Source organism: Lepus europaeus, chromosome 23 (genome assembly GCF_033115175.1).
Source record: "Lepus europaeus isolate LE1 chromosome 23, mLepTim1.pri, whole genome shotgun sequence".
NCBI lineage: Eukaryota > Metazoa > Chordata > Mammalia > Lagomorpha > Leporidae > Lepus > Lepus europaeus.
In genome coordinates this window covers 12751040-12890728 of record NC_084849.1, presented here as the reverse complement: position 1 = coordinate 12890728, position 139689 = coordinate 12751040, and the positions used below count along the sequence as shown (strand labels likewise).

Here is a 139689-nt window from a genome sequence, read left to right as displayed (position 1 = left end):
ACCCTCGCCCTCCTCCAGGGTTTCAGCGGCGCTCCAGGCGCGCGGCAGGGTCAAGGCTGCGGGCGGAGCCGTGCAGGCGGTGTGTTCACACCCAAAGGCGTACAGGTGCCAAGGCGGACCCGAAATGAAGCAAGCTGGGTTGCATCTGGACCTTCCGCCAGACTTAGAATCCACCCACCTTCCCCAGAACCAAACAGCAGCCTGGGGATTGTTTCTGAACCGTGCTGCCCAGTTCTTCTATCCGCTCCATCCACAGCGGCCAACAAGCCTGCTGCCTCCGCCAAATCGGAACTGGAGCTGAAATCAGGAAAAGGGGAAGGAGAAAACGTCTCCCTCGCGCTCCTCGTCTCCGCGGGGGTGCCCCCCGAGACCCCTCAAAGCCCAGGCTCTCCGCCGCGGGGCGCCTGCTCTCGTCCCAGCGTCGCGCGCCCCACCTCTCCCAAACCACGCGCCCCCTCGCCGCCGGCGATGCTAGGGTTAAAAGTTACCTCTCGGTTTCTTCTGCCTGCAGCCCCCCCCCCGGGGGGCCGGATGATGTAACCCCCCTCTCCGCTCCCTCCCCGCCCCCATCCACCATGTGACACTTTAATTAATAATAGCTCCGTCAGCACAACAAACGCACTACACAAGGAGAAACTTGGTGTCCAGGGGAGGCCCCCGGCGGCTGGAGCGCAGCGGCGGCGGGCGCAGAGGCCGGAGGGAGAGGAGGCGAGGGGCGGCCGGAGCGCGCGGAGAGAGCGAGGCGAGCGGTCATGTGCCCGTGCCCCCTGCACCGTGGCCGCGGCCCCCCGGCCGTGTGCGCCTGCAGCGCGGGCCGCCTGGGGCTGCGCTCGGCCGCCGCTCAGCTCACCGCCGCCCGGCTCAAGGCACTCGGCGACGAGCTGCACCAGCGCACCATGTGGCGGCGCCGCGCGCGGAGCCGGAGGGCGCCGGCGCCCGGCGCGCTCCCCACCTACTGGCCCTGGCTGTGCGCGGCCGCGCAGGTGGCGGCGCTGGCGGCCTGGCTGCTCGGCAGGCGGAACTTGTAGGAACGCGGGGCTTCTTGGTGGGGCCGGAGCCGAGACCCAGCCGGAGCGAGCAACAGGTACGCGAGCGAGCGAGTGAGCGAGCGAGAGCCAGAGCGCGGGAGAGGGGCAAGTTCGGGCTTCTTAGCGTCCCTTCGCCTTCTTCCTCTGCTCCCTTCCCTTGCAGGGATCTTGGTTCCCATCTCTTTGCGAGCGGCGGCAGGGCCACTTCTCTGTCCGCTTCCGTCCGTCGCCTTGAGCGCATCCTGCCGCTCCCTCCAGCGCGGTGGATCTGGGGGACTTGAGCCTCCGCAGCCCCCACCAGCCCCACAAGTAGACACACGACGGCGGTACCAAGTGCCCCTGCTTTGAGAACGGAGTCACCACCCAGCCAGAGAATCACCCATCGCAGTTTCAAGGCAAATCCCTGGCCCCTGCCAAGCCGCCTGTCCTCCCCATCGCCTCTGCTCCCGACCCCCTGCCCCGTAAGACCCACGTCCCCAGTTTCGGATCCCCACTGTCGCGCGCCCTGAGAGCGCACCGCGCCACTTTCTCCGCCTCCAGGATTCTGGCGGTTCGTCTTGATCTCCTCCAGGCCCGCGCACTTTGCAGTTTTGCTCCGCGCTGCCAACTTCGGGCCTCTCCAGCAAGCTGTCCGGAGTGAGGAGCTGGTTGGCCTCTTAGTCCCCACACGGCGTAGCTGCCATGAGATGTCCCAGCCGAGGGCTGGGATTGGAGACTTAGGGAACCTCCAAGGGGAAGCCTGAGTCAGGAGCATTCATTGAGCTCCTCTCGGGATGCCGGGCATTGTTTAGGGAGGGGGCGTTTTGAGAGCTTGCTGTCTGCTGGGAGCTGCGCAGGGGTGGAGATGGGAAGTGAGTACCGAGTGCCTAATTTGTTTGGCATCGGTGGGAGAAAGGTACGAGTCCTTAGGCGGAGAAGTTCATGAGCCCTGGCTGTGTGTTGGCACGGTGCTTGGCGCTTTGGGAGAGCGCAATTGTGAGGATCCTCTCTCCAGGTTCTGGAGTAGAGAAGCGACAGAGAATGAGGGTGGAGAGGTTCGGGCAGATCCCACCGCAGGTGGAAGGCGAGCACCAGAGGTGGGGGGATGGCAGAGGCCCTGGGATGCCTGGACCCGCCATGCCGCGCGCTCGCGGGGCCCTGCCGAGCCTGGCGGGGCGCACACACCTTAGCGAGCTGGCGCAGCGCCCGCGGGCGACGCCCGAGCGTCTGCGCCCGAGGGGAGAGGCGGCAGCCGGAGCGTGGGGGGTGGCAGCGCCGGGGGAGCTGCGGGGGTGCGCGGGGTGTGAGCCGGGAGCGCGGGCGACAGATGTCGCGTGGGCCCGCGAAGCCCGGGCGCTGGTGAAGACAAGTGCGCGCTTTAGGGCGCACTCCGCCCTGCTTCTGGAGGTCCCATCCACTTCTCCCCGGCCTTCCCTGCCTCCCAGAGCCAAGGCGGGGCGGGGGGCGGGGGTGTCCCTGGTCCGGGAGGGCCAGGCTACGACTGCCCACGCTGGAGCAAAACTTGGGTAGGAGCCTAGGGAGCAAAAGGAAGTCGAAGCCCAAAGCGTGGACTTTGGGAAAAGAGAGAAAAACGGTGGGAGGAGACGGAAGTTTAAAGAGAGACCCGATGAGGAGGCAAGGCTAGGCCTGGGGCGGGGCAGGAGAAGAATCTGCCAGAGGAGGCTCGCAGCCAGTGGGGAACAGGAGCGCTCCGAACCCAGAGGGACCTAAGCAGCACCGGGGCCCGTCGGGACGCGGCTTCCTCGGGTCCTGGCGAGTATGAGGACCAGGCGGTGCGAGGTGGCTGGTGCCCGTGGGGGTGGGAGTGGGGGGCCCCGCAGTCTCCTGCTGGCCGAGCGCACCGGGACCCCTTTCCGCGCCGGGACGCAGAGGTGGGGGGATCTGGGCAGCGAGGGCCCGCACGGCCCGGAGCGGGCGGGACGAGACCCGCTAGGGGGCAGATAACTGTCGCCACAGAGTTGATTCTGCTCCCCCACTCCATCCCTGCCCCCGCTTCTGCCCCCAGAGTTGCTTAGTTCCGCGTCCCGGCTCCACTTGACGCCGGGCCGATCCCGTGGGCTCTCCACCCCTCGGCTAGGTCCCTCCCTCAGCATCCCCAGCGGCCACACCCTCAAGGCTGCTCCGGCCTCTCGTGCCCTGACCCTAGGATGCCGCCCGCAGCTTCGGTCCAGCGCCGCCGCGCGCGGCCCGGGACTCTCCCGGAGCTGTGCCGCGCAGCCTCCCAGCGCCCCGACGGCTGCTGGTCCCCGGGTCGGGGCTGCCGGCGCCCCCCACCCCCCGCCAGGGTGAACCTCGCTCCCCGCCGCCCACATCCTGACTTCAGAGTACCGGAGGCTCAGGCCTTTCTCAGATTCGTGGCTTCTTTGGGGGGGAAAAACCCATCTTTTCCTAGCTCCATTCAGATAGGGAGACCCGTGCGCAAAAGCTCATTGGCTGAGTTCGGCGCTGGAGGGGGGCTGCTCTACACTCTCCTCTCCCGGGGAGAAACGCGGGTGGCCACGCCTACTTTAGAAGTGACCAGGAGGCCTGGCCAGCCGCGTAGGGCGGGAGTCCCCACCTTGCCGTGAAGGGTGGGCTTAGCTGCCTGCAGGAATCAGAGGTAAAACAGACTTGCTTTGGAGCTGCTGTGGAGAGTGCTCAAAACAGCAAACAGACCAGAAACAAACCACCCGAGCCTCAGTTTTCCCCTATGTAAAGTGGGGACGCGGCGCGAGTCTTCCGAGGGTTGGATGAGTGCATGCGCTGAGAACTCTGACAGTTCCTGGAGCAAGACAAGTGGCATGTACGTGAACTTCAAGATTATTACCCCGTATTTAGTTCCTTTCTCCATCGCCGGCAACTGCACACCATTCCTACCTGCCCTCTTGGGAGATCAGGGTCGGGTGGGCCAAGGTAGGGTGATGGTTAGGAGCGTGGATGTGGGAGTCCAGGGGAACTGGATTTCAGGTTTCAGCCTCTTGCTGGCAGCATGACCTTGGGTGCGACCCGGTCTCTCTCTGTTCTGCACATCAACTGGAGCGGAGCGGTCCTCTTCGAGGTGGGAAGGATAAGAGCGCATGCGTTTCCAGTGTCCTGGGTCGTGCCCGGCCTTTGGTTCCAATGTCACCAAGCGTTAGCGCCAACGGCGGTATCACAAATGGGCAACTGAGGCAGAGGCATCCTCATCTCGCAGTCAGAACTGGAACTGGAGTTTCTGTCTCCGAGGACCGGCCGCAGTGGCGCCCACAGGTTGGGGTGGTGATGCACTGGGAGAGGCACTTTTCCTGGGAGGTTGGGGATGTGCGTGACTTAACCAGTCAGTGCTCAAAGAACAAAAGACACTTTCTGGTGAGCACTGGCTGGTGGCGGAGTGGGAGGGGGGAGACGTGTGCTTTGGGAGGGGGCGGGGAATCTGCCTGGGAGAGGGGGCCAGGGCAAGGGGAGAGAGGGGGACTCTGCAAGCCCAAGAGGCAACGTGGTCAGCGGCAAGGAAGATAATGGGCCTGGCAGGAGCCTGCTTTAATGAGTTAATGACTGGCTGGCCGGCTGGCCAGACATGCTAACTGGTTCTTGGCAGGTACTTTGGGGATTAAGTGGTTAAACCTGGAGGCATGTCCCGCAGCCCCCTCCCCTTCCCCCCCCCCCCCCCAGCCTGCTGCACCTCTGCCAGGAGGACTTTCTCTCTCAGAGCTTGAAAGCCTGGGCTTCTGTTTGGCCCGGGGACGGCTGGGAGCCCGAGGAGGCCAGCTGCTGGGGAGGCACCTCCCGGGAAGGGGCCAGATGTGCAGGGCCATGGCTGCCTTCCTGCCACATGGTCCCTGTCTGGAGTCATCGCTTGCCTAGGGAGAGGCCAGGACACCGTGGCTGCACTGTGGCTGTGAGCCCAGCTGCAAGCAGGCAGGGGATAATTAAACACAGCCCCAGATGTGGGCTGGGTGCATTGGCAACCGCACCTCTGGTTTTTGAGAAGGGGGCTGGGGAGGTGGGCAGGGTGGGGCAGGGACTTCTGTCTTCCCTCTGCTCATCGCCGGTGTCTGCACGACAGGATTTCCCAGTGTCCTTAGCTGCTGGAGACATGCTGGTTACTCAGTGAGCACACGGTGGCTGTATGCTGCATGAACAAGTCAGTCGGAGACTCTGCAAGGCACTTATTATGGTTCCCCAAATCCAACTTCTTTCCTTTATTCAGTTCTTGCCTATTGAGTGCCTACTGTGTGCAGGGCACTGTGCATACAGGAAGGACCAAGACCTGGAAGCCTCCCCTCTCAGGGAGACTACATCTTAGTGGGAAGAGATCGACAGTCAGTACTGCTCTGGTTGCTCTCACGGTGTAACAAATGACTTCAAAACATAGAGGCTTTGAGCGCCTGTCCCACGATGCTCCTACATTCTGTGGGCTAGCAATATAGGGAGCTGCCAAGGGCGATGTGTCTGCACCTGGATGGCGGGAGGCTGGAGTCACGGGCTGGGGACAATCCCTTTACTGTCTGGCTGTGGAGAGCCAGCAGGGGCTGTCAATCAATCCAAGGCTCTTCCTGTGGCTTGGGCTTCCTCATAGCATGGAGGCCTTGGAGTAGCTGGTGGTTTGGAGCCCCAGGAGCAGTGGCTGGGAGAGCCAGGTGGCAGCTTCTTGGAGTGACTGACCCAGCTAACCGAGTCACTTCCGTTAGAAGCGAGTCCCCACCCAGCCCAGATTTAAGGGGAGCTGTGTGGGACTGCATTCTATGGGGAAGTGGCAAGGTTCTAGAATAGCCTTTGGGACAGGAGCTATTGTGGTACCCATCGGGATCATGCAGTCAGACCCAGAGATCATTTCTGGAGCTGATGCTTGCACAAAGAGAGCCCCCTAGTGCCTGGAGGACTCCCGGCCTGCGGGATTCAGGAGTCAGAGAGGGCTGGGGAGGCACCCGGGAGCCCCGCATTGAGCGACAGGAAGGAGCCAGCTATGCACAGATCTGGGAAGGCAAGTCCGGGGGCCTGGAGGGGGAGGGGATGCAGACAGTGTGTGAGGGGCAGAAGCAGTGCAGCCTGGTGCTGGAGGGGGGCAGAGACAGAGATGAACAAGTACCCATTGCAGTCTGGTTCAGAGGAAGCGGGACCTGCTTTGATCCTGCTCCAACCTCTTAGTAGAAGCAACCAGTGGGCCTCCTGTCAAGAGAGGACCTCTGTGTAGCTCACGGCTGCCCTAGGGCTGGGGAACATAGTGGCCACTGAGTGGCTTTCCATTGCTTGAGAATTTTCATCAGGGGAGGAAGGAGTCGGGGATGCCAAGAGGGTAGGTAACGGGTACCAAAATACACTCAGATAGGAGGGGTTAGGTCTGGTGTTTTGTAGCACCGTAGGGTAACCCTGGTCTCCAACAATCAAGGACAGGCTTCACAGTAACTAGAAAAGTTCCCAACACAGAGAAAAAAATAAATGTTTGGGAAGACAGGAATGTTAATAACCCTGATTTCATCGTTATACATTGTATACATGTATTGAATGGTTGTACTCTGTCCCATCCATACATACAATGTGTCAGCTTAAAAAAAAGTAAGGGGGCAGGTGTTTGCTATAGTGATTAGGATGCTGCTTGGGAGTGCCTGGGTTGAGTCCTAGCTCCTTTGCTTCCAGTTCTAGCTTCCTGCTAATACATGCCGGGAGATGCAAAAGGGGATGGCTCAAGTGCTTGGGTTCCTGTCACCCACAGGCAAGAGCTGCAATGGGTTCCTAGCTCATGGCTTTGGCAAGGCCCAGTCTTGGCTGTTGTGTCTTTGGGGAGTGAACCAGCAGATGGAAGTCTCTCTGCCTTTCAAATAAATTACTTTTTTCTTGGTTACAAAAAATATTGCAATTTTTTTTTTGACAGGCAGAGTGGACAGTGAGAGAGAGACAGAAAGGTCTTCCTTTGCTGTTGGTTCACCCTCCAATGGCCGCCGCGGCTGGCGTGCTGTGGCCGGCGCACCACGCTGATCCAATGGCAGGAGCCAGGTGCTTCTCCTGGTCTCCCATGGGGTGCAGGGCCCAAGCACTTGGGCCATCCTCCACTGCCTTCCCGGGCCATAGCAGAGAGCTGGACTGGAAGAGGGGCAACCAGGACAGAATCTGGCACCCTGACCGGTACTAGAACCCGGTGTGCCGGCACCGCAAGGCGGAGGATTAGCCTGTTGAGCTGCGGCGCCGGCCTAAAATATTACAATTTCAATGTCAAGTATTTGGAAAATGCTGAGTAAAAGAAAATTGTAGAGTCCAGTAGTGTAGTGGGTTAAGCCACTGCCTGCAATGCCAGAATCCCATATGGGCGCTGGTTTGAGTCGCAGTTGCTCCACTTCCAGTTCAGCTCTATGCTATGGCCTGGGAAAGCAGCAGAAGATGGTCAAAGTCCTTGGGCCCCTGCACCCGCGTGGGAGACCCGGTTGGAGTTCCAGGTTCCTGGCTTTGGCCTGGCCCAGTCCTATCCATTGTGGCTATTTGAGGAGTTAACCAGAAGATGGAAGATCTCTCTCTCTCTCTCTCTCTCTCTCTCTCTCTCTCTCTCTCAGTAACTCTGCCTTTCAAAGAAATAAATATTTAAAAAGGAAGACATAAGAAAACTGTCTTTGCTTCCCATTGAGGAAGGTGGTTCAGCTTCGAGCAGAGGACCGGAGTATCAGATTTCTGTGCTCGCCTCCTGTGCCCAGACCAGAGAGCTCCTTCAACGCTTCCTCCGTGAGGTGCTTCCTTTCTGCAGCTGGACGAGAAGTGTGGGGCCCTGATGCCTCCACGCGTCTTCTCTGACCCCCATTTCCCTGGGAAATGCTCCCTAGGAACTTGCAAATTCCCCAAGCAGACGTTGCCAAGTTAGCAGAGCCACAGAGAAGACTTGTTCTTGTGCACCTGCCTCTGGGCAGGGAGGGCTCAGTGCTACCTGTGAGAAAGCCAGTCTTTTCTGTCGGTTAAGCGACAGCTCCACAGGAAGGCAGCTTCCTGGATGCACTTTTTTTTTAAGAGACAACAAATTCTACTTCAAAGTCATGTTAATGAAAAGATATATATGCTTGCCTAGTTTCCCTAATATAAAGATCTATATTTAAAATTGGAAAGAAAATTGAAGTGGATTGTTTTTATCCCATTACTCATTGTTAACATTTTGGTATATTTCTTTCCACTTAAAAAAAAAATGCCTGGACAGGGACTTTAGCAAATGGAATCACTCTAAATATATTACCAGTAGCCTAACTTTTGTGACGCATCACGGACATTTCTTGGTGCTTTGTAGAGGCTGCCTGCGCTGTGTTATTTGGCTGTTGCATCACCAGCATTCCTGACCCACAACTGTTGGGTATTTATTCCTGGCTTCAGCTCAGCCCAGACCCTGGCTTTGGCCTAGACCAACTTTGCCTGTTGGAGGCATGTGGGGAGTGAACCAGGAAACGGGAGCTCTCTGTTTGACTGCTTGTCTATCTGTCTCTCTCTCTGCCGTTCAAACAAAAAGAAAAAGAAAATTCTGCTCACAGATGTTTTTAGCCCAAGATTACTAATGTGATAAATGGCTAAACCATGATTTCAAACAAGATGTCTCTGATTCTAGAGCTCCATTCGTTCCACTCAGTGGAACTAGGAACTAGGAACTAGGCCTACAGTGGCCTAGTCCTTGCCCAGGTCTGGCAGAACCCAGAACCAGGAACTCAGTGCAGGTCGCCCATGTGAGTGGCAGGGACCCAAGTACTCGAGTCATTGCCTGCTGCTTCCCAGGGTCTTCACTGGCAGGAAGCTGGAGTCAGGAGCCGGAAGCAGGCCTGGAAGTGAGGCGTCCCAGTGGCATCGTCACTGCTAGCTAAATGTCCACTGCTAGCTGCCATCTTCAGAGGCAGCCAGACTTACCATACTTTGCCATGTTGTCACTCCACGGGGCCTGATTCTTGAGTCAGAATTATTTCTGAGTGGAGCACTCACATTCATTTCTGGTTCAGCAAAGGTGACATTTGTTGGGTTTGGACAGTCACAGCAGCACAATAAACACTGCCTAATTTCAGCTTAGCTGAACCATCTCTACACCAGAACTGGGAATTTATGGAAACATCAGTGGGTTTATTCCCTATTTTTTCTTCTTTTAACTTCTTAAAATTTATATAAAGGTTAAGTCATAAGATGTAACTCCTGGTAGCTGTTTCTCAGATTCTTCCATATTTTATGTGGCGGTAGGCAGGTTGGTAGAGGCCATATGCATTTTGCAGTCAGGCCAACATTCAGATAAGGTCTCCACTTGCCATTTGTCAGTTTGTGACCCCTGAGCCTCAGTTTCCCCCTCTATGAGCTGAGAAGAAGAACAGCATCCACCTTGGAGGGGTGTTATGGGTAAAGGGCCCGGCCCAGAGCTGGCCCTGTCTACTTGTGCGTGACCATGTGAACTAACCCTGGTTTCTGTAGCTGGGCCGGAGCTCCTGCAGTAACAGGAGCAGCCACGCCTCTGATGTTCAGAGGAGCGTGAGTAGTGTGGGCTGTGTGTGGTACTTCTGGGTGCAGAGTTCAGTCCGTGCGCCCCTATCCATGGTGTAGATGGGACTTTTCTGAACGTGTGGTTACTGTGGTTGCTAAATTGCCTCCCGAAATCTATGCCTTCCCAGAAATGCTATTCAGCCACTCCACCAGGGCCCGGGGAACTTCTAGATAGGAAGTTCCTAACTTGGTCAGCACTGGCCTCTGGCCCCACAGGACACAAACCACCGCGCTTCTGCCCTTCACTGTATCCCAGCTCTGGAGCGTGGAGATCGGCGGAGCAGGCGTGCATTACCTACTGAATGAATGATGTATGAATGAGTGAAGGAATGAATGTGGGGGAGGCTTTGGGTAATTGTGAACCCATAAATTAGACCAGTCATATTGGGGGGCTTCATACCCCTCTGCTCCTTACTCCTTAAGGGAGAAGCCATGGTTTTGTTCTAACTCACAAAAGGTCATCATTGTTCCAGAAACATGATCAGAACTGGACAAGACTATACATTTATTTTATTCATTTCACAAGCAAAGAGAGAGAGATGGAGAGAGACAGAGACAGAGAGAGGGACAGAGAGAGAGAGAAAAAGAATGAGAGAATCTCCCATCTGGTGGCTTTTTCCCCAAAAGGCTCACAATGGCCAAGGCAAGGCCAGGCCAAAGCCAGAAAGCTGGAACTGCACGCAGGTCCCCTACCTGGGTGGCAGGGACCTAAGTACTTGGGCCATTACCTCCTGCCTCCCAGGGTGCACACCAGTAGGAAGCTGAGTGGAGAGTGGAGCCAGGACTTGAACCCAAGGATTCCAGTACGGGATGTGGGCTCCTCAAGTGGTAGCTTAACCTGTTGCACCAAATGGCCATCCCTGCAAGGGGCTGAGAGATCATCAAGTCCAAGTCCTTCACGGAGCACGTGGAGAAGCTGAAGCTGAGCAGAAGCTGCTGGGGGGTGAGATGAGGGGCTTAGCTGCCAGCTGATGCTGCCAGTATCTGGGCGTCGAAGGCAGGGGATGAAAACAGGTGGTCTCCAGGCTCTATCTGGCCCTGGCCAGCCACTGACTCTTGTTTGACTTCCATATTTTCCCCCCTCAACACTTAAACCAGGCGTTCCTATGTAGAAGCCTGGATTTCCAATATTTCCTGAGAAATCAAAAGATCTGGCAACATTCCCACCGTGGCAGCAGTGGGCGGGAGATGGGATCAGGGACCACTATGGACAGGACACAGCCACTCCCAGGTCCCCCAGGTGCGCTTAACAGGGCCCAGCGCATTTCAGACCATGACCCTCGATTTCTGGGACCACCCTAGCAGACCTCCCTTGGGGCACAGCCACACCCCGACATGTATCCTGCGTAAACAAGTGAGCTTGCATGGTGCATGTGGCTTTGTTACCTGTTTTTGCATGACTAGAAATAGGTCATTGAGAATGTCCCACGTCAACACAGAAAGGTCTTCGTCACCCCTTTTCATGGTTGTGTGGTGTTCTGGTGCTGGGGTGGGCTGTGGGTTCCTTGTTTGGTCACCTGCCCTGGAGGGACACTGACACCCACTCCCATTTTCTGAGAGGGCACATGGTGCCCCAGGGGGGCACAAACCACCCCACGGCTCTTTGCCCTTCCCTGTATCCCTGCACTGGGGCCTGGCGTCCCGCAGAGCGGGCATCCACTGACATTCTAGTTCGGAAACCTTGGCAACGGAAGGGGGAGTTCCCAGGGGTCACATCACCTGATGGACGGAGGTGCAGATGAAGGTACTTCAGGAAGTTGGTGGGGAACAGAATTGAAGGGTGGGCTTATTTCAGTGTGGCTTTCTCATCACACACCTGAGCTTTCGGGAGACCTCTCACGCTATGTAACACGGAAAACCTGCAGGCAAGGCTCTCCTCGTGCGTGCAGAACTGTTTACTTGCATGGCGCTCCAGATCCACCTGCTGCACCCTCATCGTGGGTATAGTGGGGAGTTCCTGGCTCTCTCCCCATACACTCGGTCATCAGCAACCACTCACACGGGCGGGCCTTTGGCCCAGTGCTTACCTTGTCCACATCCCGTAGCCAAGTGCCTGGGTTCAATGCTGGGCTCTGGCTCCTGAGTCCAGCTTCCGGCTACCGTGCATCTACGGAGGTGGCAAGTGGGGGCTCAAGTGCTTGGGTTCCTGCCCCCCACATGGGAGACCTAGATGGAGCTCCCAAGCACCTGACTTTGGCCCTGCTCTGCTGTGGGTATTTGGACAGTGAACCAACACTTGGGAGTTCTGTCAGTCTTTCTCTCAAATAGGTTAAATGACAATATTTTTAGATTTAAAAAAATCCCACTTGATAGCACTGATAGATGTTTACTGCTAGCCAGGGGCTGGGCCAAGGGCAGCAAACTTCTTCCAGAAGCTTCCAAATGGCCTCTTTCTCACATACCAAAAGATGCCACCTGTTTTTTTGGTCCCTTTGGCGCCGTCTCCTCTGGACCAGGCTTCCCAGCTGGCTGGTATGAGCTACCCAGATGGGGATTTGAGCGATGACCTGGCCAGTGCGATCTTAGTCCCTCTAGGAATCGACCTGGAAAGCTTTGGCTCCCGGGCTCAGGCACTAGGCCTGCTTGTATTCCTGGCACTTCTGAGTCAAGAAGGAAGACGGGAGCGTGGGAGGCTGTGCCTTGCCTCACCCGTGACACTCAGCAGTCAGCGAGTGGAGCACCTACCGTGTGCTGGGCCCTGGACATCACATTCAGAAAAGAAAGGAGGAGGGGAAGGATTTGGTGCAGCCGTCAAGACTCCGGAGTGCCCTGGATCTCGCATCTGAGTGCCTGGGTTTGAATCCCTGCTCCGTTCCCACTTCCTGCTCACGCACAGCCTGGGAGGCAGCAGGTGATGGCTCCAGTACCCGCATCTCTCCCACCCACACAGGAGACCCGGACTGAGCTCCTGGTTCCTAGCTTTAGCCTGGCCTGGTCTCAGCTATTTTGAACACTGGGGGAGTGAAGCAGCAGATGGAGGATCTCTGTCTGTCTCACTGTCTCTCTGCCTTTCAAGGAAGTAGAAAGAAATGTAAGAAGCAAAGAAAGCTACCACGTGTTTGTAAACACACAGGAAAATACTCTGGGAGGCTGCACAACTGGCTGTTAGCACCGGCTGCTCTGGAGTGGGGCTTAGGGCTGCAGTTGTTTGACCTTCTCTGTTGTTTAAATTTGTAGCTTATCACATGCAGACATAAGAGCAAAGGAAGGTATTTTTTAAACAAGAAAAAATCAAAGCCTTATATTACAAGTCCATTTTTTTTTCTTACTGTAATAAACTACCTGGTCCGAGTGCTGGCTGCTCCACTTCCATTCCAGCTCCTTGCTAATGCTACAGGGAAGCCAGTGGAAGATGGCCTGAGCGCTTGGGCCCCTGCACCCATGTGGGAGACCCGGATGGCATTTCAGGCTCCTGGCTTCGGTCTGGCCCAGCCCTGGCTGTTGCAGTCATCTGGGGAGTGAACCAGAGAATGGAAGATCTCTTTCTGTCACTCTGCCATTTCAATAACAAATAAATAAATCTAACAAAAATAAAAGAATTTAGCATTTAGGCTTGGGTCCCCTCCCATAAAACATGTCATTTTGTACATGCAAATATTCCAAAATGCCAAAAATCCCAAATACTTCCGGTCCCAAGCATTTTGGACAAGGATCGCTTACCCTGTGTGTGGATGTGTCTGTGTGTGCACAGGGTGCCTGAGCGTGCACAAGGGTACTTCAAAAGTTCTGGGGAAAATGGAATCAAAACATAAGTTTATTTTGGGGCAAAAAATGTGAAATCCACAGCACAGTTTTCATGAACTTTTTGATGACTATCATATAACCTGCATTTCAAAGTTTTGCACCGACATGAACTCATTTTTCATTCCATTTCTGAAGTCCCTTCTGTACAGACACATTCGTGAAAGGAAATGGGGGTGAGATCGGGCTGTTTGGCCATTTGCTGTCTTCAGTTCAGAAATCATAGCCCTCGTTCTGTCTCGGCTCCTTTCCATCTGTGTCCTTCTTCTTCTTCTTCTTCTTTTTTTTTTTTTTGACAGGCAGAGTGGACAGTGAGAGAGAGAGAGAGAGAGAAAGGTCTTCCTTTGCCGTTGGTTCACCCTCCAATGGCCGCTGCGGCTGGTGCGCTACAGCCAGCGCACCGCGCTGATCCGATGGCAGGAGCCAGGTGCTTCTCCTGGCCTCCCATGCGGGTGCAGGGCCCAAGGACTTGGGCCATCCTCCACTGCACTCCCGGGCCACAGCAGAGAGCTGGCATTGAAGAGGGGCAACTGGGACAGAATCTGGCGCCCCGACCGGGACTAGAACCCGGTGTGCCGGCGCCGCAAGGTGGAGGATTTAGCCTATTGAGCCACATAAGCTTGGAGCTTCCTGTGTTCACCCAGTCTTCTGTTGATGGACACATTGTTCAAAGTCTTCTGTCGATGGACACATTGTTACAAGTCAAACCTGAAGGCACATCCTGGAGCCCACTTAGGTGGCCACTTCCTCTAGCCTAAGGTGCCCAGCAGCCCACTCTTTGATGGTGGGACCTGGTGGCGTGGCACCCACTGCGTGGGAACACACACGGGTTCGTGGTGGGCACAAGTGTGCGTTTCTGGTGCTTGTGGTTGCCCGAGGATGCCAGTCTGTAACCAAGACATCAGTGGGTTGGGGAATTTGTCCATTGAGCGGCCCCTGGGAATTCTCAGGGAGATGCACTGAGGGCTCAGTGAGTCAGAGTAGGAAACGTGACAGGTGGCTGCTGGCTGCCCCGAATTTGCAAGAAGATGGCATTCTTTTTGTGACTGCAGTCAGCACAGCATTTAAAATGGCTTCTCCAGTGTCCTGGAGCCATGTGATTCTTCCCTCGTCACCTGCGTTCAGCCAATGGATCTGACACAGCCTCAGTCCCTGCCACCTTCGGACGCGGCTCCCTGCCCAGCAGGGCCCCCGTTCCAGCCACACTTGTCACTGACCTCCATCTTCCTTAGGTCCTTCCCCTTTCCTCCCACGCCCTGCAAAAAAGTGACCTCTTCTCCTTCCCAGGATAGACAACATATAGATGTGTGTCTCTTCAAATCTGCCTTCTCTCTGAAGCTTCCCTAGCGAACGAAACTCCATCCTGGCTTCTGGGCTTTCAACACACCTGGGGACAGGGGTCACTGCTGGGACTGGCCTGTGGCGTGCCATGTCTTCAGTAAGGCTACGGGCAAAGTGACAGCCGGTGCCTGGCCTTCTCCAGTGCAGGGATCGCTGCCTAGCACAAAGCCACCAGGCGATGATGGCATGCAGCAGGTGCTTAATTGTGCTTTCTCTCCCTTCCCTCTTCTTAGGGCAGCATAATTATCCAGAGATAATGCTGCAGGGTCGCACTGCCTTCATTCTGTAGGCTGGACACTGACTAAGTGTGTTTAAGAGCCATCAAAACTGGTTTTAACAAAATAGAATGCACTTCTCAGTGGAACTGACTGATGACTTTAATCCAGTGCAATTTGAATCTGGCTATGTAGATAGAGCTCCTACTGTGCCTGTGCCCTAATGGGATGGAAGGGGACCTCTGGCCTGGGCAGGCTGCAGAGGTCTTTGGCCTCCACCAAAGCAGGTCATAAGCAAAAGGTTTGAAGTCACTGAGTTGGATCCTTGTGATGGTCAGCTAACGTCGATTTGGGTCCTTGTGTTTGTGACTCGCTTTGTTCATGCAGTCAGATGAACCGGGCGGGCAGAGAGTAACCTCAAGCTGAGCAGTCAGAGGAGAGTTTAACAGCAAAGGGTCAAAGGCAAAGACATGGGCAGGGCTTAGGAGCCCAGCAAGGGATGATGCAGCACCCCAGAGCTGACAGTGGAGGGGTGCCTCTCCCCCGCCCCGGCCTGAAGGGGCAGGGCTCGGGGAGTAGGACCTGGAGGTGCCCCGGAGTGACTTTGCAGCAACCGTGGCCGATCTGCGCCCAGCAGAAGGCAGCTGGGGAATAGATCCTGGGATCTCAGTTGCCCATCGGCGCCTCCTGTTGGTCAAACCCAGCCAGAAGCACGAGAACCTACTGATAACAGTTCTTAGAGCTCCTATATCTTGGACTTTTTCCAACCTGTAAGTATTAAAGTGATCGCTCTCCCACACCACTTGGTTTGTATCATTCACATGGGAGTTCTTAGGCCTGCATCAGAGCAATGTGTCAAATCCTATCTCCCCCCATTAACTTGTAACCATAAAATCCACCCTTTGAATTGTACAAGTTGGTGTTTTTTCATCTATCCTTAGGCTTGTGTAACCATCTCCCTATCAACTCCAGAGTATTCTCATTTCCCCAAAAGAAACCGCCTCCTTTAGCAGGCACCCTCCACTGGTTCCCATTTTACCCACCCTAGGCCTCTGTCGTCATTCTCCTTCCTGTCCCTGAAGATGGCTATTGTGCACTTTCCTAAAAGGCACCCACGCATCTTTGTCCTTTTGCGCCTTCACTTAGCATCACGTCTTCAGGGGTCATCCTGCTGCAGCGAGTGCCAACGCTCCTCTTTTTGATGGCTGAGTAATATTCTATCTGTGCTCCACTGGACGGACATTTGCATTGTTTGCCCTCTCGGGCTCGTCCCCATCCTGCTGCTCTGAGCACTCACGTTGGAGTCTCTGCTTCCGGTGCACCCTCTCCTCTGCCCTGCCTGCCCTGCCTCGTCTCAGCCTGGCTCCTTCCCTGGCACCTCTTTCTCTCAGGAGACTTCTCTGACCCTTGGGGACCATAGAAACTGCCCCCCCTGTGGCGCCCACGGCCCCTGTCTCCCCAGATGCTCTTCACTGTCAGTTTCTTCCGTTACCCTCTGTGGATCTCTGAGGCCAACAAAGGCAAGAATTACGTCATTGGATGTGGAGCACCTGGTGCAGTGCTTGGCATGTTTGGAATGAATGAATGGGCCAATGAATGAGTGAATGAATGGATGAAGAGAGCAGAGACTGTGCTGTGCCTCTGCCTTGAACTTGGTAGGAAGTGAGCAGGTGAAGTTCTAGTCCTAACCTGGAGGAGCAAGAGGACAGTGTGGCTCCAGAGCCCCTCGTTTTAATGCAGAGGACACATAGCAAATATCTAGGTTTGGAAACAGAGTGTGTGTGTGTGTATGTGTGTGTGTGCAAATGTCTATTTTATTATTTATTTGAGAGGCAGAGAGACAGAGAAAGAGAAGCAGACAGACACACAGACAGACAGAGATCTTCCATTCCCTGGTTCATGCTCCAAATGTCCACAACAGCCCAGGCTGGGCCAGGCTAAAACCAGGAGCTGGGAACTCAATGCAGATCTCCCACTTGGGTGGCAGGGACCCAGGTACCTGAGCCATCACCTGCTGCCTCTCAGGACGCGCATTAGCAGGAGGCTGGACCAGAAGCATAACAGAGACTCCAGCCCAGACACTCCTACATGGCATGGGGGCATCCCAAGCAGGGTCTTAACTGCTGTGCCAAGCGCCCACGGCACAAATGTCTATCTAGGGAAGGCTGCTCTAGGGACAGAGCTCTGGGGGAGGGGTGCAGTAAGACCAGTTTTGGGGGTCCTCCTCCCACATCAGTGCGTGGCTTCTAGCAGTCCCCCCTTGTCCTTCCCCAACCCCTGGCATCCCGGGCTGACTGTGTGAAGGCCTGCCCTGGCTGGGCTGCAGTGACGTCACCCCAGCAGTGACCAAAACGCCCATGTTTGTTTCTGCAGGTTGGTGAAAACCCTGTGTCCTTGGAGAAAGCTGGTTCCCGTTTTCCCGAGGGGGAGCCCAGAGCTTGAACGGCCGCGTCGGCACTTCGAGAAGGAAGTGGAGAACAAAGACGGCGCCCGTAGCAATCGCAGAGACGGAACGGGACTGGGGAAGCCCTTTGGAATTCCAACTGCAGAAGCAGACCCCCGATGCTATTTACATACAGCTCTATATATAAAAAAGAGAAATCGTGAATATTCCTTATCAGTGCATGCCTTGTTGAGGACACGGTCCCTCCCTTCCTGCACCTTGCCAGGGAAACTCTGACTCTGTAATGTCTGGGGCACTGGAGGAGAGGTGCCTGCTGTGTACCGAGACCATCTGCAAAGACTGGTGGGAATGAGCCGCAGCGTCCACCGATGCTCTGGGGATAGATGCTGATGGAGGAAGAGGTACAACTGGAAAAGGCAAGGTAGAAAAAAAAAAATGTAAGAGGACTCGGGGCCTGTGGTGTAGGGGCAGTCTGGGACACTTCTGTTTCCCAACACGTCCTGACCTCTCTCTCTCTCTCTCCCCTCCATCTGGATAGATGGCTAGCTCCCACTGTTGTATCAGGAGAAACGGGACTTTTTTTCCCCCTACCCATGTGGCATCTCTGGTGCTTCACCCATCTTGCTGGTGCTAAGTGTGGTCTCATGGGCACTGCCTTGTTGTTCTGTGCGCAGAGCTGGAAGCCTGGGCACGAGACAGATGTCTATTTTGCTGTTCCAGGACGGGTTGTTCCCAGTGTGGGGACAAAGGATCCAGGGTGGTTCTGGAGCAAACCTTGGGGCTGACGGGGTTGGGGGGGGGGGCGACACTGGGTGCAAAACTGACCTCCTGTGTGGCCTGGCTGCTGGCTTCTCTGCCTCCCCCAGCACTATCCTGGGAGCCCAGCCCATGGCCTCTCCCTGCCCCCAGGGGATTTCAGGGCCTCCGTTTTGTGGATGAGGGGGACAAGACATAGCCACATTCTGGTTGAGGGTGATTTATCAGCAAGGGTCTTTGGGGGCGGGCCAGGGGTTACTGACATGAAATGCACCAGCATCTCACTGACTGACAGGTCTGAGTTTTTTCCTTCCCAGGAGAAGCTACTATTTTCAGAAGTTTCTAGAAGGGCTTAAAAAAAAAAAAAAGATTGTGCTGGACTGAGACTTGGCTGCAAAGACTCTTCAGGGAGCAGTGGGGCTTTGCTTTTGTTTCTTGGCTTTCATTTTTAAAAAACCCAACAAGAACAGGTATTACTCTTCTGTGTGGGATACCACACACTGCATTTTCACGGCTGAGATGGCCAGGCGGCAGATGGAGACAGTGATGCTCCAGGTCACCATCCAGGACCTAGCACAGGGGCTTCTGGCGGGCTGGGTGTCACACCTGCCTCTGGATCTAGAAGCCAGCAGCAGTATCGGCAGTGGCAAAAGCTGCCTGGCGCTGAAATGGGCATTACTCGGCATCCCCACTGCTGGAAGTCAGCGGGCCTTTCCCCACATACAGCCCTGCAGGGCTGCCGCACGCTGGGAGCTGGGGTCTTTTCTTTTTTCTTTTTAAGTCCATGCCTTGTGTTTCCCTAAAAGGCCCTTGAGAGAAACAAATGCACCCCAGAATGGTTGAAGGTAAGGGAGCAAGAGTGCTTGTTTCTGGAGAACTTGTTTTTCCCTCCTGGCTCCAGCCCTGCCTGTCAGTAGATGTTTGCAGGGCACCAGGAGATAGGCAGGGGTGTCAGAGAGTGGCAGGTCGTGACAGCCCCACCCCGCCGTGAGCGTCCTGCTTACCTACAGGCACTCCCCTAGTCACAGTCATCCCCATTTTCTGGGTTGGGGGTCCCGTTGCTGCCGTTGTACACAATCACAGTTTCCTGCTGGCACCCAGACACAGAGGAAGGGGGGGGGGGGGGACTTGTTTCTCCAACCCGGATTCGTCTCCTGCATACAGCACTTCCCCTGCAGGACCTGGCCTCCAGAGGCTGGGGCTGGCATTCCGGGTGACCCTGCCAGCACTGAAGCCACACGGCTGAGGGCCCTGGGCACCCACGACCTCCTGGCAGGGGTGGGGGAGCCTCGCAGCCAAGTCCCTTGTACATAGTCTCATGAGTTGCTAGAAGCAGTGTATTTACCAAATCCTGGCCTTTTCTTGCACATCATTCATTTGAGTGCACTTCTCGGCTGCCCCGATTTTTGACAAGGGGTTGTTTTTAATGGTTGTTTTTATATGAGATTTGACTCCTTGATGGACATTTTTATTAGGTCACAGGAGCATGACAGATATATGTATATATGGTCTCCACCACCTCTCGTTGCATTACTTGGATTGCATGAGATAGTGGGGTGGGTTGTATTTGTTTTATTATTTTTTTTTAAGAAAAACATTTCCACACTGTGCAAAGTGCTGGTACCGCCCTTCCCTCCCTGCCCCCCTCCCCCTTTCTCTCCGGCTGCCAAGGAGCCATTGATTTTGATTAGCTTCGCTGCAGAGTGTCTGTGAAGAGAGAGAGAGAGGGAGGGAGGCTTTGAAATAAATTTTAAAAAGACCTCATATCGGGTTTCAGCAGACAGCAGTGTGTGTGTGTGTGTGTGTGTCCCTGCAAAGCCAAGGGAGGACTCTGAGATCATCGGTTTGGGAGCTTGCTGCATAATGAGGTGGAGAGGCTGTTTGCCTCCGCCTTCCTGATGGTACTGCTGGAGCTCAGAGGACAGGAATTGGGAGCCACAGGGACTGGGACCCCCGGGACTACAACATTCCAGTAAGATCTGCCCCCTTCTGGAAGCTTCTCTTCACCCCAAACCCATAAACCAATACAATCTCTTTTCAAATGCGGGGTTTCACGTCCTAGCCCCTTTGTCAGAGATGCAGCCCCAGTAACCCATTAGCCCTACTGGCTGCTCTCCATGGTCCTGAGCCACCAGTGACTCCCAGAGCCCGGATCCCGCTCCCTTGGCCCCCAGCCTTTCACTGGGAACCTGGAGACTTCTTTTCCACTTCTTTCATTGGCCTCCTTTTGTTTTTTTTCAATTTCAATGGGGGTGGGGGCTGGAAATAGCTGTCACCGAACAGGGAAGCTGTACTATTTATATAGCTGATCTCATGTACTCCTAACTGGATTCGTGTTTCCTGCCGGAACAAATTATCACACTCTCTGGCTGAGAAACCGGGGGAGTCCTCTCCCACCCCTCTCCTACACAAGTATCGTTTAAGGACACTGGCTCGCTAGGGTAGAGTTTTTGAGTGTCCATCTGGTATCAGAAGCTGCAGTGACTGGAACACAGGTTTTCTTCTCGTGTGTTGATAGCAGCTTTCTTTTCTGAACATTCCCTGTGCGAGCAGAGTCACAAGTTGGTTACAAGGGGAGGGACACACTGGCCACGCTGAATAGAAGCTGGTTGCAAGCTCCATGGAGGGGGGATGTTGAGGTCAAAGTGTCATTTAAAGCGTAAGCTGCAAGTTTATTTGTAAAATTTTCATTCATTTAACACGTGTTTGTCGGGCATCTACAATGTGCCAGGTTGAATTCCATCTCGGATGACATGTGACTTACTGAGGGTGGAGGGACAGCCCTGTTTGGAACCAGACCATGTGAAATGTCCCTTTCTGGTCTGGTTCACAAGCTTGAACAGATTTCCCAGGTCACCTTTGTGACCCCACGCCTCGCTGGCAGGCTGTTACATAGTGTTTATGAAGAGCCACACTGTCAGCTGACGGTGATGAAAAGGCCTGAGATCCTGACTCACCCCCAGCATAGACTGACTGGTCCTTGCTGCTTTACACAGCAGTCACGCTACCCTTCAGCAAGTGCTCGCTGCTGCTGAGCTCGGTGCCCAATGCTCACCGTCTTCCCCCTCAGGAGTCCTCACGCCCACTCCAGCAGAGAGCACTGTCCCGATTCTCCTTTTACAGTCACGGAAGTGGAGGCTCAGAGGGGGTTAGCAACTTAGCCTAAGGCCTCACAAACAGGGAAGTGGCTGAGCCAAGATCTGGACTCCAGTCTGTGTGACCCCTGGCCCAGGAGCTGGCTGCTGTACTCTCCCAGATCCTGTGGGGAGGTGGTGCATGGCATTGCACGTTCGTGTGGCCCCGCAGGAGAGCCCAGGGAGCTCCCCTGCACAGAGCATCATCTTCAAGGACTCTCAGGGCAGGCTGGGTGGTTTAGCGGGGGTCTTGACGCATTTCCGATTTCTGCAAGGTCCTGCGAAGGAGCACGTAGTTGGCAAATGGCCTGATTTATTTCCCAGGACATGGGAAACTTTTCTTACCTCCTCCCTGCCCCCTCCTCCCACCTGAACCCCCAAGTTCCTCTCTCCAAGGTCTTTTGCACTACAAGCGCCAAGGAGCCGGTGTGCACGTCAGGGATGGCTTCGAGGGCACGGGGAACCTCGGTGAGGCCTCTGGCCCAGCCACAGAGGCAATAAGCTTGGGGACATTCCGTTCTGGGTTCTGATGTTGTTGGTTCATTGTGCTCTTTTGTAAGAGGGATTTCATACCTTGGAGATGCTTTGTACATATTTGTAATGACTTTATTATTAAAAAGAAATTGGTTGTGCACTTCTAGCCAAAGGCCTTTGCGTTTTCATTTCCTTTTGGGAGGTTGGGCCTCAAAGCCGGGGAGAACTCCTGCCGGTGGGTCTTGCACACTTCCATCTCGCCTGGAGCAGCAGCCACACACTCACCTCCCTTCTCCAGCTCCTGAGACCTCCTCAAAGGAAGGGTTGCCTTAAACAGGCCTCTTGGGTTGGGCTACAGGTTTGGGGAACTCGCCCGACAATTCAAGATCAGTCTGCACAACCATCATTTGTGCATGGCATCATGTGGATGAGCTAATGAGCTTCAGAGTGATATCCCCAATCATGCTCACAGGCCACACTGGCTGGGTAACTCCATCGGCATTTAACTGTCTAGAGATACACCAAGAGACCAGTTCACTTCCTGGGGACGGCGGGTGGGCAGCAGGTTGTTTTTTTTTTTCCTATGAGACCTACGCCTTCCCCACTGTCAGTCCACAGGGCTCAGAGGGGCTGTCTGCCTTCTTCTCACTTGGCTCAGTTCCCACTGCAGGGCTCAACATCTGACCCAGGCTGGCCACTGGCCCGCATCCCACAGGCTGAGCCATTGGTGTGGACACAGGGCAATACCAGTCAGCTTCAGCACTTGCTGGAGCTCTGGGGACACAGAAGCTTCCTTTTGCTGGGGTGGTTAAGCTGCTGGGCGACAACCACAGAGCTGCCGGGGTCGTCCGACCACCCACAGGAGATCCACATGCCTGAAAACCAGGCTTTGAGGGAAGCTGAGTTGAGGAGCGGAAAGGCAGGAGCCTCTCTAGTCACTGGAGCCCTGGCTCCAGCTGTACCTGAAACCCACAGTGTCACAGGAACCAAGTCCTGTTACTCAAGCCATATTTGAGTTGGTTTTCTTTTTTACATTTATTTATTTATTTGAAAGGCAGAGTTCCAGAGAGAGCTTCCATCCAGAGGGTCACTCCCCAAATGGTTCCAACAGTTGGGGCTGGGCCAGGCCAAAGCCAGGAGCCAGGAACTCCATCAGAGTGCCCCCTGTGGGTGGCAGGGACCCGAGCACTCGGGCCATCCTCTGCCTTTCCATGTACATCCGCAGGGATCTGGATCACAGAAGCAGAGCAGCTGGGGCTCAAGCCAGCTCTCCGATAAAGCATGCCAGCTTTGGTAGCCAGTGGCTTCACCCACGGTACTACAATGCTGGCCCCATTTATGATCTGGTTTTCCAACAATGGCAACCAAAAAATTCTGCCTGATGTTTCCATGACTGGTGTCACCATGTTGTCCTGAGAGGCACAAAGTGTCACCTAATGCCATCAATATACACTTATACATCCACCCTACTCTGGCAACCGGGCACACTCTTCTTGAATCAACCTAAACATTCTGGCTCCTAACAGCCAGCAGTTAGCCCCTGAGCAGGCAACAGAGGTGCCTTAGTGGGGCCCCTTCTCATCTTCTACCAGTTTTGTGTTCCCATCCTGCAGTGGTGTGTGCTCCACTTGACCTGAGAACTTCAGAGCTTTCCCTGTGCCCTTGGACATGGTGGGGGCACTCAGGAGACACCCCAGCGTGCCTGGGAGGTTCCCCATCAACTCAGAGCCAATCGCTGATGTGTTTTTGTGAGTACAAAAACCATGGGCAGGGCAAAGCAGGATTTGGTACAGCGGTTAAGGCACTGCTTAGGATGCCTGCATCCATATCAGAGTGCCTGGGCTGGAGTCCTGTCTCCACTCCCAATCCAGCTTCTGGACAACGTGCACCTGGGAGGCAGCAGGTAAGGGTCCAAGTTCTTGTCCCTGCTACCCACGAGGGAGAACTGGTTGGAGTTTCTGGTTTCAGCCTGGCCCGGCTCTAGCTGTCACAGGCCTTTAGGGACAGAATCACAGATGGGAAATCAATCAATCATTAACTCCCTCTGAGTCAGTAGATGGAACAGACCTCTCTTTCAGCTAAATAAAAACAAAACAAACCCGGTCGGCGGGGACGATCTCCGAGACACAATCCGCACTCTGGAGCTGCCCACGTGACCCAGCAGCCTCCTCCTAGCCTGGCTTTCCCCTCCCCCTCTTCTGGTTCATTCACTCCCTCCCAGGTATCTCCTGGGAGCATTTCCTTAGTAAGTCTCATGCACCTTGACAGAATCTTCTGTAGGGAAAACCCAACGTAAGACAATCCACCTGCTCCACCAAGCGCTTCTCATTTGCTCTCCATCGGTTTGCTTGCCTTAGAAGTGGGGAAAAAGAAAATCAAGACCATGAACACAATTGTGCCAACACGATCTTTATTGACAGTGAGTCACGAGCAGCGAGACAGGCGCTGTCTGTCCCACAGTGAAAGTGCTGCCAGTTCCCGGGACTCCCCGCAGGCTCGGCCCCTCCTCCTCTCCCGCCCGGCCCAGAGCTCGCCTTCCCTTCCCCCCACATTTACTCTTCTCAGGATCTTCCGTGTGAACGGGGCCATTTCTGAGGACTGCGTGGAACTCGAGTCAGTGGGTTATAAAAGTTAAGAGCAGGATCCTGGGGCCCCGATGCTGGAGTAACCCTGTTTATAACAAATGTGTTGCAAGCCCACAGCGGGAGGAGGGCATACTAATTTTTTCCAGTGGAGTCTCTGGGCTCTTCTGCCAGGCCTGCTGCTTGGAGAACTGCATTAGCCATGCCCCCACCCCAAGCCAGGCAAAGTGAAACCCACCCAGGAGAGACCCTCCAAATAGGACACCCCAGAGGGAGCAGACAAATCAAGTTCCAAACTAAACCATCTCACCTGCTCCCGGCTGTCCCCTCCGGCTGCCAACTCCACAGCGGCAGAGGCTGTCTCATCACGTGCAGCATGTTAGTTTTTTTCTTTTTGGGGCATGGGCACAGTGAGCTTGTTCACCAGTAACAGAAAGCGTGTGTTGCCTTGATTCCGGCAGATAATCTGCTTAAGCTGTGTCTCCCCAGGGATGGCTACCGGGAGATACAGTGACTTCCCAGAGCTGTGCAGCTTTTGGGCTCAGGATTCCAGGTCTGCCCTCGACAGACCACTCAGGCTGCTCCTTCGACACGCTGGCACTTCAGGAAGCCTCCTCCAGCTGCCGTCTCTTGTGCTTCTTCAAAGGCATCTTTGAGGGCAGGGAGATCTTCCGACGCCTCCCATCAGCTCATCCTCCAGGGGGGAGACGCAGAGCAGCCACGTCCCCCCAGCTTCTTTCCCTCTGCTTCCTTTTCCTACTTGATTTTCCAGTAAGCGGGATTGTACCTCCACAGCCATTGCCATGGCAACAGAGCTTGAAAGATGCCACGCGGCCCTGGAAGCGATGTCCAGCTGGGGACCAGCAAAGCCAGGATGTTGAGCTAAGGAGAGAGTCCTGGTGTGGCGGGGCCAACGGGACTCAGGGACCAACGGCCCGAGTCCACTGGGTGGGGGCACTCAGCCTCCCCCAGTTTCTCCTGGGGCTTGTGTGCTCACTGGCTATGCGGATGGCTTTCCCTGTAATGCTGTCATTGGCACCAGCCGTGGTGCTGAGGCTGACAATGAGAGAATAGAGTTGGGAGAGAAGGGTGGGCAGGATTCCAGCAGCTCATGTGTGGTCACCTGTGCCGTCTCATTCAGACGCCGAGCAGGGAGAGTTTTGCTGGCAGAGACCTAATTTTGCCGTGGACACTGGCAGGGCTTTTATCACAAGGATTACAGAAACACAGATTGGGATTGTGCTCTGTGCTGCCACCCTGGTTTGGGGAGAAATCCCAACAGGCTCGTCCCTTCTACTCTGAAGATGAGCTGGGGAGATGGCAGCGGCCACAGGAGCCACCGACAGGCCGGGGACTTCAGCAAGGGACAGCACAGAGGAGGAGGAGGAGGAGGAAGGAGGAGGAAAGGGAGGAGGAGGAATGGGAGGAGGAGGAGCAGGAGTAGGGAAGTCCAGGGGGAAGCCCAGGATCCCCTTGCCTGGGCCAGGCTGACCTTTCTCGATGCCGCTGTGGGTGTGGGCACTCCCACCTCCACAGCCCAGGAAGAGAGCAATTCTAAGGGCCCGGTCTTTCCATGGACGCAGCCACAGGAGACTCAGGAACTAACGCTGACAGTCTGCGTCCCCCATGCGGTCTGTATTTCATACGCTCTGCACCTGCGATGCTGCTTCTCACCCAGGGAGGGCCTCGGCTCACCTCCTGTGCTGCTGGCAAACCACGCCCACCAGGCCTCACGCCTGCAGCATCTGAACCACAAGGCTGGCTGCACGCTGGAAGCCAGACCGGGCCTGTACTGCAAACTTGTGACCCTGGGAAAGTTACCCCATCAAGCTCCGTGCCCCAGGTTTCTCACCTGTCAAATGAGGGAACCAACAAGACCCCTGTCACTGGACTGCTGTGAGAGTGACGGGAGGCGATCCACGCAGGGTGTGGCCTGCTGTGTGCCTGGCACACACTAGGTGTTCACTACGTCAGGTTATCCCGGGTACACGGTGGGGGGAGGCGGTGACCTCCAGGCTCCACCCCAGTATGCACCATCATGTGCTAGGTACTAGGTACTAAGTTAAAGTCACCAACAGGTGGGGCCTTCACACATCACCAGGTGCTTGGCTCAGAGGGAGGATGGACGACCTACCTGGGAGACCTCCCCGGCGGCCGGGAGCAGTGCAGGGCTGGGCCTAGGGACGCCGACCCTCCTGCCTCTCCCGGGGCGGCCCTAATACACCTGGAAGTGTGCGGAGGTGGCCCCGTCCTTCCAGCAGCGCAGGGTATCCACGGCAACTGAGCGGCAGAGTGGGCAGGTGCGCTCACGATCCAGCCACAGGCACAGGCACTCCTCACAGAACACGTGCTGCAGGGACAGCAATCGGCACGGCCAGGAGCTCTTTACTGAGTCCTGGGTCCTGGGAGCTGGAGACACAGCCGCGGACCGAAGAGCCCATCCCTGCCCTCGCGGCACCTGCGCCCGGGCGGGAGAGACTGGCACCGTGAATCTCCATGTGGTACGAGATGCTGGGGTGAGCACTAGTGTGAGAGGCAGGGGAGGGGCGTGGGGTGCGTCGGGGGGGGGCCGCACGCTAAACCACGCGGCCTCAAGGAACTTCACAGGGTTGCTGATATTTGGGTAAATCTTGACGGAGGGTGAGGAGGGAGCCCCGATATTTGGGGGGAGAGCGCTTCTCGCAGTGGGGAGGGCATGTGCAAAGGTTCCGAGGCCCCAGGTCCCTGACGTGCTAGGGAAACAGCGAGAGTGTGGCCGAGCATTGAGGGGGAGAGGATGGGAGGGGATGAGCTCAGAGAGGCAGCTGTGGCACTGCAGGGCCTGGTGGGCTCTTGGGAGGACTTTGGCTTCTATCCTGAAGAGGAGCTTGGAGCCATGCTAGGGGCTCTGAGCAGAGGACTGGTGTGACCTGCAGTTTTAAAAGATCCCTTTGCCTGCTGGGTTGAGAATAGAAGACAGGGGTCAAGAGAAAGGCAGAGAGACTAGAAAGACCAGCGGGTTCTTGCATCCCCTGGCTATGCCACATGGAGAAGTGACTTAACCGCCCTGTGCCTCAGTCTGCTGATCTGTAAAATGGGGACAGTAACCCCCAGAGGGAGATGAAGATGTTAAAAAGCACTTAGAGGGGCCTGATGCTTAAGGTGCCTGCGAAGATGTCGACATCCCACATCGGAGTGCCGGGGTTCAAGTCCTAGTTCCACTCCTGATTCTAGCTTTTTGCTAACACACATCCTAGGAGGGAGCAGCTGAGAGTTCAAATACTTTTTTGTTCCTGCCAGTCCCACGAGAGATCTGGATTAGGTTCCTGGCTCCGTCAGCCTGACCCAGCTCCAGCTGTTACAGGTGTCTGTGGAGTGAACCAAAGATGGGAGCTCTGTCTCTCTGCTTCTCAAACAAATTATTTATTTATTTCAAAAAAAAGCACTCAGGGGGCCAGCGCTGTGGCACAGTGGGTTAAGCAGCTGCCTGCGATGCGGCTTATGGGCACTGGTTTGTCTCGGCTGCACCACTTCCAACCCAGCTCCCTGCTAATGTGCCTGGGAAAGCAGTGGAAGATGGCCCAAATGCTTGGGCCCTTCTCAACCATGTGGGAGACCCAGATGAAACTTCTGGCTCTTGGCTTCAGGCCTGAGCCAGCCCTGGCCACTACGGCCATTTGAGGAGTGAACCAACGATGGACGATCTCTCTCTCTCTCTCTCTCTCTCTCTCTCTCTCTCTCTCTCTCTCTCTCCCCTTCTCTAATTCTGCCTTTCAAATAAAAAAAAAAGAAAATACAGGGCCAGCACTGCAGCCATTTGGGGAGTTAGCCAGAGGAGGGACGTGCTCTCTCTCTCTCTCTCTGTAACTGCCTTTCAGATAAATACACTCTTAAAAATAAATACATCTTCTTGCGGCACCGGCACACCAGGTTCTAGTCCCGGTCGGGGCGCTGGATTCTGTCCCAGTTGCCCCTCTTCCAGCACAGCTCTCTGCTGTGGCCAGGGAAGGCAGTGGAGGATGGCCCAAGTGCTTGGGCCCTGCACCCTATGGGAGACCAGGAGAAGCACCTGGCTCCTGCCTTCGGATCAGCGCGGTGCGCCGGCCGCAGTATGCCAGCCACAGCGGCCATTGGAGGGTGAACCAACGGCAAAGGAAGACCTTTCTCTCTGTCTCTCTCTCTCACTGTCCACTCTGCCTGTCAAAAAATTAAAATAAATAAATAAATAAATACATCTTTACCAAAAAAAAAAAAAAAATCAACCTAACCTGGGAAGACCTGAATCCTGCCAAGAGCCACCCGATGCAGCCAGGAGATGACCATGGGAGTGGCCGACACCTTGACTACAGCCCGGGAGGGGGCACACAGTTAAGCTGGGCCTGGATCCTCGACCCACAGAAACTGAGATAGTAACTGTCTTTCCCTCGAAGCCAGTGGGTGTTGCACCATTGCTGACATAAGAACTCCGCAGCAGACACTCTTGCCCATTACCCTAGACTGTTAGTGTTTGCATGTGGAGAGTGTGGGGAGGGGTTTTGAAGCACTTGTTTATGAACAATGACATGAGCAAAAGCATGACATGGGAGACACACAGCCCCTGCCCCAACCTAACTATGGATCTCTTCCCCACACACCAGGCCAGCCACGTCCACTTAAACACTGGCACTGGATACTGGTGTAACAGGCTTTGATGCTCAAAACCCATACACGTCTACACACAACGTCTTACAGGACTGTATTTAAACAAACCCGCAAGCTGCCCAGGGCCGGCATTTTCACTCCTGGATGACAGATGACATGGAGGGGCATCATCGGGACTCTAAAGCTGGTGCTGGAGACCCTGTTGATGCTCAGGGAGTGCGGGTTGGGGGGAGGAGCAGGAAGCAGGTGTTCGGAGCGTCTACCCCAGCTCAGCCATGCATTCTGAGGAGGGAGGCGCGGTGCACAGACTCAGCTCCACAGGGCACAGCACACTGCCAGGAGCTCCTGGGAACAGTGTTCTCGTCCTTAAGGCAGCTTCTGGGACATCTCACACTTGATCTTAGCCAAAAGGCCGAGAAGCGACTCTGGGACATCTCAAAGCAAGAGGCCGGCCCCGTGGAAATGGCCTGGCCGATGGCAGCCGAGGCTCTGGGCTGGGATCCCGGTTCTGCTTCGAGGAGCAGTGAGACTTTGCCTTTGGGAGCCCGAGGTCCCTCATCTGCGCCATAGGACTGGCGTTTCCCTGCGAGGCGTCTGGTCGCTGTGAACAGGTAAGGCCTCGTGGGAGGAAGGGGACAGATCGGAGCTGCTGCTCTCCCACCCTCTCCTTCCTATCCCGCAGCACACAGAGCTCGGCTCTCACCGCCACCAAGAGTGCGGGGCAGCTCGTCTTCTCACCTGCCCACTCTTCTCTGGCAAAGGAACCCTCTGCCACACCAAGCTCCTCTCACTGCGTTCAAAGTGCCCTTGCTTGGTCGCCTGTAGCCTGTTGGGGCCGCGCGTCCACATGTGTGGGTGACAGACTGGGAGAGTGCCTGGGCAAACACTCGCTGTCCGCCTGGCCAGCTTCCAGCTACAGTCTCCCTAGCTTGGGGTGGGTGGGGGGATGGGAGTGACACACCCTCTTAACTGGGTGACTCTTTGAGGGGGAGACAGGATGTTGTTTTAACCAAGCGAGTTCTTCATTTGCCCACTCATTCATTGGTCTGCTCATTAGCTTCCTTCTCCTCTGTTCCCCTCCCCTCCCTCCCCTTCCCTCTCATTCATCCACCCACCTACTTCATCCATTCATTGACCCATCAGTCCATCCACGCATCTATCCATCTACCCATCTATGCACCCACCTAGATGTCCATCTAGTTGTCCATCCACATGGTCACCCACCCCTTATACCTCAATTTACCTACCTCTACACATACCCACCTACTCCTCAACATGATCACCATCCCACCCACCCTCCCCATCTCCCTCCCTTCCTCCCTCCCTCCCTCCCTCCACCCATCCATCCAGTTTATAGAGCCAGCTCTGTGGTTCTGTTGCTAAACAACACAGGCCTGATCTCCAGTCTCAAGTTCCTCACAGCCTGGCAGAGGGGAAACAAACCTCGTACAACCATCTCGCTAAGAACTGTAGAAAGTGTCACGAAGGACAAGCATGGGGATCTATAGCTGGGAGCACGATTAGTCGGGGAGGCAGAGTTGGCCGAGCCATTCATGCATTCACTGGTTCATTCATTCAGCCGGGTCAGGCATCAACAAGGCCCTTTCAGCTGCGCAAGTCATCGGTGCCCTTGCAGGCCCAGCGCTGGGGTGCAGGCTCAGCCGGCTGATGTTTGCGGTCTTCAACCACCACTGACCTGGGACAATGGTGTCTCGTCAGAGCCCTCCCAAGGACCCCTAACCCAGCGGTGGGCAGGCACAGTGGGACCAGGGGACAAATGGGGAAGAGGCCTCCAGACTGAGGCTCAGAGAGATTGCCAGCGAAGAAGAAAGACTTGTACCTTGACGTCATGTTCAAACAATCCCTGCTCCTGGGAAGGAAATACAGATGGCTCGGAAGCATGGGAAAAGATGCTCAACCACGCTCATAATTAGGGAAATGCAAATCGCAACCGCACTGAGACGGCATTTGTCACCTGTCAGATTGGCAAAGCTCTAAAGAAGCTGGATAACGCAGAGCGCTGGTGAGGGAAGGAGCAGGAGGCCACGTCCCGCTCCGAGCTGGGGGTGTAAGCGGGTGCATTCTTTACCCAGGGGAATTTAGCAATAGCTGTCAAAACCGTGCACCCTCTGACCTGGTAGTTCTACCGCCGGGGATTTATGCTACCGAGAGCCTGCAAATGTGTGAAATGGAATGTGTGCCCATAAGGGCTAGTATTTATCCAACTCTGACCATGTGCCAGGGGTCGTCCAAATGGCTACCCTTGAATTAACTCATTTAGTTAGCACAATGGGCCCAGGCAGGTGCCACGGATCTGCCCATTGCAGATCACTTATGACAGCCATATTTGCAATAACAAAAGATTAGAAGCTACTAATTGCCTATCAATAGGAGAATGATGAAACGAATGGTGGTCTATTCATGAAATCCTGTGTTATGCGGCTTTGAACTAGAAAGGGAGCAATCCTGAAAACAGAGTTTCAAGTTAAAAAGGCAAGGTGTAGCAAGCAGCTTGTGAACAATATGCAACAACTTATGTTGTTTAAAAAAAGATTGTGTGTGTGTGTATACACATATACATATATGAATATATAAATATATGTAAATTCTGGGCCGGTGCCGCGGCTCACTTGGCTAATTCTCCACCTGCGGCGCCGGTACCCCAGGTTCTAGTCCCGGTTGGGGTATCGGGTTCTGTCCTGGTTGCTCCTCTTCCAGTCCAGCTCTCTGCTGTGGCCTGGGAGTGTAGTGGAGGATGGCCCAAGTGCTTGGGCCCTGCACCCCATGGGAGACCAGGAGGAAGCACCTGGCTTCTGGCTTCGGATCAGCACAGCACACTGTGAACCAATGAAAGGAAGACCTTTCTCTCTGTCTCTCTCTCTCTCTCTCTCTCACTGTCTAACTCTGCCTGTCAATACATATGTGTGTGTGTGTGTGTGTATAAATTCTGTAAAAGCAGCTCTTGAGAAGTACAAAGGACGCTGGTCATGGTGGTTGCCTGTGTGAGTAACCTGGGGGTTGGGGCACTGTAGGAGGCCTGTCTCTCTTCTCCTTTGCCATCTTTCGGAACATTTTTACAATAAACGTTGTACTTTGGATTTATTTTAGCCTTGCAGGAAAGCTGCAAAGAGGGAACAGGAACTCTCCACACACCGCACCCGGGTGTCTCCCAGAATGTCATCTTGCACCGCCACGGCACCTGCATCCACGCTGGGAAACTGACCCACCCGATGCGCTCCTGCCATCAGACTGCAGGCCTGCCTTGGGTCTCAGGAAACGGCTTTCCTACTACATCCTCTTCTCCCTCCCAGAATCCAGCTCTGGTCCCATCCTGCATTTATTCATTGTGTTTCCTGAGTTTCCTTCTTGAGTTTCAATTCATCCAAGTACATTATCGACTTGAAAGGAGGCAGAATTAGGGGTGGGCATTCGGCCTGGTGGTGGTGAAGGCACCTGCGTCCTAGAGCGAAGTGCCCGAGCTCCAGTCCCAGCTCGGCTCTGCATTCCAGCCTCCCGCGAATGCACACACTGGGAGGCAGCAGGTGACGGCTCAAGTACTTGGGTCCCTGCCACCCACGTGCGAAACCTGGATTTCACTCCTGGCTCCTGGCTTCAGCCTGGCACAGCCCTGGCCATCGTGGGTGTTTGAGAAGTGAACCAGAAAATGGGAACTGTCTGTCTGTCCCTCTCTCTGCCTCTCAAATAAATAAAATGATTGCCCTCTAAAATCTCCAACAGCATTAAAATAATTTTTACTGATGCCAGAACAGGACCCCTGCCTCCTGGAAGCTGGAGAGGGGGCCACCTGCCTTCCGATTCCTTCTGGGCTTCCAGGCCTCTTCCAGAAAACCCTCCCTGACCTGGGAGCCATCGTCCTCTGCCCCCGTCCCCGGGGAAGCTGCCTGCCTGTCTCTCCCACAGCGCTGAGCACCGCCTGCCTTGTCTCAGTTATTTATGTGTCTGCTTCCTCCCCGAGCAGGGGCAAGGTCCCTGGGCCCCGGGCCCCGCCTCCCTGGTGATTGACAGGATGCTTTCGCCCAACACACATTTGCTGAACTGGCAGCCAGCGCCTGGTGTCGGGGCGGAGCAGGGAGGGGCAGAGGGAGTTCAGAGGGGCTGAGCGGCACTTCCTATCCTGCGACTAATAACGAACACGAGTGCTGATCACAATCGTTGTAATACTGCAGCTTCTGCAGCTGATTAATGCAAACACGGCTTTCTCCACAGATAACCTCGTTTCATGGTCGTAACAGCTCTAGGAAGTAGCATTGCTATTATTATGCCCATTTCACACGGGAGGAAAACCAAGGCTCAGAGGGATGGAGTGACCCACTCAGCGTTGGGAATGCCTCTGGGAGTCACACTTTGCTGGGACACCACCCTGAGTTTGGCATTGCTGTCTCTGACCAAAGAAACTGGGGCTCAGACAGGCTAAGTAAAGCCACCCAGCTAGTAAGAGGCAGAGCTGAGATCTGAACCCAGGTCTGGCTGACTCCAATCCTGCTCAGATCCCCGCCCAAACCCACAGCAGAACCCTGAGGTGTGGTCTCAGCACAGACTTCGCTCTTCCCCAGGGCGTAGCCCTGCTGTCCCTGGCCTCAGCCCGATGGCCCCGCCCAGCCCCACTCACCTGGCACAGGAGAATCAGAGGGTCTCGGAACTCGGCCTGGCAGATGGCACAGATGTCACCGGCTTCTGTGCACTGCTGCCCCGTGGCTCGCACCCCGTAATTCTGCTCGAGGCAAGGGAGAGGCAAACACAGCTCTGGGCCACGTGGGCGCGAGGCCCTGCGAAGCACCACGAGACCCGCAGTCCCTGGCCCCGGGGCCTCAGCGGTGGCCCCCAAAGCCCACTCACCTGGGAGGTGCAGAGAAGCTTCAGGGCTTTCCTCACGCCACCCACGCGGCCACAGATGTCGAACGACTGCAAGGAGAGCAGGACAACTGCTGACGGGCAGCAGGGTGCTTCAGAGCCCCCCACCCCCCGAGAGACCTCCCCCTCCTGCCGCTGTGTCCTTGACTCAGAACCTTTCTGGATGTTTTCTCCTGTTTTATTTCTTCATTCCCGTTCGTTTTGCTTAGCCTTTGTTTTGCTGTCTGATAGCAACAGTCTCCCCTAGGCCAGGACAGCCAAGAAATGGCACACGCACTGCCTTTCTCCACCCCTGAGGCCAGGGCAGGCATTGCTAATTGATCACAGAAGTATTCCACTGAGCCCAGCCAGACCCATCTAGCACTCCAGTCAGCCACTGCCAGTTAATCAGAATCAGCAAGCAGGCTAAGCCCCAGTGACCAACACTGCATGGCTGCACCTGCTGGGGAAAGGAACACAGAATACACCCCTTCCCCTAGGAGTAACTCCAGCCAGGAATAAAGAAAGAGGAGAATGTAAGAGTTACACAGAGAGAGGAGAGGCAGAGAGAGAGAGAGAGAGAGAGAGAGAGAGAGAGAAAGGTCTTCCATCTGCTGGTTCACTCTCCAATTGGCTGCCCTGCCCTGATCCGAAGCCAGGAGCCAGGAGCTTCCTCCGGGTCTCCCACATGGGTGTGGGGACCCAAGGACTTGGGCCATCCTCTACTGCTATCCCAGGCCACAGCAGTGAGCTGGATTGGAAGTGGAGCAGCCTGGACTTGAAATGGCACCCATATGGAATGCCGGCACTGCAGGCGGCAGCTTTACCCACAATGCCACAGCTCCAGCCCCAAGGAGGATGTAGTTTTAAAATTTCTATTTTTTTTGGGGGGGGGGTGTCCAATCTACTGGTTCAGTCCACAAATGCCACAATAACAGGCTGAGTCCAAAGCCAGCAGCTGGGAACTCAGTCCAAGTCTGCTATGTGGGTGGCAGCAGCCCAGTGACTTGAGCCGTCTCCGCTGTCTCCCAGGGTCTGCGTGAGCAGGAAGCTGGAGTCGGAGCCAGAGGTGGGTCCTGAACTCAGGGACTCCAATATGAGATGGGGGTGCCTTCAGCAGCAAGTCAAATGTCTGCCTGGTAGACGCTGTTATTTTTGGGGGAAAAACCCCCAGGATCTGAACTAATGATGAAAGCAAAGCACTGGGCAGGGTGGTGGACACCTCCAGCTCTGAAGGCAGCCTGCCTGGGTCTGATGCTGTGTTCTGTCGTCTCTAGCTGAGTGGGCTTGGGCAAGTAACTTTTCCTCTCCAAGCCTCAGTTTCCCTGCCTATTAAACGGAAGTAATGACAGCGCTTGTCGAACGGCTGCTGTGAAAATGACAATGTCAAAGGACAGTACAACAGTGAGCTTCACAGGCAAAAGACAAGGGGGCTAGAGCCATCGTAAGTACTGATGCAGCGGGTGTTAAGATGCCCGTGTCTGGGGCCAGCATTGTGCTGTAGTGGATTAAGCCACTGTCTGCAGTGTTGGTATCCCATACAGGTACCAGTTCAAGTTCCAGTTGCTCCACTTCTGATCCAGTTCCCTGCTAACACACCTGGGAAAGCAGCAGCAGATGGCCCAAGTCCTTGGGCCCCTGCACCTACAAGGGAGACCTGGATGAAGCTCCTGGCTTCAGTCTAGCCCAGCCCAGGCTATTGCAGCCATTTGGGGAGTAAACCAGCGGATGGAAGACTTCTTTCTCTCTGCCTCTCCCTCTCTGAAACTCCACCTTTAAAATAAATAGATAAATGTTTTAAAAAAATGCCCATGTCCTATATCACAGTACCCTGGTTCAACTCCTGGCTATGGCTCCTAACTGCAGCTCCCTGTTAAAGCAGACTCTGAGAGGCAGCAGGTGATGGCTCAAGTACTTGGGTCCCTGCCACACATGTGGAACCCAGACTGAGTTCCCAGCTTCCAGCTTCAGCCCCAGCCCAGCCTTAGTGGTTGTGGGCATTTGGGAAGTGAACCAGTGGATGGGAGTACTCTGCCTCTCTCTCTCTGCCTCTTAAATAAATACACAAAAAAATTTAAATAAGCTACAAAGTGGATGAACCGTGAAGATGTTATGCTAAATGAAAGAAGGCGACACCAACAGACATTGTAAGACTGTTTTCATAAAAGCATTCAGAGTAGGTTAATCCAGAGACAGAGTGGCTAGGTGGCTGCCATGAGCTGGGGAAGAGAAGTGGGGGGGAGTGAGGAGTGGCTGCTTACAGGGCCCAGGGCCTCCTTCCGGGGAGATGAACATACCCTAGGCAGAGGTGTTGGCTGCACGACACTAAAAGCCACTGCAATCTACACTTCGCATGATTAGTGGTTAGTTGTGTGTTCCGTCAATTTTGCATCAATTACAAAAGCACTAGCATGGGGATTCCAGGCTCCCAGAAGGCCCTCGGCAGGCCTGGTGAGTGCACGAGCCGCCCTCCCACGGCCACCTCACCTTGCAGAGACTGTAGAGGACGATCAAGACCCCTCCCAGGAAGTAGCTGTTGGAGGTGTCGTCCCCCATGATGTACTTGTACCACAGCTGGATGGGGACCAGGGAGCGGAAGAGCTGGCTCAGCTCCTCGATGACCAGGTAGAACTTCCCCTGCAAGCACACGGACGGCCCCGTCATCGTCTGGGAGGACCGTGCCGAGTAGCCTCACACAGACCACTCATTCATCGGCTCCAGGGAGCACATGAGGCAGCTCTGACGGGGCTGCGATGGGGCCAGGGAGGTGCCCTGCTTGCATCCTTAGACCACTACTCGCCAGCCCAGATCACGGGGCCCAGGTCAGGGAGGGCGAAGTGAAGCCTGTGGCAGAGGGTGGGAGCGTGGGTCACTCCTGGGTTCTCTCTGCAGCCTGGAAGACTCAGAGTCCCGTGTGGACATCTAGTCCCTGTCCCTCCTCCCTAGAGAGCTGACTCAGGCATCTCAGGTGACAGCCCTAAGGGGCCTGGGCAGGACAGGCAGATGCAGGTAAGGCCAGACCACGAGGCCAAGGCTGAGAGCAGGGAGTTGGGCGACCCTCCCAGCCCCATGGCCTGCCATCTCCAAGAACACGACGGATTTTCCCTGGGGAGAGACCATGGACTTGGGTCCGCCCACTGCCTCATCTGCTGTAGGTTCATGAGCCTTAGTTTCCTTGTCTACAGAATGGGAACCCCGACTTCCAGCCTTGGGGGCGTCTTTCAGGAACAATGGAGAGGAAGAGGAAAAGCACTCAATGTTACGCGTGGGGACAGGGTCAACTGTCCTTTCTCCTTTGCCCTGGCACAAGTCCCCTGAGCTTCCTGTGGCCTATGCTGCAAAATGGAGCTGCTCTGCTGTGACCAAGTCACATCGATTTGCGTGGTGAGACCGTGTTTACCCAGAAGAAATGGGGGTGGATGTCCTCCTGCACACCAGGGTCCTCAGCAGCTTGGATCATAAAATGCCAAACTGAAAACCTGAATGTGCATCAGTGGGAGAATACACATGAGCACACTGTAGCACATTTATACCACAGGATCTACTCAAGAACAAAAGTCAGCAGAAGCCTGCTTCACAGCAAAGTGGGGGACTCTCACAGACACCACGTGCAACCTCAGCAGACAGGGACAAAGGGGCGCACATCGTCTAATTCTGGTTCGTAGGGAGTCCTGGAACAGGGGCCCCTAACCTGGGGAGAGAGAAATCAGATCAGCAACCTGGAGTGAGTTTCTGGCTCCTGGCTTCAGCCTAGCCCAGGTCTGGTGATCGTGGGCACTGGGGGAGCGAATCAGCAGATTGGAGATTCTCTCTCTCTCCCTCCCTCCCTCCCTCCCTTTCTCCCTCCCTCTCTCCCTTCCTCGATGAGTGAAAGGATGAATGCATAAACTTATTTTAAACATCAGATCAGTGGCTGTTTACACTGAGAGGCAGGGCAGACTTCCTGCAAGGGGGCATTAGGGAACTTTGGACTCTGATAGAAAGATTTTATATCTTAATCAGGATACTGGCTATATAGGAACATTTGCTTAAACGCATTGAAATACATGCCACCAAATCTGTGTATCATATTAAATGATACTTTAACCTTGATTATAGCAAATACACAGGGGCCAGCATTGTGGATTAAGCTGCCACTCACATCACTGGCATCCCCTATGGGTGCTGGTTCAAGTCCTGGCTGCTTCATTTATAATCCAGCTCCCTGTGAATGTGTTTGGGAAGGCAGCAGAAGATGGCGCAAGTGCTTGGGCTCCTGCCACCCACCTGGATGAGGCTCCAGGCTCCTGGCTTTACCTTGGCCCAGCCCCAGCCATTGTGACCATTTGGCAGGTGAACCAACAGATGGACGATGCCTGTCTGTCTCTGTCACTCTGCCTTTCCAACAAAATAAGTAAATCTTAATAAAAGATGCGCTTCACAAGGATGGCTTCTTTTTTAACTTTAGATTTCGAAATAATCTTAGACTTAGAGCTCTCATGTAGCTCCCCCTAAGGTTGACAGTAGTATAACTGACAGTGCCAATGAACAAAGCCAGGACATCGATACTGGTATCGTTAACTAAACCACAGACCTCACTCAGATGTTCCCAGGTACCCCGCTAACATCTGTTTCCTAGTCCAGGGCTGGACCCAAGTTCTCAGGTGGAGATTCAGGGAACTTGGAGGACTTCTACCCGGGGAAACGGTGAGGGGAAAGACCTGCAACAACACACAGCATCTTTATATTCTTCTTCGTTGGTTTTTGCACATCAGGTATTACATTAGTTACAAAGTGCCCAGTGTGGCTGGCGCCATGGCTTAACAGGCTAATCCTCCGCCTTGCGGCGCCAGCACACCGGGTTCTAGTCCCGGTTGGGGCACTGGACTCTATCCTGGTTGCCCCTCTTCCAGGCCAGCTCTCTGCTATGGCCCAGGAAGGCAGTGGAGGATGGCCCAAGTGCTTGGGCCCTGCACCCGCATGGGAGACCAGGAGAAGCACCTGGTTCCTGGCTTTGGATCAGCACGAAGCGCTGGCCACAGCGGCCATTGGAGGGTGAACCAACGGCAGAAAGGAAGACCTTTCTCTCTGTCTCTCTCACTATCCACTCTGCTTGTCAAAAAAAAAAAAAAAAAAAAAAAAGTGCCCAGTGTGTGTCTTGTGGGTACTGGGCAGTCACCCTTTACATTCTATCCCGACGGCCACTGGGAGGATACCTCTCAAAGCAGGTGTGTCCACACGGCCAAGGACTAGGGAAGGGTACCAGTCACCCGCTCACTTTCACCGTGTGACTGGCCATATCCAAAGGACTTGCCCCTCCCCACCTGACGCCCACCAGTCCCTGGCCCCCAGAAACATCCTCTGGAGGACCATTCCTGCTTTCCCTCCAGAACCCGTGACAGGTGGGGGTGACCGGAGACCAGAAATGCTGCCACGCTTGTTGTCCGTGGCCAGAGGACGGCAGCTCAGTGGGCGACAAGGGCTACAGCTCCCTGCCCCACCCCCTTGCCCAGTCTTCGCAGGAGGCCCCGACTCTTCGACAGACTTTGCCTTCCTGATTCATTCAACCTCACTGCCCCACGCTTTCCTCCGTCTCCCGAATTGCTCCCACTCGGATCGTTCAATTCTCTGTGTTCCATCTCATCCTGGACCAACAGCCCGGTCTCTCCCAGCCTACACCTTTAACCTGCTCTTGTCACTCCTCCCTGGGTTCAGGATACTCCCAGACAGCAGGAGTGAAACGTCCATCCATCCACCGCCCATCTCTCTCTCTCTCTCCTTCCCTCCCTCCCTCCCTCCCATTTCTAGACACTTTCTCTGTAGCAGACAGTGCAAATTTCACACCTGTTCTTGGGAAACTCACTCTCCAATGAGGAAGACCATCACTAAGCAGATACTGCCGCACAGTGAGGCAGAACTCCGCTAGAGGTAAGCATGGGCAGGTTTCAGACGGGGTCTGAGCAGGAGAGTCTTCTAAGAGAAGGGTTCATCTGAGCCACCTTTAAAGCCTTGAGACCCAAAGTGCGGCCCATGCACAAAAGCATCAGTGATGGCCGAGTGCTAGCAAGCAGGAATTCAGGGACTCGGGCCTCACCCGAGAACTCGAGCTCCACAAGGTCCCCAGAGGATGCGAGTGCAAGGTCAAGCCTGAGCAGCCATGCTTCTGTGGGTGAGCAGGTCGAGGGAGGAAGGCGTGTTCCCCGCCGGCCCGAGGTGAAGGAGGAACACTGGCTGTGGGTGTTCCCCAGCGTCCAGCACAGCGGGTGCTCGCTGCGCCTGTGAAGCTAGAGAGTCCGCCCTCTTCCTCACATCAGCTTCCCGACCCCTCGCTGTGGAACACTGCAGACAGAACTGCTCCCGAGCAAGCACGCACGTCCCGGAAGACACAGGGCAGTGCGAGGCAGCAGTTAGCTGCGGGGGCAGGGGCGCTCTGAGGGGGACACCAAACCCCCGGGGGAGAACGGGGCATTTCCCAGGGACATCCTCGCTCCCTGAGTCGTTTTGGAATTCCAGGCTTCTGACGACCACCAAACGGAATGTGGGCTTCTCTGAGGTGTGGGCGAGCCAGGAGAACCGTCCAAGTAGCAGGCACGCGGGGGACGGGAGCCACTGTCACAGGCGGTGCTGGGCCACCGCTGGCTCCCCGCGTGGACTCTGGTGATGGGACAGAGTCTATTCCTCTCTGCCAGGACGGGGTGGGAAGAGTGAAGTGGGGAACCAGAAAGCAGCAGAGAGCTAGTCCCACAAGGGGTGGCAGGTGAGGGAGAGTGGGTGCTGAGCAGCACAAGAAACGAACAAAGAATCTGTGTGAACACAGACGGGACAGACGACTCGAGGAATTGTGGGGAAGAAGGGTGGGCGAGACATAATCAGACACTCGCTAGCTGCTCAAATGGGTGAGGGACACATAGCAAGGGATATGAGCACTATGCTGTTTACACTGTAGTTTAGAGAGGAGAAACAGGAGGTTCAAAGAACCAAGGGACATTGGGATGCAGGCAGAAGAGACATCTGGGGCCCCAAACCCAGGCCTAGAGATCCAGCAGCCATGCTACCTTCTTCTTGCTGGTTAGGAGAAACCCAGGCTACAAGGAGAGGCCAGGGGAAGAGGCCACGTGGAGAAATGGCTCCGAGATGGCAAGGAGGAGGAGAAGCGGGGGGATTCAGCCCACTGTGAGAACTCAGAGCCCAGATACCGGAACCACGCGAGCCACTCCAGCTGAGGCAGACACCTGGCAGCCACGACAGCATTTTGGGTGGTCCAGCCTCAGCTGGACGTGGCCACGTGGGAGAGGGATGAGCTGGCCCCACGGCCCTGACTCAACTCCCTGGGCCTCAGAATAGAGAGATGATAAAATGATTGTAGTCTTAAGCCAGAAAAAAAAAATCGCACTAGAGTACTCATTTAAGACCACGTAGCGGGGCCGGCACCATGGCTCACTTGGTTAATCCTCTGCCTGCACCATATGGGTGCCGGGTTCTAGTCCTGGTTGCTCCTCTTCCAGTCCAGCTCTCTGCTGTGGCCCGGGAAGGCAGTGGAGGATGGCCCAATGCTGGGGCCCCTGTACCCGCATGGGAGACCAGGAGGAAGCACCTGGCTCCTGGCTTCAGATCGGCGTAGTTCCGGCCGTAGTGGCCATTTGGGGGGTGAACCAACGGAAGAAAGACCTTTCTCTCTGTCTCTCTCACTAACTCTGTCAAATAAATTAAAAAAAAAAAAAAAGGTTAAAAAAAAAAAAACAACTCGTAGCTGGCGTTGTGGACTGAATGCCTCCTCCCATCCCAATTCATACACTGAAGCCCCAATACCCAAGGTCCAGCCATCCCTTAGTGCCCACAGAGACTGGTTCCAGAACCCCCCCAGATGCCAAAACCTGTGCACATGCAAGTCCCTGATATAAAATGACCTGGTGTTTGCACAGAACCCACCCACGTCCCTGTGTTATACATCAGAGCCTCTCTTGATAACTTCGTTTTAAACGTTTATTTCATTTATTTAAAAGACAGAGTTACACAGAGAGAGGTAGAGACAGAAAGAGGTCTATCCTCTGGTTCGTTACCCAAATGGCTGCAAAAGCCAGGGCTGAGCTGATCCTAAGCCAGGAGCTTCTTCTGGGTCTCCCAGGTGGGTGCAGGGGCCCAAGCACTTGGGTCCTCCTCCACTGCTCTCCCAGGTGCCTTAGCAGACAGCTGGATCAGAAGTGGAGCAGCTGGGACTTGAACCGGTGCCCATGTGGAATGCTGGTGCTGCAGGCCCGGGCTTTAGCCTGCTGTGCCACAGTGCTGGTCTCCCTCGATGATTTCTAACACCCAATACAATGTAGACAGCAGTCCCGCTGAATTGCTTAGGGAATAATGAGCAGGGAAAGCCCTGCACATGTTCAGTACGGATGCATTCCCGCCAAATATTTCTCTTTTTCATTTTTACATAATCTCTTTTTAAGAGGATAACTACTCGGAGCCATTTCTCCATGTGGCCTCTTCATCTGGTCTTTCCTTATAGCCTCTTATCTATAATTAATCTATTTTTAAGATTTAGTTATTTGAAAGGGAGGGAGGGAGGGAGGGAGAGAGAGAGAGAGGGAGAGAGAGAGAGAGATCTTCCGTCTGCTGGTTCACTCCCCAAATGGTTCCAATAGCCAGGGCTGGGTCAGGCTGACGCTGGGAGCCAGGAATTCTATCCTGGTCCCCCATGTGAAGAGCAGGGCCTGAGCACTTGAGCCTCATTTGCCGCTTCCCAGGTGCATTAGCAGGCAGCTGGATCAGAAGCAGAGCAGCCAGAAGTTGAACTGGGGCTCCCATACAGGATGCCGGCATTGCAAGCAGAGGCTTACCCAGTGAGGGCCACCTGCTATCTGCCTCTGGGCCTCAGTGTTCTGTGTGATGGAGCTGTGGACCCAGCGGTGACACTCTTGAGCCTCCAGCCACTGTTAAAACTGTTCCCGGTGTCACTTCTGGTTGTAAGTGATGGAAAGCTGACTTGAACTAGCTTGACACAAAGAAGCAAACACGTTAGGTCACATGATGGGGAGGCAGGGCTCTGGGTTCGAGTGTAACCAGGATGTGCAGATCAAGTGATGTAGTCAAGGATTTCTATTTCGGGCCGGCGCTGTGGCCCAGGTAAAGCTGCTGCTTGGGATGCTGGCATCTCAAATGGGCGCTGGTTTGAGTCTGGGCCTCTCCACTTCTGATCCAGTTCCTTGCTAATGGCCTGAGAAAGCAGCAAAAGATAGACCAAGTGTTTGGGCCCCTGCCATTCATGGGGGAGACGCAGAAGAAGCTCCTCGTTTCTGGCTTTTGTGGCCATCTGGGAAGTGTACCAGGAGGTGGAAGATCTCTCTGTCTCTCCCTCTATCTAACTCTTTTCAAATAAGTAAGTAAATTTTTTTTTAAAGTGTCTATTTCTGTGGCTTCTCCATCTCTCAATTCAGGTTGTCCCCTCCCCTCTCGATGTGTAAGCCCATGCTCTCCTGCCAAGCACAGACCCTCTGCAGGTGGGAATCACGGTGGGGACCGTGGTGATGACTCAGCTCTGAGTGCCAGGCCCCCTCTGCGCCCAGAACCACGAGCAGGTGCTAGCAACATTCCCATTTCTACAGATGGGGAAAATCAGAGGCACCAAGAGATCAGGTAACCTGCTCCAGGTAACAGGGCTGGCTAGAGAGGGCTGGCTCCACCTGCATCCGGTAGGAGAGATGGCCACTGTTAGCCCCAAGCCACAGAAGCACCCACAATCCTCCCTGGGCTCATTTACCACAGGGACCAGCAAGTCTTGGAGTCAAGTGGCCGCTTTGAGACTGAGCTGGAAGGGCATCTGGGGCCATCAGGTTCTCTGGTCGGGCTTGGTCACATGGCCATGGTATGGGCTGGGTACCCTGCCTGTGATTGGAAGCATGGAGGGGGTGGGGATGGTGCCAGACAGGGCATAGAGAGCTCCTGTATGTCAACGCCCTCCTTCAACGTGGGGAAGACAAGCAGGAAATGCTGGCAGCCTTTTGGACCAGAGAGGCTCCTGCGTGTTCAAGAGCAAAGGACCCCTGGACTGCAGCTCAGTTCCCCACTGCACAGGGGAATGGACCACGCTTCCTGCTCCGACATGGGCAGGATGGGTCCGCCAGGGACTGACAACAAAGGCTTGCTTTCCTGGGAAGGTGGCCTGCACGGCTTTTATGATCACAAGGCTATGGGGACAGAGGTGACAGAACCCTTCAGAACAAAACAGCCCCAAAGCTGAGACCTCTGAGGGGCTGAGCTGTAGAGCACAGGGGCCAGTGGGGTCTTCCTTGTGTAGAAAAGGCTGGGAAAGGGATGGGGGTGTGAGGGCTAAGCACAGGTGTGGCCAGGAGCAGTGGCGGACAGCAGTGTGGACGTGGCAGCTGTGGGTGGAAAGGCAGTGGAGGGGGGATGCAGGGGAGGAGGGAGCAGCCGGGGAGGAGAGCGGGCCTTCAGGCAGGAGGGAAGATGGGGTTCCAGGCCAGAAGGAGCTAGAAGGAAGGGCAAGGGGGCGGAGAGGGAGGGGAACGTGTGGGTGGCTACGACCAATCCCACTGGTCAGGTGTGAAAGCTCGAACCCAGAGGCAGGGGAAGGAAGACCAAAGCAGAAGGCCAAACAAGGGAGAGGATTACAAGATGGGCAAGAGACGAAACCTGCAGAGAGGGAGGGGCATGGCCAGGGCTGGTGAGCTGGGAGTTTCTGTTGAGCTCTCACTTCCTGCGTGCTGCCCCCAAGCTGACAGCCCCCAGGGAACGACTGGTTCTTATCAGCCCCGGGTGACAGGGGGGGAACCTGGCTCAGAGCCACGGAGCACGCGGGAGAGCCAGGATTCAAACCCGTCCTGACTTCCCAGCGGCTGCTTTGCGGCACTCTGAGGAACAGCAGAGAAAGAGCGGGGCGTAGGGGGGGGGGGCGAGGGATGAGGGGGGCCTGGAGAGGGGCGATGACAGAGGATCGGGTGTCTTTGCCCCGGAACGTCTGCGCTGGCGACGTCGTGGGCACACGCGGCTACCAGGCCCTGGACTGAGATGTGCAGAGAGCGCGAGACACACACAGGAGGCTAAAGTGTGTGTCTCCCGCACACAGAGAGCAGAGCGGTGCGGCAGCCCAGCACCCAGCGCGCACCCCCAGCGCCCAAGCGACCACCGGGCGCGCGCCCTGCGCTGAGCGGCCCGCTTCCCGAAGTCCGCGTGTGGAACACTGGCTCCCGGCCTCCGCCCTGCGCGGCTCTGGACGGCTACAGCGTGTGGAAACCGCCCGAGTGGAATCCTCACACCTAGGCCCCTTGTCATACACGGTCGCGCCTCAACTCAAGGTAAAACAGGAGAGGGAGGAGCAAGCCCGGACGGACGAGCGCGCTGTCGGCGGAGGGCGCGCCCGCGGCGGGGACGACGTCCAGGGGGCGCGCGTTGCCTGGCAACGGGCGCCGCGGTGACGTCACCGGCCGGCGGCGCGGGCGGGGTGGGCCGTCTACCTCTTCCTCCTCCTCCTCCTCCTCCTCCTCCTCCTCCCCCGGGCCGGGATGAGATCACCTCAGCCGGCGGCCGGCTGTCCCCACGCTCCCAACAAATCGACTCCTAGGCGAGCGCCGGCATCTCATGATCTCATGGCCCCGCGGGACGGCGCCGGCCGATGAGGTCACAGCCCCGCGCCGCGGGCTCCCGGCGCCTCCGGACAGCGAGCCCCGGCCCCGGCCCCGGCGCTCAGGCCTCCCCGCAGGGAGGGCCAAAGCCACCTTTGCAGCTCTTCTACGCCTCTGGGTCCGCCCACTCCCGCCCTTGTTCGCTAACAGGTCGCCCCTAAGGCCGGCAGAGGGTGACCGCCGTGGCTGCGCGCTCCGTGAGCCCCGAGTGCGTGGACACGACCTGCCTGGCGGGCCGTGCGAGGGCGACGCAGCTCTCGGCCCTGTCTCACGGACGAGGGAGCCGCGGCGCCCCCAGGGCGGAGGCCCGGCACTCCGACTCCCTTCCTTCTCCTCGCCTGCACCCCAGGCCTCTGCAGCGGCCGCGGCCAGGCTGGCCAGGCGCCCACGAGACACCGGGCACTTGGTGTTTCGGGTCCCTGCTCCACCGGAGGGGGATCACACGGCGGGTCCGCAGGGGCGAGTGACTGGCTGTGGAGCGGGGGTTTGTACCAGGTGCCCTTGACCCTACAGCAGACACTGGTACCCTGAAAAAGACGCCGGCCAGCGCCCCCCGCCCCCCCGGCCGCACACCCAGCGGCACGCAGTCAAAGCGGCTGGAAGGGGAGAGCTCACCGCGCCCTGGCACTGGCCAGCGCCTGTCCCTGAGGGCGCGTGGGGCAGGGGGGCAGGGCGTTACTTCCCGCCCACTTTGCAGAGGTGAGGATGGAGCTTCCTTGAACCAAAGCCACGTGGCGAGGGAGCAGCGGTTTCAGCTCAGTGTCATGTCCACGCGAAAGCCTTCCTGTTTACCAAAGGAACCCTCCGTGGCCTCTCTCTAGTTTTACTTCCTAGGCTTATGGCAGTTTGAGTTTTGTGTGTGTGGTTAACGGTGATCCCCCCAGGGAGGCAGGGACCCTGTCTGTCTGGGTTGGCGTGTTTCATTCACTGTCATCTTTACAACACCCAGTGCCTAGCATACAGTACATACTTAAAACGTATAGTTTTTTTTTTTTTTTTGGAGTGAATGCAAAGCGTTGGTGGCTGAGGCCAGTGGGCAGTGCTGACCGTCACACGCAGGCTTCTAGGCAGTGCAGGCCCCTTGGTACATGTCCTTTGCTCTGGTGCTTGCTCAGAGCCTCTATATTCCAAGTTTACTGCAGCACCGTCAAGCCTCTAATTCTACCTCCCACCGCCTCCCCCCCCCCAAAAAAAAAACTTTTAAAAAATAGTTGGGTACATAGGTATTGTTATTTTTTCCTCCCTCCCTCCCTTTCTTTCTTTGACAGGCAGAGTGGACAGTGAGAGAGAGAGAGAGAAAGGTCTTCCTTTTTCCATTGGTTCACCCCTCAATGGCTGCTGCGGCCGGTACACCGCGCGCGTGATCCGAAGGCAGGAGCCAAGTGCTTCTCCTGGTCTCCCATGTGGGTGCAGGGCCCAAGCACTTGGGCCATCCTCCACTGCACTCCCGGGCCACAGCAGAGAGCTGGACTGGAAGAGGAGCAACCAGGACTAGAACCCGGTGTGCCGGTGCCACAGGCAGAGGATTAGCCAAGTGAGCCACGGTGCTGGCGGTATTGGTTATTTTTTAATCCTTACATATGTTATTTTAAAAAAGCCATTAGCTGAAGATTTTCTTGCTAGTTTCTCAGTTGATGGTAACATTCCCAGGGACAGGACAAACGATTCCCCCCAGTTTGTGGATGAGGAAAACTGACCCTCAGTTTCAGAGAGGTTCATCATTTTGCTTAAGGCCTGAGAGGTGGGGTCTGGATCTGTCTGGCGTCGGCTTGGCTGCTCTGACCCATGGCCACATCTGCCTCCTGGTGACTGGACACTCATTGCTAAAGACCAGAGTCCACAAAAGGGGGTGTCTCTTTCTCCCTCCTGCCCCCAACCTCCTGCAAAGTCTGCTCTTCTGGCTTCCAGGGCCAGATGAGGCGGAGGCCAGAGAGCGTGCCAGCGGCTGGGGCTGGGATCAGCCTCTGGTGCTGCGGCCCCAGGGGCGGCTGACGGGAATCCCTGGGGCCAGGTCGAGGCCCCGCAGGAACCGCCAGGCTGGGTAGAGAACTCTGCCCGTCAGCAGCGGCAGTCGGGCTCCTGGTTTCATTGGCCACGGCTCCCTTGTTCTCAGAGCCTGGGCCCATGAACTGGAAGGGCCCTGCCCACGTGGCCTGGCAGCTGTGCAGCACAGCCTCTGTAGCACAGGGCCCCGCTCTGTGGCACCCAGGAGAGGCCTAATTATAAGATGTTGATGATGAAGTGGCCTGGGACCCTGTTAGCGGTGGAAAGGCGGCCTCGTCCCTCTGTCCGGGTCCCAGTTGGATGGATGTGCTTATCTATCCCCGTGTCAGCTGTGATGGGCACACATGCTCTGGGCTGTAACTGCCGGTGCCTGGCTACCTTGAAAAGCACCAGGGATTGGGCTTGTGGGGGGATGTGCAAGGGGCTGGAGGGAGACAGAGATGGACGGAAGGGCCTCCTTTCCTAGTGGCTGGGAGCCCCGAGCTTCCAACTAGACAGCCCCCTGCCCCAGCTGGGGGTCTCAGCCTCAGTTTCCTCTTCTGCAAGGAAGGAAACAGATTCTCCCCTGGAGCTGCCAGAAGGGGGCCGCCCTGCTGCCACGCTGACTTCAGCTCAGGGACACTTCTGACCCCCAGAACTGTAAGATAATAAAACCATGGGGTTTTAAAGCCGCAAAGGTCGGGTAATTAGTTACCGTAGCCATAGGAAACTGCATCGGGGAAGAGAGAATTACTGCTGTCACCAGGACAGCGGCCAGGTGGAACGGCTGGGGCATCCCGGATGGGCTGGTTTCCGTGGCACAATGGGAAGAGGCCACCCCCTGGCTGCTGTGGTCCTGGCCACCCCTCAGACTGGATCTGTCACCCGGATGTGTGACGCCCAGTATAAAACGTAAGAATTCAGGGTCTCCCGTTTAAAAATCAAGAAATTCAAGACAGCCAACACACTGTAGCTTTGCAACACTGCCATCCCTTAGCCCCAGCACAGGTGACTGGAGCACCTACTCTGTGCCGTGTGCCATACTGGGGATGAGACAAAACATACAAGAGACCTGGTTCCTGTTCTCTGCACGTGAAGTCTAGTGGGGCAGAAACCCAGCAATCACAACATCGCGTGATGCATTCAAAACAGAAGTAGCCTAGGGGCCGTGGAAGCACACAGGTGAGTCACCCAATCCCACCTGGGGCCAGGTGAGGGCAGGCTTCCCAGTGGAAGTGACATCTAAACAGAGACCCCAGGATGACAGGGCGATTAGAGTCAGCCAGACAGGGCTGAGGGGCCAGGGAGATGGCGTTTCCAGCAGAGGGAGTAAGAGAAGGGCACAGTCTGGGGGTGGCAGGTGGGAGCTAAGTGAAGTTCAAAACATCTGGCAAGTGGGGGCTGGTACTGTGGTGCAGCGGATAAAGCCACCACCTGCAGTGCCAGCATCCCATATGGGCGCCGGTTCAAATCCTGGCTGCTCCACTTCCGATCCAGCTCTCTGCTATGGCTTGGGAAAGCAGTAGAAGATGGCCCAAGTCCTTGGGCCCCTGCACCCACGTGGGAGCACCAGAGGAAGCTCCTGGCTCCTGACTTCGGATTGGCGCAGCTCTGGCTGTTACAGCCTACTGGGGAGTGAAGCAGCGGATGGAAGACCTCTCTCTCTCTCTCTCTGCCTCTCCTTCTCTGTGTAATTCTTTCAAATTAAATAAATAAATCTTAAAAAAAAAATCTGGCAAGTGAAGGAAAGGGTGTCAGCTGGGAAGAGACCTAGAGACACCCCTCTGAACACCACTGGAAGGCTGCAGGATTGTGGATGAGGTACTCAAAGACTTTCTCCTCTTTTTGTAATTTTAAAAATTTTTTTTATTTTTTGACAGGCAGAGTTAGAGAGAGAGAGAGAGAGAGAGAGAGAGAGAGAGAGAAAGGTCTTCCTTCCGTTGGTTCACTCCCCTAATGGCCACTACAGCCGGCACTGCGCTGATCTGAAGCCAGGAGCCAGGCACTTCTTCCTGGTCTCCCATGCGGGTGCAGGGACCCAAGCACTTGGGCCATCCTCTGCTGCCCTCCTGGGCCACAGCAGAGAGCTGGCCTGGAAGAGGAGCAACTGGGACTAGTACCTGGTGACCCAACCGGGACTAGAACCCTGGGGTGCCAGCGCCGCAGGCGGAAGATTAACCAAGTGAGCCACGGCGCTGGCCAACTTTCTCCTCTTAAAATAGAACAGCCCCAGACACCGAGGCCTGGCCACAGGGACTCAATCCCCTGCCTCCCGCAGTGTGCGGATGGGGCTGCTCTGGGTAACAGGAAGCCCCAGGGCCCTGCCGTGACCTGGTCAAGCTGCAGGGACACAGATCAGGGCCCTTCTCCCCATCATGCCCTGCCTCTGCTACAGTCTTTCAGCGCCCACCTGTGAGGGGCTGCCGTGTGCCAGGCACCAGGAATGAGCACACAGCAGAGACCAGGGCTCCGTGTCCCAGGGCCCTCTCCCTCTGTGCTGCCCCTGTTCTTCTGGGTCTCCCTCTCCCTCCGTTTCGTGCAGGCCCTGAAGGCACGGACCGGTGGTATCCTAACAGCTAAGACCAAGCAGGCCCTGGAAACGGCACCAATCCTTCCCAACCTCACGGAGCCCTCCTGGGGAGGATAAGACAGGCTAAGCATCTGTAACCAGAGAGCAGAGCATTGTGGGGCAGATTTTCAAATTATGGGTGCTCAATGGATACTCCATGCCAGTGGTCGCGAACCGAAATTGTTGAAGTCAGAAGAAACACTTCTGGCCCCTAGCATTTTGGCTAAGATATTTAGCCTGTACCGTCACAGGGGCAGACGAGGCACTCAAAGCCATGAACTTGTCTGAGGATGCACAGGTGACAGCAAAACCAGGCTGCCCCAAGACTAAGCCCAGGACCGGCTCAGATAGGTTCTTAGCAAGAAAACCATTTCATCCTTTTTTTTTCTTTTTGGCCTATTCTTTCTTTCTTTTTCTTTTCTTTTTTTTTTTTTTTGACAGAGTGGACAGTGAGAGAGAGAGACAGAGAGAAAGGTCTTCCTTTGCCGTTGGTTCACCCTCCAATGGCTGCCGCGGCCGGTGCACTGCGCTGATCCAAAGCCAGGAGCCAGGTGCTTCTCCTGGTCTCCCATGGGGTGCAGGGCCCAAGCACTTGGGCCATCCTCCACTGCCTTCCCGGGCCACAGCAGAGAGCTGGAGTGGAAGAGGAGCAACCGAGACAGAATCCGGCGCCTGACCGGGACTAGAACCCGGTGTGCCGGCGCTGCAGGCGGAAGATTAGCCTATTGAGCCGCAGCGCCGGGTTTTTGGCCTATTCTAAGCTCTGCCCTCAGTACCTCTGGGTCCCAAGGAGCAGGCCCAAGACCTGCCAAGCCTCAAAGGGCCAACGATCTGTGGGGTAGCAAGGCCGAGCCTTCCACGTGAAGTCACCAGGGGGAGATGCTCAGAAAGGAAAAACCAGACGCGCACAGAGCGCCCTGAGCTGCCAGGAACGGCCGCGCACACCCACCTGTGCTGCCTCAATCTGCTTCTCACCTTGTTGCACAACTCCCTCTCACCCCTGGGAGGTAAAAGCCATTCTTTCCTTTTTCACAGCTGGGGAAACTGAGGCACAGAGAGGGGCAAGGGATGACCAGAGGAGATACTGACAAAAATAGCACGACCGGCATTCCAACTCAGATCCACTGACCCCAGTGCCCCGGCTTTGCCCATCCACTCTGGAACCTTCTGCACAGGCTGACAGAAACCCATCCAACCACCCCAGTGGGGGCAGGCGACGGAGACCCACAGAGCAGCAGCCCCCGCCCAAGGCCAGGTGCGGTGGACTCTTCCAAGGCTGCTTCCCCAGTCACTGAGCTCGCAAGGAGATGATTGGCATCCGATGGCTCATTAATCCCGCAGCACCCCAGGGCAGGGGTTGCGCTGTGTCCCCACACTGTGGTTTGGAAAGGTAGGACAGGGAGCCATGTGCTTGGGCCTCCCCGTCTTGCGCTGTGTGCAAGTTCACCCCAGCACTCGTACTCCACCATTCCTTCCTCTGAAAGTCATCGCACACCTTCAACGGGCCCCTGTGCACAGCGGAATGAGATGTTTGAGAGGGATCTGGAGAAACGCAGGCACCAAACTGTTGCCCACTTCTGTGCCACGGCTCTGGCTGCCCCTCCCCTGGGCAGGCCCTGTCGGCTTCATGTTGCCTGGCTGATTCCCACCCAGGCCTTGAAACTGGGTTCCGTGGTTCCCATCTCTAGGAAGACTTTGCTGGGGGCGGGTTTGGAGACCCCTTCTGTTTTCCAAGAGGGCCTGGAGTTACTGCTTCCCTGCCTGCCCCCACACCCTTGGACCTGAGTTTTGAGCTAGGAGGTCCCAGGTATGGGGAGCTCCGCTGTCCAGCGCAGTGCCTGGCACGCTGTGGTGTCCAGAGAGCACCTGCAGAGGGAGGCTAGGAGGGGAGAGGTCATGTGTCCTGGCAGCACTCACGCCGGGGCCTTTGGCCTCATCTTGCCCAGCCCTTCTGCCACTTTCCTAAGTACAGGAGTTACTGGGGGTTGGGTTAAAATGCAGATTCCAATGCAGCAGGTCGGGGGCGCAGGCCTGACTCTGCTCCCAGGTGCTGGATGGCAGCTGAAGGCACTCGGGTCTGGCTGTGCCCAGCCCCTGGGCTCCTCCACTTCCCCTCTTGTTCCCGGTGCCTGCCTGAGACACTTAGCACTGGGCAGGGGAGGGTGGCCACCCAGAACAGCCATGGCCAGCGCCCTCCGCTTTGCAGTTAGGCCCAGAGAAGGGTGGGCCTTGGGTACAGGGATGACGGCAGCTGCGGCGCAGCCAGGCCCACTCTCCAGCAGTGACCACGGGAGCTGCTGAAAGGCATCATCTTTCAACCTGGAAATCGATTTCCCAAGGCCCCCCGCGCCAAGGGTGGGCACAGGAGGAGGGTGGGAGAGGGCGGGAGCATTAAACTAGCAGCTGTGCTCCTAATTCCCCAGGAGGGGGCCTGGCTGCCCCTCCTCCCTGCTGAGTGTTTGCCATTAAAAACAAACAGTATTATTTGGTTCAATATAAAATAAATTAAAGGAAATTAAACTGCGGGGGCCATGTGGCGAGCCTTGTCCTCCATTGTCTGTGGCCGGTTTTCATCTTCCCCACTGGGGCACGACAGCTTGTGGGGTGTGGAGTGGGCAGGACTAGATAGACAGATAGATAGGTAAATAAATAAATAAATAAATAAATAATGCCAAGACCCCCCCCCCACCAGTGGAGGCTGCTGGGATACAGGGAAATCCCAGGTGCCGGCTCACGCTCTGTCCCTGAGGTTCCCTTGGTGGCAGAATGTAGCCTTTGCGAGTCTCCCAGGGAACGGAGGGAAAACAAAACAACAAAATGACATACAAACCCAGGAGACAGAAGAGGGGACAGCCAGGTACCTGAGGGGGACACAGGGGAACGAGGGTGTGTTGCACCTGGGGTGGCGGCTGCAGGAGCGGGGAGGGAAGGGGATAGACAGGCAGGAGCAGTGCAGTGGATAAGAGTGTCTGTGCAGATCTCCACATGCAGAAGTATGAAGACCCCTACCTTACACCTTACGTGAAAATGCACTCAACATGGACTAAAGACCTAAATCTACAACCCGATACCAACAAATTATTAGAGGACATTGAGGAAACTGTGCAAGACATTGGCACAAGCAAAGACTTCTTGGAAAAGACCCCAGAGGCACAGGCAATCAAAGCCAAAATTGACAAATGGGATTACATCAAATTGAGAAGCTTCTGCATTGCAAAAGAAACACTCAGCAAAGTGAAGAGGCAACTGACAGAATGGGGAAAAGTATTTGCAAACAATGCAACAGATAAAGGATTAATAACCAGAATATATAAAGAGATCAATAAACTCATCAACAACAAAACAAACAACCCAGCTAAGAAATGGGCAAAGGACTTAAATAGGCATTTTTCAAAAGAGGAAATCCAAATGGCCAACAGACACATGAAAAAATGCTCAGGATCACTAGCCGTCAGGGAAATGCAAATCAAAACCACAATGAGGTTTCAGACAGAAATCAACAACAAATGCTGGCGAGGTACCCTAATCCACTGTTGGTGGGAATGTACACTGGTATGGCCACTGTGGATGATAGCATGGAGATACCTTAGAAATCTGAATATAGACCTACCATATGACCCAGCCATCCACTCCTGGAACCCACCCAAAGGAAATGAAATACTTATTTCATATGATAGAGTTATCTGTACTGCCATGTTTATTGCAGCTCAATTCACAATAGCTAAGACATGGAATCAACCGAAAGGCCTGTCAACTGAAGACTGAATACGGGATATGTACACCACGGAATACTACACAGCAGTAAAAATAAAAATGAAATCTGGTCATTTGCAACAAAATGGATAAAACTGGAAAACATCATACTTAGTGGAATAAGCCAGTCCAAAAAAGACAAATACCATATGTTTTCCCTGATCTGTGATAGCTAATAGAGCACCTCAAAGGTAATCTATAGAAGTGAAATTAACACTTCAAAATGCAAAGACTTTGAACAGCCCTTGTCTCGACTATTGATGAACTTTTTTTTTTTTAATACAATTTATTGGACAACTTATTTAGTATAGAGTTAATCATATGTATAATAAGAATGGGAATAGAAGAGGGAGGAGGGAGAGGAGTGGAAGTGTGGGTGGGAAGAATTGCTATATTCCTAAAGTTGTACTTACGAAATGCATGAAATTTGTATTCCTTAAATAAAAGGTTTCTGGAGAAAAATGTGTAGGTGCAGGGGCACAGTGTGTTGAAGCCCCGGCCTGCAGCGCCTGGCATCCCATATGGACGTCAGTTCAATGCTACTCCATTTCTGATCCAGCTCTCTGCTATATCACACCAGGGAAATCAGCGGAGGATGGCCCAAGTGCTTGGACCCCTGCACCCGCGTGGGAGGTGTAGAAGAAGCTCCTGGCTCCTGTCTTGGGATCAGCTCAGCTCTGGCTGTTGTGGCCATTTGGGGAGTGAACCAGTGGACAGAAGACCTCCCTCTTTGTCTCTCCCTCTCCCTGTAACTCTGTCTTATCAAATAAGTGAAATATTTTTAAAAAAGAGTAGGTGCAGAGGCAGGCATTAAGCACAGTGGTCAAGATGCCAACTGTGATGCCCACATACTGTATCAGAGTGCCTGGGTTCAAGCAAGGCTCTGGCTCCTGACTCCAGCTTCCTGCTAACAACGGTGGTGGCTCAAGTGCCTGGGTTTCCGCCATCCATGTGGGACACAAGGATGAAGCTCCTCGCTCCTGGCTTCAGCCTGGCCCAGTCCTGGCTATTGTGGGGGCATTTGGGGAGTGAAAAAGCAAATGGAAGCTCCTGGCCCTGCCACGTGGTTGCCCTGGCGAGGCACTGGACTTCTCTGTGCTTCGGTCTGCTCAGCTGCAAACTGGGGACAAGAAGAGTCTCGCCCAGAGGGGGACTGCAAGGATGAGCTGAGTGCACGTTGGGGAAGCCCTGACGAGAGCACCAGGCACGGCAGCCGTTTATTACTACTGCACTCTATCATTCTATAGCATTGCTTCTTCTACTATTATTGTGAGTCCCTGGGGACATCTCCCTGGGCACCTGGAGGACTTGACCTCTCACGTCATAGCTCTGCCTCAGCCTTGCTGTGTGACCCTGGGAAAGTGAACGCCCCTTGCTGAACTTCAGGTCCTTCCTCTATAAAAAAAGGGCTGATTGCCCTGGCACGGAGACAGCAAGAGCCACCCAACACCCAACGTCCCCATCCCCTTTGCCTTTCAGCTGAGAATCTCAAAATGAGATCAGCTGTTGCGGCCATCTGGGGAGTGAACCAGCAGATAGAAGACCCCCTCTTCCTCTCCCTCTCCTTCTCCCTCTCCCTCTCAAATAAATAAATAAATAAATAAATCTTTAAAAAAAATGAGAATCTGCATTTCTGCTGAGGTCCATGGGCTGCCAGCTGCAGGAGGAAGCTCTCCAGCAGATGGGATGACTGAGCGGTCACCGCAGAACACTGACAAACACAGACGGCAAAGCACACAGCACCCACAAGTGCATTCAAAGGGTACTGTAGCCGGGTCAAGGGCGCTCATTTCAGGAATGCAAGCACTGCTAGGAAACCCAGTTATCACAGGCTCGAAGGAGAACACGCGGATGCTCTTCGACCAAATTCGACGACCACTTCTGATTCGAACGCTTTCAGAAAGTTGGACTAGATGGATGCTTTCTTGCTGTGACCAAACGCTGGCCTCAGCCCCAAAGCTGGCATCGGGGTCGACGGGGGACTGTGGCAGTCAGCTCCACGTGTTGATGGCACTAGCAAGGCTGCAGTACTGGTGACGCACCCACACCTTGACCCAGGCGTGGCTGGGAGGGTGTTTGTACTTGAGCAAACATCTACCACTGAGGTCACCCTTGACAACCGCGGCGGGGCCACATCCAATCAGTTGCAAGATCTTAGGAGCAAGCGGTCCTGAGAAAGGGGACCGTGCGCTTGGAGACCGCAGCAGCCGCGGCTGCCTGAGTTCCCAGCCCGGCCCGTGACCATCAGACCTCACAGCCTTGCAAGCCCATTCCTGGAAATGAATCTCTCCTGTGCACGCACTCTGCTGCTCCTGTTTGTCTGCAGTGCTCTGACACAGGGACCCCAGAGGTGCTCTCTCCCGGACCAGGGAGAAGGGAAACTGCCCACGGGTGCCTCTGGCAGTACAGAAAACAATCCGGCAGCAGGAAGTGGCCCAGTGAGCACCCAGGAAAAGACGGGTGGTGAAAGAGGTGCAGCCCGGCTCTGCCTCCACGTGCCATCCCAGAGCCTCTACAACACACTGCTCCCTTGGACACCTGCTCCTGGTCCTCCTTGAAGACTATGGACCTCAAAGTGGTGGCTAAAAGCTTAAAGCAAGGGGGCTGGAGCTGTGGCGTAGCGGGAAAAGCTGCCGCCTGCAGTGCCAGCATCTCATATGGTTCAAGTTGTGGCTGCTCCACTTCTGATCCAGCCCTCCATGATGGCCCAAGTCCTTGGGCTCCTGCACCCGCGTGGCAGACCCAGAAGAAGCTCCTGGCTCCTGGATTTGGATCGGCCCAGCTCTGGCTGTTGAAACCATTTGGGGAGTAAACTAGCGGATGGAAGAGCTCTCTTGCTCTGCCTCCCTCTCTGTAACTCTGACTCTCAAATAAATAAATGTTTAAAAAAAAATAGTTTAAAGCAAGGCACGGACAAACAGCAACCTGTTGTCGGCACTGGAGGACGTGTAAAGTCCAGAAGAGAAAGAACCGTTGGGGGATTCCTGACAAAGCTGAAGACCCTCAGTCCAGCAATTCCATTTCTAGGTGACTGTTAGAGAAACCTGGGTGTGTCCAGACACTCATCAATACACTTTCATCAAGCAAAGAATGAAGCAGCAATCTGACTGTCACAGTAGGGTAGGTGAACCACGGACCGCGAGACAGCACTTGAAGTGAACAAACTGAGAACTGGAGCTACCCCTACCCATAAGGCTCAGTGGTTCTCAGACTTCACTGCACGGTCCAGACACCTGCAGGGCTTGTTGAGGCATCTCCTGCAGGGCCCCACGGCCAGGGTTTCTGAATCACTGGGTCTGAGGCAGGATCTGAGAATTTGCATTTAAAAAAAATTTAAAATTTATTTGAAAGGTAGAGAGAGCAAGGGCAAAAGAAAAAAAAATTGTTCATCTGCTGGTTCACTCCCCAGTGGCCCACAACAGCCAGAGCCAGGCCAAAACCAGGAGCCCAGAATTCAATCCAGGCCTCCCACATGGGTGGCAGGAACCCAAGTACTTGAGCCACGATCCTGCCTCCCAGGGTGTGGAGTTGAAAACAGAGCTGGGGCTCAAACCCAGGCACTCTGCGATGGGGTGAGGCTGTCCCAGTCAGGCTATGAACTACTGCACCAAATGTCCAGTCCACCATCTGCATTTCTGACAGGTGCCAGGTGATACAGCAGCTGTGGGTTCAGGGAACACACCTGGGTTTGCATGGGTGCACCAGCCAGGTGCTTCTCCTGGTCTCCCATGCGGGTGCAGGGCCCGAGGACCTGGGCCATCCCCCACTGCACTCCCTGGCCACAGCAGAGAGCTGGCCTGGAAGAGGGGCAACCTGGACAGAATCCAGAGCCCCGACTGGGACTAGAACCTGGTGTGCTGGCGCTGCAGGCAGAGGATTAGCCTATTGAGCCGCAGCACTGGTCGCATAAAGGGAATCTTAAAAATTCATGGAAAACATCTATTATGAAAAAACTATGCATGGATTTCACAATTTTTTTTTTGCCCTCAAATAAGCTTTTTTTTTTTTTAAAGATTTTTATTTATTTACTTGAAAGTCAGAGTTACACAGAGAGAAGGAGAGGTAGAGGCAGAGAGAGAGAAAGGTCTTTCATCCATTAGTTCACTCCCCAATTGGATGCAATGGCCGGAGCTGCACCGATCCAAAGCCAGAAGCCAGGAGCTTCTTCCGGGTCTCCCATGCAGGCACAGGTGGCCAAGGACTTGAGCCATCTTTTACTGCTTTCCCAGGCCATAGCAGAGAGCTGGATGGGAAGTGCCACAAATGTGGGGATCCTCACTGGGTGCGGACGGGATGACCTGACATGGGTTATTGCCTCAAGGTTGTCTAAGTTCATCCCACAGGTATTTGGGGGGTGGCTGACCAGGCATTGCTGTGTTGTCTGCGTCATGTCATTTTCACTGCCGGAACTCTCTCCCTAAATCATCAACTGTTGCCTGTGAGGCAGTGGCATGGAGTGACAGGCTCTTATCACTCACAGATTCATTATGTTTGGTAATCTGTGTGGGTTTCTGAGAGGGGGGTATCTTTCCCATATTTGAGCGCTTGAGAGTGGCATGCCATACCAACTCTAGCCAAAGGAAAGACACGCACAGCACTGCTGCCATAACAAAGCAAATTTCTAGCACCTCAGCGGCTGACGACATTATGCAGGGGTTCCCTATGTTAGACGAACAGACAGTGGTGTATCAGATCATACGTTTGTCCTGTGCTTAGTGGGGGACTTCCTTGATTCTTCAGGTCAAGGCCGTATGGCCACATGGTGTCTCTGGAGCGTCACCTCTCTCGAGTGAGGGAAGATGACTTGGTTCCGAATTCTGGGATGATCAGTCCCTTATGTGAATTCGCTGGGCGAACCGGAAGTAAAAGGAGGAGCCGCTTCTGGGCGGTGTGTGCCTAACCTGGGGTCACTTCGACCGAGGACAAGGACAAGGAAAGGGGCGTAGGAGGGGGTTCTGTGCTCACCCTCACAGAACCGAACAGCACACAAAACACGGAGGGGCCTACTTGCCGAAATCAAGGGGGGACCTCGCCAAGTCCGACACACTTTTAGTCACGTTGGGTGCCAGATGTTGCTGAAGATTTGTTCTGAGAGGAGGAGCGTGGTGGGGGCAAGAGGCGCAGAGTCACCACACAGACCCCGGGAGTCGGATGAAAGTGGGCCACAGGGGAGCAGCCTGCAGACTCATTTATTTCAGTTGGTACAGCTGCTTATATAGCCGAGGCAGCCAATCTGGTCAAGGGGCGGTCTATACCCTAACCAATCACAGCCTGTTGCCAGGCAGGCTCCGTTGCCAGGTGGGTTTCAAAGCTATTCCTGAGTAACAGAGTTCACTTGCCAGCAGCCATCTTGGCATGGCTTTCTCATTCCACCACAGTGGAGCAGCCGGGACTTGAACTGGCACCCATATGAGATGCTGGCACTGCAGGTGGCGGCTTTTCCGGCTACACCACAGCACCGGCCCCTAAGCTTATCTTTCAATTCTACTTTCCATGAACTTTTTGAAGTACCCTCATACACAAAACCCAAAAACACAATGTTGTGTGGCAACGTAAGGTGCAAAAGGGTATGCATGGGATACCATGTATGTTAACTTGTGCACAACACTCAGTATTCTAGCCTGTGAGAGATACACACACACAGCAAATAAACCACAAGTGGTTACCTGGCGGGTGGGAGAGAGGCTGAAAAAATCTTACAGAATGTGGCAGAGATTTTGTCCAAGTCCCATTTTTTCCTCCCTACCCTCGGACCTCAGGAAGATTTCCCAGAATGCCCTCCTTTGTGGGGGGGGGGGGACCCTGGCTGAGTTCCAGCCAGCAGGAAAATCAGGATGCAAGTGACCTGCACCACCTCGTGGGGCCTAAGACTTTCCATGCACTCCTCCAACTTCTCTTTGTTCACAAGATCAGCTGGGTGGCGAGGTCCCAGGGAGGCCATGAGGTCCTGGGCCCTCGCTACTCTAGGCTGGTGGTCCCTGCACCAGCCACAACAGCACCACCTGATTGTTTGCTAGGGATCAGAATCTCGGGCTCTTCAGGGGGGCATGTGAATCAGAATCCCTAGCGGTGAGGCCCAGGAAGCAGCGTGTGAATAAACCCCGTGGATGATTTTTATGGACATCCAAAGTGTGAACAACTGTTCTCAAGGGATGGTAGTTTCACTCGTGGGAGAAGCCTGGATCCCTAAACACCTGCACTGAGCAGAGCCACCCAGCTGACCTGCACTGGACTGTGATGAGCCAGGAGTCAGGGACTGTCATGGAGGCCATGCAGACTTTGGTGTCCTTTGCTCTAGTTCTGCCATTTCAGAGTGCCGGGGGCTCCAAGGACCAGATCAAGGTGTCAGCGGCGTTATTCTGAGGCCTCCCTCCCCAGCTGGCACGGCTGCCGCATCTTCACGTGGTCTCCCCTCTGTGTCCACGTCCAACTCCGCTCTTCATGTAAGCACCCTGGCGCACCCTACCGGTCTGCTTTAACTCAGTAAGTTACCTCTTTACAGATCCTATCCCCAGATACAGCCTCATTTTAGGGTACTATGGGTTGAAAGTTCAACATGGAAGTTTTGGGGGACCTAATTCAGCTCACACATTAGGGGAGCTGACCCAGGGCCATAAAGCAAAGTTTAACCCAGCGTTCCCACTGCCATTGGCGTCAGATGGTTCTCAGCTGCAGGGGGCTGTCCTGCGCTTGGCAGGAAGTGAACAGCATCTCTGGTTCTGCCCTCTGAATACAACCAAAACTGCTTCCTGGAACTGCCCAATGTCCCCCTGGCTGGGAGTCCCTGAGCTAGCCCCTTCTCTGGGACAGGTGTGGCTGGCTCTTCATGGAGTTTCTCGTTTCCATGGGAAAGAGAAGCCTCGCATCTCTGCACACAGGAGGGAGCGCTGTGAGAACCGAAGCTTAGATGGCAGACCCACCCTGGTGTAGACAGATGTCTGCTGGGGGAGGGGGGTGGGGGAGGGAGAGTGGGAGATGTTTGACCTCCAGGAAGGAAAAGGACACAATCAATGGGAAACCACTCTGGGAGCAGAAGTGCTGGGTTCAGGGCCCAGAAAATGCAGGCATTTTAATGGCACAAAAAGCCCCATGAATCCTCATGTCTTTTATATCAAGCAAACATCTCCTTCACTATGGCCCACCCTCCCCCTCCTCCCGTGGACTTGGAGAAAAACCAATGGGGCTGGGCGCTCAGGGAATCTGGCCCTGGTGGAACCTCTTGTCCAGGACGTTAGGCTACACAGGCTGAACCAGAACCGTGTTGAGCCGAGACAGCACAAGGGAAGGCTCCTCCCTGACCCCTGCAGAAAAGACAGCCCAGGGCAGGCGTCTGACACAGCCGTTACGACGCTGCTTGGGACGCCTGCATCCCACCCCATCTCGGAGTGCCTGGGTTTGAAGTCCCAGCTCTGCTCCTGATTCTGGCTTCCTGCTAATGCACACCCTGAGGCAGCAGACGGCAGCCACTCATCCAGGAGACCCAGACTAAGTCCTCTGCTCCCGGGTTCAGCCTGGCCTAGCCCTCCCTGGCTGTCGTGGACATTTGGGGAGTAAACCAGCACACAGAAGGCCTCTCCCGCTCTTTCAATTCAATAAAATTGAATTCACAAGCAGCTTGTGGTTACCACGCTACACAATGCAAGTACAAGATGGTTCCATCAATGCAGGGAGTTCTGTTGGACAGTGCTGTTCTAGAACATTCTTGGGATAGGCTTTGACTCCGCGGGCTTATATAGCTAGCAGGCAGCTGCCATTCTTCCCATTTCTCAGATGGGGAAACAGAAAACAAGCACATCTCTGAGACTCGTGTGGGGCACTTGAAAGGGGCAGCGGCACTGCAGGGTCGCAAGAGTGCGGGTCCTGAGCTCCCAACTGGGCTCAGATCTTCCCTCCATCACTCCTTACCTGAGCTCCAGGAGGCAGGAGCTGTACCCCCGTCTCCCACTTGAGTGGCAGGGACCAGGATACTTGGGTCATCGCCTGCTGCCTCCCAGGGTGAGCATTAGCAGGAAACGGCAATCAGGGGCAGAGCCTGGACTTGAACTTGGGCTCCCCAACATGGGATGCAGAGGCACCAAGCAGCATCTTACTGGCTGCTAAATGCCCGGCCCTGCACGTGACGATTGAGCATTTGAAACACAGTGTGGCTGAGGAAGTGAATTTGAAACTTGGTGGATTGAAATCCAGAGCCACAGCTCTGGTAGCGCAGCGCTGGGGGCACTGTGAAGCCCAGCGTGGCTGCTCCACAGGGAGCAGGGGAGGAAGTGGTGGGTGATGAGGTCCGAGAGGCGGAGCAGGAGCCAGACTTGGCAAGGCCAAGACAGGAGCTACACAGCAGTTCTCTGGGTTTGTAACGAGAAGAGGCACCGAGGTACCTGTGCTCCTGAAGCTCAAGATCAGTTATCGCCATCTTTGACCCTCTTGGCTGGCCAGCGAGCTTGGCTGTCCTGGGATGCCCAGGCGCAAGGATTCCTGATGGACTCTCGGGGGTGGGGGGCATCTGGGAACGGGCACTGGAGGAGGGATGATTAAGAGAGGAGGAAAATGAAGGGACTCCCAGAGTCCCCAGACAGGGGGGCTTGCTCGGCCTCGCACGGCAAGGCCATCAAGCAGGCTGAAATACCAAGGCTCTTCCAACGTGGTCATTGTCACATTAACGCCCGAGCTGCCCCCTCCGCGGACGGCATGGCAGTGCGGGAAGGAGCATCTGGGCCGTGAGCCATTCAGGGTCCCTGACAGATGTGCCGTCCCCCCACCCCCACGCCAGCTGCAGACGCGGCCCGTCCTTTTCTTCCCCCCAGACAAGGATTGATGAGGATTCGGGAGAGCACTCAGACAGGCAGGGAAAGGCTGTGAACCTCTTCCAGGGCTGCAATTTATCTTGGGCACGGCATTCACAGCTCTTCTTACAGCCTGGATGATGTGCTGACCCGGCACATCAATCTCGTCGAATAAAATAATAATAATCCGAAAAAGGGAGCTGGACTGTAGCCAGTGCGGCATTAGTAACTGTCGCCCACACCTCGGAAGGCGACCGGCCCCGCCCCTCGCCCCCAGCAGTACCCACCCAGGGAGAAGGAAGGAAGGTGGCTCTGGCAGGACGTGGGGGAATCTGACGGAGACCATGTGGGGTTCTTGTCCCTAACTCCAGGAACTCGCGTGGGAGTGAGGACAGTCTGGCTGCTCAGAGCAAGGGCCCTGGAGTCAAGTTCAAGTCCCTGCAGAGCCACTTACAAGCTGAGTAGCCTCGGCCTACTTCCTTGACCTCTCCTGCTCTTGTTTCTCCTTCTAGGAATGTGAAGTGGTTCAAAGAGTTAAAAAGAATGATGCTGGGACCCAGACACTCCACTTCAAGCTATTTACCCGGAACTCTGTTCAGACAAGGACTTGCACACAAACATTCACAGTACAATAGCCAAAAAGTGGAAGGAGCCCAAACGCCTATCCCTGGATGAATGGCTAAGCCGACTGTGGCCTGGCACACAGTGACATATCACAGAGCCACAGAAAGGAACGGAGTACTGATGCTACCATGTGGAGGAACCTTGGGAATATCATGCAAACCAAAGGCAGCCAGACATAAACGGCCACCCATTGTACAGCTGCGTTCCTGGACGCGTCCAGCACAGGTGGGTCCATAGACAGATGCCGATTGTTGGGGAGGGTGATGGGGAACAGGGGCTGCAGCAATTGCTTAATGGGCATGCAGTTTCCCACTGAGGTGGTAAAAATGTTTTAGGAGTAGACAGAGGTGGGGGTTGCACAATATTGTAGATGTGTTAAGTGCCGCTGGATGGCTAATCGTTAATTATAAGTTGGGAGACTTCTACATCAATTCAAAAAACACCCCAAGACTTGCAAGTCTAACGTCAGAAGGAAGTGAGCTGAGCAGAGCCCAGCCATAGGAAGGGCTCACCAGACACGGGCCACTTCCGCAGCTACCAGGATTGTCATCATGAGGTTTGTGGCCTCTGGCCTTGTGGGACTGGTAAGATTAAATGAGGGGGCCGGCGCTGTAGTGTAGCGGGTAAAGCCATTGCCTGCGGTGCCAGCATCCCATATGGGTGCCGGTTCTAGTCCTGGCTGCTCCACTTCTGATCCAGCTCTCTGCTATGGCCTGGGAAAGCAGTAGAAGATGGCCCAAGTCCTTGGGCTCTTGCACCATATGGGAGACCCGGAAGAAGCTCCTGGCTCCTGGCTCCTAGCTCCTGGCTTCGGATTGGTACAGCTCCAGCTGTTGCAGCCAACTGGGGAGTGAACCAGTGGATGGAAGACCTCTCTCTCTCTCTCTCTCTCTCTCTGCCTCTCCTCTCTCTATGCAACTCTGACTTTCAAATAAATAAATAAATCTAAAAAAAAAAAAAAAAGATTAAATGAGATAATATCCTTGGGAGGCCGTGAACACTGTGAGGATGAAGGTTTTTGTCTACTTCGCTCTCTGATGTATTCCCAGTGCCTAGAACAGAGCCCGGCCCATTTCTGGGAATTCAACAAGTATTGCTTGGACAAACAGCATTGCTACACACCCTGCCTGGTCTCTGGTCACTGCTCAGCCGTATTTAGCTGTGTTCATAACTCCTGGTTTCTTTGAGTACCCCCTTGTGGTCTTTTCTAGCTCAGGGAAATGAGAGCTACTTTGCTTGTGGATTTCTGTGACTTCAGGGCAGAAGTGTGTAGACACCTGCCAATTATAAGCAGTTTGATCTGCTAAAAGAGGAGGTGGTGGGAATTAGTACAGCTGGCTGAACTATCCAGCATCCATGCATCCAAATACCTACCTGCCCACCAATTCACCCATCCAAAAACCTTCTCATCCAGCCGTACAAGTTAACCTGTCCACCTGTGTATGCACTCACTCATCCACCTGCCAATTGTCTGTCTCTCTCTCTCACATACACACACACAATCTTACACACATGCAATGGATGCCTGTGAGTGTATCACAGATGCAGGTGACTCACCCACAAATGAGCTGCGTTCCTATCCTGCTGTCATGGAGGCAGCACAGTGGGGAACGAGCAATTACAGCCAGGGTGGTGTGCGCCAGCCCTGGGAGACCAGGATGAAGCTCCTGGCTCTTGGCTTTGGCCTGGCCCAGCCCTGGCCATCGTGGACATGTGGGGAGTGAACCAGGGGATGGAAGATCGATCTCTTGATCGCTTGATATCTCTCTCTGTCTCTCCCCTTCACTCTCTTTCCTTCTCCCTCTCTGTAACTCTGCCTTTCAAATAAACACATTTAAAAACAAACAAACAAACAAAAAACAAACAAGTGCCGACCCTGCAGCAGGGACAGGAATTGGTCAAGACGTGTAAAAGGGGGAAGCGTCTTTGAGGCAGACGGACCAGCAGGCACAGCAGGCAGGAGACAGGAAGGCACAAAGCCGACTCTGAAGTCTACTCTGAGAGTTGGTGGCCAGTTAGCATTTCAGTGTCTCAGTTTTCTCATCTGCGAAACGGGTAAGACAAGCACCCGCCACAGGATGATACTGTCAACACGGGTGAGTTAAACAGTAAAGGAAACGAAAGAAGTAGAGCCCAGCTGAAGCACCGAGACCAGAGGGTGGGAGGCAGGGAGGAAGTGCAGTGAGTAAGGGTGCTGGGCCAGGAAGGTGGGCCTGGCAGAGGCTACACAGCCTCCCCTGCCTCCCCCCAGGTGAGAACAACCCACCTCACATTTCGTCCAGGCACATCCATCAAGCCCTTTTGTCTCTCTGGCATCTCCACTTCCTGCAGGAGGAGGCAGGCTCAGGGGTGTTAAGTGATTTGTTGAAGGCCCCATGGCTGCACAGCATCAGGGTGGGACTGGCCCAGGGCCCCCAGCCTCTGCTCCACCTGCCAGATCGTCTGGAATAAGAAGTGGCCGTGGCCTTGCGTGTTCAAAGATGGATCGTTATGCTGATTCTGGGGTTGACCGGCTCGGGGCTTTTTGGACAAATGAAATAATGACCCCTCAAAGAGACCAGTCCTAATGCTTGGGCCCTGTGAATGAACCTTCAGAAAAAAGGGTTTTGCAGGTGCAAGGGACTGAACGGTGTTGGCCTAGATTATTGGAATGGGCCCTAAACACAGGCCCATGTATCCTTATGAGAGAGGCAGAGGGAGACGTCACTCCCAAGAGAGGACAAGGTGATGTGACTGTGGAGGCACTTGGGAATGGAATGGCTGTAAGCTGGGGAAAGCTGGCAGGCACCTGAGGCTGGAAGAGGCACGAACAGGTCCTCCCCTGGGGTCCCTGGAGACAGTGAGTCCTGCTCACACCTGATTTCAGCCCAGTGATCCTGCCTCTGGACTCCTGGCTTCCAAACCATGAGAGAATTCATTTCCCTCATTTCAAGCCATCAACTCTGTCATTACAACAGCCACAAAAAAAATGGATGCTCAGTTTTCATTCAGAATTGAGAGCCATACAAGAACCAGGATAGGGAGAGAGTCCGGCCAGCACCCTGAATGTCCTAAGTGGTCAGTACCTGCCTGCCTACTTGTTCTTCCAAACCCACTTTGAGGTAGAGTTTGAGGGCAGCATTCCAGCCCTGCCTGCCGTGCAGCAGATGTGCGGCTACAAAGGCACCCATCTGTCAGCCCGCCGACTCCTCGTCCCTTAGGGAAAGTAACGCTATTCACTGCAGAGAAATACCGAGAGGCTCGGTGGAGGACTTCGCCCAAAGTACTCCTAGCACTGTCACAGGTGCACAGCTGGTGCTCAAAAAGACTGTAAGCTATTACTGTGACAGTTACTTTTCCAGGCACCGCTAAGCTGGCTTCTCCTACACACAGACTCACGTCTCCTGCCCTCCCTGGACATCAGGAAAATTTCCTGGAGCGGGAGTTCGGGGCAGTGGTTAATGTGCCTTTCAGGATACCCACATCCCATATCAGAGTCCCAGCTCAACTTCCAATTCCAGCTTCCTGCTAAAGCACTATGGGAGGCAGCAGGTGACTGGGTCCCTGCCACCCACACGGGAGGCCTAGATGGAGCTCCTGGCTCCTGGCTTCAGCCTGGCCCAGCCCTGGGCATAGTGGGTATTTGGGGAGTGAGCCAGCAAGTGGGAGTCCTCTCCCTATCTGTCTCTGTCTCTCTGCTTTACAAAAAACAAAAAACAAAACAAACAAAAAAAGCCCACAAAAATAAACAATAATTTCTGTCTTGTTTCCATCTGCGGGCTGTAGACCAGAGGGCACAGGGCAGGGACAGAGTCTAACTCCCCTTTCTCTTTTGCATCCTCACTAACCCCCGCACACAGCTCTGCGTGACACTGTGCAAACTATCTGGACACACTGGGGCCAGGGGGAAGGTGGAAGGGAATTTAATAATCACACGAATGAGTAATGACAAAGCCCCACAGACGCTTCGAAGGACAGACCAGGACTCGGGCAGGACGGTCTAGAACTGACTGTTTTGAGTACTAGTTTCAGAGATCAGCAGCCACTGGATCAGCGTCGCCATGGATCTGGAGGGCGTGCGCAAGGAGCTGGGACAGGAGGGAGAAGGGCGCAGGCACGAAACGCAGGGCGCGGCTTGAGGTGCTGCTGAGGGGGAGGGGCAGGCCCTGCAGCCAGGTCTGTGGAACTTGACCTTGCTCATAGCAGGGTTCAGGATGGGCAGAAGTGAGAAGTGTTGGGTGGAAACATGCAGATGAGCTGTTTTCTACAAGGTGGCTCCGCTGCCTATTTTGAGATATACAATGTATTTTTATTTATAAGAGTACTTCTAAAAAGTTCATAGGAAAATGGAATTAAAAGTCCATTTTGGTGCAAAAAAATATTTGGAAATCTGTGCACAGATTTTTTCATAATATGCATCTTCCATGCCATGCCGATCTGAAGCCAGGAGTCAGGTGCTTCCTCCTGGTCTCCCATGAGGGTGCAGAGGCCCAAGCACTTGGGCCATCCTCCAATGCCTTCCTGGGCCACAGCAGAGAGCTGGACTGGAAGAGGAACAACTGGGACAGAATCCAGCACCCCAACCGGGACTAGAACCCGGGGTGCTGGAGTTGCAGGCAGAGGATTAGCCTAGTGAGCTGCCGCGCTGGCCTCTTCCATGTTTTTTTAAAACCATGAGCAGGGAAGAGTAAGCTCCCATCTGCTGGTTCACTCCCACATGGAGCTGGGAGCCGGGAATGCACTCCAGAGCTCCCATGTGGGTGGAGGAACCCAGCTACAGGAGCCACCATTGATGCCTCCCTGTGCATTAGCAGGAGGCTGGAGTCAGAAGCGGAGCTGCGATTGAACTCGGGCACTTTGATACAGGATACAGGCGTTGTAACTGGCGTCTTAACTGCTGGGCCAAATGCCCGCCCCTCTGGGAACTTTTTGATGACCCCTCTATGTATGGGATTTCAATTTTCTTTGGCACTAAAATGAACCAGTTTCCATTTTCCAGGAAGTTTGGGAGTCCCCTTGCCGGCAGTCACCCTACTGCCATACAGATCACTGGAGTTACTCCTGCTGTGTAACTTTGTACCCACTGACCCCTCCCCGTCTCCACCATCTGGTAACCATTAGTCTATTTCTACTTCCAAGAGATAGGCTTTTCAGACTGCACGCAAGAAGAGGACTTTGAGCATCTTGCCATAAAGAAATGCTGAGTGCTGGAAGTTGTGGGTGCACTGTTACTCAGAGCCGGTCTTTTTTTTTTTTTTTAGACAGGCAGAGTGGACAGTGAGAGAGAGAGAGACAGAGAGAAAGGTCTTCCTTTTTGCCGTTGGTTCACCTTCCAATGGCCGCCGCGGCCGGCGCACCGCGCTGATCCAAAGGCAGGAGCCAGGTGCTTCTCCTGGTCTCCCATGGGGTGCAGGGCCCAAGCACTTGGGCCATCCTCCACTGCACTCCCTGGCCACAGCAGAGAGCTGGCCTGGAAGAGGGGCAACCGGGACAGAATCCGGTGCCCCGACTGGGACTAGAACCCAGTGTGCCGGCGCCGCAAGGTGGAGGATTAGCCCATTGAGCCGCGGCGCTGGCCTACAGATCCGGTCTTTGCACAAGGTTACTGCAGTGTCACGTTGTGCCCCATACATCTGTACATTATCACAGGTCCACCGAAAATGAAAGCTGCTCTGGCCGCAGGGAAGAGAGTGAAGCAGAGAAGGTTGGAGAGACCGACAGAGGAAGACCGTTTGGTGTCACAGTGCTGAGGACAAAGGTGGTGGCGCTGGAGACACAGAAGGCAAACACACTCTCACGTTGTTTAAGGCGAGAAACTCATCAGAACTAGGTTATGGACCAGAAAAAGCAAGGGAGGAAGAGGAACACAAGACCAAGGTCACTCCTAGTTGTTGACCTGAGCAAGGGGCACACGGAGGGGCAGCCCTCTGACATGCAGAGCAGGGGGGAGGCCCAGGCTTTGAGGCAGCTCCCAAGTTCATTCTTGGCAATCAGCCCACTGTGCCTCGTTCCTTTGTCTGCCTCAACCCCGGCAGTGCTGACAGAGCCTTCCTCAGGAGGCCACATTTTAGCTCACTTGAAATCACCCCCTCTTGGCAACAGTGATTGGATAAAGGGTGGCCACATGACCCCTTCCCCCCCAGTCCAGGGTGGAAGAGGGGGACTGGGCCCAGGAGTGTGCATGAGCTGTAGAATGCTAAGGGGACAAGCCACGTGATGGTGGCTCTGGTAGGTGACAGACCATGAGCCACACCACAGCCAGGGAGGTTCCATTTTGGTACACCAGGACTGACAAACGCTTGTCACCTGTCCAAAGTCACACAGCCAGAGGGGGGCATAGCTGGGTCCTGAATGTGGCTGTGTCTGGAGCCCATGTCCACGTGCATAACCATTAGCAGCACTGCTTCCCGGGGCCTAGTACGTGGTGCAGTGTCATGGGACGCTGCACAGGCTTGGGGATGGTGACGGTGGTCTTGGAGGGTCAGGCAAGGGCATGTTAGGACCACTGCAGGCCCACTGTTTCCCCTCTCCATTTCCTCTTCCTCCAAGCAATGCCTGGTGTAAATTCTGAGCTTTCTGACCTTGAAAGATGTGGATTTTACCTCTTTAACCCACCTGTCTTGGTCACCTTTCAGAGGCACTGGCAGTTCTTATAACCTACAGGTGATATCTCGTCCTAGGCCAGCTCAGTCCTCTGCATCCCACTGGCTACTCCCCAAGACCTCTCCATCCCAAAGATGGAATGCAGGCCTTCCCCAAGGTAGTACCACTGCTACCACTTGTCCCACCTGTGAACCTGGCAGACATTACTAATCAATCGCAGAGCTCCTTCCTCCTGAGCCTAGGTACCCTTTACAAAACGAGATCCAGGCACTACAAACTGTTGAAAACCTGTTAGGCCCTTTCCTCCTTGAGAGATACAGGGCATGTCACATGCTTTTTTTCTTTTCTCAGGTGACATTTCAAGGAAGCTATGGTTTGGATGTGGTTTGCCCCTCAAGGATTCACATGTTGGGAGCTTGGTTCCTGTTGCAGCAAATGTTACGACACGGTGGGACCTTTAAGGGGTGGGGCCTAGTAGAAGGTCCTTAAGTCAGGAGGTAACTGGGGACTCTGCCCTTGGAAGGAATTAAAGTTGTTCTCATGGGACGCTCAATCATTTTCATAGGAGGGCTGTATAAAAGGAGCAAGCCTGACCTCGCCCTAGCTTCTGGTCCTCACCCTGTGATTTCTTCCTTTCACACTGCACCTGCTGTGATGACACTGCCACAGTGAGAGCAGCCAGGCGGGCCTTGGCAAGAGCTGGCACCAGGCAGTATGGACCTTCCGCCTCTGCCGTAGCGAGCCAAGCAAACCTCCTTTCTTTATATCCATCTGGTCTCGGGTGCTTACTTACAGCCACACACATGGACTGACACAGATGACAGCAGTATCCAGGGCAGCTCTGAGCAACAGAACCCAGGAGATGAACTTGGAGGGTGGCGGTGAGACAAGAAGGAGGGAGAACAAAGAGCCGAGCTCGGCCTCCAGGAATCAGGAGGTGGGTGGCAGGTGCCACTGCCTCTGGTTCTGTGTATTCCACGCAGTGGCATCAGCGCTGCCTTCGCCCAACCCCTCCTCTCCCAGAAGATGCCCTGAATCTGTGCGAGTGGGGCCCCCTGCAGCCACACCCAGGGCCTACCTTGGACTTGACAGCCAGGATGATCTTGGGCAGGGCCACGATGAGGCACTTGAGGGCGATGGTGATGTATTTCAGCACAAAGTCGGCGATCCCCACGATCCACAGCAGGTCGAAGAAGTCCAGCGTCTCCAGGTTGGGCTTCAGGAAGATGAGGCTGGGGGGGGAGGATTCAGAAATCAGCATGTTCAGTGAGTGCCAGGCCCGCACTCGGGAGTGCCACAGATGTCACCTGTGGCGGGGACACTGAACTGGACACCTGTGCCTGTTCCCGAACCTGCTACTCACCTGCCATGGGACCGCTGGTGGGTCTCTTAACCTCAATAAGCCTCAATTCTCTTGAGTTAAGGGATCAGATTGACTGGGAACATCACTAAGCGCCCCTCCAGATTCTAGGAGTCCACAGGAGGCTTTAGCAGAGGTTAAAGGAAGGACAGAGGGAATCTGATGCATCAGGCATTGTGCTAAGCTCTTTAAAAAAATTAATTTATTGGGGGGCCGGCACTGTCGTTCAGCAAGTTAAGCGTCCACCTTCAACGCTGGCATCCCACACAGGTGTCAGTTCAGTTCCCAGCTGCTCTACTTCCAATCCAGCTCCCTGCTTATGTGCGTGGGAAAGCAGCGGAGGATGGCCCAAGTGCTTGGGCCCCTGTCACCCATGTGAGAGACCCGGAAGAAGCTCCTGGCTCCTGGCTTTGGCCTGGTCCAGTCTGGGCTGTTGTGATCATTTGGGGAGTGAACCAACAGATGGAAGGTCTGTCTCTGTAAATGCCTTTTTTTAAAGATTTATTTATTTTATTTGAACGAGTAACACAGAGAGAGGAGAGGCAGAGAGAGAAAGAGGTCTTCCATCCGCTGATTCACTCCCCAAGTGGCTGCAATGGCTGGAGTTGCACCGATCCGAAGCCAGGAGCTAGGAGCTTCCTCCGGGTCTCTCACATGGGTGCAGGGGCCCAAGGATTTGGGCCATCTTCTACTGCTTTCCCAGGCCATAGCAGAGAGCTGGATCGGAAATGGAGCAGCCGAGACTTGAACCAGCGTCCATATGGGATGCTGGCGCGGCAGGCAGCAGATTTATCCACTTCTGTTACTATTCCACTAAAAAGGCCTTCTAATCCTTTCTCTTTCCCCACCTTAGGAACTCCTAGAACGCACATGTTGAGTCATTTGATAATATCTGGTAGATTCCCAACAGTGTTTTTTAGTTTTCTACTTTCTTATTCTTGCTTTTGGTCTGACTGTATAACTTCCTGTGTTTTGTCTCCTAAGTTGGATATTCTTTCTTCCGCTTCACTGATTCTGTTGTTAAGGCTCTCCATTGTATTTTTTATTTGTTCCATTGAATTCTTCATTTCCAAGATTTCATTTCAATTTCTCTTTAAGGTCTCAATTTTGTGGGAGAAATTTTCTTTCATGTCATGTTTGGATTTCATTAGTTTGTGCATTTGCTTCTTTTTTTTTTTTTTTTTTTTTTGACAGGCAGAGTTAGACAGTGAGAGAGAGAGAGAGAGAGAAGTCTTTCTTCTGCTGGTTCACCCCCCAAATGGCTGCCACGGTCAGCACTGAGCCGATCTGAAGCCAGGAGCCAGGTGCTTCTCCTGGTCTCCCATGCGGGTGCAGGGCCCAAGCACTTGGGCCATCCTCCATTGCACTCCCAGGCCACAGCAGAGAGCTGGCCTGGAAGAGGAGCAACTGGGACAGAATCTGGCGCCCCGACCGGGACTAGAACCCCAGTGTGCTGGCGCCGCAAGACGGAGGATTAGCCTATTGAGCTGCGGCGCCAGCCTCTGATTACTTCTAAGTAATCCTATGATCAATTTTTTTGAATTCCGTTTCTGGTATTTCTTCAGTCTCTTCATCTTCACAATCTAGTACTGAGGTGCTGTGTTCTTTTGGGGTGTCATGTTGTCTTCCTTATTCTTATTTCCTAGATTGGTGTGTTTGTTATTTGGCATTTGTGGGGATACTGGTTGGTTTCTTTGTTATGTTCACTGTGGTGGCTTTTATCTTTGGACTATGTCTGATTGGATTAGTGGAGTGTCTGCTTTCAGGGAATACCTAGAGGCGTGTAGTGGGAGTGGCCAGGGAGCTCTGTTCAGTGCCCCAGGGTGAAGGTGTCTGAGGTGACACACCCAGGTTTGGCATGGTAAATATTTTTTTTTTTTTTTAAATCAGAGGGGAGGTTTTTTGTTGTCTGTTGGCATAGACTCAGCTGAGCTCTTCACCTCGAAGGAAACTGGTGCCTGGACACTAGCCCCTGTGAGTATATTATCTGTCCATTCTGCCACAAAGACCACACAAAGATTCTACCAGACATCTAAAGAAGAACTAACTCACTTCTCAAGTTATTCAAAACAATCGAAAGGGAAGGAATACTCCCAAATTGTTTCTATGAAGTCAGCATCACCTTAATTCTAAACTTGAAAACGATACAACAGAGAAAGAGTACAGACCAGTTTCCCTGATGAACACAGACGCAAAAACCCTAAACTAAATTCTGGCCAATCGAATCCAACAACACACCAGAAAGATCATTCACCCAGACCAAGTGGGATTTATCCCTGGTATGCAGGGATGGTTCAACATTCACAAATCAAACAATGTGATACACCACATTAACAAACTGCAGAATAAAAACCATATGATTATCTCAATAGATGCAGAGAAAGCATTTGATAAAATACAACATCCTTTCATGATGAAAACTCTAAGCAAATTGGGTATAGAAGGAACATTCCTCAATACAATCAAAGCAATTCATGAAAAACCAATAGTGTCCTATTGAATGGGGAAAAGTTGGAAGCATTCCCGCTGAGATCTGGAACCAGAAAAGGATGCCCACTCTTGCCACTGTGAGAAAGAAAGAAAGAGAGAAACAGAGATCTGCCATCTACTGGTTCTCTCCCCCAATGCCTGCAAGAGTCAAGAGCCAGGCCTGGACCAGACCAAAGATGGATCCAGGAGTTCCATCTAGGTCTCCCACAAGGGTGGTAGAGACCAAACTATGTGAGCCATCATGTGTTGCCTCCCTATGTGTGCATTAGCAGGAAGCTGGAATTAGAAGTGGAACTGTGGTGGCAAAGGGGGGAGGGTACTATGGTACAGTGGGTTAAGCCACCATCTGCAGTGCAGGCATCCCATATTGGCACCAGTTTGAGTCCTGGCTGCTTCACTTCCGATCCAGCTCTCTTCTACGGCCTGGGAAAGCAGCAGAAGATGGCCCAAGTCCTTGGGCCCCTGTACCCATGCGGGAGACCCAGAAGAAGCTCCTGATTCCTGGCTTCAGATGGGCCAGCCCCAGCCATTGTGGCCATTTAGGGGAGTGAACTGGTGGATGGAAGATCTTTATCTGTTTCTGCCTCTCTATAACTCTGCCTTTCAAATACATAAATAAATAAATAATAAAGAGGTGGAGCTAGGACTCAAACCCAGGGACTCAGGATGCAGATAGCCAAGCGATATCTTAACTGCTACAGCAAACACCTGCCCAGATCAATATTTTTTTATCTGTGGCTGGCTGAATCCACGGATGGGGCGCCTACAGAAACAGACGGCTAACGGTCTTGCATTAAATAAAATCATTTGTTAAAAGTGATTTCTTCTGTTTCCTTTTAGCTTTCTTGATGTGGCAACTAGAAAGTGTCAACTTACCTATGTGGCTTGCATTGTATTTTTATCAGAGAGAGTTGCTGTAGGCAAGTGTGTGCCCCAACAGCAGGGTGGGATCTGAGAGGTCCAATGTGACACAGAGCTGGTGCACTGTTCTTCCCAAGTGAAGGGCGTGTGCCCCAAGCCCAGCAAAGCCCCCCAGCCCTGCCGGGGGTGTCAGACTCCCCCCCCCCCCCCTTACCTGTTATACAGCTGCTGAGAACTGAAGGTGTAGAGGACATACAAGGTGTTCCCTGCCAGGAAGGCCAAGATCCACAAGATGACCAGCACCGACCTCTTCTCCTGGAGACAAAGCAAGAGATATCTGTGGGGACACTGTGATGCCAAAGGCGCACACGATGGAATGTTCCAGAATGTCCTCTGTTGCCCTTTAACTTTTCAGTTTCTTAAAGCTTTGGAGGAAGCTGGGCTTACAGTGAAGGGAAGGGCACTGGCATCTTTCCATCCTGCTGGGACCCAAAGGGTGGAGAAGGGGGTAAGGGTGGACACCGTCTTGGAGAACCATCTGGAACAACTAGAAAGCACTGTGGCACACAGCACAGACTCCACAGCCAGACAGCCTGGATTCAGATCCTCCGTCTGCAGCTGGGCAGCTGTCCAGTCTCAGGCAAGTGCATTCTCCTTGCACATCTGTACACAGAAGAGCACTTCAACAAGTTCAAGGGAAGATGGCGTTAAAAGTATGAGTTCAGGGGCAGGCATTTGGTGCAGTCATTGAGATGTCACTTGGGATACTCACATCCCATATCACAGCCTGGGTCTCAGTCCCTACTCTGCCTCTGATTCCGGCTTCTAGCCAGCGTGCACCTTGGGAGGCAGCAGGCAGTGACTTGAGTAGCAGGGTCCCCACCCACGTGGGAGAACCAGACTGAGTCCTCAACTTCTTTTTTCATTTTTTAGATTTCATTTTATTTATTTGAAAGGCAGAGTTACAGAGAGAGGTAGAGGGAGAGACAGAGATCTTTATCTGCTGGTTCACTCCCCAAATGGTCTCAACAGCCAAGGCTGGGCCAGGCTGAAGCCAGGAGCCAGTAGTTTCACCCAGGTCTCCCAAGTGGGTACAGGGGTGCAAGGACTTGGGGCCTCCTCTGCTGCTTTCCCAGGCACACTGGAAGTGGAGCAGCCAGGACTCAAATCAGCACCCATATGGGATGCTGGCATTGCAGGCGGTGGCTTACCCTGTTACGCCACAATGCCAGCCCCGAGTTTTCAACTTCTGGCTTCATCTTGACCCAGCCCTAGCTGCTGTGGGCATTGATGGGAATGGACTTGCAGAGGGAAGGTCTACCTCTGTCTTTCAAATAAAATGAAAACAAATAATACATCTTTAAGAAGTAAAAAAAAAAAAGTATGAGTTTATTTTGAAACAAAAAAATTTTTAAGCTTTGCATAGGTTTTTCATAATATACATTTTCCATATGGTACGAAAAAAACTTTGCTAACACACACATAAAAATAAACACATCCAGGGGCCGGCACTGTGGCACAGTGGGTTAACGCCCTGGCCAGAAGCACCGGCATCCTATATGGGCGCCAGTTCCAGTCCTGGCTGCTCCTCTTCCAATCCAGCTCTCTGTTATAGCCTGAGAAAGCAGTAGAAGATGGCCCAAGTCCTTGGGCCCCTGCCCCCACGTGGGAGACCCAGAAGAAGCTCCTGGCTTCGGATCAGCGCAGCTCCAGCCATTGCAGCCATCTGGGGAGTAAGCCATCGGCCGGAAGACCTCTCTCTCTCTGCATCTCCTCTTTGTGTAACCCTGACCTTCAAATAAATAAATAAACCTTTTTAAAAAAATAAACACATCCATTTAATTCCATTTTCTCTGAACTCTTTGAAGTCCCCTGGTATTACTGCCTGCCTTCCAGAACTGTGAGAATTAATGTACATCAGTGCTTCCTGGAGGAACGCCCAGCGAGTGGCAGTCCCAGCTCACATTTCTTGTCAGCAAATGAGACACAGAAATTAGATAATTCTTGCTCAAGGGCACACGTGCTAACCCTTGGTGTCCTCATCTGAAAACCAGGGTGTGACTGAGGATTAGGTCAAATTAATAAATCTAAATATTCAGGGGCTGGCGCTGTGCTGTGGCGTTATAAAGCCGCTGCCTGCATTGCTGGCAGCCCATGTGGGTGCCGGTTCGAGTCCCGGCTGTTCCACTTCCAATCCAGCTCTCTGCTATGGCCTGGGAAAGCAGCAGAAGATGGCCCAAGTCCTTGGGCCCCTGCACCTGCGTGGGAGACCCAGAACTCCTGGCTCCTGGCTTTGGATCAGCTCAGCTTCAGCTGTTGCAGCCAATTGCGGAGTGAACCAGCAGATGGGAGACCTCTTTCTCTCTCTCTGCCTCTCCTTCTCTCTCTGTAACTCTTTCAAGTAAATAAATAAATCTTTAAAAAAAAATAAAATAAATATACAGTCTATGGTGGACATTCGGCCTAGTGGTTAAGATGCCTGCGTCTTGCTTCACAGGGCCTTGATTTAGTCTCTGGTTCCAGCTCCTGCCTCAGTTTCCCGCTAATGCACAACCTGGAAGGCAGAAGTGATAGCTCAAATAATCGGGCTCCTGCCACCCATGTGGAAGACCTGGATTCAGTTCCCAGCTTCAGGCTTCAGCCTGGCCTCACCACAGGCATTGCAGGCATGTGGGCAGTGAAACAGTGAGTGGAAGCTTTCTCTCCATTTAACTCTCCCCTTGCCCATCCAATAAACAAACGTTCAGTGTGGTACAGACTCACACATCAGGTTTACACCACGTAGGACCTATGACTAGGTGTCTCCAGCCCGGCAGTAGACTCAGGGCTGGAAACTTCTGTGCTGGCTTTCTCTAGCACAGACATCTACGCCACCACCCCGCACTGATCCTGCTCGCTGTAGGGCCACACTGATGGGACCAAGCTCAAACTCGTGCACAAGGCCATCAGCACCCGTCATAAGCCAGCCCTCTGTCTCTTTTGCTAGCCTCACTCCTATTTAGTTCCCGGGAAGAAAAACCAGAAGCCATTCTGTTTGCTGCAGCTCCTGAGCGAGTGAGCAATCATAGCAACTGTCCGGGTGTGTTCCGGCCTGAGGACCCCTCTGCTGTTGATTTTCATAAAGCTTGTCTTTTCCTGGACCGGGCGGCTACATTGCTGGAACAAGATGAGGTCATAACTTTCCCAGGGTAACCTTCCTTGCGGTTTCGGTAAATTCTCAATACATGCTGTCTCCAGACACAGCTCAGCGCCCCGCGCCCTGTTTGGATGTACATTTCCAAAGAGTGGACTAAACAAATGGATCTCTATGTACCCATTATGCCAGGAGCGGTCAAGGTCAACGACTCTGAAAACCAGCTGCAACCAACTGCCTGCTCTTATCAATGTGATTAATCCACTCAGCAGCCCTTTTGCCTCAATCAATAATAGATTCCCGTTTGATTCTCTGCAGATTCAAAGGAACCGGGCGACAGAGAGGGGATGAGCAAAGCCCCGAGAGGACAGACTCAGAAAGACAAAAGGGGCAGCGCTCGACTATAAAGCTCAGGTGCCGTGCAGACCCTACTCTCAGAAAATAGGCACACATGGGCAACACACGCCCGTGTCTTCCTAGGGGGTCAAGGCCCCCAGGAGGTCTGTCCAGGCATCCACTGGGTCCCTAACATTTCCACATACGTTACCACATCTATGAGAGAGGAGCAGCCTCCAAGTCCTCCCTGTAGGGTGTGGAATCCACCTGCTGTCTCAGTGGCGGTAGATGGGGTTTTGTACAAGGACGATGAGCATAAGGGTCAAGAAGAGCCCTCTGGCTCTGGGGCCAACCCCGGTGCACGTGGAGACGGAGCTGCTGTCCAGGTGACATGGAGGCCCAGGTGCTTGTGAGCTCCAGAAGAGCAAGATGGGGTATCCGTCACTAGTGCAAACACGGGCTTCTAAAACACGGCTCAATAAATGCTGCCGATGAGCCAGGCACTGTGCTAAACACCTGCTATGCAGCCCCTCCTCTCATCCTCTAGATGGGCCTACAAAAGGGCACGAGTACAGGTGCCCCTCACTCATGTTACAGCGCCGTCACATCCTGACAGAGCCATGGTAAGCAGAAACATAAGTCCACGTGCATTGACCGTATCTGACCTCCTGGGCCTCCGAGCTCGGCAACAAGCACACTGTCCCCAGCTAGGTGTTTCCCTCATGACTGCAGCACTGACTGGGAACTGCCACCACCTGGCACCCCAAAGAGGATCGTACGGGGTATCGCCAGCCCGGGAAAGAACCAAATTCCTAACTCAAAGGATGGCTTCCACTGGATACCTTCAGTTATACACAATCATAAGATTGCAAAGTCTAAGTTGGACCACCATTAAGTCAAGGCCGTATGTAGTCCCTCTTCTGGGGGAACACCTGAGATCACCAAGGTAACCCACCTGTGGGCTTGCAGGTAGGTGAGGGGGCTGGCATTTGAGCTTGGAGTGAGCAGTCTCTCAACTGCCTGGGTTTGAATCCTGATGTCACCACTGACACCAGCTGTGACCTCAAGCAGGAAACTTAGCTTCTCTGAGCCACAGTTTCATCGTTGGGAAAGTGAATGTCAGGCTGCAACAGCTGAAGCTGAGCTGATCTGTCTCCGCCAGGTTGCTGGGCTGAGTCTACAGGCTGAGATGAGGAAGGGGCTCAGGGCTGTGCTGGTGGCACAGGACACTGCGGACAGTGGCGGCATCAGCAGAGGGAGGCGGCTCTAAGCCTGATGTGGGTTGCGAGTGAGCTAATGAGTTGAATGTCAGGAGGGCAAAGGGGCTGGGACGGGGGCACGTGAAGGAGAGGCTGGAGGGACTGGTCTCTATGGGGCACAGCAGAGCGGGAGGGGTGGCAGGAGAAGACGTTCCCAAGATGCCCAAGATGAATGCATTCCCGAGAAGCCTGCACTCCGACCCTTGGAGCCTGTGCCTGTGCGAGCGACTCCCTGGCCCAGGGGTAAGAAGACAGCAACAGTTAGGAGTCAGCCCGGGCTGCCTGCATGACCCAGGCAGGCTGGGAAAATCACAAGAGCCCTTACACGTGGAAGAGGGAGATGCAAGTATGGAAGGACATGGAAGGCTGCGGAGATGCAGCCCCACTGGCCCAAAGCAAGAGGAAGAGGCCAGGAGCCAAAGAGACCAGCAGGGAGATGCTCCCCTCGGGCCTGCAGAAGGAATGCGGCCCTGCTGGCCTTGGTCTTGGCCTGCAGACTTCCACCCTGCAGAACCGCCGGTGATAAGCACGTTCTGGTGGCACTGCTGAGCCTACAGCCATTTTTCCCAGCAGCCGTGGAGACTCACCTTTAGGGAGACCTGCTCGCGGAGCGTGGAGTTGGCGTAGGCGAAGGTGCTGGCCATCCCGATGCACACAGCAATGCCTGCGGGACAGAGGAGGGCTCAACACCACCGGCTCAGACGCATCAGGCCCAGCCCAAGTCTGTGAGCAACGTTGGAGAGGGACACATCCGGGTCCCCTGGGGGTCCACAGACAAGGGAGAAGATCTAGTTCCTGGGGACCCTGAGTCATTCTGGCTGAGGGGCAGGGTGAGGCCACTGGGGGCTATTTCATGGCACCAGGATGGGAGCACAGCCTGGGTAGGAGGGCAAGACCTGGCTTCAAACCCCAGTCTTGCCACCTCCTCTCTGTGTGAGCCTGGGCAAGTCACTGCCCCTGTCTGGGCCTCAGTCTCCTCATCTGTGAAATGGACAGAATAACACCAGTCCTTACCTAGTGGAGGGATAACGCTTAGAGAATATAATCTGATTATTTCTACTTTATTTTTAAAGATTTATCTATTTATTTGGAAGGCAGAGTGACAGAAAGAGAGCAAGCAAGAGAGACCTTCTTTTTTTTTTTTTTTTTTTTTGACAGGCAGAGTGGACAGTGAGAGAGAGACAGAGAGAAAGGTCTTCCTTTTGCCGTTGGTTCACCCTCCAATGGCAGCCGCAGTAGCGCACTGCGGCCGGCGCACCGCGCTGATCCGAAGCCAGGAGCCAGGTACCTATCCTGGTCTCCCATGGGGTGCAGGGCCCAAGGACTTGGGCCATCCTCCACTGCACTCCCTGGCAACAGCAGAGAGCTGGCCTGGAAGAGGGGCAACCGGGACAGGATCGGTGCCCCGACCGGGACTAGAACCCGGTGTGCCGGCGCCGCAAGGTGGAGGATTAGCCTAGTGAGCCGCGGCGCCGGCTGAGAGACCTTCTAACAGCTGGTCCACACTTCAGAGGGCTGCAACAGCTTGGGCTGGGCCAGGCTGCAGCCAGGAGCCGAAAACTCAGGTCTCCCAGGTAGGTGGCAGGGACCCAAGCACTTGGGCCATCTGCTGCTGGCTTTCCCAGGCGCATCAGCAGGGAACTGGATTGGAAGCAGAGCAGCCAGTACCGGAACTGGCACTCCAACACGGAGTGCTCTGAGCAAAGCTTGACCTGCTGCACAAACACTGACCCCTCTCCATTTTCTAATTAAAAAGTTTACTTTTATTTACATGGAAGACAGAGAGACAGAGAGAGAGAGGTAAGAGATATGGATCTTCCCTCTGTGTCAGTCTAGGGGTAGGCTGAAGCCAGGGGCTGGAAACTCAGTCTGAAGCTCCCCTGTGGGTGGCGGGGACCCGAGTCCTTGCGCCATCAGTGCTGCCTCCCAGGGTGCGCATCAGCAGGAGGCTGGACCTCTAACCCAGGCACTCTGATACGGGATGCAGGCGTGCCAAGGGATGGCTTAACATGTGCTAAACATTCACCGCTATTCCTACTTCCAAAACAGAGTCTGAGGTGTGTTATTTGTAATAAAAAACAGAAAAAGCGCACAACACCATAAGGAAATAAAATTTAATGGTAAAGGGGAAAAAAATCCTGGCTAACAGGCAAACATGACCCAGGCAGATGGGGGAACGGAACTGAATTTTATTCCACAACTCATTTAATTGCTACTGTTTGCCAAACTACAATCTTGGAATTCTTCTTGAATACTGATTTTCAAATGCTACTTTTTTTTCTTTGTAGAAAGGATTCTGTTTTCACATGATGTGCTTGGCACTCACTCACTTTTTCAATAGGATGCATATCCAGGTATTTCAGATGTAAATATATATTACATTTTATATATTATAAATATGTATTATACTCCAGGTATAAAAATGTTTATTAAAACATGAAATTAGAACGAGTAATGCCACAGTTGTTTTTTTCCCCTCTCCTCTTTGTCTAAAAAAGCAAGCAAATGGTGCTGGATTGTGTGCAGCAGGTTATGCTGCCCCTTGTGACACCAGCATCCCACCCACATCAGACCACTGGTTGGAGCCCCAGCTGCTCCACTTCTGATCCAGCTCCCCGCTGGTGCACCTGGGGGGGGGGGGGAGATGATGGCTCAGGTGCTTAGGCCCCTGCCACCCATGTGGGAGTCCTATGTGGAGTTCTGGGCTCTTATCTTCAGTCTGGCCCAACCAGGGCCATTGTGGCCATTTGGGGAATGAATCAGCAGATGGAAGATCTCTCTCTGTCATTTTGCCTTTCAAATAAGTAAAGTGACTTTTTAAAAGCAAATAACAACAACAAAAACCCACCAACTGACAAAGAAAATGATCACACTGCAGAGTGACAGAGAGGTGGGGCTGCTGGAGTTCCAGGCAGAGATCTGCGTGGCAGCTCCTACTTCCAGGACATAGGGAGGGGCCGACAGGGTAGCACCCTACAGTCAGGAAGGTGGGCTGATCTGTGGATGTTCCCTGTGGGAAGCAGCAGGGGCCACGGACAGTTCTCACCAGAGTTCCTGCTGCAGGACTGGCACGGCCGCCCACGAGCCCTCCAGGGCACGGCCACATCACAAGCCAGTGACGGCTGGTAACGGTAGCAATGCACCAGAGACCGCTTAGGCAACGTGAGCCCTGCGCCACGTGCTAGGCTAAGCACTTCATGACTCATTATCTCACTTCCGAATGAGAAGTGGTGTTTAATGAGCACTTGCTATTTGCCAGTACTAAGCCAAGTATTTTCATGTGTGTTAAAATAAATGAAAATAACAAAAGTAACAATTTACACTTGCGCGGTACCCACAGTGCCAGGCGCTGTCCTCCATGCCTCACTCAGACTCCACCTGTGATCCCACCAAGTGCAGCTGCCTGCTGGCATCCGGGAACCTCTCGGGGGTAGTGAAATCCATGGACGCCCAAGTCCCTTGTATGTGATGGAACAGTACTTGTGACCAGGTCACGCATCGTCTCCACACACTCTGTTTTCTCTAGATGACTTCTAACACCTGCTGCAAAGCCAACACTACGCACGTAGCTATTATCCTGTGTTGTTTAGGGAATAAGGCCAGGGACAGGTCCATACACGCCAAGTGCGCATGCATTTTCTTTCCAAATATTTTCCACCTGCAGTGGGTGGACTCTGGATTCAGAACCTGTGACTCTTGGGGGTGGGGGCAGACTGCACGTCCCATCACAACCCCCATTTTACAGATGCTGAGGCACAGAGAGGTTCGATATTGTTCCCAGGGTCACAGGGTGAGGAAGGGGCACAGTGGGGTTCAGGCTCAAGCCATCCAAGCTTGCTCCTGCTCCATACCAACCAAGCAGCTCAACAGCTTTCTATCACTGCCCCCATTAGATCAGGAAACTGAGGTTCAGAGAAGCCAAGAGATTTACCCATAGTCACACAGCCAGCCAGATCTGAAGCCAGGTCTGTCCCTTGCCAGCCCCCGCCCCCTACACGCTACAGGGACCCCTGCGTGCAGCCCCAGGCCTCACCCAGTTTATGCTGGAAGCACACTTTGGCCAAGAGGATGAGGATGAAGGGAAGCCCCTTCTGTAGCCAGCACATCACAGCCTTGAGCTCGGACAGGGCAGGCGCAGGTGTCCCCGGCTGCTCATCGCCGGCCTCCTCCGTGTGCCCGCGGTGGTCGCCGCCCACGTGTTGCAGCAGGGAGCCCCCGCGCGTGCCGGGGCCATGGTGGAAGTGGTGGTGGGGCGGCCGGTGGTGGAAGGTGCCGCCCTCCTCTCGCGCCGCAGGCATCTGGATGAACACGTCGCCGCCGCTGGCCGCTGCGCCCAGCACCAGACTGGCCGGGAAGGGGCTGGCGGGCAGGCCACCTGCGAGACCGGAGAAGAGCGCGGGCGGGGAGGCCGCTTCTGCCTTCAGACTCTCGAAGACGCCACCCTCATCCACACTGGCCTCAGAGCTGAGCGCCTGGCTGCGATTCCTGTGACAGGGGCAGAGGAGTCAGGGGCATGGCACCCCAGTGCAGGGGTGGGGGTGGGGGCGGGGTGGGAGGGTAGGTGGGGCGCTGGCCAAGTAAGAGTAGCAATGGGGGCGCCCAGCTGTGACCCGTTCAATTCATGTCTGTTTAAGATCTGCCATCTGCTGGCTTACTCTCCAATTGCCCCAACAGCAGGGGCTGGGCCAGGCCGAAGCCAAGAGCTCCATCCAGCTCCCCTACATGGGTAGCAGGGATCCTGGTACTTGGGTCATCACCTGGTACCTCGCAGGGTTCACACTAGCAGGAAGCTGGAGCAGAAACAGAGTCAGGACTCCAACCCAGGCTCTCGCATATGGGACGCGGCGTCGCCGGTGGCACCTTAACCTCTGGGCCACACGCCCACCTCTCAGACTGGTAGGTTGAAGTCCTAACCCCTGGGGACCTAAGAACAGGACCTCCTGGAGAGATGGGTGTTTGCCAAGAGAACCAAAGCTTGGGCACTCACTCAGTAGGACACAGTAGGACACAGTAGGACACACACACACCCCTGGATCCTGGCCTTCCCCCCCCAGAATGGTGAGGGAAGCACTTCCTGTGGCTGCAGCCACCTGGTCCTCAGGACCCAGAGGTGCTGAACACTTGTACCACGTCAGACTCACTTCTAAGTGCTCAGCTGCCACCGACCCCTGGAATCCTCCTCTCCACCCTGGCAGTAGGTGCTAGTGAGACCCCCGCTTTACCGGCCGAGCAGGTGAGGCCCCGTGGAGACTGGGCGAGGGGCGCACGCCGCTGAGGCAAGGAGCGGGCAGTGCAGACCCAGGCGGCTCTCTCCAGAGCCTCCTCTCCTACCTGCTGTACTCCTGAACCGGAGCTCAGGATTCTGTGTGGTTCTGGAATAGTCTCTGGAGCCCAAGGACCCCCTGGCTCTGGGACCTTCAGGTTCAGTGACTCCCAGGTCCCCAGAGAGGACCCCCACGTGCACCCCAATGCCACCTTCACTAGGGGACCTTATCCCGCTGCCCTTGGTTTTCCCACCTGAAAAATGGGTGTGAAGTTCACTCAGGCCTAGAATTCCGGGGGAATCAAATTTATATTGCCCTTTGCCACGTACTTGGAGCCTCCTAGATGCTCTTTCATACCTGGGAACCACCCCCTCTTTTCCCAGGGAGGCACTCCAGGGCCAAATTGCCTTTTCTAGTTCCTAGCATGGGTTCTTGGGCTGGACTCAGGCAAACAACTCCAGGACTCTGTCAGAGCAGCCTGGAGTTACCCCTGCAGGAAGGGGGAGCCCAGGAGCAGACGGGGTGTCCCATGGATACTGAGTCCCAGGGTTCTGGATGCCATTCTCCTCCCTTCCTCTCCTGTCCTCTTTTCCAATGGAACACTACGTGGGGATCCAGTCTACACTGCTGGATGTGCACCTGTCGGGGAGGAGGGGGGAGGCGACATGCACCCTGCAGGAGGTCCCCCACAGCAACCTGAATACACCATGAGCTCGCTGACAGCAAGAGCTGGGCTTCATTCACCCTGTGGATCCCATAACCCAGGGCACACAGTTGGTGCTTAATAAATGCACACCAGCTACTATTCCAGTCCCAAGTGAGTGAGGTTTTACGCTGCATTCATAGTTCATCCTGTGTAATCCATTCTCTCAGAGACCAGGGAACGCTTTAGAGCATGTGTATCACTGGATATACATCAAGGACTTCCCGTGCTGTACTCTCTCCCGTAGTCTCAGACAAATCCTACAGATAGGCACCGGTGTCATTCCCACTGTACAGATGAAGAAACTGAGACCTGGAGAGATGAACTCCCTACTCAAAGCCTCCTCCTGGAGAGAGCTGCCTTCACGGGGCTGTGCCATCCCACCCAGGCAGCCTGTGATCATCCACCAGATTTCAGCCAAAAGCTCTTCCGGGGTGCAGCCTCCCCCTCTCCGGCCCCCAAAGAGTGCTCCCTGCTGCTGCTTCTCCCTGCACCCTCACTCACCTGCCTGGGACTGATCAGACCTCGGTTCACTCCTTATCTCTCACTCTAGACCTGCCTGTGGCTCTCAAACCCTGGATGCACACTGCAATCACTTGGGAGCGGGGCCTTTTGCAAGTTACAGGTGCCCTGGCCGCACTGAGTCGAGCTCCCAGCACCTAGGGTTCTTCCGAGTTCCCTGGTGATCCTCACGTGCAGTCAGCGCTGCAAGGCAGTGCTCTGGAGCAGGCTCCACTGCACAAGGTCAGAGCCCTATGTGTTAGCTCCCTGCGCATCCCGACCACTAGCACAGTGCACCTGGCACGCGGCACGCGCTCACTAAACGTGGCCTGAAAAAGGGACTGAATGAACACACACTACAGACCCCGCGAAGGCCTGCAACAGGAAACAAATCAACTTTGTTTGAATCCGGTGCTTCCCAAACTTGTCTGGTGACAGAATCCCTCTGATCCATGGGAAACCTATGAAGCTCTTGCCGAGCACCGGTTAAACACAGCAGGGGACTTCAGAAACTGGGCCTGAGGGTCCACTCCTCTAAGCCTGGGGCACCCTGAAGATGGCTTCCCCCTCTTGTCTCCCACCACGCCTCATCCGTGCTGGTTTCCAAGGCCCAGGAAACACACAGTCCACCTCCCTGGGGCTCTGGATAATAATGATGGTATTAATCATGACGACAGCCATGGACACCTAGCTGTGCACCGCAAGGGGCCTGGAGATTTTTTTATTTTTATTTTTTCTCCAAGAAGCAGAGCTCAGAAAGCAGGAGTCCTGGCAGGTGTCCATGCTGGCCCGGGTGGAGGCCACCTTCTCCCTGGCCCCCTACTGTCCCATGGGGCCCCTCCACACGCCCTTGAGAACTTTCCAGTATTCTGAGTTAGTTCACTGGGCTCGGGGGATGTCAGCATGACCTGGGAAGACTCAACCCACCGAGAGGCTGTTTATAGCCAGCCTCCCCGCATCCAGCCGGGATTTCAGCCTAAATGGTAAGAGTATTCCTTGGAGGGCGCAGAGGCTCCACTTCCAATTTAACCCCTTAAGGGCCAGAGCTGGAGGCAGCCTGGAAGAAGTGGATCTGTCCAGACAGGTGGTGGCTAACATAGCTGGGGTGCCTCAAAGCACAGACTTTGGGGGACAGGTGGACTGGGGCCCAAATCTCAGTCCTGCCCCTTCCTAGCTGTATGACTTCAGGTAATTTACTTCCCCTCTCTGAACCTCAGTTTCTCCATCTGTACAATGGGGATTAAAAGCAGCCCTGATCTTACCAGGCTCCTGGGAGGGTGCTTCATACATGGGGTGGCCATGATTTTTTCTGCTGTGGTCTCTGCCTTCAAGGATCTCCTGGTTCCCCTGAGAGCAGAGGGCAATGCTGTCTTCAGAGACTGGGAAACTCCAACACTGAACACCGGATGCTGTGTCTGCACGTTCAAGCTCATTCCTTCACCAGCAGCCCTGCGTCTGATTATCTTCCATTTATAGAGGAAGACACAGAGACCCAGGGGTGATGGGGAGAAAGTGGCTGTGCTGGGGTTTTGGCCAAGGGTTGTCAGACTTGAAGCCGGTGCTGTTCCGAGTAGAACAGGCAGGACCGACATAAAACTGGGTCCCAAGGCCGGGGCTGGAGGACACTCTGGGTGGTTGTGCAGCTGACTCTGGGGGCTGAGGGAGCCTGGAATAGGATGGCGAGGGACAAGATTGCTGGCTGTCTGCTCGGTGGATATGTGGGCTAGCGCCGGGGCTGGGAGACTGTCACTACCTGGGAACAGGCCCCGTGCGTGTACAATCTCGGGTTTACATACATAGAAAGTCTAGTTCATGAGTGTTTTCATAGATCCTGTATTTACCCATTGACTACAGGGCCAAAGTTCTTTATATCCCCGCTGTGATCCAGAGCGGCTCATCTCCATCCCGTCACCTCTTACTCTAACCCTCACACATGCAGCCAGTATTTCCTCTGCCCTAAATCACCCAGGCCAGACAGCAAACAACTGGAGACCACCCCTAATGCCCCGAGCCCACCAGCACTGCTCACTCTAGCCAGTCCTAAACTGTCCCCCTGCCCTGCCTCGTCTGTTGCGTGGAAAACACAATCAAGGCTGTGGCCTCTGCTCTCATGACTGACACTGGAACTTCTCCCTATGGCTCCGGGTGCTGTTCCCTCCCAACCCCCCGATATGTAAGCAAGGAAAATCCCCTTGCAAGGTCCCTGGCCTCTCAGTGTTCCAGACTGAAGGCCTGTGTGCCCCACAATCCCACGCTGAAATGCTAAAATCCAACAGGATGGCATTAGGAGATGGGATATCACTTTGAGAAGTGATTTCTCTATGGGATGAGTGCCCACACAGAAAGAGCTGTGGTGCAGCCAGTTGAGCTGCCCTAGGGGATGGCTGCATCCCACACAAGAGGGCCTGGTTTGGGTCCTGGCACCCGGGAGACAGCAGGTGATGGCCCAAGTGCTTGGGTTCCCGCCACTCCTATGGAAGACCCAGGTGGAGTTCTCGGTTCTTGGCTTTGGCCTGGCCTCACCCTGGCTGTTGTGGGCATTTGGAGAGTGAACCAGTGTATGGAAGCTCTCTCTCTTCTCTGACTTTCCACCTTTCAAATCAATCAATGCGTCTTAAAATAACAACAACAACAAACAAAAGAACAGACTGATCCCTGGCCCCTGCCAGCCTGTGCAAGCAAACCTAAATCAGGAAACAAGTCCTCACCAGACCACACCAGCTCTGCCGGTGCCCTGGTGTTGGACTTCAGAGCCTCCAGAACTCTAAGACGTCCCCGTCTGCCATCTAAGCTGCCCAGCGTTCTGCCTTTCCATGGCAGCCTGAACGGACGAAGGCATCGTCAGAAGTCAAAATCCCGCAGGCACCGTCACTGGCCCCGCGGAAGGCCGTTACTGTGCAGAACAGCTTCCGTGGCCGTCTCCTTGGCGAGGCTGACAGCTGACTCTGAGAGGCAGGGGTCGTTCCATCCAGCGTGGGGTTCCCTCTGGCCGTCAGACACCCAGAGCGCTCAGATGGAAGGGAACCGCGGGAGCCCTACCTTTCAGGCGGGATGTTATCCGTGTTGCTGCTGTGGCGTCTCTGCATTTTCCTTAACACCTGAAAGCCAACACACAGGAGAGTCAGACCCTCCCAACACGCCCACTGCTTATCGGGTTGTCATGGTAACCATCAACAAGGGCTCTGCTGGACCCCATTTTGGTCTTTCATGCCACCTGAGCTTCCATCTGACTTGCAATCCCATGAAGGAAGTGTGGTCACCCCATCTCCCAGGTTGATGAGACTCGCAGGTGCAGGATGTCCTCAGGCGAGAGGAGCGAGCAGTGCGCTGTGCCGCTGGAAGCTGGACTGACACTGCCCCTAACATGCTGTGTGACCTTGCACACATCAGCTACCTCTCTGTGGCTTCAGCCACTTAGGAGGCCAGGAGAGGTCAGACTCCTTCCAGGCCACACATGTAATAAAGTGGCCACGGGGGCGTGCATTCCCGGGAACCGCCGTCACCTGTTTCACTGCGAGTAGCCACATGGACGTCAGCACTCCATACTGCTGACACCGGGGGCGGGCATTCGGCGCTGCTGCCGGGGAGAGGATCCCTGGAGCCCGGAGACAGCAGGCCTTCCCTCCTCTTCCTCTCCGGAGGGATGCACAGGTCAGGGGAGCTGGCTGGGACGCTCCAAACCCTGGACGGCACAGAACACCTGGGTAAACAGCTGGTGGATGCTCTGCACCCGGTAAGTCTGGAACATTATTGGTTGCAATGGGCAAATGACGCTGATGCCTCTTTGCAACACTTTAGCATAGTTAAGATCACGTATTTGAATCCATTATCCCAGGATAAGACTTGACTGGGGAATGAGATAAACGTGTTTCAGATCCTCCCATGGCTCCCCGCCCCAAGCAGAATAAGCAAGCTCTGTTCACAGCCCACGGATCCTGCCCGAGGTGGTCGCACACGTCTGTCTCTTCTGGGACCAGGGAGTGCCTTTGACTTGCTCTGCAGATGGCAGATCAAAGGTCACCTCCTCCCAAGGGCCCTGGCCACCCCGCTGACCTCTCCGGCTGTGGAGTGGCTTCAGATCCCCGCCAACCTCTCAAGGGGGCCCTGTCGTGCTTCCTAGGGCCACTGAGTGGAGCTAGAACCCATCAGCTACGCCTCCCTTGCTTTGGGCTAAGAAGTGGGTCTTGGGCCTACCATGTCCCTACACAAAGGAAGGCCCATTAAGCAGAGTTCTCCAGAACCTGTCTGTCGCTCAACGCCCCGGCCCACGCCCCCCAGCCCGCAAATCCCTGGAGAGGACACAGGCTCCCGAGGGCCGCCCGCACACCTCCTAAATGCAACGCCCAAGGTCTGGTTCGCACGCTTGCTCTCCGCGCAGTTTCCGAATCTCTGCGGGAGGCAGGCGGTCCGTGAGTTCCTACAAAACCGAATTCTGGAACCAACGCTCGCACGCGGGACGGAGCTCCAGACCGAACGCTTCGCCCAGAGCTCCCCACCACCTCAGGGAGGGCCGCGCCGCCACCCTCCGAGGCCTGCGACGCTGTGCGTCGTGCCCGGGCCGCTACACTGCTGCACAGGCGCACTCGAGGGAGCATCTCCTGCAGTACTCGCAACGGAAGCAGGCAGGTGCGTCCGCTCCTGCCACCCACGCACAGCGCCCAACGCCCTGGGCTGCAAGGCCTGACTTCACAGAGGAGCCGGTTTTCAAGAAAAAAAAAAAAAAGAAAAAGAAAAAAAAAAGCGTTCTGCTATTACCTGCCCAGACAATTCAGCAATCACAGCCGCATCACTCACGTCCACCTGAGCCAATCGCTGGCGCTGCGCGGGCAGCACGTGACTTCCGAGTGCTTCCGGTTCCTTCTCCCGAGCGGTCTCCAGGTCGCTGGACTAGGCACTAGGACCCCGGTACAGCTGCTCTGGTCGCTTGGAAACGGTTGCCCGCCCCCTTCGCAGCTTTTAGCCAATAGGAGGCCTCCACTTCTCAAGGACCCAATGGTAAGGAGGGGTGGGCCAGTGACGTCCAGGAAGGGAGGCGGGGCGCGCCGGGTGTCACGTGTTGCGACGTGCGCCGGCGCGGGGAGGCTGCCGGGAGCTGGCTCGGCTGTGGGTCCCGCGGCCGGTGCTCCCGGCGAGGCATGAGCCTGTCCGGCTCGTAGGGGCCATGCCGCCGGCTCTCCGGGCCTGCCACGCTTCGCGTCCCGGCCGCCGCGCCCTGCGTCCGCGCCGGGATGGTGAACCTGGCGGCCATGGTGTGGCGCCGGCTTCTGCGGAAGAGGTGGGTGCTCGCCCTGGTCTTCGGGCTCTCGCTCGTCTACTTCCTCAGCAGCACCTTCAAGCAGGTCAGTGGCCGCCCGTGCGTCCCAGGGTCCGAAGACGCGGTCTCGGGACGGGCGGAGGGACCCTGCCCGTTGCCGGGCCAGGGGCAGAGCTGGCCGGGACCGGAGCCCGGCGCGACGCGGTGGGCGTCTGCACCTGCCGGGTCGGGGGCCGTGGGGGCGGGCGTCCTCCCGTCTCACCCTCGCGGCGGCTCTGGGGGCGGCGGGGGTCCTCGCATTGCCGCGAGGACACCGAGCCTCGGGAGGGAGGGTTCGGCCGGGGAGGCCGCCCCTCGGGGGGCTGTGCTGAGCCCCCCAAGTGCCTCGGCGGACTCGGGGTTGGCTGGACTCCTCGTTGGCTTCCTCTCTCCTCGTTTTCTTCCGTGTGAGACTTTCTGAGAGAGATGGCAATCTGAGTCCACCCCGGGGTGTACCCAGGACGGCCTTGGGTTGTGCATCGTCCGGAACAAGTATTCAAAGGTCCGCCTTCCTCTCTCGAGGGTCGTGGTCCTGGATAGGAAACAGAAGCGAAGAGAAGTAAATAAAACAGCCTGGCCACCCCCGTTTAGCGGCTGGGCAGTAGGAGGTGCGACTGGGATCCAGCCCCCGGCAGGCAGGCTGGGCGGCGAGGCTGTGTCGCGGGTGCAGGTGTGTGGGTGATCCTGGGCGCCGCCGGGCTTCTGTGACTCCTTCTGTCACCGCTCAGCCACGATGTCGCTTCTCCGTCTAGTGGGCCTCTGAGTGTGTCCACCTGACGGTGGTCTCTGAGCCACTGTTTGAATACCAGCTGTGTGCTGTGAGCATCCCCCTTTGTCACTGGGGCAAACCTGACCGCCTATGTCCCGTTGCCTGCTCCATCTCTCTTCTTTATTTTTCAGGTTGTATTCTGTGGTCGAATACTCGTGATGTCATACTTTTCAACCTTTTTTTCTTTTTTTAACGGCAGACAGGATTTATTATTGGTTGTTTGATGAGGGAGAGGGCAGAACAGAGGAAGGGACCATGGTTGGGGAGGTGTCTGGCCCCACAGCCGTCTGAGACATCTTCAGGTTCACCTGCATTGAACCCGGTAGAGCTCGCTGCCTGCAGATGTGGATCTTCTTGCAGCCAGAGGACTTGAACTTGGCCCCGCAGAGGCCCCAGTCGCTCGTTCCTTGTTCTGCTGTTTGGAACGGGTGGACGTGATGACTTGGCCAGTGCGAAGCCGCTGTGTCCGTGGTCTTCGCAGAAGCAGCTCGCTTACTTGTGTGGAGCCTGTGAGCACCAGCACAGGGCAGCATCTTTGGATGCGAATGACGTGGAAGGGGTGGAGCTGCACTCGAACGGGTGAGCGGTTTCTTTTCTTTTCTTTTCTTTTTTTTTTGACAGGCAGAGTGGATAGTGAGAGAGAGAGACAGAGAGAAAGGTCTTCCTTTGCCGTTGGTTCACCCTCCAATGGCCGCTGCGGCCGGCGCACCGCACTGATCCGAAGCCAGAAGCCAGGTGCTTCTCCCGTCCGCCCCAGCTTTTTGCCGCGTACTTGTTGGCACAGCTCTGGGCCGTCTCCAGGGCCTGAGAGAGCTGCTTTTGTTCATCTCACACCATACGGCTACACAGTGGGAACACATCCACTTTTGCCTTCTGGCCCAGATCAAGCACACAGATCTTGGCATCTGGGAGCCCTGGACAGAAGTGAGACTTTGGGCACAGCACTGGGCGGGACAGCAGCCCATGGCAATAGCAGCATCTTCAGTGGCCAAAGGGAAAGAGTCCCTTAACCATTTTTAAGTGTTCAGTCTAGTGATGTTAAGTGCATTCTTAGTGTTGGGCAGCCATCACCACCCTCTGTCTCCCTGACTCTTTTCATCTTGAAAAAGCTGAAACTGCCAGCGCCGCGGCTCAATAGGCTAATCCTCCGCCTTGCGGCGCCGGCACACCGGGTTCTAGTCCCGGTCGGGGCACCGATCCTGTCCCGGTTGTCCCTCTTGCAGGCCAGCTCTCTGCTGTGGCCCGGGAAGGCAGTGGAGGATGGCCCAAGTGCTTGGGCCCTGCACCCCATGGGAGACCAGGAGAAGCACCTGGCTCCTGCCATCAGATCAGTGCGGTGCGCCGGCCGCAGCGCGCCTACTGCGGCGGCCATTGGAGGGTGAACCAACGGCGAAAGGAAGACCTTTCTCTCTGTCTCTCTCTCACTATCCACTCTGCCTGTCAAAAATTAAAAAAAAAAAAAAAAAGAAAAAGCTGAAACTGCTCAGCGGAAGTCCCTGGTAACCACCATTGTAGTTTCTGCTGACCCCACACACTTCCATCTCTCCCTCCCTCCTCCTCCCTCCCCCTCTCCCTTCCCCTCCCCCTTTCTCCCCCTCCCCCTCTCCCTCTCTGAGTCTCAGAGTCTGCCTTTCAAATGGTTTGCCCTCCCAATTTCACTGGTTTGCCCTCCCAATGCCTACAACAGCCAGAGCTGGGCCAGGCTGAAGCCAGGAGATGAGAACTCAGTTCAGGTCTCCCACGTGGGTGCCGGGGACCCAAATACTGCTGCAAACCAGGGTGTACTTTAGCAGGGAGTTGGACCAGAAGCAGAGTAGCTGAGACTCAAACCATGCACTCAGATGCACGCATCTCACATGGCAACTAGGCACCCGTCCCTTGATGTCTCGTGTTGGTGGTGTGCAGGCTTCTCGTCCTTGGCCAGATGGAGCTCGGGACTTTCTTGTTGGAGTTTCTTCCTCTTGCAGCCACCCCACTCTCAGGCAGTAGCCCTACCGTTCGCCAGGTAGTTCTGGCCGCAGATGCCTCTTCTTTACTTTCCCTCATCCCTGCATCTCAAAGACGGGCCCTGCCTTCACAGTGTCTCCTGCACCTGTTCATTCTTCTGTTTGTCCCTGCTGTCACCCTCGGCCAAGCCACCACCACCTCTGACCCTTCCTGTCTCACAGTCTGCTCGCTGCCTGGCAGTGGGGCTGATGAGCTTTAAAGAGATTAGACTGGGGCTGACGTTGTGGCATATATTGGCACTGATTCGAGTCCCAGCTGCTTCACTTTGGATCCAGCTCCTTGCTAATGGGCCTGGGAAAGCCAGGGACTGTGGCCCAAATACTTGGGCCCTTGAACCCATGTGGGAGATCCAGAAGAAGCTCCTGGTTTTGGTCTGGCCCAGCTTTGGCCATTGTGACCATTTGGGGAGTGAACCAGCAGATGGAGGAATTCTTTCTCTGTGAAACTCTGTCTTTCAGATAAATAAAATCTTAAAAATAAAATCAGATCATGGTGCTCTCCCATGTGTGATTCTTCAGGTTCTTGCTTGGACAGAACTCCAGATTCCATTCCAGGATTTCTCCAGGATTGAATATTTTTTTAAAAGATATATTTATTTATTTGAAAGAGTTACACAGAGAGAGGAGGAGAGGCAGAGAGAGAGAGAGAAGTCTTCCATCTGCTGGTTCATTCCCCAGTTGGCCACATTGGCTGGAGCTGCACCGATCCGAAGCCAGGAGCCTAGAGCTTCCTCCAGGTATCCCAGGTGGGTGCAGGGGCATAAGGACTTGGGCCATCTTTTACTGCTTGCCCAGGCCATAGCAGAGAGCTGGATCGGAAGTGGAGCAGCTGGTACTCAAACTGGCACCCATATGGGATGCCAGCACTGCAGGTGGCGGCTTTACCTGCTGCGCCACAGCGCTAGCCCCTCTTTTTGTCATTTTATGTTAACCTCTCCGACCATTCCTAGTGACTCAAGCCACACCTAGTGACACAGCATAAATTATTCTAATTCATTTCCCGTGAACTTACCTTATTTCCTTTGTGTAGGAATCATTAACAGGACGTTTCTTGTTCATTTGCTTGTTTATCTGTCTCACCTCTCTCTTCATTTTAGAATAGAATTTCCTGAGAACAGGAAACTCATCCTGTTCGCTTCGTGGGAGTGCAGATAGTGGTTGGACAAACGCACGAGCCTAACTGGGCTGCCTTCCCCTCTCCTCTCAGTCTGGAGAGTTCTGCTCACTTCCACGGCCTGGCTCGGGTGCTCTGTGGTCTTCCCCAGCACCACCTCCCCGGCACTCCAGCACACCATCCTCGTTTAAAACAAATAATAATACAGTGCTCTTCTTTGGTAAACCTGTGATCTGTGACTGTAATTTGTTTTAGTGGAGATGGGAGGGAGTAAGAACCCCCTAGAGTGCTTAGGAGTAAGAACCCCCCCTGTGGTGCAGCACCAGTTCGAGTCCCTGCTGCTCCACTTCAGATCCAGTTCTCTGCTATGGCCTGGGAAAGCAGTAGAAGATGGCCCAAGTGCTTGGGCCCCTGCACCCATGTAGGAGACTTGGAAGATGCTCCTGGCTTTGGATCGGTGCAGCTCTGGCTGTTGTGGCCACCTGGGGAGTGAAACAGCAGATGGAAGACTTTGCACTCTCTCTGCCTCTGCCTTTCTCTAACTGTGCCTTTCAAATAAATAAATAAATCTTAAAAAAAAAAAAAGCCTAGAATTATTGGGCAGTGTTTTTTTTTTTTAAAGATTAATTTATTTGGAATGCAGAGTTAGAGAAGAAGAGACAGAGAGGTTGTCCATCTGCTGGTTCACTCACCAAATGGTCACAACTGCCTGAGCTGGGCCAGTCCAAAGCCAAGAGCCAGGAGCGTCCTCTGGGCCCCCCCATGAGGGTGCAGGAGCCCAAGCATTTGGGCCATCTTCCACTGCTTTCCCAGGTACATTAGCAGGGAGCTGGATTGGAAGCAGAGCAGCTGGGACTGGAACCCGTGCCCATATGGGATCCCGGCGCCCAGGCGGCGGCTTTACTCACGACACCATGGCACCAACCCAGAACTGTTTCCTGATTGTACGGTGTTGTGTCCTCGCTGTGATGATCTTGTCCCCGTTAGACGATGGAATTCCATAGAGAGGGAGACAGCGGCACCTTGAGCTAAATGTAGAGCTCTCTGAAGTGAGGAAGGAGCTGTGAGGGGAGCTCCTGTGTCTTAGCTCGGGCTGCCAGGATGGACTGCCAAAGACAGGGGGCTTCAGTGAGGAGCATTTATGCTGGAGGCGTAGACGTCCAAGACCCGGGGCTGGGGATTCCACGGCTGGTGAGGGCCCTCTTCCTGCTCGCATGGGGGACAGCACTTATATTTTAATGTGTGTTTTCATATGCACAGCACATGTTCATATACTTCAGGCCATTTGGGCTGGATTTTCTAAGCATGGCTAGTTTGTATCTTTTTCCTATTTTACCTTTTGTGTTTAAATCTTGGCTTTGTTTGGAGTTCATTTTGGTGTAGGATGTCATTTTGTTCTCTTTTAATGTTTTTATTTATTTGAAAGAAGAGATCTTCCATCCAGTGGTTCACTCCCCAGATTCCTGCAACAGCTGGTGCTGGGACCAGGCTGAAGCCAGATCTCCCATATGGATGGCAGGGACCCGCATCCTTAAGCCACCATCTGCTGTCTCCCAGCATGTGTGTTAGCAGGTGGCTGGACAGAGGCAGAGGTGGGACTGAACCCAGACACTCTGATATGGGATGCGAGTGTTCCACGTAGCAGGTTAACCCACTGCACCACAGCTCTGACCCCTGTTTCTCTGGATTTTTATTAATTTAACTGTTCTGCTCTTTGTATTGACTTACATCTTTTGACCATTTGACTGTTGGGTTTCTTTTTGTCACTGTCTGGGAATTCTTTGTCGAACTTCTTCACAGAGGCTGTTGTTCCTTTGTGAAGGTTCCGATTGGGAATCTGAGATCTGCGTGACTTTAAAACCCACATTAATTCACAGCCATTGTGACAGGGATGAAACAGGCTCCGTGCAGTGTTTGGTTTTGCTTACACAGTGCTTTTTAAAAATGGGATTAAAAATGTATGAGGTTTCATATAAATCTTTCCTTCTGGCTTCTCTGGAAAAGAACAGGCAATTTGTCAGCAGAGGTCTTCACTCCGGTCTGGAAATAGCCGGGGCACTGAACCGACTGCATGCTTTAGGTCCTGGGAGATGCTCCTCCTCTGGGCCACGCACTCATTCGCCCTTTCCTGGCCTCCTCCTGGGTGCCCAGTGGGATCACCCCTCCCTCCCTGTCTGCAGGTAGGAATGCCACGTGCCCTGCTTTGGCTAGGACAGTGTCCAGTGGCATTTTCAGGTGTTTGTTCCCGTCTCCCTGCCACCGTGTCTTGAGGCCATGTGTGGGTCCATCTGTTATTGGTGTGCGTTTGCTTCGGTGCTGCTCTGGGCCCCTCTGAGTAGTGCTGTTGAGAAGACTGGTTCACGAGTTTGCATGTGGGCCTGCGTTTTCTTTTCTTGTGGGTAAGGTGCCAACCTGTGCCTGACATTTAGGAGTTGCATGGCTGTTTTCCAAAGTGGCTGCGCCATTTGCAAAGAACTTTGAAGAAACTGCACTTACACTTGGTGTGCGATTTGGTGTCCGTAATTTTCTGCAAATGCTGATACTATCTATCTCCACTCCTGTTCCCAGCTACACATCTGTGTGAGGTGGAGTTTCTTCACGTGCTTCAACCCAAACACTGGACCTTGTGGATTGAAGGCCGAAGTAGCTGTGTGACCCCAGCTGGCTTCTATTAAGCCAGATGTTAGATTTGCAGAAATATGAAAACATCGTTCCTCTTCTCATTTTGTTTTTTTCAACATTTTTTCACAAACATTGAGCTAACATGCAATGAGTTTATTGCTTTTAAATGAACAAGTACATGATTTAAAATATCTCAAGAATTTAGATTCTAATTTTCATTAAAGCAAATATCACCATTTGCAAGTCATCGAAGACCGCATGTTAGGGTCCTTGCCATTTTAAGAGTGTGACAGTGGGAGGACACTCCGCTCAGTGGTTACAATGCCACCTGGAATAGCCCTGTCCCATCTCAGAGAGCCTTTCTCTCCCGGCTCCAGCTCTGATTCCAGCTCCTGCTGAAGCACACCCCGGGAGCAGCAGGCGGTGACTCAAGTAATGGGCCTTGCTGCCTGCTCAGGGAGCCCAGAGGGAGCTCCTGGCTCCTGACTTGAGCGTGGTCTAGTCCAGGCTGTTGTAGGCATTTGGGGAATGAAGCAGCTGAGAAGACACTTCCTCCCCTCCACTCCCCAACACCTCATCTCTGTCTCTGCCTTTCAAATAAAAAATTAGGATAAAGGGTCATGGGACCAGAAACGAGTGCCACCTCTGAGCCCCTTCTGACTGCTGCGTGCATCTGAGTTGGCCGCCATTGTTGGCTGCAGCCTTGGTCATGGCTGCTCAGCAGCTCTGTGCCCGGAGTCGAGTTTGCTTCGTCTGACTTCGCCTCAGGTTCTTCAGCTGTATGGAGCTGGTAGGCTGGCTTATGGGGGCGGAGCTCATCTGTGACCGATGGATCGTGGGCTCTTCTGCGGGAACACCGTGAGCTTGTAGAGCAGATGCGGCAGCTGTTTGTCTAGGAGTAGCTGAACTGCTGTCTTGAATCCCTCTTTTCTCTGGTTTTCATGTTCTTTAATGCTTTGGGGGCCCCTTCCTCATTGCTAAGAGATGGGAGCGCAGGAGAAACGAGTGGCCGTGCTGAGGAGGCCGTTGGGGGAGAGCTTTGGGGGTGGCAGGTGGATGGGGTGACTTGGGTGTGTTTCTTTAACGCACAGGTGGTGAACACCCAGTGTGTACCCAGCACCATCCTGGGTACAGAGCAGGCCAAGTTTCCATGCTTCTGCTGGGGGCAGGGGTAAGAAGGAGAGATACTAAGCAAAATGATTCCAGAAATGGTTTGTGACATAAAGAAAACAAACAGGATGACATGGTGGAGTGGCAGGGAGGGCCTGCCTCCACGGGAGGCGTGGGACCCAGGTGAGAACCCTGGCAGCTACTGACTGTCACCTGCTGCCTCAGAGGCTGTGCCTCAGCAGGAGGCTGGAGTTGTGAACAAAACCAGACTCAGTCCAGGCACTGCAGGTGGGAAGTGCCCACCCCACTCTCATTTTTCACTTTTGTTTATGAACATAATCGCAGCGTTCTGTTTGTTTACTTCATATATAAGTGTTTCCCTGTCTGTAAAAGCCTTTTGTATGTGCAGCTTTTTTATGGCTGCAGTTTTCCGGGCTGCATTTAGCATTCCTCCGATGTTAGACATTCGGGTGCTCCTCTGCCTTTATTGCCTGTTTTTGGGACCCACAACCTGACTATGATGCCTGGGTTTCAGTGCTTTGCTGCTTACATGGAACATTGATTTCATTGGACTCTTTAACCCCTGAAAAATGCACAACAATTCACGCAGCCCTTTTAAAGCCAGAGACAAAGCAACCTGCAGGAGCATCAGTGCATTTTGTAGCACTGCGGCCTCTGCAAGGGTGTTCTCGTGTGGTTTTGTTCTCGTGTGGTTTTGCTGCTCTCTGTGCCTGTTCTTCCCTGGTATCCTGTGTGGACACCTGTCTAAGTGTCCACAGTGGCTGCCTGTGCTGACGGATGGATGCCTGTCTCTCAGCAGCTCTGGAGGCACTTTGAGAACAGAGATCCTACCTTTGTCTCTGTATCACAGCACTTGGTTGAACTTTGATACTTTGGAATATGGCACTGTGTGTGTGTGTGTGTGGGGGGGTGCGTTCATGTGTGTATGTATGGAAAAGCTTAAGTTGAGACAGCTTCATTGGTTAGGTGCATCAGTTTGGGAGGACTTCCCTTAGTGCTCCCTCCCCACCCCCTTGGCACGGCTGGGTCTTGAGAAAAGCGAACATGAGCCAATTCATTGCATTTGCTGTTGTGTCATCTCTGCCTTACTCACACGCTCCTTTGGCAAGGTCTCGGATATTCATGTTTGAAAACAAGCTCAAGTGCTGGGAGAATTGCTTTCCTGTTTACCAGAAGTGTAGCGTGTAGCAGAATCCCAGGATGCACTCACCGGTGAGCTCTTGCTTTCTTTCAGGAAGAATAACAGGATAGCTTGGGAATAGTGCCTAAGAGCACTCCTAACCTTGTCCTAAGAGCCAGTTTGCTGTACGGTGACCAGCCTTGTAGTGGGTCTTTATGGCTGTGAATTTGTCTAGAGTAGCATTTGCAGCTCAGTTGAGTTTGCACATGGCTTAGTTATGCAGCTGACCACCCGCCACAGGGTCCCAGAAGGGCGGAGGGGGTGAATGTGCTGGTAGCTAAGCAGGATGCCCCTGAGTGATTTGTCCCAAACCCCAAGACTCCTGCACTTGGCTCCTCTTCTTGCACCAACCGAGGAATACACATGTTGTTTTTGTGCAGCCCGTCCTCCTGCTATGCCAGTTCTTTCTTTTAAAAGAACAAAAGGGAGGGGCAGACTAGAAATTAAAGCCACATTGGAGGACTGTTCTACACTTAAGAAATTCAAGAACAAAATCCCATACTGGTAGACTTACGAATGTAAATTCTGTTAACTTAACCGGCGGTAAGGTTACAAGTGGTACATAACCGGCGGTAAGGTTGCAAAGGGTACATGTAACTTTTGGCAAGTTTGGCACTGTAGCATTTACTTTGGACTATTCAAGAGAATGCTTTTAAAGCTCTACATGTTATTGCAATACATTCTGCAACAACAGAAACCCAGGGTTAATGTTGATCTATAGAGGATGTGTTTGCTAAATTATGGCACATCAACATGATGGATTCTTATTACATAGCTTGGAAATGTGATTATCAGGATAATGTAGGTCCTTGGAAATGTTTTACTCTCCAATTAGTGTCATGATGAGCTGAAAGCAGTGCATCGTGATTTGTTCTGTAAATACCGGGTTAAAGGCTGAAAGTTAATATGCAAAAACAAATACAGTTTTACTTGAGGGATGGGATTATGGGCAGTTTTTGTCTGTAATGTTGGTAATCATTCTTTTAAATAAGCTTTTCATATTGGAATAGCTATAGATTTATTGAAAAGTTGCAAAGACAGTATAGACTACTCATAGACTCTTTGCCTAGTTTCTGCTATTGCTAATAAGCTTCCTGTCCCTTTAATCTTTTTATCATTTTATTTTCAAAGTGAAGAACTCCCCACAGGTGATTAAAGATAGCCTATGGTCTTTCTTCCCATCCCTTTGTCTCTGATCTAACAAACCTCTCTGTGTACGTATATTGTCAGAATTTTAGCATACTATTTTGTTGTAATTATGCACCTTATTCTGCACCTTGCTTTTCCACCTGGTACACCCTAGACACCCAGTGCTTGGCCACCCCAGGTAGTGCTCTGCCACCCCAAGTGTTAAAATCATCTGTCTGCTTTTTTTTTTTTTTTTAAGATTTTTATTTATTTATTTGAGAGGTAGAGTTACAGACAGTGAGAGAGAGAGACAGACAGGCAGAAAGGTCTTCCATCCACTGGTTCATTCCCCAAATGGCCACAGCGGCCAGTGCTGGCTCAATCTGAAGCCAGGAGCTAGAGGCTTCCTCCAGGTCTCCCACATGGGTGCAGGGGCCCAAGGACTTGGACCATCCTCTGCTGCTTTCCCAAGTCATAGCAGAGAGCTGGATCGGAAGAGGACTAGAACCGGCACCGATATGGAATGCTGGTGCTGGAGAGGAGGCTTAACCTACTACACCACAGCACTGGCCTTCATCTGTCTGCTTTACAAATACTGATTTCCAGGTCTCATCCACAGAGGCTGTTTTCTCATTCTGTGGGGAGGCTCAGGAGTCAGAATTGTTTTAAGCTCCCTATATAATCTAAAGTACGTCAGGTGTAAGAATGCTGTTTGGGGCTGGCATTGTGGCATAGTGGATTATGCTGCTGCCTGCAACTCCACCGTCCCATATGGGTGTCGGTTTGAGTCACGGCTGCTTAGCTTTCAATCCAGCTCCCTGCTAATGCGCCTAGAAAAGGCAGTGGAAGATGGCCCAAGTGCTTGGGCCCCTGTCACCCATGTGGAAGACCCAGAAGAAGCTCCTAGTTCCTGGCTTCATCCTGGCCCAGCCCTGGTCATTGTGCTTATTTGGGGAATGAACTAGTGGATGGAAATCTCTGTGTTTCCCTCTTCTCTCTAACTGCCTTTCAAATAAATATAAATATATATTGAAAAAAAATTGCTACTTGAGCTTGATCCCAGAGGAATCTGGGTTGATTTTGATGATAGGCGTATGCTGGCTGGTGCTGATTCGTCACTTTTCTGCTGTTGAGTGTCCAGGCCCTTCCTCCCCTCGGGACAGTGCTGTGCTAGACCTTCTCTGCATCTCCTTTGCACTGGGTTTTCTAAAGCATAGTGTGTGTGGGGACACATGCATTTTACAAATTAATTGCTCTTCCCAAATTATTTTCCTTAAGAAATCTCAGTAACCAAAAATGTGTAAGATTTGCCATCACGTTTTCAAGGTTATTACCACTTTCTTAGCAAGTGACCTATGATGGATCATTCTTAAGGGGAATGGTTAGAATGGTGAATAAAGTACCTACAGACCTCTGGGAGTGAGTCTCCCGGTGGTTTTGTTTTGCAGTAATAAAGCATTCAGAAGATGACTGTCGCATGCTTGGCTTGCTTCCTGATATGTGGGCACCGTCCCCCGTAGTCTCTTAGTAGTAGAAAGAAGGCAGTTTTGAAAGCTCAGTCTAGTGAGCCCTGGCATAGCTTCAGGGTTGGGAGGATGGGTTTGAACATTGCCTCCCTGGCTGCTCTCCCCTCTGTGGGTCTGGGAGCGGGCAGGTGGGACTGGATGTCTTCTTCCAGAGTAGCCTTGCGAGGGTCCACATGCAGGATGCTTTCACCACAGACATTGGCTGGTTGCCGTGCTCCAATTCAGTGTTTCCATGTGTGTACCCAAGCGCCTGTAACCGCAGGTAAAAGATACCATGTGCTATAGATGGGAGATGACAGGCACAAGCGAGGTTCCTCTGTGGTTTTAAAAGTGTGTTTGCTTGAAATCTTTACTTAATATATATTAAATTGATCTTATATGTATAAAGATAATTGAAAATGAATCTTGATGTGAATGGAATGGGAGAAGGAACAGGAGATGGGAGGGTTGAGGGTGGGAGGGAAGTTATGGGGGGGCGGGGAAGCCACTGTAATCCATAAGCTGACTTTGGAAATTTGTATTTATTAAATAAAAGTTTAAAAAAAAAGTATGCTTGCATTTTGCATCCTGTTCCACAATGAATTTGTTTCTTTTGACTTGCCATCAGAAGAAGCTCAAAACCTCCCCAGGTTTTTCTTCCCCATAAGATTAGGAGCTTTGCGCATGTTAAACATGTGCGGGTCACTCAGGGCAGTGCGGGTGAGTCTGCCAGCCTTGAAGCTCAGCCCTTACTTTGTGCTCTTTTGTGTAGGTTCATGTTGGCTTTGGCTCACGCTTTGCTTATACCACAGGAGTGCAGTATTGCAAGCTTTTTGCAGTGTTTCTGTCCTTTTACTGGAGTTCCTATGAAAAATGGCTGAGATTGCAAGAAGAGAAATTAACCTTCTGATTCATGGTCTCTTTGTAGGAGGAGAGGGCAGTGAGAGATCGGAGTCTCCTCCAGGTTCAAGACCATGATCAGCCCATCCCATGGAAAGTGCAGTTCAACTTGGGCAATAGCAGTCGGCCAAGCAATCAGTGTCGGAACTCCATCCAGGGGAAGCACCTCATCACAGATGAGCTGGGTAAGGTTGAACCCTGTCCTCTCCTGGCAGTCAGGAGACAATAGGGTACTTAAAAAGTTCATGGAAAATGTAAACAAAAGGTAAGTTTAGGGGCAGGTGTTGTACAGTGGGTTAAACCGCCCTGTGGGGCACTCACATCTCATATCAGGGCACCTGAAAGAGGCCCAGTTAAACTACTGATCCAGCTGCCTGCTGCTGTGTCTGGGAGGCAGCAGATGGCGATGGCCTAAGTACTTAGGACCCTGCCGCCCAAGGGCGAGACCTGTATGGAGTTCTGAGATCCTGGGTTTGGCCTGGCCCAGCCTTGTCTGTTGCAGGCATTTGGGGATGAGCCAGCAGGTAGAAGATCTCTCTTCTTTAGCTCTCCTTCTCTGTCACTGTACCATTCAAATAAATCAGTAAATCTTAAAAGAAAAAGGTAGGTTTATTTTAATGCAAACAGTTTTGAAATCCATGCATAGTTTTTTCATGATATACACATTTTTCATGATTTTTTAAAAAAACAATTCTGAGCTCAGGTCAAGTGTAGGAAACCTCACAGTTACAGAGGTCAGTTGGAACCCTTTTGTCATTGCTTCCATGAACTTTTTGAACACGCCCGTGCCTCGTGGGGCTGTGTGCGGGGTTTTTGTCGTCATAGGCTCCCTCTGCGGTGCAGTTTCCTGTCTTGCACATTTCCAGCATTTCTCCCATCGCCTTTGCCTTCTTACTCATCACTCTAGGTTCCCTCAGTACCAGAGGAGCTTGGTGTGATGGCTGTGGTTCTTAGAAGGTCGTTGTGCCTGCAGTGTTGTGCATCAGCCCATCGGCCACTTCCTGCCCGTCTCACCTCAGCCCCAGTGTTTCCTGGTCTTGCCAGACTTGATGATGAACTCTACAGGATAAGAGTTCAGTTCCTCCTTGTTAACCTGAATGGTACCTGTAGTGTTGACACATGGTAAATGTACTTGTTGACTGGCTGACCAGATGATTCCAAATGAATTAAAAAGCTTCAAAATGTGTTAGTCTTACAGTAGAAACATCAGTGTGTTTGATAAGGTTTTCTGTGCTTTCTTTGAAGCTGTAAGAACAGAGATTTCTGCTCTGGTGGGGCAGCTGGAATAGACACCTGCTAGACTTTTCCTCTACGATATACTCCGTCTTTCTGGGGCCGGCCTTGTGGCATAGCAGCTAAAACTACCACCCTCAGTGCCAGTATCCCATGTGACCTCCAGTTGGTGTCCCAGCTGCTGCACTTCTGACCCAGCTCCCTGCGAATGGCCTGAGAAAGCAGCAGAAGATGGCCCAAGGGTATGGGCCCCTGCTCCCTGTGTGGGAGATCTGGAGGAAGCTCCTCGCTCCTGCCTGGCCCAGCCCTGGCCATGGCAGCCATTTGGGGAGTGAACCAGTAGATGGAAGATCTCTCTCTGTGTCTCTTCCTCTTTCTCTGTAACTCTGACTTTCAAATAAATAAATACATCTTTTAAAAAAACAAGAAGGTAGTCTTTCCGAAGGGAAACTGCTGTGCTTGGCTCGCACTGACTGAGCTTCTGCTGGGTGCTGGGCACTGGGCTAACTGCATTCCCTGAATATCATATTTGATTTTGCAAGAATCATGCTACGAGGTGAGGCTGCCTTCATTTTACAGGTGAAGATGTAGGCATCAAGAGATCAAGGAGCTTGCCCTGGATTGACAAGACTCCTTTGTACAACCTAAACACACTACGTTACCACATAAAAATGTCAGTTTCTCCTGAATAGCAAATACCCAGTGTTCAGAATTCCTTAATTACTTTTACAGATGTTTCTCTTCAACTGGCGGTTTGCAAATGATGGGAGGCTTTTGCTTGTAAGAGTGAGTTTTTGAGTTTTCGAGTCTCAGAACAGGTGGATTGTGGAGGTGACCCGGCACTGCCGTCTTCATGCACGAGAAAGCTAAAGTCAGTGAGGACACATGCTGTCTTTAACATGGAAACCACAGTGCATTTATTGATTAGGTTGTATCCTCTGCAAAATGAGAACCAAAACTTTTTCAAGCCTCAAAATCATCAAACCAGAGAGGAGATGACTTGGAAATGAAGAAAGGAGTTGGAGGAAAACTGTCTCGCTGGGGTAGAAGAGCTGGGAATGCTTGCACAGAAGCACACTCCTGGGTTCGTTGTGGCACAGTGGGTTGGGAGACAGTGTTTTCGTGTTCCCATCCACGTCTTCCCTCCCCAGATGCCCACGATAGTCGGGGCTGGTCTGGGGCCAGAGGCTGGAGCCTGAAACTCAATCCAGACTGCCCGTGCAGGTGCCAGGGGTCTAGTTACTTGAGCCATAGCTGTTGCCTCCTAGGGTTTGCATTAGCAGGAAGCTGGAGTCGGGAGCTAGAACTGGGTATAGAGCCCAGGTGTTCTGATATGGGATGTGGGCCTCTTGACTGCTAGGCCAGATGCCCACCTGTTCTGTCTTTATAAACGGAGTGAAAGGGAAATGACTCACAAGATGCTGTGGGTGGTCAGTGGCTAGACCTGTGACTGACCTGTGACTGACACCAGCCGGCCTGACCTGGAGTTCAGGGCTTACTTCGTGCAGAGCGTGACATTCAGCAAGAAAAGGTGAAATTTTAGCCTTGAGTTATGAATGTAGTTTACCATTTTCTTTGATCATAGAGAGAAAATAATATTTTTCTGAATAATTTAGGTGAGACAAACCCACTCAGACTCCTTGAGTAAAAAATTCTGAGAGTGAGTCATTCGCTGAAGCAGTAAAAATCCGAGCCGTGATTTTTTTTTTTTTTTTTTTTTTTTTTACTTTTTGACAGGCAGAGTGGACAGTGAGAGAGACAGAGAGAAAGGTCTTCCTTTTGCCATTGGTTCACCCTCCAATGGCCGCCGCGGCTGACGCGCTGCGGCCGGCGCACCCCGCTGTCCCGAAGGCAGGAGCCAGTTGCTTCTCCTGGTCTCCCATGGGGTGCAGGACCCAAGCACTTGGGCCATCCTCCACTGCACTCCCTGGCCGCAGCAGAGAGCTGGCCTGGAAGAGTGGCAACCGGGACAGAATCCAGCGCCCCGACCGGGACTAGAACCCGGTATGCCGGCGCCGCTAGGCGGAGGATTAGCCTGTTGAGCCACGGCGCCGGCCAAAGCTGTGATATTTGTTATTTATAAACTCCATGAAAAGGAGAGAAGAGGTAAGTAGTTTAATAAAGAAAACTTCCAGCCGGCACCGCGGCTCAATAGGCTAATCCTCCGCCTTGCGGCGCCGGCACACCGGGTTCTAGTCCCGGTCGGGGCACCAATCCTGTCCCGGTTGCCCCTCTTCCAGGCCAGCTCTCTGCTGTGGCCAGGGAGTTCAGTGGAGGATGGCCCAAGTGCTTGGGCCCTGCACCCCACGGGAGACCAGGAGAAGCACCTGGCTCCTGGCTTCGGATCAGCGCAGTGCGCCGGCCACAGCGCGCCTACCGCGGCGGCCATTGGAGGGTGAACCAACGGCAAAAAGGAAGACCTTTCTCTCTGTCTCTTTCTCACTGTCCACTCTGCCTGTCAAAAAGAAAAAAAGAAAAAAAAGAAAACTTCCATAATTACTGAGCAGGCCAGTGCCACGTGGATCTTGCCTGGGGAACGCACCATTAAATCAGACAACGATTTAGGGTTCCAGGCTTTTCAGTGGCTGGGAATTCATTTCCCAAGCAGTAGCCACACACTTGGCGGTCGCAGTCCTCCCGGACACCTGTTGGAAATAGCGTTTGCCTGACGAGGTGAAGGATGAGAAGTGAGGGCCCCGTGGGCTTGCTTTGCCCAGAGGGTAGGAAGAGCTGCAGTTTCCAGGCCAAACGCCGCAGGTGGGCCCTGCGAAGACAGAGGAGGCTGAGATGCTGACCCTTGACTGTGGGAAAAAGCACAAAGAAGGTGTGAGCAGTGGGAGTTAGGCCACACGACTGCCTGTCACGTCCCGTGAGAGATGATGGAATCAGGGTGTGTTATCCCTTGGGGCAGGATTTTGAGAAAATACTTACTTGGATTTTTTTGTTTGTAAACCCTGTAAAAATGATTAGGAATAGTTAGGGAGAGCCTGGGAAACATTTACTATGACATTAGAGCATCCTCTCTTAGGAAACAGAACAGCATAGTCCAGCAGCTGAAGCACCCGCTCCCTGGTAACGGAGAGCTCCTCTGGAGGCCTCCGTTTGCCAGGTGCGAAGTGCGGCGCTGTACTCGCCGCCATCGCTGTTCTGCTGGCACCTCCTGCGTCCGTACAGAATGTTTTCCGGAGTGGTTTCTGAAAACAGCCATATTCTTCTACAAGTCTCAGTCTCTGAGGAGCAAGAAGCTAGGGCATTTGGAGTGGAAGGATGCTGGGAGCAGCTGCTCCGCACCTGTGGCTCCCGTGAGCCTGAGCCTGCACCTGTGCGCTCCTGCGCACACCTGGGAGTCTCCCGGGGATTTATTCCTGCATTTCTCTGTTCTGCTCCCAGAAGGATGTAGAGAACCGTGCTGAGCAGCTCCGAGCAGTACAGCAGCTTCTGTAAGGAGCCTCTTCCCCTAAAGTTGTGTGTGAATCGGCGGGGTTGGAGGGCGTGTGTATAGACGGGCTTGTGGGGGTTGGGGGGGTTGGACGTTCTCTGCCTTGGATGTTAGAGAATTGTGTTTCCTGATGCGGAAGGGAATTTACATCCCTGGCATGTGGGGGTGCCAGCAGTCTACCTCAGTTTGTAAGTTAGCTGGGACTGTTTCCCTTTCAGCCAGTTGACAAAGGATAACTGTGGCTGTGTCCCCTCTCAGAATCCTCTGGCTTTTCCTGTTTCAGATTTTTTTTTAAACCTTTTTTTTTTTTAAAGATTTATTTATTTATTTATTTGAAAGAGTTACAGAGAGAGAGAGAGAGAGAGAGAGGTCTTCCATCTGTTGATTCACTTCCTAGATGGCCTCAACTGCTGGAGCTGTGCCGATCCAAAGCCAGGAGCTTCTTCCTGGTCTCCCACGTGGGTGCAAGGGCCCAAGGACATCTTCTGCTGCCTTCCTGGGCCATAGCAGAGAGCTGGACAGGAATTGGAGCTGCCGGGTCTCGAACTGGCACCCACATGGGATGCTGGTGCTTCAGACCAGGGCATTAACACACTGCGCCGGCCCCTCAGATTTTTGTTTTAGGCCCAGCTGGAAGAGTGGCTTGCCTAAGTTAGGATAGGAAAATGGAGCCCAGACATGATCGTAGACTGAAAGGTTGCTGTAAGCAAGTGATGACCAAAGCCCAGTTATGACGCAAGAGGCCCTGCTTCCCAGAACTGTGGCCTGGGGAAAGCAAGCCCTTGGCATATGAGGGCCAGGTGCTGAGAACACCCGGACTCCAGATTCGGCATCCGGGTTTTTGTGTGCAGTACGGTCATTGCTGCCTCGCAGGGAAGGTACCCGCTGACTCCATGCTAAGGTCAGTCTCCGACTTTCAGGGTACGTGTGTGAAAGGAAAGACCTGCTGGTGAACGGCTGCTGTAACGTCAACGGCCCCAGCACGAAGCAGTACTGCTGCGACGGCTGCTTGTCCAACGGCTGCTGCAGCGCCTACGAGTACTGCGTCTCCTGCTGCCTGCAGCCCAACAAGGTACGGGAGCTGCTCCCTGTGTGTTCTCAGGGGCTTCAGGCTCTTCCTGGAGGTTCTTCTGAACATAGAAGGCAGAAAAGAACCGAGCTGCATGGTACAGTAGCCATTGTCTTCCAGGGAAGGAGGTGGTTCCCCGTGCCCGGAGTGGTTCTTCTGCAGGGTGGACCATTGTGTTGCTAATCAGAAATCTCCTGAATGAGGCCCCTGGCCCCCAGCCTGCTCCCTCCTCAGCTCAGCATTCTCTTAGTTGGGAGGGATTTCCAAGGTTACCTTGTGCTGGCTGCGTCTGGAATTTATTACAGGTACAACTTTTGTTTCCATAGCAACTTCTCCTGGAGCGCTTCCTCAACCGGGCGGCCGTGGCGTTCCAGAACCTCTTCATGGCAGTCGAGGATCACTTTGAATTGTGCTTGGCTAAATGCAGGACCTCATCCCAGGTCAGAGGCTGTGAGGTCTGCCGCTGGGGGCGGGGGGTGAGAGGCGGGCTGGGGGAAAACAAGAAGGTAGACTCTGGGTTGGTGATGTGGAGAGGAGGGGCGCACGGAGCCCTGCTGTGTTGGCTGGAGTGATGATGCTTAGAATGCCAGCTTGAGATCCGAGCTTTGTCCAAGGTAGGGGAAGCACGGCTTTTGCATTCAGTCAAGGCTTGTGTCTCCTCTCTGGTTGGCACGTTCACACTTTGAGTGCGAGCTCAAACTTATTTTGAAATCTGAGTGGAGTCCTCGCAGTCCAGCTGCCTAGAGAAGTCGTCCCCCACCCCGTCTGTGAGATTCAACGATGGTTTCTAGCAACCGCGGTTTAGCGTAAGCAGTGATGTGTTCTGGGTCAAAGTTACGGTTTACTTTAGGAGCCAAGGGGAAGGAACAGGTGGTGGTTAGGAACCCACCAAGACGGGTGTAGGGTGTCCAGCTCTCGGTGCGTATCAGCATGCTGTCGTAAATGCGCTGCTCTTCGGTTGTCGTGTATCGCACCTGCCGCAGGAAGCGCCTGCGTCTTTGACGCCCCGTTGGGCAGTTGTCCCGCGACAACTCTTGGTGAAGCCAGCAGACATGTTGATCACACAAGCACACGTCTCCTGGCTTCCAGTCGCGGTGTCATTTGGCGTTCCCTGGCGCTCTCATACCCTTGGCCAGATTTCTGTCCTCCACCTTTTGACTTTCCGCCCCTTTTGTGTGTCTGGTTTGTTCAGAGGGTGTTCAGTATCACTGGGTAAGTGCTGCAGGGATTGTAATGAGCGTTAGAAAACACTGAGACATTCCTGACGGTCTTGTTTTGCTTGAAGAGCTTTCGGCTTGAATGGCTTTAGAGGAGCAGTGGGGGAAGGCGGCACGCACGACTCGCTGGGTTCCGATCCTCTCGTCCCGAAGTGCTGGGAAAGGCCAAGTCTTCTCTTTCCTTAACCGATAAACCCGGGGGTATTTCCAGTCTCCCATGAAGCTACCATCCTTTCTGACTTTGCCTTTTATTATCAACAGAGATTTCCCAGTTGCCATTCAATGTGTTTTGATAACAGTATCCCAAGAAAGATGATTTGGCTGTATGTCTATTAAATTGGATTAATACTTACGATTCAGTTGCTTAGCATTGGTCTCAGGGTAATTAGAGAACTGTAGACGAGCCAAAAACGCAAGTTGCTTGTATGAAAACAAATTGCTGAAAAATTAGCCATCAGGGATGATTGTGTGCCTTAAATCACGCCTGCAGCTTGCTCATCCTGCGAGGCTTGCATGGTACGCTGGGCCTCGGCGCACGCAGCCAGCCTGTGGGCACACAAGCGTTACGAGAGCGGCTCCCGAGCCTGGGCTTCCTTTCCAGGAACTGAGGTTCTCGGAGTGCAGGATCAGGTGCACACAGCCTCTGGATCCTAACCTGTTTTCAGTCATTTAAAAAGAATAAGTGTCTTGAGTCGCCGAGGTCACGGCCGTGTTGCTAAGAAGCTCAGTGGTGGACGTGGAAAGCAACAGCCTTGCGGTGCTGTCGTTCTCGTGCCCCTCACTGGCACTCTGCTGAGCACCTTTGTTCCAGAAAGTGCCTGGGAGCCTCTAGTAGATGTGGAGGTGGACGTGGGCCGCCTCCTGCAGGCCGTGTCTGCCGGCCGCTCTGCTCTCTGTGTGCAACTGCTGTGTCTCACCACCCTCCTGTCTCCCTTTTGCCCACAGAGCGTGCAACATGAGAATACCTACAGGGATCCCATAGCAAAGTTCTGCTATGGTGAGAGCCCGCCCGAGCTGTTCCCTGCGTGATGGGCGTTGCCTGCTTGGGTAGCCGGGGCAAGGAGCCCCCTCTGATGAACTCAGCGCCTGGAACTGGGCTGCAGCACCCAGGCTGGTCCACGGGCAGAAGACGGGCAGCGCGAGGAGGCCTTGGCTGTGACCGTCCTTGGTCACGCACTGCCCAGGCATCGCCAGGTGGAGCTGTTCTGTGAAGTGGCCTGGAGCCGGGCTTGTCCTGCTCTCCAAGGACAGACTGCGGGCCGGGTGAGGGTGGTGGCCTTCGGAGAGGACGCAGCCCCGGTGCGTGCTCCTCAGGGGCCAGGTGTTCACCTCCAGTTTTGCCATGGGCCCTTTCACTGTAAAATTATTTATTGGATTTTTCTGGCATGGTGGGAAAGTTGTAAAGTTGTATATGGGAATGCGCCTTGCCGGTCTAGTCAAATACACTCAAGGAAATTTTTGTTCTGGTCGTTGGTTCTTGTGTTACGTGAATTACATCATCACTTTGCCTCTGGAATGTTTATCTCTTCGAATGAATGTTCTCTGTAGGTACTTACCAGTGTCTCTTGAAGTGAGCCCTGAATACCACCTGTTAACTGTATCCTGGCCTCGGAAGTTGCTCAGAGACTGCTCCACTCGGACCCCAGGCCAGACCTGAGGCGCCCCAGGTTCTGTCTGCACGTGTCTCCTGCTTGGGCGCCCCAGGTTCTCTCTGCACATGTCTCCTGCCTGGGCGTTCCTGACCGACTGGCTTGCCGTTTTCTCGTTTCCTGTGCTGCGTTGAAATCACAGTGGTCGCCTCGGCCCTGGCGCGAGGGGAGCCTCAGGACGACCCTGGGCTGCTGCCGCTTGTCCTGTGCCAGAAGCCGCTGTGAAGGCGGTTCCTCAGTGGAGATGCACTTAGCAGCCTGCGGTGTGCCGTCGTTCATTTGGTCGTTCGTTCTCTATTGCTTTCAGCTTCGGGAGGTGTATGTACGGATGATCGACTTCCCTGATTTGAGAAGAAGGAAAGAAATCCTGACTTTTCTCTCAGAGGGCTGCAGGAGATTCTTAGCTCTGCCCTGAGCAGGTGACGTGCAGGCTCCTGTCAGATTCTTAGCTCTGCCCTGAGCGGGTGACGTGCAGGCTCCTGACAGCCTGGAAAGTGCCGCGTGACAGCGGCCGGGATGTCCAAGGTGCACAGGCTCAGACCCCTGCATTTTCAGCTGGAACATGGGAGAGTATTTGGTCCTAGGATCAAGACATCCTGTGCCTTGCACGGCACTGCGGTTGGGCTTGGGGGGCCCAGCTCTTCCCTGGACTCCTTCGCGAGCCCTGGGCTCGGCCAAGGTCTTGTTGGTCTTTTCTGTCGCTCGGTGTCCTGACCTCGGAGCAAGCTGCTGCTTCCATGACCCCTTTCAGCATCTGTTTTTCCCGCTGGTGCTTTCTTCCTCTGGGCCCTGTTTGCTCTCTGCTGTGTCCTTTCACTTCCTCCTCCTGCCGCGCGTGTGTATCTTACACGTATCCCAAGGTCATTGGCTCCCCTGAATAAGATTTCCTAGAGGGTAAACTGCCAGGCAATTGTTTTTCCATTATTAGGCCCCAGGAAATCTGTTCTGTTTGCCTTGGGCTTCTCAGATCCTGTGTACTCAGCAGCGCTAGCATCAAAGCTGCTGTGAGCGGGAGGGAACCGTGGCCGTACGCTTGTTTTCATCAGCCTCGTCCTCTCCGGTACCGCGCTGTGGGATTTGAGCATCAGTCTCCCTAGGTTGACCCGGTGGCAGCCTCTGCTTTGAGCTTGTTGCCATGCGTGAGTAATGTAACCTGCATTTAACGTGAGCAGTTTGTGTCAGAGGCCAGCCTGCGCCTGTGTACGGAGCCTCTCCGACCTTGGCTTGAGCAGCACGTCGTATGTTTTCAACGTTTTCACACCCGGCACCTGCGGCCTTACAGGAGAGGTTTGCGCTTGCTTGTGTTTCTGCTTTGCGGACGGGGAAATAGTGAGAGGTGCCGCGACCTCCAGATCCCCATTGAGACTTCGTGACAAAACCCAAACAAGAGCTTCATCTCGAATTCTCAGTCCAGCGTTCCCACCGCCCCTGCCCACTCCGGCGCTGACTCATCCGTGAGCGTCTCCCCTGAGAGCGTATAGATTTCAGATCGTCCAGGTCCAGAGAGGGGTGAGGTGGCATAAATATCCAAATCTGGCAGATAATCCAGAGGTCATTTCCATTTGGCTGTGGGGTATGTTTTTTGTACTTAAATCCGTTAGGGGTGTGTTCACTGTTTTGGAAACTCCGGGTGCTTCAGGCCACGTGGGGGAGCCAGGCCACCCACGCCTCTGCAGGTGGTCAGCCTCTCTGGCCTCCCATATGGGATTCCCATTCTCCACCGCGCATTATTTCTGGTTCCCTTGACCAAGGGTTTCTTAAATGGGGAGCTTGTCTGATTTTTCTATGCACAGAGCCTAGCAAAGCATGGGCTGGGTGTTGAGCCTTTAGGAAATGTGTGACATCCCGAGTGCTTTAGGCTAAAGGAAGTTGGGTAATCCAAAGCGTCTCCTCGGTTCTGCGTCTTCCTCGGCTTGCTCCTTGCTGGAGGTGTGCAGAGAAGGCGGGTCGCAGTGGAGAGGAGCACAAAGCAGAGTGTGTGTGCCCGGCGCTGAGGCTGAGGGTCACCCACCATGGAGGGCCTGATCGGCAGTGAGGTGGGCCCGGACAGCCCGCCCCGCTGCTGGGAGTGAAGGGGGAGCTCCACAGTTCCTGGAAGAGCAGAGGGGACTTTGGAGCAGCAGCTGCGCCTCCCCGTGCTCCCCAAAGGGCCTCCCGGAAGTGCCTCAGTCCGTGCTGGTTCCAGGGGGAACTGCGGTGAACAGGCACAGAGTTCGCAAGATTCCAGGCGAGCCTTTCCCATCCTTGGGATTTGCAGCTAAGTTGTAAACACAGTTGGTACAAAGATACTGTTTGGTGTCAGTTCGGCTTTGCCCATCCTCGCGTCACTCCGTGAACTGATGCCAGGGATACCATTTGTCTGGCACACAACTGTTACAGTTGTGCCTTGGAGTTAGCGGATGCTGCTGGCTGCTTAGCTCTTCTGAGTCTTGGGCCTTTCATCCGTGAAGTGGGGTCACAGCAGCTGCCTCGAGGTGTTGGTGTGAGTAGGGGCCTGTAGGCTTGGAGCTCAGCAGAGAGCAGTAGTGGGGAGAGGGCAAGAATTGAGGGTGGGTGGGCTCCCGGAGTTGAATGGGTGGTCATTGAAGGGCTTTTTTTTCTTTATTTTTTTTCTTGCATCACCTTTTTCCCAAAGAAACCTTTTATTTAAAGAGTACAAATTTCCTAAGTACAACTTCAGGAATATAGTGATTCTTCCCACCATACCCACCCTCCCGCCCCCATTCCACCCCTCCTCCTCCTCCTCCCCCCTCTCTCATTCCCAGTCCCATTCTCCATTAAGATTCATTTTCAATTAACTTTGTACACAGAAGACCAACTCCATACTAAGTAAAGATTTCAACAGTTTGCATGCACACACACACACACACACGAAAGTGAGAACAGGTTTTACAGTTAATTCTGATAGCCCAACTCATTGAAGACAGAGGTCCTGCTTGGGGAATTAGTGCACAGTGACTCCTGTTGTTAATTTAACAATTAACACTCTTATGTATGACATCAGTGATCACTTTTGGCTCTTGACCTGAGCTGCCAAGGCTATGGAAGCCTTTTGAATCCACAATCTCTGTCAGTATTTAGACAGGGCCATAAGCAAAGTGGGAGTTCTTGCCTCCCTTCATAGAAAAGTACATCCTTCGTCGATGGCCACTTCTTTCCACTGGGGTTTCTCAGAGCTCCTTCGTGTGGGACATTTTTTGCCACAGTGTCTTGGCTTTCCATGCCTGAAATGCTCTCGTGGGCTTTTCAGCCAGACCAAGGTGCCTTAAGAGAGGATTCTGAGGTCAGAGTGCTGTTTAAAGAGATTATCATTCTGAGTCTGCTCTGGGGACCGCTTCTCACGTTGGGACATTCGCTCCTTTTTAATTCTATTATTATTATCAGACATTTGATCTTATTTATATGATCCCTTTAACACTTAATCCTTTCTATATGATCACTTTAACACTTACGATGACATTTTTACCACCCAGCTTAATGGGATTCGGGGTCCCGTGGCAAGTTTTTAAACTGTACCCTTAGAAGTAAGTCCGTAGAAATGCAAGCAGAACTATACAGCTTTACATTTAGAAACTTTCTCCTCCCTCTCTTATTCCCACTCTTATTTTTTACTAAGATCAATTTCAATTGACTTTATACACACATGATTAACGCTATGTTTCTTGATTTCCTAATGAGTGGCAAAGAGATGGAGAGCTCCCTTTGCTGGTTCACTCCCCAAATGCCCACGACAGCCAGGACTGGGTGGCGCTGAAGCCAGGAACCAAGGAACCCAGTGTAGGATTTCCACATGGCTGGCAGGAACCCAACGACTGAGCCTTGGCTGCTGCCCCTCAGGGTCTGCAGTAGGAAGAAGCTGAAGTCAGGAGCCAGAGCTGGGAATTGAACCCAGGTACCTCTGATGTGTGCTGCAGGTGTCCCAAGCAACATCCTCATACTTTGATTTTTAAGTGCTTGAGCCGTCATGTGCTGCCTGCCACAGTGCACACTGGCAGGAAGCTGGATTTGGAAGTAGTGGCAGGACTCGATCCCAGGTGCTCTGGTGTGGGATAAGGACATCCTCAGCGGTGGCCTGCCCTGCTTGCCACCATGCCCACCCCGGTGTGTTCCCATCTTTAAACTCCCTGCCCGTGCGTCTCAGTGTTCTAACTTTTGTCTTTTTAATTTCTGGTGAGGTGAACCCCATTTCATGTTTTATTGTTTACCTGGGATCAGTTGCTTGTTTGTGACACGTCCACATTTTTTTTTTTTTTAAAGATTTATTTATTTGAAATACAGAGTTACACAGAGAGGTAGAGATAGAGAGAAAGGTCTTCCATCTGCTGGTTCACTCTCCAGATGGCTGCAATAGCCAGAGCTGCGCTGATCCAAAGCCAGGAGCCAGGAGCTTCTTCCGGGTCTCCCATGCAGGTTCAGGGGCCCAAGCACTTGGGCCATCTTCCATTGCTTTCCTAGGCCACAGCAGAGAGCTGGATGAGAAGAGGAGCAGCCGGGACTAGAACTGGTGCCCATATGGGATGCTGGAGCTTCATGCCAGGGCGTTAACCCGCTGTACCACAGCACCAGCCCCATGACCACATTTTTTTTAAGATTTTATTTATTTGAGAGGCAGAGTTATACAGTGAGAGAGAGAGAGAGAAAGGTCTTCCATCTGCTGGTTAACTCCCCAAATGGCCAGAGTTGGGCCAATAGGAAGGCAGGAGCCAGGAGCTACTTCCTGGTCTCCCTCACAGGTGCAGGGGCCCAAAGACTTGGGCCATCTTGTACTGCTTTCCCAGGCCACAACAGAGAGCTGGATTTGAAGAGGAGCAACCGGACCAGAACCAGCGTCCATATGGGATGCCGGCACCGCAGGCAGAGGATTAACCTACTGCTCCACAGTGCTGGCCCCACTTTTATCTTTTTAAACTTCCTTATTACTTCAGGGCATTTTTAAATGAAAGAAGCCCCATACCCCTTCTCGTTGTCAGTCCTGTGTGACTTCCAAGCAAATAGCTCATAAATTCGCAAACTCACTTTTCTCGTTTTTCTAGGGTAGTGGTTCTCCATCAGGAACAAGTTCCTGCTCCCTCCACCAGGGGACATTTGACAGTGTTTGGAGACATTTTGTCAGGACTGGAGGTGACGCCTGGTGGGTGGAGGCCAGGGACGCTGCTGAACATCCTGCAGCGTCCAGGACACGGAAGGACCCGGCCGCCGGCCGGTGCGGACAGTGCCCAGGTGTGGAGGCCTTGCTCCTGGGGGCTTGTGTTCCCCTCTGCAGTTGAACCGAGGGGCTCCCGGTAGCTGAGTGCGGACTTCATTATTTTCCTGCCCTAGCTCTGTGCCACGCTGAAGCGCTGCTGATTCAATTACCCTGCAGTCCCCAGAGGGCCTGTTACCTCCTCACAGGTGCCCGCCAGCCCCGTGCTCCTCGAGGAGCGGCCTGATTCCCCTGCCACACTGGCCTCGGTGCGCTCAGCGAAGCACGGCCAGCCTCCTGGCTGCAGGGCCGGCTGGCCTTTCAACCACCACCCTCCCCTCCCCCGCAGACCAGCAGTTCTCCGAATGGAGTGACTTCGCGGGCGGTGACGGGAAGGAGAGGTGGGCCTGCCCTGCCGTAGTCTATTGAGCCGACTTAGTCATCCCCCTGAGAAAAAAAGTATCACGTAAGTAAATAGTAACCGCACAAACCAATCAGAAAATTGAGAGTTTCCTCTTCCTGTCTTTGTGGCATTGCCTTCTGGTCAGGGCTGTTCCTGTCTGCGTGTGTCTGTGTGTGTGTGTGTTTATTTAAAAGGCAGGGGGACAGAAAGGAGATCTGTTTGCTAGTTCACTCCCCAAATGGCCTCAACAGACAGGTCTGGACCAGGCTGCAGCCAGGAGCCAGGAACTCCGTCTGTGTCTCCTACATGGGGCCTGAAGCCCTAGGGCTGTCGTCCAGTGCCTTCCCAGGTGTGTCCGCAGGAAGCTGGACCGGAAGTGGTGTAGCCAAGACCTGAACTGGCCCTCGGAGGTGGGACGCGGGAGTAGCAAGTGGCAGTGTAGCTCACTGCACCGCTTCACTGGCCCCCCTCCTTGCTTTTTTGCAGTTTGTTTTTGTGGTGTGAGTGTGGAGCATATTTCAAGAAGTCTGGGGGAAAGTGGAATGAAAAGAGTTCATTTGGATGCCAGGAGAGTAAATTGGACGTCCATACCCAGTTTCTTTACCATATGCATTTTTCATGGCCTTTTAAGAGACTCCTGGGATGCATGGAGTTCAAAAAACTTTTTCTTCCAAAATAAACAACCTTTTAAAAAGAGGATTCTCTTTTTAAAAAATTATTTATTTTCATTGTACTTCAAAGGCAAAGAAATAGAGAATCTCCCACCCACTGGCTTACTCAGCAAACCCTGGCTGCAGCCAGGACTGGACCAGACCGAAGCCGGGCTTCCGGAACTCAGGTTGTTTCCCAGCTGGCAGTGGACGCCCACGTACTTGGGCCGTCGTCTGCTGCCTCCCGGGGTGCATGAGAGCAGGAAGCTGGCTCTGAAGAGGGCGTGGGATTCGAAACAGGCACTCTGACAGTGTATGTGGGCATCCCACCTAGTGAAGTAAGCCCTGCACCACACATCTGCCCCAGGTTTCATCTTCGAATCCAGCTTCCGTGAGCATCGTGAAGTCCTCTCGCGTCTGTGGCATTTCTGATGTGGTCTGCTTTCACAGCACAGTGGACTGAGTGGCTGGCGCCTGTCTGATGCTGAGCCGGGGGTCAAGTGCTTGCATTCGCGTGGCCGGCTCTGCATCTCTGCATCTCTGCACCGCCGGGCTGTTTGTCTTCGCCTGCTTAACTTGAATCATTCTGATTTGGAGTTGAGCTGCTGAATTGTCTCAGATGAAGTACAGCCTTCAGTATTGTAGTAAAGAAACAAAAACTTGGGGCCGGCGCTGTGGCTCACTTGGTTGGTCCTCCACCTGCGGCGCCGGTATCCCATATGGGCGCTGGGTTCTAGTCCTGGTTGCCCCTCTTCCAGTCCAGCTCTCTGCTGTGGCCCAGGAGGGCAGTGGAGGATGGCCCAAGTGCTTGGGCCCCTGCACGCACATGGGAGACCAGGAAGAGGCACCTGGCTCCTGGCTTCAGATTGGCGTTGCTCTGGCCACAGTGGCCATTTTGGGGGTGAACCAACAGAAGGAAGACCTTTCTCTCTGTCTCTCTCACTAACTCTATCTGTCAAATAAATAAATAAAAAAGAAACAAAAACTTGCCTCTTAGAACCAATAGAGGAAGCAGTTATTCAAATATCTTTTTTTTTTTTTTACTTTTTGACAGGCAGAGTAGACAGTGAGAGAGAGAGACAGAGAGAAAGGTCTTCCTTTTGCCATTGATTCACCCTCCAATGGCCGCCGCGGCCGGCGCACCACACTGATCCGAAGCCAGGAGCCAGGTGCTTCTCCTGGTCTCCCATGGGGTGCAGGGCCCAAGCACTTGGGCCATCCTCCACTGCCTTCCCGGGCCATAGCAGAGAGCTGGCCTGGAAGAGGGGCAACCGGGATAGAATCCGGTGCCCCAACCGGGACTAGAACCTGGTGTGCCGGCGCCGCAAGGCGGAGGATTAGCCTGTTAAGCCATGGCGCTGGCCTGCTGCTTCACTTTCCAAATGCTCACAGTGGCCCGAGGAGTTGAAGGAAGCCAGGGACCTGAGCCATCACCACTGCCGCCCTAGGTTCACACGAGCAGGAAGCCGGATTCTGGAGCCAGAGCTGGGGATCAGACTCGGGTGTTCTGGTATGAGATGCGAGCATCTTAACTGCCAGGCCAAAACCGCCCCCAGAGATTCAGATGTGTTAACAGGAGCCCAGTTCTACTGTATCTCAGGACGTACGTTCCATGGGACCAGCTGGAGCCACACACACCACTGCTAGAAGTGCATTGCTTGTACGTGGCAGTTTGGAATTTTGTTGATACAGTAAAGTAGTTTCTTGAGTGCTTGGAATTTTTTCATTCATAAATTTTCTATGCAGCGTTGAGTAGGTAAGCTCTGATCTGTATGCGTCCAGATTATCCCCACTTGGAAAGGTGGCGTTGGTGAGAAATCACTGTTACCAGCGATTGAGGATTCCAGACTGTTGGCCACAGCCCACTGTTCCTGAGTAGGTGTGGATATGTGTGGGGTTTCCTGTCCCATAAGGATGGGCCATTCCACCAAGTTGTGTTTGGGGAGGCAAGGTGATAAGAAATGTTGGATGAAGTGCTTCCTGCATGAATGGCTGATCGGTATGCTCACTTGGATGGTGTCGTGGGCTGGACGGAAGACTCCCCCAACTCATGCAAGTGTTTAAACTCCAAATACTTGATGTTAAGGGGCTGATGGGTTCAGGGGGAGACTTGATCTAATGATGGTGGCTTTGATGGGAGGTCTTTCGGCCACTGGGGACCACTTTCGGCAGATGGTTCTCGCCAGAGAGTTATATAAGCCGGGTTCAGCCTGGCTTCTTGGTCTTCGTCCTGGCTTACTGGCTTACATGTGGTCAACCCTGTGAGCCTCCTCCCCATGGTCAGCCTCCACCAGATCCCAGCCTATGGGCATGCCCGATTCTAAACCATAGCCACCAAACTGTCAGCCAAAATAAGCCTTTTCCTTCCCAAGAAGCCCCTCACAGGTATTGTAGTTAAAGTAACAGAAAGCTGGCCAATGCAGGTGGTAAGCATGCTGACATGTATGAAGTATGACATCACGTGTGCTTCTCTGGGTGTGTCCCCACCCCTCAGCCGTTGGTGTGGGGGGAACAGCAGAGGTGTGAGCCGTGTGAGTGGCATCTGACCATGTCAGCAGGAGCCCAAGCATCAACGACCTTGGGTAAATAACCTTCCTAGCCTGGTGTCTCCTCGTTTGTCCTTCGAGAGTGATTGCCAAGGTATCCGTGATTCTCACAAGGGAGGTGGATTCAGCCACCTGGAACCCGTTTTCCCCGAACCAGGCCTTCCCTGCCCCTGCCTGGGGGTCTCGGCCGGGACGAGCTGTTTTCCGCCTCTTCTCCCGCAGTGTTTAAGCACTCGCCCTCTCTCTCCCTGCTGGGACCCCCTCCATTGTGTGTTGTCGCCCTGCACCTGTGAAAACAGCTGCTGTGTCTTCTGCCGTAAAAGCAGCAGCCTTTTGGCAGGTAGGCCCAGAACTGACAGTGTAGCTGGCCGTGCCTCCAGACAGCACTGAATTATTAAGATGTGCTTAACCTGAGGCACCCGGAGCAGCCTGGAATTGCTAAGCAGGGCTGCTGTAGGCGTTGCTCAGTGAAAGGGTTTTCTTTCATTTCTTTTGTGTTAAAAGGCAGAAACCTTAAAATGTACAAACTTGCTAAAAGTTGCCAAATTAGATTGCTGGTCCCTGAAAGACAGCCACTGATGAGAGCACCTGTGGAAAGGCTTGCCCGCGTCTGGGATGCAAATGTGTGTTTTATATATGTGAGTACAAAAGGCAGGATCCTGCTGCACGAATTAATTCAGAATCGTCAGTTGCTGGGAGATTGCCTTCGTCCAGTGATAGCAGCGTGGGGAGGTGCACGGTGCACTTATCATCCTGCCTTGAAAGTCGAAACCCAGAGAGAGGTGACAACCCTGTTGTCTTTGCACACAGGTCTGGCTTTGCATTTCTGCACCTTTCTCCTTGTCTGGTTTTATGCACTGGGGGAAGAAGTCTTTTTTGTCCTTCACGAATAAATGAAAGGCATTTGCCGTGGCCCGGGTTGACCTGCACGCTAAGCGCAGTGGAGACAAAACCTGTCCAGGCAGGCGGTGCATTTGCAGTTTACCTTCCACTTTGCTAAGCGAAAGGAGAGAAGCAGAACGGGCTAAAGCCGCTGCCCGTCTCCTGAGCATGTCAGCTAGAGCATCGCTCAGTGCAGAAATGAACAAAATGAGCAGGTCGCGGAGACACCCCTGGGCTGTGAGCAGATGATCTCAGCTCAGGGCGGCCCCAGGTTCGCTCAGTGCCTGCCCTGCTCCAGCAAATGTCTGGTCTATGTGGTGGTTTCCAAGGGTGGAGGATGCCACTTCTCATTTTTATGTATGTATTGTTAAAGATTTATTTGAAAGGCAGTGTGACAGAAAGAGATCATCCATCTGTCTGCTGGTTCACACCCCAAGTGGCTGCAACAGCTGCAGCTGGGCCAGGCTGAAGCCAGAAGCCACGAACTCCATTCTGGGTCTCCCACATGGGTGACAGGGATCCAGGCACTTGGACCATCTTCTCCTGCTTTGTGAGGCACATTAGCAGGGTGCTGGGTTGGAAGGGGAGCAGTGAGATTCCCCTGTGCTCCGAGATGAGATGCTGGCATCAGAAGCAGCCGCGAAAACCCGCTGTTCTGCAGTACCGGCCCCAGCACGTCAGCTTTAGGAGCTGTGCCTCTGTGTTCTGTAGTGGCCTCCAGCAGTCCCCGTTGGAAGCCGGAGTCCGCTGTGCTGTCCTGCAGGAGCCCAGGGCACATGGAGTCTCTCCTGGGGGAGTTGCATCCGGGTACTGCTTTTGAGGGGGGCCCTCGAGGCCCCGTCCCTGACATCCGCACCTGCCCGGGCTTTGCCCACAGCCTGCTGGGTGGGAACGGGAAGCCGGAGATAAATAGTCTTGCGGCAGCTCAGCACTCGCCGCGCTAATTTATTTGACACAAATAAGCTCGTGGACCTGACTTAACAGGCAGCAGAACTGCAGAGTCCAGTCGGGCGGGAGCTCGAGGCCCTCGCGTCTCACCGCAGCCTTTTCCAGAGCTGGGCGCACAGCGGCGAGAACAACGCCTGTGGGGCCGTGTCAGGGGAGGAAGGCCGAGGACGGCGGGACGGAGGGGAGGGGGAGGCGGCCGCGGCGGCAGAGACGCCAACAGTTGCTTTCCGTGCCACTTGGTGGCACCAGCGCCACGGGCTTTCTGTCCTCCGCGCGCTCCTTGCCTTGACCGGCCGGTGCCTGCGTGTGGCTGCCGCTTCCTCAAACAATGAAGCTGCTTCTCGAGGTGGACGGCCAGCTGGCGGTTCCCGGCAGAGCCGTGGATGGGGACTCCAGGCTGGAGCCCTTGGGGAGGTGGCCACAGGCTGCAGGTGGCGCGTAAGTGCGTGCCTCTCTTTCAACCTCTGCTGCCCTCCAGGATGAAAAGCATCGGTTCCCTGAGCGCTCTGCCCTGGACCAGAAGAGGATGTGGGTGGGGCACTCGCCACGTCCTGCTCCACGCAGCACCGCGGCTTTCACGCCGCCCCACGTCCCGAGGCAGGCGTTCTTTTATGTCTTTAACTGTTTTGTTGTTCATTTGAGAGCAGGGAGACAGAGCTCCCATCCCCTGGGTTCACTCCCACAAACGCCCACAAGGCCTGAAACGCAACCGGGTTTTCCACGTGCATGGCAGGGACCAGACTACCTGAGCCATCGCCTGCTGTCTCCCAAGGTGTGCGTTGGCAGGAAGCTGGAGTTGGGAGCCAGAGCTGGGAATTACATCCGGGTACTCTGATGCGGGACGCAGGGGTCTTCACTACTGGAGCGAGCGCCCTCCTCACATCTTCATCTCCTAGGGAGCTGGGCTGCTCAGGTGAAGTTTTGCTCCAGGCCACACTGTCGGATGGTGGAGCAGCGTGCAAACCCCAGTTGGACAGACTTCGGTCTCTCACGGGACAGGCAGGCCAAGTGGGCAGGTGCAGCGCTAAGAGGCGTTTGTAGTTAACAATCCTAACAATCCCCTGGGAGGTAGAGAGCACTTCTTATTCCCGTCGTCGGGCAGCCGAGTCAGAGACAGTGCGTTCCTGATGGCGTACCCCACGGGGGTGACCTGAATGCAGATCTCTCCTGCCCCCTGGCCTGGCCTTTTGCCCCTCAGCGTGGTGAGCACCACGCTGGGCTCTGAGCCTGTGACCCAGGGCCCAAGGTGGAGCACAGCAGTTCTACAGCTGCTCGGAAATTTGTGTTTGCCCTTGGGCTCAGACCATGCCTGGTTGAAGTGAAGTATTCCGCCTTCCCGTTGCCGGTCACTGCAAGGAAAGGGTTTTGCAGAATGTCCTGGAAGGGGGACTTAGTGTTCCTGTTCAGCCGTGGTGAGAGGCCTGTGTCTGAGAAGCCTCCTTCCCCTGAGAGGAGTCCTGGATGCGGACGGAATTGTGTTCCCACCTCTCCCCCGGAACTCCTGTGTGGGAGCCCCAGCACCCCCACCCCCGGCCCTTAGAATGCCTCTGTGTGTGGAGACAGGGGTCTCTAAAGATGCCATTAAATCGCAGTGGACCATTAGGGTGGGGCCCTCACCCAAAGGGACTGGCATCCTTATGAGAAGAGGGAGAGAGGCGCGGGCACATGGCGCTGAGGGAGAACCCCGTGAGGACCCAGAGAGGAGGCAGCGGCCTGCCAGCACCTTCAGCCGCCCAGTCCCTAGTAGCTTGTGTGGCCGCCCCCTTGACCTAACTCAGGCCTTGCAGGTAGGGAGTTGTGAGTCCATATGCAAACCTGGGGAGAGACGCCGGAGCCACGTTCAGGTGGGTGGGCAGTGCTGATTCAGGTGTGGACCCCTGGGGGCTGGTAGTCTTGGGCATCTTTTTCACTGCTGTGGCCCTGGGTGTGTCCTTGAGCAGGGGTCCCTCCAGAGCCTCGGCCTATTCAGAGCTGTCCTTTTTTATTGAGTTGCTGGCGTTCTTTCTATCTTCTGGATCCCATTTCAGATATTCACACGTTTCTTCCGTCCTGTGGGTTGTATTTTCAGTTTTTTTTGTTGTTGTTGTTTGTTTGTTTGTTTTGGATGGATGGTGTTCTTGGAAGCATGAGAATTAAATTTTTATGAAGTCCAGCTTACCTCATTTTTCCTTTTGTTCGTGCTTTTGAGATCTAATACCGTTGGTTTTGAGAGTGATTCCTGGGAGTGGATGTGCCATAGGGGGTGATCATTAGACTCTAATTTGCATGGCGTTCTTTGTTTTCAGTGCCTCTGAATCCAGCACACACCCGCCCACCTGTGAGTGTCTCCGGAGGAGCGTCTGGGGTCTTAGAGCCCAAGCCATTACAGATGACATCAGGTCCCTGTATCTGTGGAAGAGACGTCGTTGTCCCACCTGCCCTGTCTCTCCCACGCAGGTGTGCAGACCTGCTGATGTGCACCCACCTGTCCCACACAGATGTGCAGACCTTCGCAGAGGTCTCCGGGCTGCACAGCCTCGGGTGCCCTCTGTCCTTGTCCTCCGGGTGCCAGGGGTTGCACTGAAGCAACCTTGTGGGACCAGGTCGCCATCTGGTGGCAGGGATGGGTGAGTGCAGTGACAGGAGTGTTGGGATCCTGCCCGGGCTCCCTGGTGCAGCTCCAGGGCCTCTTGTAGAGGCCCATCAGCCAGTGCCTTCCGTTGTGGTTGTGGCCGACTCCTGTCGCTTTGTCAGGGCTTCCTACCCGTAGAGCTCGTGTTTAAACCTTGAACCACTTACTGAAACAGAATCCTTTTTCTGCGCCCCCACCCTTATAAAAGATGTATTTATTTGGAATGCAGAATGACAGAGAGAGATTTTCTATCCTCAGGAAGTTACAGTGGCTAGAGCTGGGCCAGTGTGAAGTCAGGAGCCAGGAACTCCATCCGGTCTCCACGACGGTACTGAGGCCGTCTGCTGTGGCTTTCCCAGGTGCATTAGCAGGGAGGTGGATCAGAAGTGGAGCAGCTGGGACTTGAACTGGTGCTCTGATGTGGGATGCTGGCATGACGCTGGCCCCCAGAATCTTTCCTACGAGGCAAGAAAGCTTGGGCGTGTCTTTTGAGGGCAACTCTCGGTCCTCAAGAGCTTTGAGTGTTGAGCTGCGAGCACTGCTTCACCTCGGGTGGGTGAGAGACGGTGGACTCCGTCATTTCTAGTATCCAGATGGAAATGTCATCACTGCCCTCGTTCTCCAGCTTACCAACTCCCCCTGCTGTCTCTTTGTTCCTGTTTCTCCCAGGCCCTTCGGGTCTCCACGTTGTCCCCACTTTGCTGATACAGAGACCGAGGCCTCACAGAAATAAACCATTGACATGAGCAACAATTTTATTTCTTGAAACGAGTGCTAGGTTGGCCAGGGTGTGAAATCATTCATGCCTAGTGTGGTGTGTTACACTTGGGAGGCATTTTAATAAGTATGTATTGAGGCCGGTGCCGTGGCTCAATAGGCTAATCCTCCGCCTTGCGGCGCCGGCACACCAGGTTCTAGTCCCGGTCGGGGCACCGATCCTGTCCCGGTTGCCCCTCTTCCAGGCCAGCTCTCTGCTGTGGCCAGGGAGTGCAGTGGAGGATGGCCCAAGTCCTTGGGCCCTGCACCCCATGGGAGACCAGGAGAAGCACCTGGCTCCTGCCTTCGGATCAGTGCAGTGCGCCGGCCGCAGTGCACCGGCCGCGGCGGCCATTGGAGGGTGAACCAACAGCAAAGGAAGACCTTTCTGTCTGTCTCTCTCTCTCACTGTCCACTCTACCTGTCCAAAAAAAAAAAAAAAAAGTATGTATTGAGTGAATGATGGGGCTGACGCCGTAGCTCACTTGGTTAATCCTCCACCTGCAGTGCTGGCATCCCATATGGGTGCTGGGTTCTAGTCCTAATTGCTCCTTTTCCAGTCCAGCTCTCTGCTGTGGCCCAGGAGGGCAGTGGGGGATGGCCCGAGTGCTTGGGCCCCTGCACCCGCATGGGAGACCAGGAGGAAGCACCTGGCTCCTGGCTTTGGATCGGCGCAGCTCTGGCCGTAGTGGCCATTTGGGGAGTGAACCAACAGAAGGAAGACCTTTCTCTCTGTCTGTCTCACTGTCTATAACTCTACCTGTCAAATAAATTTTTAAAAAGTATGTATTGAGTGAATGAAAAACATCAGTCACTTCAGCATCCTGATTCCTATCCAGTTGTTGTTTTTGCTTCTCCCATCTTAGATGCCTGAGTCCTTTCAATAAATAATTGTGACATTGTTCAGTGAGAGCAGGCATTCATAACTTTCCCTTCAATCTTTAGTAGAAGGGGTGAAAGTTCAGTGCTTCACAGTGTACAGAAAAACTTGAACGTACATGTTTACAGCAGCCAAAAAGCAGAAACAACCCCAGAGTCCGTCAGCAGGTGCACAGCATAACCAGATGCGGGCGATCCACACCGTGGAACATTGTTCAATACAGAGAGGGCTGAGGGCTGATCCACGCTGCAGCGTGAACACACCGGAGCAGTAAGCGGGAAGCCAGCCACGAGGGCCAGCTGCCATGTGGTCCACTTCATGAAGTTCCCAGAACATTTATACTCGAGACAGAAAGCAGAGCGGAGGTTGCCCAGGACTGGAGGGACTGGGGAGAATGAGGCGTGGCTGCTGATGGGGAGGTGGAAACGTTCACACCGATGGTGGGGAATGGTTGCACAATGCTAAAGATGTGAAGAAGTGTACTAAAGATACACTAAACGGGTCTGAATCTTTCTTTGGTTTACTTACTTGAAAAGCAGAGAGGGAGAGAATGTCTTCCATCTGCTGGTTCACTCCCAAAATGCTCGCCACCGTCGGGGCTAGGCCCGGCTGAAGCCAGAAGCCTGGAGTTCCATCCAGGTCTCCCACGAGAGCAGCAGGGACTCAAGTACTTAAGCCATCGCCTGCTGGCTCTCAGGGTGTGCACGTTAGCAGAAGCTGGACTGGAAATCAAGCCGGGACTCGAACCCAGGCACTAAGACGTGGATGCACGTGGCCCAAGCAGCATGTGACACACAGTGCAACACCAGCCCCCCAGCTCGGAATCTTACAGGTCGTTAGTGACATTTCAGGAAAGCCATTTAAAGACGATAACAAAGCTTTGCAAATAGTTGGTGTACGTGTGGAGTGGGAGAATAGGGCTGCGCCATACCCAGGCGTACACCCCAATCCTGCCCCTTCTAGGGGCACTGCTCGACAGTTTGACACCAACATGACACTGCTGTGACACCTGGTTCCTTATCTGTGAAGCAGACGTGGTAATAGCTCCCCACAGGCCTTTGTGGGCGAAGGAGATGATGTGGGTGACGTTTCTCGCACATGCTCGCTTCAGTCTGCCTCCCAGCCCTGAGGTGCTGCGTATGATTTTGTGACCTTAGGACTTGAAGTCCTTGAGCCTTCAGAAGATTCCGGTGTGCAGTGGAGCTGAGTGGATCCAAAACATAAAGTGAGAGGTCTGGGCCTAGCTGAAGTCCTTGCCCGGGCAGGCATCCACGACCCCCTCGTTAGATGCCCTCTCTGAGACACACAGCTCAGGCCCTTGCTCGAGGTGCTGACCCTGCAAAGAGCCCTGGGACACAGGCACATCCTCTGACTGTGTCCTGCCTCCAGGCAGGGGCCCGCTGTCCAGTCCTGGCTTCACCAGGGGCGTGGCCACCAGTAGAGCTTTTCCAACACCCTTGTAAAGCAGCTGGTCCTGGAAGAATAAGGAGCCTCCAAGCCACTCTGCATGAACAGCATGTCAGATCAAGGCAAGTAAGGCCAAAAACCTGTGGGTGCATCTAGAAATGACCCTGCCATGCCCAAACTGACAGCTCATACCACTCGTGCCTTCAGACACCTCAGCACCCAGATGAAATTGACTATCTCGACCCCTGGCCCCAGTCCTAGCCAGGATGATCATGGGAGACATGCTTAAAGAACTGGAAGCTATAGGGCTGACACTGTGGTGCAGTGGATTAAAGCCCCGGCCTGCAGTGCTGGCATCCCATAGGGGTGCTGGTTTGAGTCCTGGCTGCTCCACTTCTGATCCAGCTCCCTGCTATGGCCTGGGAAAGCAGAAGATGGCTCAAGTGCTTGGGCGCTGCACCCACGTGGGAGACCTGGAGGAAACTCCTGGCTCCTGGATTGGCACAGCTCTGGCTGTTGTGGCCATTGGAGAGTGAACCAGCAGATGGAAGACCTCCGCCCCACCCCGTAACTCTTTCAAATAAATGAAATCTTTTCTTTAAAAAGTTCCAGATTTGGGGAACATTAAAAAAAAGAACTGGAGGCTGGTGCTCCACCTTGAACTCCCCAAGTTCAGAAGAAAGCACCCCATGGGTGGCACTCAAAGAAGGGAACAAGGGGCCAGCATTGTGGTATGGTGGGTAAAGACATTGCCTGCAACGCCGGCATCCCATATGGTATGGGCACTGATTCGAATCCTGGCTGCTCCATTTCTGATCCAGCCCCCGGCTAATGGCCTGGGAAAATAGCAGAGGATGGCCCAAGTGAAGTGCTTGGGCCCCTGTACCGATGTGGGAGACCTGGAAGGAGCTCCTGTCCTTGGCCTGGCCCAGCCCTGGCTGAATCAACCATTTGGGGAGTAAAACAGCACTTGGAAGATCTCTCTAACTCTGCCTTTAAAAAAAAAAAAAAAAAAAAAAAAGCAAAGAAAGAAAGGGAGGGAATAAGTTCCCAAACATAAACATAGAACCTCAGTGGGCTGGGAAGGGAGATACTTTTTGGATAAATTGCAGAGGAGGGGGGCCAACGCCGTGGCATAGCAGGTAAAGTCGCCACCTGCCGTGCCAGCATCCCATATGGGTGCTGTTTCGAGACCTGGCTGCTCCGCTTCCAATCCAGCTCTCTGCTATGGCCTGGGAAAGCAGTAGAAGATGACCCAAGTGTGTGGGCTCCTGCACCTGCGTGAGAGACCCAGAAGAAGCTCCTGGGTCCTGGCTTCAGATCGGCACAGCTCTAGCTGTTGCGGCCATCTGAGGAGCGAACCAGTGGATGGAAGACCTCTCTCTCTCTCTCTGCTCTGCCTCTGCCTCTCTGTAACACTGCCTTTCAAATAAATAAATAAATCTTTAAAAAATTCCAGAGGAGGGCCGAGCCAGCTATTCTTACAAACATAAAGTTCTACTGGGTTTTGATGTTACCAAATTCTCACTTTGGTCCTGAGGCGGTAAATTCCAGTTCCCTTTCCTTGAATAGCCTCTCCACTGGCCAGAGACACTTAGGGGCCTTCTTTTGGGCTCATGCTAATAACAGTCGTGAGACCATGGGACACAGAGCTGCCCAGCCACAGACCAGAAATGGGGGCGAGGACAGTGGGAAGCGCGGGTCCGGATGGATGGATGGAGGCCGAGACTCCGCGAGACACAGCAGCCACCCTGCGGTGTAGGCAGTGCCTCTTCCAGCTGGCCGGTTCCTGCACATCTGCCCTCGGGCACCCTGGCAGGGTGTGGGGGACACTTGTGTCCCCGTGTGTGTGTTTGCTGGGTCTTGTGTTCCTATCTAGAATGTGGCGCCATGGGTGTCCTGTTGATGAATGTGGTGCCTGAAGGAAGATGGACCGGGCCCAGGTCAGGGTTGTGTGGCGAGTCTGGCCTGCCTGAGCGGAAGGTCATTGTTAGATGCAAAGGTACAGCTTAATGCACAGGTCGGAAAATGATTTCCACAAAAGTGCAGGTGGCAAGCAGTTTAGACTCTGCAGCCCACACTGTCACAACTGCTCAGCGCTGTCGGTGTCATTCAAGAGCAGCCAGAGACGCTATGCAAACAAATGAACATGGCCGTGTTACAATAAAACTTTATTTACAAACACAGGTCAAGGGCCAGATGCAACCTTTGGACTACAGTTTCCCAGCCTTTGGCTCAGTCTTTATTACCCACACGTCTTCCCCAGTGCAGTCCCTTATTGTAGAGCCCGAGTTCTAGACCAGCTGGAGTCTTGCCTGAACGGTCCCAGGTCCTCATTGCTGCAACAACGAGGAGCCCCACCCTGGAGAAGGACCTTAACCGAGTGGAGCAGCAGGAATCCGGATTCGCAACCCACGCGGCAGGTGCTCGGAATGACGACTCTCCTGTCTTCCCATCGTCCCTCTGTGGAAGGCTGGGTGTTTTCATTAGCTAATTTCATTGGCAAATTGCTTTGCAGAAAATTGTAAAATGTTTCGTGCTACAAGTGCCAAGAGTCTTAATTAGCTTTCCTTAAAGATACCACCTGGAAGTGTGAGAGTTCTGCTCCAGGTCCAAACCTGCAAGAATAACCTGCAAAGGAAAAACTGGTTTTTAAGTAAACACAACTGAAGGCACGGATCACTTGTGTCTTCCTTCTGCCCAGTCTGAATCCTAGCAGCTGGCGCATTAAACCCCATGACTGGAGGTGCTGGTTTTTTTTGTTTTTTGTTTTTTTGTGAGGTTTCTTTGGTTTTGTTTTTCCACGAGAGCCTGGTGGCAGCAGGGGCACAGAACAAATTAACCCATCCATTTGTTGCTGCCGTGACACGTCAGGGTCACAGAGAGGAGGAGACTGACAGGCGCTCAATCACACGGCTCGCAGGTGCCCGAGTCGGGGAGAGAAACGCGCATGCCCTGTGCCCCGAACAGCTGGATAATGAATCTGCTCGCCAACACCCTAGGTTGTGCGCGGCGGCGGCAGCGGCAGCACCGTCTGATCCGTGTCAGTGTCAGAGCAAGTGAGATGTAGTTAATACGGGCCCTAGCTGCCGAGATGCCTCTGCTGGGGGAGTCTAGGCTCTCAATTGTCAGGGCAGGGCCGGGTGTCTGGGGAGGGCCGGATTTGTCAGCCTGGGCACTGATGACTGTCAGGGCTCGGTGGCTCTTTGTGGCGGGGCTGTCCTGTGCACCGTAGGCTGTTGGGCAGTCTCCCCTGGTCTCCACTCACCATTTGCCAGGAGTAGCCCTCATGCCAGTCAGTGCTGGCCACTGAAGGTGTCTCCAGCTCTGCCAGTGCCCTCTAGGGGCACAGTCACCCCCTGGCTGAGACCCACCAGACCGGGGCAGGGGGTCCCTCTTTCCAGGTGGTTCACGTGGGACAGGGCCCTGATCAAAAGCACCAAGTGTCACTCTGGATTTCTCTCTGTCACACTCTCATCTAACTGGCTGGCAAATCTCTCAGACGTGAGCCTCCAAGGAACGTTCTGAACCCAATGGCATCATACACCCCCACCCTGCCCCCTGCGCCTCCTGCCCCCGTTCCAGCGCTGACTGGTCCCTGGTCCCTGGGCTTCCCACAGGCTGTTCTCACGCTGTAGCCAGAGGGACCCTTTGTGGGGTTCAGTGAGGGTCTCACTGTCCTGCTGGGACTCCCAGGCTCCATTGCACTTGGCTGAGTGGGACCCCAGCCTCACCCTGCTGTGTGGGCGCTCCTGCGCACCTGTGGCCTAGGCGCCTCATCCGGGCCCAAGACCTCCTACCACAGACACCCTCGGCTCTGCAGGCTCTCTGCTCAGTGCCCCCCCAGAGCCCTTCCCTCCCCGGGCCCTGAGGGTCACACCTGCGTCTCCCCCAGCCCAGTGTCCCTTACTCTGTCACTGGTGGCATTTGGAGCTTGGTGATTCTTTGTTGGAGAGGGGGGTCTGTGCTGTGCATGGTGGGACACTGAGCAGATGACAGGAGGACTACCCCACCCATGGTGACACTGCATGGCTGAATGCCCTCGGGGTGATGCCGACCTGGTTAGAGAAGCCGCTCCTTGCTCTGTTCTCCAGTTCTCTGGTGGGGGATCTCCTTGTGGTATTTCTTGCTGGAACACAAACCTCTGACAGCAGGGACTTCGATTGGGTCCTTGCTGTGTCTCCAGGACCGAGGTGCGGAGCAGGTGGTCAGGCAGTGTGAGGGACATGTAAGCTCCCTGCTTCTGAACAGCCCACCTGGCAGTGGCTCATAGGTTTGGGGCAGGGGTACCCTACACAGACTATGTCTCTGCCTGCCCCGTGGACCCCTGCAAATCCTGACAAGTCCAGGGGAACCTTCAAGGCAGCTCGTCCAGGGCTCCCAGTGTCACTCGGGGCACCTGCTACTGGGCCGCCCCTAGTGTAAGAAGGGCTGACTGGGCAGGACAAGGCAGAGCGCGGGGAGCCAGGTTTTCAACGGGGCTGAGGGGGGTGGAGGCCACACCTGGAGAAACACCAGCCACTTGCCTGGTGTGCAGTCCCATGTGATCGGAGCAGTAGTGGGCAGGAGCTCCAGAAAGCACCCACCTCTTGTTCCTGGGTACTTGGGCGCTTTCCTCTGTGGCTGCCTAGGGCACCAAGAGCTTGAGTTATGAGGGTAGCTTTGGCCCTTTCCTTCACACCCCTCCTGCAGGGTGGCCAAGCTGTGGATTTGTATGAACCCAGGTGCACCCAGTGCTATGGGGAGGGCTCACCTCACACAGGCACATTTTGCTCCTTTTCCTTAAAAAAAAAAAGTGTATGTGTGTGTGTGTGTGTGTGTAGATTTGAGAGAGAAAGAGCTCCTGTCCACTGAGTTCACTCCCCAAATGCCCCCAATGGCCACGGGGCCAAAGCCAGGGCCAGGAACCCAATCCAGGTCCCCCACATGGGTGGCAGGCACCCAACTACTGGGGCCATCACCTGCTGCCTCCCAGGGTGTGCACGAGCAGGAGGTTGGAGCCAGGAGCCCGTGCCAGGACTCGAACCGAGGTGTTCCCATATGTGACGTGGGCATGTTGACTGCCCACCCTCCTCCCAGTGCTATCCTGTTAGCTCCTGTCTCTGCATGTTTATGGCAGCCAGGCACGGGGCTGCTAAGTGGTGATGAAGAGAACCTGGGCTCCCAGGCGAGCTTCTCCTGCGACCTGTGGAACTCCTGGCAAGTTCTATCACTTCTCTCAAACTCATTTTGCCGATCCCCACAATGGGGCGATTCCCAGCTCTGCGGTTGTCATGACGGTCACACCAAACGAGCAGTGAGCTTCCTTGCGCCTGGCCGCTCTGGGTGCCCACTGAGGCATTGTTGCCATTATTTCCTCTTCCCCTGGGCTCTGCCCGTGCCAGGGTTCACTAGGGTGGCCCCTGCCGCCCCTCCTGTGCCAGCCTCACCCCCAGATCCCCTCTTGCTGGCTTCCCAGCACGCTGAGCTCATCACCATGATTACACCGCGTTAGCCGAGTGATTGTTCTATGCCTTGGCACCTCATTACTGAAATAAAGTTAACGTTAATGGGAGTCCTGCCGCTAATCCCTCCGCTCACCTCTGCTGAAGAAGTGTCCCCCCCCCCCCCGTGATTAGCAGCCGAGACATGCATGTATTCATTTCAGATGCGCTCCCCTCCTCCTTGCAGGCACAGGAGCTGGGGGCCCTTGTAGCTGCCCACAGGTGGGGCCGAACCGGGGCATGGCAGGGCTTGGGAAGCAGCCAGCACCCTCCCACTGCGCCCCCAGAAAAAGCAAAGTATGGTGTCCTTCTGGCTGGGTGCAAGAGCAGACAGAACCAGTGCTCCAGCAAGTAGGCCTGGGAGCCGCACTGGCCCACACGGCCTCCCCCCTGCGTGGACCTCTCCGGCTTTGGCTCTGCCCCGTGGGGAGGGCAGCCCTGTGTAGTGCCCTGGGGCCCCTGCCCCACCCCTGCGCGGGAAACCAAGGCTCAGGTGCATCTGGGGGCGACTCTGGGATGTCCCCTCTGCTCCCTACTCCCAGGCCAACGACGCTGTCCATCGTGCAGACCTACAGCCCAGCGGTGCCCCCAGGGAACCCATGGACCTGCCTGCTGTGGATGCGGAGCCCGGGAGCCTGGCCACTCTGGTGTCCCGCAGGAGACATTGATGGGTTTTGCCAGCACTGATGACAGCTGGGGGTGGGACGATTACTGGGACCCCTGCCCAGTGTCCACCCCACCCCGCGTGTCAAGGGCGTGTTTTCGTCCCACGCCGGAACCGAAGGTGCAGGCTCCGCGGCCCTGAAGGCGTGTCTGTGAAGCCGGCAGCCTGCGTGCACAGTGTAACCACGCGGCCGATCCGCAGCTGTTCCCACAAAGAGGGACAATGGCCCAGCCCCGCCCCGCCCTAGCTGAGCCCAGCCTTGTCTGTGCCGTGCCAATGCTTTGATCAGTTTTCAGTTAGGATGTGGAGGGCGCGCTGCAAAGTGCTGCAGGCTGGCTGCCAACAGGCACCTCAGCCGAACGTGACAGCCGCCCAGAAGTGTCAGCGCCGGGAGAGGCGGCTCGCAGGACGCCTTTTAGAAAATAATTATATTTGAATTTTAAAAGCAATCTTCATATATGTAAGTGGATTCATTTATATGGAAAACTATGCTGGTTCCTCTACCCTTTTAATATTTGATGTCACATCAGCTTCCTTCACAGTTGGGGGATTGCTCTGTGGCTTCTCGGGGACTTTTGGGAATTGTGGCTAAAAAAAAAAAAAAAGAACAATAACAACAACAAAGGGACTTGGTACTGTTACTTCTTCCTTGTTCCTTGTCTGTCCCCTTCCCCCACATCTCAGCCAGATACTCGGTTGCTGACGAGATCACAGGGAAGGGGCAATGTGGGGAGTGGGCCCCAGGAAATAAGCATTGCCTATTGCTGTTGTCGGTAATGACATCCTTTGATTTCTGTTACGGTAAAGCAGACATCATGTAAGAGTTCTCGCCGTGTGTAAGTGTTCAGTTCATTGTTATTAAGCTCGTGTACGCTGTTGTGCCACCGTCACCATCATCTGTTTCCAGAACTTCTTATCTCTACAAACTGAAGTCCTTTTTTTAAAAAAAAGTATTTATTTGAAAGGCACACACACACACACACACAGAAGGATCTCCCTTCTGCTGGGTCACTCCCCAAATGCCCACAACAGCCAGACCTGGGTCAAGCTGAAATCAGGAGCCAGGAAGTCCATCCAGGTTCCCACATGAGTGGCAGGGACTAAAGTACCTGAACTGTCACCTGCTGCACCCCAGGCGCGTTAGGAGGAAGCTGGGTGGGAAGTGGAGTGGCCGAGACGGGAACCAGCACTCTGCTATGGGCTGTGGGCGTCCTGAGTGGCTGCTTCACCCACTGTGCCACAACGCCTGCCCCAGACTGAATTTTTTTTTTTTTTTTTTGACAGGCAGAGTGGACAGTGAGAGAGAGAGAGACAGAGAGAAAGGTCTTCCTTTGCTGTTGGTTCACCCTCCAATGTCCGCCGCGGCTGGCACGCTGCGACCGGCGCACCGCGCTGATCCGAAGCCAGGAGCCAGGTGCTTCTCCTGGTCTCCCATGGGGTGCAGGGCCCAAGCACTTGGGCCATCCTCCACTGCACTCCCTGGCCACAGCAGAGAGCTGGCCTGGAAGAGGGGCAACTGGGACAGAATCTGGTGCCCCGACCGGGACTAGAACCCAGTGTGCTGGTGCCTCAAGGTGGAGGATTAGTCTACTGAGCCGCGGCGCCAGCCCCAGACTGAAATTCTATACCCGATCAACACTGACCCCACTTCCCTCTCCTCCTAGCCGCTGGCAATCCCCATTCTGCCTTATGATCTTGACGACTCTGGGCACGTCCTGTAAGTGGAATCAGACAGGATTTTGTGTCTTTCACTTAGCATAATGCCTTCAAGGTGTTCATCCATGTGATAGCAGGGGTCAGAATTCCTTTCCTTTTTTAAGGCTGAATCATATTCCACAGTGTGGATGGACCATCGTGTGTTTATTTAGACACGTGGCCTGTCTACTGGTCATTGAATCTGGCAGGTTGCTGGCCAGCCTCTTGGATGTTTACCCAACTCGTAAGGTAATGAATGCTTGTGGGTGAGAAGAGGGGCACTAAATAGACGGTAGAGGACTTGACTTGCAGTAATCAGCTGTTAGTTTGGCCTTAGAGCTGTCTGGCTCCATAACTATGGTTCTCAAAGGTCGCTGTGTCCCATGGTTGCTCAGCAGACCCTGTTAACATGAAGATTTCCAGACCCTGTCTTGAGCTATTCGGCTTCAGAAGGGCTGGAATGCGGCCTAGGAATTTGTGTCTCGGCAAGATCCTACTCTAGCATTAAGTTCCTCTGAAAACTAGACCTTGCTAAATATGCTCTAAAGTCTAGGGTCTTGCATGCTATCCTGTATGACCTAGTTCCTAAAAGAATCGGAGGCCACTTCCCAAACGGCACTTCATGTAAACAAAGATGTTGCCAGTAAAGGGGGAGATGAGAGAGCCTCATACACAGAGGCCATGAGCTCACGGGTGGGAGCGGGCGTAGGGCCTGGCGCTTGGGCCGCACGGCCGACTGCGCATCTGCACAGCCCAGAGAGTGAAATGGGGTCATCCCCGGGGTGTGCGCTGTTTGTCACAGAACTCATCCCAGCAGAAGCCCAGCCGTTCCCTAGATGTTGGTGTGAGGAGGCCTGGTGCTGTGAAGGGGACCATCACACGCAGCCCTGAGTTAACAGGGGAGCCCAAGTGCCCTGCCGAACAGCAGCTCAGCCAGAGCAGGCCCCGGGAAAACCCAGCGGGGCTGGCCCAACCCGCTCTGCCTTTCTGTAGGGCCCGCCTGTCTCTCCTCTTTCTCTAGTTCCTCTCTGTTGGGGTCCCCCTGCCCCCGGGGGACAAGAGCCCAGCAGGAGGTCTCTGCTTTAATGGTGAGGATGCCTGTCTTTAGAATTTGCAAAACCCTAGGTCTCCAACCCCTGGCCAGCGTGGCCCCTCTTCCTTGGGCATGCAAGAAAAGCCGCTGTCTGGTTGAGTGAGCTCTGCTATAAATCAAAGTGTCACCACTTAGCCAGTAGAAGTGATTTAATTAATCCGCTGTGTTGTCCCCTGAGCGTCACTCCACCTGACTGCTAATCAACTTCCATCAGCAGGAGGAAAATGCAGGCCCCCTTTTTTCTAAAGCACATTGCAGAAGATGAAGGAGGAGAGGGAGGGGGAGAAAAAGTTAATTGCAGCGGGGGAGCTCAGCCTGTCACAAGGAGAAAGTCTCTTGTCTGGCATCTGCAGGCTGCCTCTTTATGCACAGCCCCGTCTCGGGTGAGCTGCGAGAGAGGACCACTTTTTAGCGATATTAATATAGACATTATCTATTGTCCGTATCTATTTATCAGAAATAATATCTTGCCTGGAAGCCCATGACAGCTGGCATATTGCAAAAAAAAAAAAAAAAAAAAAAAGGAGGAGGGGAACTGTTCTTTTATCATGCACCCCCTATTTAGACCATGTCCCCTCCCCTCGCTTGCGCTTGCTCGCACTCCCCCCCCCCCACATACACACACCCTTCATTGATAATCAGATACGACTGAGAGTCTTTGCATCTCTCTCTTAGGCACAGGGGCACCTCTGACAGATGACCGCCCTGATTTCTGTCACAGCCAGGTGAAATCCGCGCAGGCCATCCCTCTGCAATGTAATTAGGCAGGTCTGGTTTGTGCTGTAGTGCTCTGAAGCTGAAATGAGCTATTGGTGATGAGAACTCCGAGTGCAGGCTACGTAAAAGCTTCGAGAGCCGTACGTTTCCTTAGCTCTCCTCGCCAGTGGTAAACAGCTTCATCTTACCGATAGGAGAAACTGAGGCGAACACAAGCGAAGGGGACTCCTGGGGAGTCGCAGCGCCAGAATTGGGCATTCTCAAACAGGATCCATCTCTTGGTGTAGGAGGTGCCCAAGATGCCGACTTTGCGATCCATAATGCACACTTTGCATGAGCCTTTTGAAAAATCCTTGTATGCATGGATCTCAAAAATATTTTTGTGCCTAAAAAAACTTATCTTTTAATTCCGTTTTCCACAAACTTTAAGTATTCCCAGATACTCTAAACAGAAACCTGTAGAAAATCTCTTTAGTAGAACGAAGACCAGAAAATCTGATCCATTTGTGCCATCTGGCATCAACTTTACATAAACTTTGGTTTTTCCCCCACTAGGGGGCCCTGTCCCCTGCAAGCAAACATGGTGCTCCCACCTTGCTGATGAGGGTGAGTCTTGTGTCTTTAAAAATGGGGTGGGGACACTGTGTTTCAGCACTCAGGTGCTTGGGATCACAGAGCCTCTGCTGTACCAAAGTTCGTGGACCTGACTCTCTGGGATCAAATCTGGCTGGCACTGGGCACCTGCACCTCCCAGGGACCCTACAAGGTACATCCACACAGGACTTCATTTGATGCAATACAGTCATCGGGTGGCTGTCCTGGTTCAACCTGCGGCATGAGAAGGAATTCGGGATGAGGTGTGCCTAAAGGTCAGCAGGAGAGGCAACATTTATTTGCATACAAAGCAAAAATAAACCCAAGAAGGAGTGTGGCCATGCTCAAGAGAGACCTGCACCCAACAAGGTCAGGAGCCATCCCCTCCTATGAGCTGGAGGCCTGGGAGCAGTGTTTGGGGCGAGGTTCAGTGTAGCAAGCAAAGAGGCCAGGACTTGAGGCAGGGCTTGAGTGCCACCCATTTCCTTGCCCTTTCTTAGAAAACTAGAAGTGTCATGGCGCCCGGTGCATGATGGGAGTTGGAGTGTCAGCCATGGTCACTTTATTATAATGACCTTATCATGAGCTGAAGGTCCTCATGGGAACCCAGAGGGCAGTCAGTGTGGTTCTTTTGGGCGGTGCCTGTTCTAAGCTGTGACACCGCAGAAGCTGCCATTTTCCACTGCTAGGAAAGGGGGAGGGGTGGGTGGTACAGGCGGGGCTGCAGGGAGGGGCCGGCGACCTCAGTTCCTCCTTGCTTACTACCCCCATGACTGTATCATTGAGGTCTCTGGGCCAGGACCACCCCTCGAATCCTGCACAGGGGTGTCGTGAGAGTGACAGGGTGCACCTTCATCGTTATAAAGTTGAAACCCCATTGAAGTGACCACGCAGGGCAGCCTGAAGGGTAAGAGTTGTCCCAAGAGAGCCCATGTCCTCTAAAACTACCGCAAGGGTCTGTGGAGCTGCAGGTGCATGTGTGTGTGGTCTATCCAACACCTGGGGACAGCCCTCCCTCCTCTTCTCCTTAGCATGGGCCTCTCTAGGAACAGGTTTCTTCTTGGCAGTGGCAGAGTAGGGGGAGAGAGCGAGAGAGCGAGCTTGCAGGTGGCTTTCTTTGTGGACATCCACAGGAGAGCACACACAGGTTGCAGAAGGGAGATTCGGCCCCTGTCTTGTTGCTGTTCCAAGGGGACTGTGTGGAGAGGGCTGGTACTGGAGCTGCGTGGAGCTGGGTGGAATATTCGGCTGCCACCAACTTTGGGCTTTGTTTCCTTACCTGTAAGATGGGATCTTCCGTCCCCCAGGATGGGCATCAGGCTGGAAGGGAGGACAGCACAGCACGAGGCACTCAGGCAGTTTCCTCCTCTTTGCTGACCCCTCCCTCCGTTCCTCCATTCTTCCCTCTGTTGTTTCTTTCAGCAGACCCGTGGTTTATGCTATAAAGTACTCGATGTGGGGACCCAGATCCCAGGTCATGCAAAGACCCAAATGCTGCCACCCTTCCCTCCTTCAAAGCCCACTC

The 139689-nt window shown here is 54.0% G+C and overlaps 3 protein-coding genes and 1 non-coding gene across 15 annotated transcripts; 2 read left to right on the top strand and 2 right to left on the bottom strand.

Moving 5' to 3' along the window:
• Positions 1–752: 752 nt before the first annotated feature.
• Positions 753–1028, top strand: HRK (harakiri, BCL2 interacting protein). The gene has a single exon (XM_062182076.1). It carries the CDS (start codon positions 753–755, stop codon positions 1026–1028), a length of 276 nt encoding a protein of 91 aa, XP_062038060.1.
• A 19922-nt stretch (positions 1029–20950) lies between these two features.
• On the bottom strand, positions 20951–90243 carry RNFT2 (ring finger protein, transmembrane 2). 8 transcript variants are annotated; one of them, XR_009864874.1, is made up of 12 exons: positions 90154–90243; positions 88902–89080; positions 88438–88496; positions 82964–83415; positions 79518–79594; positions 74417–74517; positions 70570–70723; positions 36073–36222; positions 33592–33657; positions 33365–33466; positions 24425–24996; positions 23936–24202 (listed from the first exon to the last, which is right to left on the bottom strand). XR_009864874.1 is itself a non-coding variant. In XM_062182009.1 (11 exons), the coding sequence occupies exons 2-11, from the start codon at positions 88923–88925 to the stop codon at positions 21268–21270; spliced, it is 1254 nt and encodes a 417-aa protein (XP_062037993.1). In that variant the 5' UTR covers positions 88926–89080; positions 90154–90243; the 3' UTR covers positions 20951–21267. The 8 variants fall into 8 exon arrangements, 6 of the variants coding, with proteins under 6 accessions (XP_062037993.1, XP_062037992.1, XP_062037990.1 ...); XR_009864873.1 differs by lacking the exon at positions 23936–24202 and adding an exon at positions 26249–26464 and having other exon boundaries at positions 24912–24996; XM_062182009.1 differs by lacking the exons at positions 23936–24202; positions 24425–24996 and adding an exon at positions 20951–21336.
• Positions 90244–90473: 230 nt separating this feature from the next.
• On the top strand, positions 90474–125793 carry SPRING1 (SREBF pathway regulator in golgi 1). 5 transcript variants are annotated; one of them, XM_062182517.1, is made up of 5 exons: positions 90474–90673; positions 103075–103231; positions 108639–108790; positions 109114–109227; positions 110950–111463. In XM_062182517.1, the coding sequence occupies exons 1-5, from the start codon at positions 90560–90562 to the stop codon at positions 111031–111033; spliced, it is 621 nt and encodes a 206-aa protein (XP_062038501.1). In that variant the 5' UTR covers positions 90474–90559; the 3' UTR covers positions 111034–111463. The 5 variants fall into 5 exon arrangements, with proteins under 5 accessions (XP_062038501.1, XP_062038503.1, XP_062038505.1 ...); XM_062182518.1 differs by having other exon boundaries at positions 90555–90737; XM_062182519.1 differs by lacking the exons at positions 108639–108790; positions 109114–109227; positions 110950–111463 and adding exons at positions 124550–124700; positions 125235–125790.
• On the bottom strand, positions 103741–103808 carry LOC133752376 (small nucleolar RNA U2-30). The gene has a single exon (XR_009864923.1). It is a non-coding gene; the product is annotated as a small nucleolar RNA U2-30 (small nucleolar RNA).
• Positions 125794–139689: the final 13896 nt, after the last annotated feature.

Bases quoted from the DNA above. Each gene is read 5' to 3' on its own strand.
- HRK (XM_062182076.1), top strand. From the start codon at position 753: ATGTGCCCGTGCCCCCTGCACCGTGGCCGCGGCCCCCCGGCCGTGTGC.
- SPRING1 (XM_062182517.1), top strand. From the start codon at position 90,560: ATGCCGCCGGCTCTCCGGGCCTGCCACGCTTCGCGTCCCGGCCGCCGC. The intron at 90,674-103,074 runs GTGGGTGCTCGC...GTCTCTTTGTAG, and splicing joins CGCCGGCTTCTGCGGAAGAG to GAGGAGAGGGCAGTGAGAGA. The intron at 109,228-110,949 runs GTCAGAGGCTGT...TTTTGCCCACAG, and splicing joins AATGCAGGACCTCATCCCAG to AGCGTGCAACATGAGAATAC.
- RNFT2 (XM_062182006.1), bottom strand. From the start codon at position 88,925: ATGTGGCTACTCGCAGTGAAACAG. The intron at 74,518-79,517 runs GTGAGTCTCCAC...CTTTGTCTCCAG, and splicing joins GCGAGCAGGTCTCCCTAAAG to GAGAAGAGGTCGGTGCTGGT. The intron at 26,465-33,364 runs GTGAGTGGGGCT...CTGTCCCTGCAG, and splicing joins CTCTGATTCTCCTGTGCCAG to CACGTGTTCTGTGAGGAGTG.